The sequence below is a fragment of the Anguilla anguilla genome, chromosome 15 (assembly GCF_013347855.1).
Source record: "Anguilla anguilla isolate fAngAng1 chromosome 15, fAngAng1.pri, whole genome shotgun sequence".
Taxonomy (NCBI): domain Eukaryota; kingdom Metazoa; phylum Chordata; class Actinopteri; order Anguilliformes; family Anguillidae; genus Anguilla; species Anguilla anguilla.
The window spans coordinates 24,301,520-24,445,698 of NC_049215.1; the positions used below are offsets into that span (position 1 = coordinate 24,301,520).

Below are 144,179 nucleotides of genomic sequence, written 5' to 3' on the forward strand. Positions count from 1 at the left end.
AGACCAGTCCTGGCCTATTGCAGTCTTACCTACTCAGGTAACTAACAATTTATTAGTTAATTGGAACGTTCTGTTTGGCACCAATATAATAACCCTCACTTGTTGACAGACAAGGCATGGCTTTAGAAATACAATTCAACACAAATACTGACCTGACAAAGTGACATTGGTGAGCTGTGTAAATTGATTACAATTCTTTGTCTGTAAGCCTGAAGAGTTTCTCATACATTGTAAAGAGGCCTGAGAAACAAGGAGATGGAATGTAAGGATCAGCCTGGCCTCTGGGTTGTTTCTCAGGGCTCAGTGAGAACTCTACATTCCGCGGGTTTCCATGAAGGGAGGGAGGGTTTCAGTTGGCAGAATAACCCTTCTCTGGTCCTCTCTAATCCTCCTCTAATCAGCTGAGCTCCTGTAAACATGTCTGCAAGGTCTGCATCGGCTGCACAGTCTCCTGGTGCACTAGCTCAGGTGGAAAAAAGGGCCGGTCTGGCTGTATGCGTTTCCGTAGACAGACATGCTTCTCTGCACCCTTCCAGATGAAAGGAGAACGTTACAGCGGTGGGATAGGCTGCGACGGTTGGGAATTCCAGATTTGGCTTCTGATAAGGGAAAACAAACATCTGTACTGGCCCCTCTTCAGAATGTGGCCCCCTGGGATAGCCAGCATTTTCCACTGTTGGCGAGATGAGGCATACACCACGACCATCCCACTGTGCTGGTTTAATTTAGATCTTCTGATGCTGAGGCATGCGCATTACAGCACACACAGTTCTTCATTCTAATTTTAGCTGTGAATGTTCTTTTGCGTGAAATTCTATTTTTAAAAAACTGCTGGGTTCACAAAAATAACACTTTGAAAAAAAAAAACAACAGAAAAGTAGGCTCCTCACTATTTGCATGTGATATCTTCTACCCAGGATAGAAAAACAACTTTACTGTCCCCTGTGCGGAAATGTATTGTGTGGCAATGTCATCAAAAATAAAATAATACGTGTGGGGAAAGAAAACGATAATAATCGACAGTACAACCATGCCCAGCAGGCTGGCTTATAAGACATCATGGAAGTCCACAACAGTGATAAACATGGCATGGGAAAGGAAGTCAACTGGCAGCAGTTTAATTCTAATTCAGTAGTTCAGTCCACCCTGGCGAGTGTGGACATATGTAAATTTCCAATCCTTGGAGGTGCAACTTTGGTTAAAATAGTTTATTCAATTTAATTTAAAAGGGCCTGTGTGTAGTACAGTCAGTAACGGTCAGGGAACTGGTGAGACTGCAGATTGCAAGTTCAGATCCTAGGTGGGGCACTGTCGTACCCTTTCTTCAAAAATACAAAATACTTAACCTTGCTCACTTCATTGTGTGAATGGAGACCATGTAAAAGCTGTGTAAGTCACTCTGGATATGAGCATCTGCCAAATGCCTTAAGGTAATGTAAATAATTAGAATTGGGCATTCCAAATTTGGGCGAGAAAAGACAGTAGACATTTGGAAAGATTGAAAGTTTGAAAATGAGATTCACGCAAAGACTTCACAATATGGGGACCACATTGCAAAAGTGATTGACCACTAGTCTGTAAGATTTATTCATACCTAATCTGCGGCAATGGAATCAGCGATATATTTCAGCACAAGCTGAAGTAAAATATTTTAAAAAGCCAATCAAAAGCCACTCTGTGTTTCCCCCTGGGCACACTTTAATGACCACTTTATTGACCGGGTACACAGCAGCAAGCATGCCAGTCAATTCCCTCACAAGCATCAGGCCTGAATTAAAATGATTAAAGGAAAACGTTATGGATGCTGGTACAGCCCTCAGTAATTGTGTCTCAGTAGTGTGCGCGCCAACGTTAATTATCACGAGAAGAAGCGAGGATCCATCTCCAGAGCGCGGTGAAGCTTTGGCTCGGAACGGGCGACAGTTAACGATCCCTGCGCTATTTTGACCACCGGAGTCGGGTGCGGACAACAAGCAAACACCACCTAAGAGCTTGCAAGTGATGGAGGTCCATGCATTATTAATAATCTCTGTCGATGCCTACCGATACCACAAACAAATGACTGTAAAAATGCTTCACCGGGCCAAAAAGCTTTCATGGACACAAGGCCGGTTTGGCTGTCCTTGTAGGTCATAGTTCCGGGATGCACAACTCCTGTTCCAGTGTGTTCAGGGTTGGTTTTTTTTTTTTTTTGCTCCAACATATTGTTTTAACTACATTTCCTAAACCGCTGTATACACCAGTGTGTTTTCATTCCTATATCAAGCTGACCCTGGCCAAATTCAGATAAAAATCAAGTCATTTTCATTTAAAATATTTGTTTTGTGTATTTCAGTTATTTTTTGGATAAATCAGGGAAGACAAATTCATTTTACTTGTATTTGTGAATAAGTAAATAAAACACATACTTTAATTTGAAATGATTTTTAAAATTCGAAATATTGATTCAAATACTATTTTAAAGAAATTGTTTAAAAGGAAATTTTAAATATATTTCATGAAATAAAAGTGCCTCCAAACTATCCATTAGCTCCCCCTTTTCTAGATGTATTGATCATCTGACTCCAACCCCACTTGAGAATTTGCAACTTTATGGGCTCCACCCTCAGTAGGGGGAATAGTATTCCTGGTAATTGAGCACACCTGAAATGAATCAGGCAATTAGTGCAGCTACATAAAGGGCCTGATTGAGTACGCTGGTGTGGAGTGTTTGGAGTGGTGTTATTGGAAAGCTGTAGCTTGTGAAGTTTATTTGCCTGCCTTAATTTCGCACTGCACGGAATGTGAAGAATTATGATACCACAATAAGATGCTAAAAGCCTAAAGAGCCTAATGACTGCGTAATAACCCTGAGGGTATACCTAATCTGGTTAACAAGACTGTTCAATGACCCTGTGAATGTACCTAAAATGGTTAAGATTAATAAAAAAGCATAACACGAGGATTAATGTAACTGATACACAAGGACTTCGGAAAAATACAACAGCTCAAGGTTTTTTGTATACAGCCCCTCAAAGACCAGAGGGAAGTATCTGGAATTAAAAGTAATAATAATTTAATATTTTCATAGTTTTCAAACATCCTTATCGTAGTTAATGCTTCATTGTTGTAGTCAGACATTAATTGAAACGTAAGCTATTTCTAAATACCAGGCCCCATCCCCCACCCCAAGGTTGAGGATAAAAATAGCTGAAATAACATCTTAGTGAAATTCATACTTTTCCAATATGATTTACAAGCCTCATAAGCCTAAAAGTGGGTTAAATGACTGGAATTTAACTGTTGTAATTATTTGAAATGACACCATGAAATGAAACAACTTTTCGGACAACTTTTCGGACAACTTTTCTGTAGCTGCAAAAGAAGCTTCCCTTGGCATGTGTCTGGAGTGTGTAGTACCAGAAAAACAATATGAAAGGGACAAGGCAGCAACTACATAACCCATTAGACAGGCGGAAAAGGGGAGTCACCGGGCTGCAGGGAGCTACTCTCATCCAATAACCAGCCCAGACATGGCCAAGAGCCCTGAGCTTTGTTGGTTCTCCCAATTATTTTTAAAGGGAGTAGTCTGTTTAGTTTTATGGACTAGATAAAAATGAAAACAATACAAACATAAATGCATCCAGTTGTATCAAAAATGGTGTTTATTCAACTCATTAACTGAGGGATAATTTTAATTGAAGTTAATGTAAAACAAAAAGAGAGAAGGCTAGAATTGCCAGCAGCCATACCACCACGCACTCTGCTCCTACCAACTGGCTGAAGCTAAGCAAGTGTGGGCTTGGTTAGTACTTGGATGGGAGACCACCAGGGAATACTGAGTTGCTGCTGGAAGTGGTGTTGGTGGGCCAGCAGGGGGCAATCTTCCCTCTGGTCAATTAAACCCCAATGCCCCAGTGCAGTGACGGGGACGCTGTGCTGTAGGAGATGCCGTCTTACGGTTGAAACGTTAAACCGCGGTCCTGACTCACTGTGGTCATTAAAACGATCCCATGATACAATAAACGTTTAACCTATATATGGTTTTCAGTTGTGTGCTGTGGTTTCTCTATGCCCTCACCACTGAGTTGCCAGGACAGGCAGATTTTATCAGCATTCCTTACAGGCAAGCCTGGACAAACTGAACAATGGTCTGGAATTTGATTTGAACACGCATAGAGAAAATGCGATTAACACATTGGAATGCACCAGAAGACTCTTTCTGTACAATCCACAGTAAATAACTTTTATTTCAATCTCATATTTGAGATTTGCTATAAATGTATTCAACTATATAGGGTTACAGTATATCTGAAATATTTTCCCCATTTATTCTCCCTGATTTGACATTGTCGCTCTTGAATCGAATGGAACTGAAGCTCATTCACTCCTTGAACGATGGCCTGTGAGCCAGTGACTATCACCAATAGTACAGGTCATATAGTACTACAGGTAAACTAGCTTTGTTTGGAGGAGAGACATTCCCTTACTTATGACTATTAAGTACAAATGATTTAGTTTTCTCACTGGAAATATGCATGCAGCAAGCATGTTATGCACCTGTAGAACCCTTATGACACGATTTCTCTGAAATGAATCACTATAGCATTAGTTTTGTTTGTGATGGCCAGGTAAAACTGATCAGCATTTGTCTTGAGTTGCCATATTAATCCAATATTGTGTAGGCAGACAGATCTTTATTTATTTATCTCATGTAATGGCACAGTATTGATTGAGCTGAAGTTAGAAGCACAAAAGTGGATTGTTCAATCAAGAGGGAAAATGCAGTGACCATGGTCACATAAGAGTCTTCGAATCATGGATGCATTATTCTCTGCATTAATTACAGGGTATATTGAACCTCAACAAACCTGTATTTTTTTAACTGTGGGGAAACTACTCCATTAGTCAAAACATTTACAAATTTGGTAATATCTATATTAACTAAACAGCAGGTCAGCATTATATTACTGCATTATATCCACAGGAAAGTAAAGACATGAGAGATCATTGTTGATGCTTTCGGCTTACTCCTAAGTAATAGCTTATAATACCTTCTCTGTTCTGGCTCTTCCCTTTTCCGCTGTCAACATAACTCCTTTAAAATTAACAATCATTATTTTTTTAAATGCATGCTCTTTTTAAATATTTAGCAAAAAAAGTTGGGTTCTAAACATTTGTGGTAGTGGAGGTGAGTTGTATATATGCTTGTATATCTACTACATGGCAAACATGTTGTGGCAGAATGTTCACTGCACAGCAGCTGAGTTGGAGAGGGAGGGATTATTAAATCAATTAAACTGGAGGGGATAAAATGGTCAGAAAGGCAGAACCAGATTAGGATTTGACCCAGCACACTCGGGAACCCACAAATCTTGGATATATACCATCTATGAGTATGTTTACATATGTCTTTATGCTAACGGCCAGCTTGGCTTTAAGGAACATTCTTGGTAGGCCCTACTGTTGGTGTGGATCAAATTATTCTGATTAATTTTGTGTGGATACTTACACCACCAATTTTGCCATAATGTATAGCTGAACCATCATTCTGTTTCATGCCAATTCTTTAATATTCATTGGACCTTGCCCAATTGTTTTTTTTCTTCATTATTGTGAGAGGTCACCAAGAAATCAGAAGTTGAATGAATGAATTCTCCAGATGCTCAAAGTGCTTTACAGTGATGAAGGGAAACTCACCTCACCAACCACCAATGTGTAGCACCCACCTGGGTGATGCACGGCAGCCATTTTCTGACAGAATGCTCATCACACATCAGCTAATGTGGAGAGTGAGAGGCTAAGGTGGAGAGGGAGAGAAGTTTCTGCAAATACATAGGTCCAAGGTCATGAAGGATTTTATATGTATAAAACCCCTTCATTTCGAGCCTGAATTTATTTGGGACCCAATGCAATTGCCTAATGACCTGTGTGTATGGTTAAGCACTGGCTGCTACATTCAGTAGTTACTGACTGGAGCCACTGAAATGTATTACAAAGTGTACATGCTTTGCAGCCTCAAACTATGCACCATCTGAGCTTATAGTACAGTGTGCAGCAGTTAGACAAGTGGTTTATCCAGGTCCCTGAGACAGGCAACTTATGCTGTCTATACCTAAGTTAGTGGTTTACTATTGATGCTATCATTAGCTCTATGTCACTTTATTTAACATAGAATTGTTAAAATGTATTTCATAAGTTCATATGAAAATTTTGATAATTTAACTTGCATAATCTTACAAATATCGCAAATACTTTAATAAGAGTATGGTTGCATGAAAAAGCCTTGTAGGATAATACGGTGGTGATTTAATCTGTTCACTATAAAATATTTTACTCAGCATCCACCGTCTGTTCAATACATAGGCATAGGTTTCAATTAGATTTTGGGGAGACACATTACTGGATTACCTAGTCTCGCGTCTTCTCACAAGCATACTAGCTAGTTTAGCTAGTTTAACGTCTCCTTGTCGCCCCCCAGACCTGTGCGAATGATTGTTTAACTTTGCGCGTTTGACTACTTTTCATCACCCCAACAGTGGACAGCTCCCGCTATGCGTCCACGAGGAAAAAAGCAAATCATACACAAGTACCGAACCGTAGGCTACAGCTAGGCTTAATTTTTTTGACAATCAGTTATTTTTCCTACAATACCTAGCTTCCACAAACACGATACGTTGTGTTGCATTCTTCAGGAAATGTTTTTCGCTTTCGACTTCATCTAAAGTGACTTTTTTAGAACATGCGATGATCAGCCGTGCTGCACTGTAATAGTCAGTGGGTGTGACACTGAAGTGCGCAAGCGCCGAAAGCCGTGACGTGTGATAAGAAAAGCTGCCACTTGTCTACGCCTGGATTTCAAGAGAGCTAAACGCACGACGAAGGTGAACGATAAGGGAGGAAATTGGAAAAGGAAAAAAGAGGACTCTACAAGAAATAACAGCAGTGCCTCGGAAACAAACAACAACACATACGCCTTGATTGCAAGAATAAGAATGTATTCTAGCCTGTATAAGTAAACAAAATTATGATTTCATTGGTGCACTGTGCTTATAGCCTTCTATTCTAAATTCGTAGGTGACAATTAGCTAAGATAAAAACCGGCTTGGGCTGCTACTTCTCGCTTACAAAGAGAGAATGTCCGACAAGTATGGATGTTAGAACAGAAATTAAAACCAGCTAGCGTTATAAACGGCCAGAGGAGATCCAAGGGTGTAAAATAAGAAGACCGACTAGAAGCTGTCAAAAGCATGGATTTTAGTGTGCTTCGGAATCTCATCACCAGATTCGTAAGTACCCTAAAACTGCAACGATGCCGCTATCACCGAATACGTTTATGTAGCTCCTACTTGTTGGTGGAATCCATCGCTTCCAAGTGGTTGTACTGTTGGAATGTTTAATTATACAATGTACTATGGGGGCCGTTGTTGTTTTTGTGCTTTCAATCTTGTATGTTATTACAGTAGCCTACACTACGTCGGGCAACAGATTGTTTAGTTTGAGATATACGGCTTTTACTACTTTGTTTCCAAATGAATACGGAAAACGCGAGTCAAGGCAGGGACGTGTGAACAATAACAGTTGGCTAACCTGTTATGGATGGGTGTGTGAGAATGGTTATGTTTCGACCCATACTGCCTCCAATTTTTAGTTTAATCCTTCATTTTCCCATGACAAAAAAATTGGACACGGGATTATAAGTAAACTAGGCCGCTTATCTTCTATACGTTTGTTTGTTTGTTTGGTTTTTTTGTTTGTTTGTTTATTGTACAACTGCTCCCTGATTTGTGCAACGAACTGTCCCATTAGTCTGTTTGGATTCAGGGGTTGATCTCTTAAAAGAGCGTGCAGCCTAATTTCGTAAACTTGCTTGATTTAGGCCTAAATTTAAAGATTAATCAGATTATTACGTGTATCTACGAAACATGAACATTGGGTGTTTGACTGCGTTTCAGCAGACAAATCAAGAACTGCAAACTGAAAAAGTTCCCATTTAAAAGAGTGTAGCCTATAGCTATAGGCCTACTACGATTGTACATTCCACTTACAGTATGAGTTATTCATAATGGGCGTCAGCGCATGATTCGTTCCATTTTGTGAATACCCTACATAAACAACTTAAATACACCTGAGATGAATGTCAACCATAAAGTGCGGAAACGGTTTGGGTGGTGGGGTGCACCCAGTTTTTAAGATTTTAGTATCCAGGTGTCTATCCACAATCTGGTTTGAGGAGGTAACAACTGAGACCTGTAATCATGTCTGAGTGGTGGAACATACTGGCACACGACGAAATTCAAGTGAAGGCTCGTATTTTAAAAGAAACATTTGAAGTTTCACACATTCAGGAAATGTGTTTTTTCTAAGAAAGATGTGATTTGTATCGATAATCCTATGAAAACATAGGCCTAATTCGAACGTGAATGCAGTCGCAACAGATGTGCAAATCTGTGAACTCTATGTTCTGGGAGACCCACTGGGGCTTCCCTCTGCACTGTCAACCGAAACCAAAGACTGATGAGCACGAGCCGATTTGTTACATTGTCCTTGAATTAATACTATATCCTCAATAGCAATTAAACTGCTCGTTTACTGCGCACATTTGACATGTTGCGCATTTATATTTGGCAAAAGAAAATTGTACTGTATTGCATAATCCTATCATTTTATATAGGCCCAGCATAATCAATACAGTGCAGTAATGTACCATCTCGTCGGCAGTCAGTCATTGCGCCTCCCAGCCAATGCTTTTAAGCCATTTAAGCTCAGGAGCACAGAGACTGTGGGAAAGGGCTTTAAGTATATTAAAATGAAAGGGTGATTGGATCAGAGCAGTGATATTTTTGTCTGTCCTCACAACTGAATTTTTTGCAAAGGTTCTGTGCCAAATAAGTACAAATATTTGATCATTAGTATGCTAAAACAAATACTATTTTTTCGGTATGAGAGTGCTGGTGGGAAATGCACAGTGAACTACCTTACCCCCTTCAAGCTACAGATTACTGTTGTTACCTTTAACTTCTCATTGTGCGCACACAGGCACACATATGTAACGGGTGTGATTACCTCAGTGAAAGAGGATACGTAAAAGAGGTTGATATCTGTATTTGGCGTCAAACAGACTTGTCAGGCATTATGCAGGGATGGTGCTTTTGGCAGACAGCCCTGACGGATGCTTTTGAGGAGATAAGGGTGACAATGGCTGTATGTCAGTGATGCTGAATACCAGTGTGAATCATTCTCTGGGTCAAAAATACCAAGTTCAAAGCATTCATCTGAAATCTGAAGTCATTGAACCATTGTACTTATGGCCCAAATTCCCCCAAGTTACGCTACCATTAGGAAATAGAACACCTGAGCTGCAGGATATGAAAGTGGACCAGGTACATTGCTCTGGGAAACCATTTTAAGCATGAGCTGATAAAGCATAATTAACATTTCCAGTACTGTTGTTTATTGCGCATGTATACTCATATGCATGAGTCAAAGTTGAACAGCAACATGACTTTGTGCTAATTGGCTACCTTGGAGGGCCTCTATTGTAGAAGTGAGACCAACCTAACAGATCAGGAGTCTTGTCGTCTTGTTACTATATTCAGTATGCGTAGTTCTGTTGATTATGGTATTTAGCTACGTAGTCAACTGAACCTGTAAAATCTATTCAGCTGTGACATTGTTTAAATGTATTTATTAATGGTGCATTGGCTGCGCATGCTTGTGCCCTGCATGTCTCCTGGTGGATAGCTGGTTTTTCAAAGTGATGTGGTTAAGACTGATTTAAGGAATGTGTGCAGTTATGGTACACTGAAGAAGACCTGAGATAGCAGGCACTATGCTCATTTATTTCCCAGAATCCTTTGAAGTAATTTTCAGCAAGTGTTCCTGCATCCAGTGTCTGCATTTTATCTTTGTTTAGTTATTGACAAAAAAAATAAATAATGAAACGCCATCAGATAAAGCTACACGAAATACTTAATCTAGCATAAACTTCACACCTGCATTGTTGTAATCTGTCTCACATGTTCAGAGCTGTCTTTTCCTCCCTCAGGAGTGCATTTAAAATGGGATAATTCCAAATGAAAGCATGGCACGGTTAGGCTGATAGAATAGGAAATCATTTGAATTCCATCAGACCTGCCCCCATTTTCCTGGGTTGTAGGTTTCAGTGCAGGAAGAGTGCAGGCGCTGGGGAGTGAATTAAAGCCATCGGCAGGACTGGGTGGTCTGTGCCGAGTCTGTGGGGTCAAAAGGTCCTCATCCAGCAAGCACACGGCACACTGATTTGCAGTCCATTGGCCATAAGTGAATGATAGATTTGGAGTAGGTGTCCCCATGTAGCCCCACTATGGGGGCTGGTGGGATGTCCCCTTAGTGTGAAAGCGTGACCCCCCCCCTCCCCCCACAGTGCCTCTCTCTGGATGCCCAGTTCTGGATAAACTGTCAGGGCAAATCAGTGTCAGGGACCGGGTGGGCACTGGGCAGTGTGTGATGGGGTGTTTCTGCACAATTTGTCACTTTGGAGTTGCCGTGGCAACAGTCATAGAAATGTCTGCATTTATTTGTGGAAATGTCTTCACTCAACCCAGATCAGATGTGGGGGTGGAGGTGGAGGTGGGGTTGGGGGTAATAATTTGTGTAGCTGACTGCAGGAGGAGTGCTTTTCATTGTAAGCAATTGCTAGGTGCATCTCCATTTCAGTGGTAGTTTACACTCCCGTACCAGTATAATGTCATGTTTATATAATTCAAAATCGAGCACGTGTTCCAAATTTGCATGTAGAGCTTATATGGTACAACAGCTTAAGAGTCATGTCTTTGAGTGTTCAGAGAGACGAGATAGCAGAAACGCTGGTGTAATTAGCCTGGTATAGCATGGTGGTGTCATTTTCACAGCAGTGGTCCAGTAATCGAAGCCGTTGCATTTGCAGTCGCTAGTCACTGCTTTTACCCTACGCTTTTTGAACACCAGGACCTGCCGTATGTGCTTGGGCTATATAAGGCCTTGATCCTTTTTATGGAGGCGGGGTTCAGCCTTCTTCACACTGGCTGACTTGAGTCTAGATTTCAGTGGCTGTTTTTAGACAGTTATAGGCTAGTTATTGCACAGGCTTCCCTGCTTTTAACATAGAAAATACTATTCCCAAAATGAAATGCATCTACACTACATTACAAACTATTGTATATACACTTATTCTTATATAGCTGCAGGCCAATCATAACCCTACCCAATATACTCAAAAGAATAAGAGGTGTTTCTGTGTAGATGTGAAGCTAGTGATAGATATCCTCTTAGTCCGTTCCAGAACGATTGGAGTGAGTTGCAAGGCCACACACAAACCTAAAATGTAGTAGAGTTTTATCACAAAAAAAAAAAAACAACATCTGAATTTCATGGAAACACTGCCTGCTGGGATTCAGTAGTGAGAAGACCAAATACCATGCAGCCAAGGGCAGTTAAATATGGGTCAAATTGTGTATTTTACCTCCATTTTTAGAAGTGGTGAATATGTGTAAAGAGGCCTATTGCCTAGTCATTATATTCTGCTCCCAAATTCAGAATTACTGTGAAACTCTTTGGCTGAAAGCAAACATGATCTGTGCTTACTGTTGTTTACTTGCTGTGGTTCTAATTAATCTTCAGGCCTGGACAGGAAGTACCTACCTTTCCAGCTCATTTCCTGTCAGCTCAGAGTTCTAAGCGGTTTAGCCTCTTGGTCCTCCTTGACCACAGAGAGCAAACTGCTCTCGATGGCTTAAGCAGACAGTAAAGCAGACATCCATTGTAAACACCCTCATTTTCTAAACTGGGGTGTGCTCATAACTACTTTCTGCAAAGGTAAACAGTCTCACTTCAGCCCTGGTACACCAAATACGCATAACTGAAAGGCCATTCTTTACATTTCTGAGTTCCTTCGCTCTGCCACCCAATAGCTAGTCTTGCCTCGCCCGTCTTCAGATGACAGACACAGTGCCATGCCCCCAGCCATAGCTTTTTGTGCAGTACCTGGTTTGAATTGTGGCAAAGAAGATGGGGGGAGGAGGCTTCCAAAAGAGAGAGGTGATTTTGGGATTAGACTGCAAGCAGAGCTAAAACGATTACAGTCAGTCTCCCACAGGTGCTGTCAGGCTTATCTCTCCTTCATGCGCTGCTGTACAGAGGGGGGGGGGGGGGGGGGGGGGGGCGTGGTGGTGGGCTCTGTTTTCCGAACAGACGGAATGCCTTTTCACAGGCCAGCTCGGCTCTTAGCAACAACCTGAATTTAAAAAATGCGGAAGGTACACTGTCTCTGATGTCTGCTTTTGAAGTTCTCCTTTCAAGTATATTTTCTGACCTAAAGTAATTTCCCCCTTTGCTGATGTTGGCTGTGATGCTTCCACTGCGTTTTTGATGAGTAATGTACTGGATTCCTTTTAATCCAGCTGTTTACTCTTTTGCATCCGTAGGTTTTAACGTTTGGTGAAGTAACAGAGTTAAGGCTAATTACACTGTGAACGCTCCAGTAATTTCCGATAATTGCTTTTCAGCTGTGAAACCAAGGGCCTTGGCAAGTGTTAAAGCAGAATAAATTGTCCCACGGTAACAAGGCGCAGGTGCATTATTTAAGCATTATAAAAGTAGATTGATAATTTGCCTACGATTCATTTGCACTCACAGTACATTCAACTTTAATGTAGTCCACTCCACCAACGTTAACTACTCCAGTACTATATTTATTTTAAGTCACTGAAGTACATTCCCCTGCAGTGCTGGTCTGGGGAAGTGGTGTGGGTGGGAAATGCAGGGGACTGCGTGGCCAATCAGAAGCAGGAAATGATTCAGTGCTGGATGTGGACGCCAATTCATGTGTGAATGTGGCCTTAACACTGGCCACTGATTAATGAGTCCGGACCTCGATTTAACCTAAAGCAGGCTACAGCACAGTGCCCTCTGATGACTTGCCTGTAACTCTTCCCACAGCAGTTCTTCCACAAGTTCTCCTATCCACGTGTAAACCAAGCATGTACCTGCTTAGCTTCAGCTGTTTGCCATGGGATGGATGCAGGGTGGTATGGCTGCTCAGTTGGTTTGCTGCCTTGGACTGTGTGATGTAGCAGTTGGAGGGTCACTCTCAGGGGTAGCAGTGCAATTGAGCCCTTCAGTAAGACAGCCTCTCCCCGCTGTACAAATGCAAAACGTGGCCCAAATATACTTGCAAAAAGTTTGTACGGTATGTCCGTTTTTTGTCATTTAATTTCTGTGCTTATACGTTTTTACACACATAATTATTTTCATTGAATGTAGCCTACCATCCAGCTCAGTGTTCTGTTTACTTATATGACCCACAACTTAGTACCTAATACAGTTGGTTCTCAAATCAGAACAGATTTTTGAACAGATTAGTGAATTAACCATAATCCTGTGTTGTTTTGCCAGAATGTTGGGTTCTTTGACCCAAATCTCATTGGTTTCAGGCTGCTAACACCCCCCCCCCCCCCATTCTTTCATGCACACACACACACACACACACACACACACACACACACACAGCCAACGGACACACACATACGCACACACACACACACACACACAATGCAACTGAGAGCGGTGGTTGCAACTCTGCTTATAATATCCGACACCCCCCATCCCTGAGAACCAGTAGAACAGACATCCCCTTAACTCTGCTGTGGTCAAATCTCACTCTGTCTCCTCGCAAGTTGGCAACCCTGAAGAAAGAAGATAAGACTTAGCCTAGCCATACATATGAGTAAGAGGAACCACAGACAATGCAGTCTAGGAAGCTACTATTGAGGGTTCCTGCCAATTTCAAGACACATTGCTTTTAAAATAGATTTAATAGGTATTGTAGAGATGCGGTTTGTGGCACAGTACCAGCCTAACCACACTAAAATCCCTAAGAACCCACAAGGCTTGTGTGTGGGTCTGGTACCTGTGGCTCTGCAGTAGAGCAGTGTGATTAGAGCACTACAGTTAGAGCCAAGCTGTTCTATGTGCCCAGTGCTGTTCTGTGAGTCTGCAGAGCAGAGCTGTTTTGTGTGTCTGCAGGGCAAGCAGAGCAAAGCTGTTCTGTGATTCTACAGAGCAGAGCTGTTCTGTGTGTCTGCAGAGCAAGCAGAGCAGAGCTGTTCTGTGTGTCTGCAGAGCAGAGCTGTTCTCTGTGTCTGCAGTGCTGTTTTGTGTCTGCAGAACAGTGCTGTTCTGTGTGTCTGCAGCGCAGTGCTGTTCTATCTGGTGCTGATGCACAGTTTTTATTTAAGAGTTTGATTGCTTTTACATTAAACATAATGCTGATGTCATGACTGTGGTTTGAGGACCATTTATGTTAGCTTGTTCTGGATCTCACCTGTCAGTCAAGGTCATCAGTTGCTTTGCCAGGTTTTAAATAAAATTTGAAGACTAGTTGTAGTGATTTACGTACTGAACTAAATTAAAATTAAGTGAAATTATTTGTCTAAATTGAAAATACTTATTTAATATTATTATTTGTAACATTGTGTTTGTGCTGTGCATTAGCCATAATAATAATTGACTTCTATGTGACGCTTATACTATTGCCGGTCCTATTTTTGCAGTCAAGGCGCAACTCGATGGCAGTAATAAATTAAAGCGTGTCATACTCAAGTTCAGCCATTTTCAGAGGAGAGTCTGTAGTGCACCTGCAGCTCAGTTGTAGAAGAGGTTGGTTTAAGAGGAATAAATGAACCATGGACGTGATTGAGCTTTGGCTTCATTATGGCTAATCAGTTCAACCACTTTCATAATAAAACCCGATTTCCTTGTGAATGTGTGTTGTTATTCGCTGTTATGTGTTAATTCCCATTTGTAAAGTCTTGGTTAATAACTTGATGTTAATACAGAAATTCAGAGTTCATTGCTCAATCACTGTATAACCATTGAACAACCCTGAATGTTTTTCACGTAAGCACATACTGTAAGAGTCCTCCAGCGGTCTGGATGGTAACAAAGGGAATGCTCAATTATTAATACAGGCCCGAGTCTTCTCCCTATTGTTATGGCAGCGGTGTCCATGGTCACCGTGCTATCACGCACCGCAGTCACAGAGATGCAGAGTTTCACTCTCGGTTGGAGGAGAGCTTCGTGACTCACCGAGCGAGTTTAATGGCCTTGAGAACGTGGGCGCAGAGGCAGGGGAGCGCAGCGTTGCACCTCGCCGGTTACGCCGCCTCTGATGAAAGCGATTAGACTGAGGCGGAGGGCGGGATGGTAAAGGCCCTCCTAAAATGATGCATTATCCTGCTCTCGTGGGTCCGAGGCTCAGGGACAGGGACGCTCGGCTTTACTGAGACGATTCAGCGGGAAAGCGCTGCGGCGCCCTGCTCCTTCAGAGCGTTGTGTAGAGGGTGATTTGTGGGAATTTGACAGGACTGGGTTGAGACCGCTATTCTTGAGTCAGGACATTGGTTGTTATGTCACAGCTTAAGGATGGTCTGGCAACCGTCCACCGTCAAATCCCTTGTTGGGCAGAGATGTGAGCACACCCTTCAGCTCCACTACTACCAGCTAACCTTTGTGACTCCCCAGTGAATTCTGGGACATTAGTCTCCCAGAGCACCATGTGAATGCTCTCACCTTGAGTCCCTTTTGATCCATAGTGCTTCCTTCACAGTAACAATTTTGCAAGTGTAGTGCTGCCAACACAGCACATTTGACTAAATCCAATAACATTTTTCTTACCCTTTCAATATCTTATAAATATTTCATTTTTATGAAAGAGTCTGTACAATCCAGTGCTTCACAAAAGTGAAATTGAAATGACATGCGTATTTTCCCCCATAAACACACATGCCCCCTGCTTTGCAGTTTGCTGCTTTAAAATGGGCTTTAGGTGCCTCAAAAAATACAAAATAAAGAAGATTTCTCAAGTAAACACAAGGACAAATCAGTTTGTACTTTATATAATTGCGTACTATGCTGTGCTGTACTCTGATGTGATATTGTCACATTGAATTTCCATTTTTTTTTGGAAAACATTTTAGCAATCGTTTACTCAAGCAAATGGACCCACCCCTAGTAATTCAGTATAATATAGTGGTTTACATTTAAAATCACAGCATAGCTTCATGCAGGGGTTCCCAAATTTTTTTATGATGCAACGCCAAATGAATTTGCACAAATTTACTCAACCCCAACACCCCACCCACACACGTCACATGCCTAACAACACCCTTTAACCTTGACTATATTGGCGATATAGCCTACCACAATGTCATTGCTTTATTGTAGTTGAGCTGTGAAGTTCTACATGTAGTAGTTGCCTACATTTGCATATTTTAAAGAGACAAAAAAATTACTTTTTTCCTCAAAATTTTTGGGCGACCCCACATGAGGTCAAGACCCACAGTTTGGGAAACCCTGGCTTTGTGCTTTGTGGCACCAGTTAGAGATAGAAAAAAATTTAGTGCAGTGACTTGTAAAGGGAGTTCACCACATTTGTTTGAATTATTTGATGTTCCTTTTGGATGGCCAACATGAATTCCTGCTTAACAGTGTTTTTACCCTGAAGTCAGGCCTGAATAGGTTTCAGCCTCTTAGTGGTTCGTGTTTAAACAGGAAGGTGGTACTTCCTGGTCTCTTTCCAGTAAGCAAGCCTTGGGCTTAGCGTGTAAGTGTGTTCCTGGAAAGACCCCTTCCTGTCCTCTGCGGAAGGGATGGAGGAATGTCCAACTGTATCCTTTGAAATTGTAGTTGTGCTAATACAGTTGTGCTTATCCGCCAGGCTCATCTGATAATAACTGGGTATTCCAAAACAAAAAATCACTCTCCTGATGGCGGGGCCAGTTTTTCTTTTTCTCTCTCAATTTTTAAGGTAGGCATGGGTCCAGTCCTTATTTGAAATTTGAAAACTCTCCTGCTGATCTACAATTTTACTTTATGTTAACAAGCAAAATGTGCAGTTGCATAAAATAATAATTGTTCTAAATATTGGTGAAAAATATATTGCTTTCAAAATTTCAAAATCTGCAGGCATTTTACTGTTGCCCAAAAAGCATTAAACTACATCAAATAATCATCCCAGCCAGTTCTGATACTGTGTTTATGCAGAACCTGAAATGACTGTATGTGTGTTTAATGCTAACCGGAGGCCCCAAACGAGATGGTGATTTGAGGGTCCGCTCTGTGGCAGGACTGCAGAGGGTTAACTTTGGTGTTCTGACAGTGTGTAGCGGTGTGAATGGGAAGACACAGTTCGTGATCATGGCCCTTTTCCTTACACACTCAAATGGGTACTCGTGCCAGGTGTTTGGCAAGTACAAAGCCAATTGCGGAGCAGACCTCTGTATAGATGGGGTTAAATTAGGCCTGTGGGGTGACTGTTCTCCTCATGAATGAAAACACAGCACTCGTATCCCTGCTTTGTATGGGGAAACTTGGGGGGGGGGGGGCACAAGCCAGGGAAAAAGATTATACGCGGATGATATGAAAATAGAAAGCATATTCAAATTTGAATATCAGGGGAGCAATGCCACAGAAAAAAAGTTGGATGACCAGGCGTGCCTTAGATTGTCAATGGGAATTAGTTCTGCGCTATAGTAGCCTAAATGGTATTGGATCCAATTGTTTTTGACTTTGACTGGGAGGGCTTGGGTTTTGAGCTCACTGTATCCAAATCCTAGCCATGGACGACAGGGAGGGAGGCAAAAGATGCTTTAATAGAATCTGTCTGACTTAATAGGTTTGACTTTGCCTGAACAGGAGTCTTTTTATTAGGTTATGCCAGTGAAATCTGACCCTTATTTTGGAAAGCGAGGTAATCACCGAATTTAACAGGCTTCTCAAAAAATCCCCTTGTCAAGTCTGAAGACTCCAATCATAACTCTCTGCTATTAAGTCACTACTTGTTCCCTCGCTTGCAGTCAGAGTACCAAGAACTGCCTGGAATGGGACTGAAATTTAATTGGAGTTATTTAAGGAAAGTGGGGCGTTGCTGAGTCAGGCAGCCTGCATATCATCGTCATGGTGATTTTATGCAGCATGACCATAAAGTGATGATAATGCTGTGCCAGCGAAGCGTAGCCCTATCAGTTGCTGCCGGTTTATGGGGTCTCTTACACCAATGGCCCTGTCGATTTCACTTGCGGTCATTTTGAGTTTGTGGGGATACAATTTGGCCTCATTGCTGCTCCCTTCCCTTACTGTAAACATTCAGCGTCAACCTCAGTAGCTTCTTCTCACCTCGCTCAATTGCTCAAACTGTGGAAGACCAGAATCAGAGGAAAGCTAAGTCTGACCCATCTTCCTTTTCCTGGCCCCCTCCGCATGCCTCTGAACTGCTCTTTGGCATTGCATTGCTGTTCCCAGGTTCTGCCGTCCTTCACATTTACTGCCTTGGGTTTCTGCCCGCAGTGGGTGCTGGGTAGTAGCCTACTCAGGGGAGTGACTAAGAAAAAACTTCCAATCACACATGGTGTTAAAAATGAATAAATATAGGTTTTATTGGACAAGAAAACCAATGAAGACCATTCCACCTTCATCTGGGTTCGCCAAGATGACGTTTTGCCAAAACAAGTTGGTTTTTATGTCCAATAAAACCTGTATTATAAGTGTTTTGCATAAACTGTGGCTAGAATGTTTATTTCAGTTACTGCTCCTCTTCTTACGCACACGTTGGTAACGTGGTGAAGTAGCGCAAGAACACCTTAATACCCAGGAGGGCGCAGTCTGTCGACCCAACCGCACAGAGGTTCATTATTCTCCCTGGCATTCTGCCCTCTTTCATTAAGCAGAGATTCAGGTCACATGGAATCCCTGCGGGTGCCCGGGTCATGTGACTGACGTCTTTTTCCCGCTCCCTGGGGCATCCACCAGCATGAGATCCCCTTTAAGGAGGAATCTCAAACTCGGTTTCCGCCGGCGTTCTGTTGCTTTGCTGGTCTTAAGCGTGTGTTTTAAGTCATGGGCTCTTCTGAAGAGCCCACACCCCTCTTTGGATAACTAATCTGAGGTTGGCCAAAAATAGCTGTCCAGAAACCATGTGATGACAAAGAAGTAAATCAGTACAGCAGCCAAAGTCAGCTGCCCTGTACTGGCTGAATCGGGATGAAGCAGCGACCGACAGGCATCGCAGCCCTGCTTTGATGGAGATTAGATATCAACTCCCTGTTAATTGGCTCTCTACCTGACTGTGGACCACAGCAAACTCCAGCCCCCACTCTTGTTCCTTGGCACTGTCTGTGCTGAGAAGGGGGAGGGGGGAGGTGGAATGGCATGCCCTCATCTTCTCATTACCTCCTCCAATCATTTTCCCCCTCGTCCTTGCTGCTACCACAGATCCTCAGGTGTCCCAGAGAGCTAACATGTAGGGACACCTCACTACATTGTTGGGAGTCATGACATTCCGGTTATAAATCTGTGGGGCAGGATATAATTTTTTTACTACTACTACTAATGAATTGTGTACACTTTTGTAGCATGTAAAACATTCCCTGTAAGTCTTAAGGGCTGGGAATGTGCTGTACTCCACATGGGTCGCTACTCATGTCTGTGCGTGTGTGTGTTAGTAGGATTATGCAGTTGGTATAAATTGGTGTATTGGCTGATATTAGTTTGAACCATACAGCTGCCTGTGTGCTGTGGATATATTGTGTTGCCAATGGAGCCTCACTTCCGAAGAATGCTATATTCAGCTCAGCTACTGTACAAAGAGAGGTGCACTTGTGGTGATTTAATAGGAGAGCTGGTACAGTGAATGATAGGCTCTTGATCAGAGCTGCTCTGAGTGCGATCTTGAATCAGCAGTGTGTTTCCTTCCCCCTGTATTCCGGGTCAGACCGCCTCCCTCCCTGTCTGGAACCTGGGAAGGCTGCGTCATTGTCCCAAACAAAAGGGGGCTTGTTACAGGAAGTCATGAAGGGAGCATGTGACAGGGGCTGCCTTTTGGTGCCTGGGCAGGCAGGCTCGAGTGGGCCGTCCCACTGCTTATCACCCCCCCCCCAACAGCCCCCACCCTTGACTGCAATATTATGCTTCTGAAATTTGTTGGTTCATGAGGGCTCAGAATGTTAGTGGGTTGGTGTGACCTTTTCCTTTGTAATGAAATTTTACTCTGGTCTGAGTCCACTGACCTGAGTCTGCTGCTCTTCCGTGAATGCTTTAAGGACACGTTTTGCCTGAATCTATTATGGCACTGCCTGCAATGCTGCTGCTTCTGCTCAGGTATAGGTTCATCTCCCAAGAGGGAATTCTTTCCTCCTGAGACTTGCAGCTGAACTTACATGTACCTTATTTTTGAACAAAGCCCTGATATGTCCTCACTTTACTGCTGCTGGTGGTAAGGTTTATTTTTGTCAAATTGGCAGAGTTCCATGCTGTAGAGACAGCAGCTGCATCGCTGCCCAGCTGTGTTAGCTGTTGATTGGCCACTCCATGGTTACTGGAGTGATGGTGGAGGTGGAGGGGGGTGGTGGTGGTGTTTGGCTCTGTTCCTGGTCTCGGAAAAGGGAGTTGCATTGCATTATATTCTTTTAATGGACGCTTTTATCCAGAGCGCTTTGCATAAAAGTGCTCAAGGTCAGTGAGAGCAGCAGCACTTCAGTAAAGGATGTGTACCAGTCTTAAGAGTCCGTTATGCCCTGGCAGGAAGTGTTATAATCAACTCTACTGTTATCAGTGCAGTGTAGGAAGTCTTTGCGCAGCACTGTCCTCGCAGGGCCTTTTCTGGCAGAATCATTCATGTTGTCTGAGATGTAGCCTACATGTATGGTCACATCTCATCAGACGTCTTTGCTTTTCAGGTGCATGTTCGTTGTGAGCCTTGCTCTATCTGCACCTGGCTGCTGCTCTCTTACACTCGTATCTTTAGGTTTTGGGGGGTTTCAAGCCAAAGGAGCAGACAGGGGAAGCAAACATCTTCCTTTCTGTCATCCCAAATCTCTCTTTTGCTCTTTTTTTTTTTGTTTTGTTATTTTTCTTTTTTCTCTGGCTTTCCATTTCCCCCCAACCCCCCTTCTTTACCCGATTTCCTCTCTTCCTCCCCCGTTTTCTCTTCTTTTCTCTCTCTCTCTCCTCCACCCCATTTCTCTTTCCCTTTCCCTCTCCCTCTTTCCGTCCTTCCCTGCATGTTTAACCTCTGTAACTCACTGCTGTGGAAACTCCTCTCTGAAGCTGATCTCTCCGATCTCTCTCTCAGATACTCCGATGCCCTCTCCTCGGGATGAGCTTGTTTTGTCCTGTCTCGTTACGTTTGGCTTGTTAAAACGGGCCTGTTGCCAGTGCAGGGACTGGAATTCGCTGCAGTGTGGGGGTGAGAGTCTGGGTGCGATGTGCACTCAACCAGAGGCCAACCTGAAATTCCCAGCAGGCATAGCCATAAATGAGGTGCTAAACCTGAGCACTTTGCAGTAAAACCCAGCTGCGGTTTTAACATGTTTAAAGAAATATTTTCCATAAAAACACTCGAGACATGGAACAGGACGTCTGAACATGCTCTAGATCTGGGGTCCCCAACTCTGCTACTGGAGGGCTGCAGGCCTGCCGGTTTCTCAGCACTTCATCGGTCAGGTAAAGGAGTTGATTACGCTGCTCATTCAGCTCGCCTGGTTCCTTTGGCAAAGACAGTTAACTCTCCAGGGCCAGAGGTGGCCATCACTGATCTAGCTGTAACCATAGAAGAGCTTGGGGTGAAATTCATCTCACGCGCTGTTTATGAGGCCTCCCAGATGCTGTCGTCAGCTGTTAGAACAAGACCAAAGAGTCTTGAAGATTGGAATACAAGTCATGGAAAAGGAGAAAAGAAAATGGCTTGTTGACCTAAAGGGACAAACCATAAGGTATCCTAGCTGTCTAGCCTTGTTATTGCTGTATGTTCTAGTGCTTTTTAAAGGTTTTAAGCATAGCCTATCTGAACTAAATCAAGATCATTTTGCCTAGGATACTTGTGAAATGAAATTTTCATGTGCCGTCCCATCCCTACATGAAACCTTGGACTGGTCAATGGAGGATGTGTGTTTTAAAGGAGTTATTTATCTCTTCTAAAACGTAGAAGACCCATATGCAATGCTCATGGGTACAGCGCTCCCTTTAAAAGAACCTTTGCCAAAACATGTGGCCAGTGGTGCGTGCTGGTGTGTCTCCATGTTAGAAATGACTAATCTAATGATCAATTAATCTATATATTATGTTCTCCAGCCATCTGACTTATTTCCCTTGTGTAGGCTTCACGTTGACCTATTCATGCACTCATGCTTATTCATGAGTACTACAAATTGACATGTTAAGAAGGGTTATGAATCCCAAGAGTAAGTGAAGCATGGGGTTAGCCTTCCCCCCCCAGCATGCCCTGATTAGAAGGAACCGAGATAATTAAAGTCTCTCCACATCCATCTACGGGGTGCCGAAGCGGGGCTCGCAGCCGCTCTCTTTCCACCCCGTCGCCCTCGGGTCTCCCTGCCGTATCGCGGCCCCCACAACCGGCAGCGAGCGCCCCTTCTCCCCGCAACCCCGTGACCTCTGTCTCAGGCCTCGGGGGCTGGACCTCAGTCCGATTACACTGGCTGAGATAGACACCCCCGACCGGAAAACCCTCGCGGTGGCCGGAGGGGACGATCGTAACAGCGCGCAGTGATGCTGTGGGAAAAAAATTATGATGGAATTGCATTGCCGGGAATCCAGGGAGCGGATGTCAACAGAGATGTGGTTGATGGCTTTGCGTGTGCAAATTGGCTCTTACTCCTGTAAGCTCGTTGAGCCACGACTGAGCGGTTCAGGAGGATGTTCCCTCAGGCGCTGAGATGAGCTCGCTCACGGTTCAGTAAAGGTGTTTGCAGCCCAGCTGGCTGCTTGAGGCCTTGCAGAGCCCTGTCATTGAGCTTCTAGTAGTGCTTCTCACACTGGATTCTCATCTGTGTTGCCAGTAGGGCATAGTTTACAAAGACTTTCCATTTTTATGGAAAGTCATTATAAATTTTCTCTTAAAATGAGAATATTTTTTCATCTTAAATATTCTCTAAGCTTCAACTGGTTGAGTGACTGATGTGAAACTGCAGGCAGATTTATGTGGTGATAATAGCCCGTCCAGCAGAGAAAATAACCTTTTCTTTTGACTGATTGCTTAACAGATTCAGGATAGTGTCAGGATTTGAGTCAGGATTTTCCTATCTACGGTAAATTGGGTGAGGGGGGGGGACTGTGCACGTGAACTGTGTTGTGTTTTTGTTTATGACACAAAGCTGATGTTGTGAGGAGGAGGGGAGCAGGAGAATGAAAGTGGTACAGCTGGATTAGTGGTTGCGTAATGTTCCAATCACATTAGGAAAAAGCTGTCCATCGATGGGAAAGCTGCCCGTGAGGCCTTGCAGAACCTCATTAAGCCTGATAGACTTTAGGCGGGTGTGGGGGTCTGTGGGTGTTGAAGTGGGGAGAGTGTTGAGCAGTAGTGTCTCGTGTGGGACAGTGAGTGTGGGCATAGGGCATATTAGTGTGGGGTTATTGTACAGCAAGTGAGGTAGCGGGGGACACTCCAGCTCTCTAACAATAGTGTCCAGGGAAGCTTGTGTGATGACAGATTCTGCACCAGTCAGATACCCTGCCGAAAAGTCTTTTCTATCACCACAGAGGTGCGCTGACCTTTTGTTCTCATCAAGAAAAGCAGGGTATTTTGTGGGCATTTGTGTGGGATAAGGTTGCCCAGTAAATCAGCTGGAAGAGGATCAGGGAAAGTAGAGATTATACAGAAAAAGTGTTGAGAGACCTGTATTAAAATGTGCACGTGCAAAAACATATTGCAGAGGAATGCAGAATGTCCAGCTGATCCTGCTGATGATTGTGAGTGATGGCACCGATGATGGCTTTAGATTTTGGGAGCCAGTCGAGGCACGGCGGGTCCATTTACCTCCATCAGAGCGCAGTGCTTCTGGGTATTAGCACTGGCACCAGAGAAAATGACATCATCGTTGTTGGCGAGACTGCATGGAGAGACACATTAACAGCAGTAAAACGATTGCCAGCTGACAGTTCCTGTGGAACACAGGCTTGGCTAACTACTCTCCTATCTCAGAACTCTGAGTGATATTTTGAGGTGGCAACTGTGAAAAATACTGTTCACAAGGGGAATTGAGATGAGACCATATCTTCTTGAAGAAACAAACCTGAAGCCTGACAAGAAGCTTCATTCACTAAAGATTTTAGCTTAACGTTGATTCACATTTAAGTTTTTCTCAAACATGTTTTGGTGAGATCAGCAATCGCTAAATTAAAATAAAAATAATAATTTCACTTAGTGAGCAGGGATAAGGGGGTTGAGTGTAACAGAGGAGCAAACAGCCGGAGTCGTATCAGCGGTCGAACGAGGCCAGACACACGCAGACATCTGCCGCAGTTACATCCTCCCATTATTATACATCATGCTTACCATGTTGACAAATGGAGGATCAGGGCTCATTAAGGACTGCAGGCCAGGAGCACGGGGCCTCCTTTGATGCACAGAGATCAAAGAAACCTAGTGTACACAGACTGGAGGGGAGCAATGTGTGTGCACAACCCATGCATGTTTAATTAGGCCATTCATCAACGCAGGCTTTCTAATGTGAAGTTATGGAAGAATACTGACTGAAAGGCTTCAGCAGGCCTTGTCTGGGACAGCAATGCATTGTGGTATGCAGTAGGAAGCAACAGAGCTTGCAGAACGGTGGGCTCTGTTTTTGGAGCTTGTTGCCTTTTGCCCGTCCAGGACAGGGTCCCGCCACCTCTTTGGGGTAGTGTGGCGGTGGTCGTGCCCACAGGAGGGATTGACTGCACGCCTGGGTGTAGCCCAATAGAGGCCACCTCATGCCCCGCCCCTGTCTGTGGTCACATTTCCAGAACGTGACTGCGATGGCCCATCCCACTCTAAAGCCCTGTGAGAGGGCGTGGGTCAGTGGGGGGAGGGGGTCAGGGGATTGCTCACGTGGCCATCCAGATTGAGTTCATGGGCCGCACTCCACTTTTAGAAGATTAGATTCTGCTGTTCGCACCTCTGCACTCCCACTTACCCGCTCCCTCATTCGCTCACCATGGCTCCCATCCTGCCCCACTGGGCACCCCAACCCCCAATTCAAGCCAGTTATCTACAGCCAGTCACCGGGATTGGCTGATATGCAGTATAACCTGAAATGCATTTTGCATTAATTCACAGTCTACATAATGCAAAGTACCTCTCAAAGTGTGCATATATTAATTGCAATTGAAAGAAACAGCAGGAGCTTGCTTTGCAGGTGGCACAGAAGTATAAACTATGTAGAGAATGAGATGACAAATCTGTTACATATGCAATACGTGCATGCAGACATGTATTAATGTGTATAATATGTGTTATTGAAATGCACCCCAAGAGTTTGGTTTGACTTAGGCTAGTTGTACTACGTCATTGACAACAGGATCAAGTCATGATGAACAGCTGCTGTCGTTCCTGTAGGCAGTGACCTTTTTCTGTTGTATGTATGTCCCTTGTATCTCCTTGTTACTGATGTGTGACTATCATATCTCCTGTATGTCAGGTTCTACAGTGTCACTCACGTACTCAACTAGGCTGACGCTTGACTTTACGTTGATACAGCAGATCAATAAAGGCTTGTTGCTGAGGGCCATTTGAGACAGGCAGTGTGTGCTGTCGGAGCGAGAGAAAGTGCTGTCAGAGGGAATGCGAGAGAGTGAGTCATGTCAGTGCACAACACGGTCATGTGACCAGCCGGAATTTGACTGGTAGATGTCTTTCATTCTGTGGCCAGGGCCACAGGGAGTGAAATTTGTTTAGATCATGCTTTTGACTGAAACAGGGACATTCCCTTTGCACACACGCGCACTCGCACACATTCCCACACAGCTACATGTATGCACATGCGGACACTCACATACACCTTCTTTGTCTCTCTCTTTCTCTATCTCTCTCACACCATACACTGCACATACACTCACACAAACACATACACGCTCTCTCTGTCACACACACACACACATACACACACACTTAAAATACAGCTTGGTGTATCTTGGATCAGCTAGTGTAAAGCAATCTCTCTGGCTCCGCCCCATCAGCCCATGTCTGCTGGCATGTGGGATTAAATTTTAACGCTCCCCCCATATCCCCATACGTGGATCAGCCAGACTGAGGAGCTGAGGCCAGTAGGTCAGGGACAGAAGTCTGAACCCTTCCTTAGCCCCAGGGTGGGGTGGACATCTTAACCCCCTTCCCCCACATTTTCTGTCTAATGAGTACCATTGTGTAGCTCCTCTCGGTAGAACACGCAAGGCCGTATGAAACATGTCAATCATTTGTATGCCGACCATTTAAATTTAGAAACTGTGATGTCACAGATGGCAGTGAAAGCCGGGGGGGGGGGGGTTGGGGATCAGGGCTTCGCACTTCGCGCGGCACGCACGTGCATGGGAGAGCCCTTTGGAGACCGTAGGCGAAGGCCAGCCCAGTCTGATTCCTCGCCAGCAGTGGGCTGCCCTCGGTTCCCTGGGCCGGGGGGCCGGTGGGTGTGGCTTGCTGTAATTGGAGAGCGTGTGTTTCTATAAATGACCGCGGCAGTGAAAACGGCAGCTTTGCTCCAACACAAAAGGCGGTGTTAATTTTCGCCCCAGCACAATAGCCCTGCGAAGACGGCAGATGGAAGCGGGTAGATACGGTTTCTCTTAAGCCTTCTGTCCTTTTATTTGACGGCCTTACTTTTATATGATTAAATGCGGGCGATCCAGGAGTGGAGCCGCCAAAAGCTAAAAGCTAATCGATAAAAGAAAACCCAGCTTAGCAGCCTGTTAGATCGGGAGAACCCTTTTAAGCGTGTGCCTGGTAAACAAAAACGGTGTTAAATCCATCACGTCTGTGCCGCTTCGCGCCTGTGCCACGCAGTCCGCCACGCTGGCGCTAGGGCTACCGCCGCCCGCGGGTCCAGGTTTTCACTGCAGCCGAGCTGACCGCACTCCCTGGCTGGGAGGAGAAAATGACACTCAAACGCCCAACTATCTGAAACCCACGCTCTGCCATGTTACCCCACACCCTGCCCTGTTACCCAAAACCCTGCCCTGTTACTCCACAATCTCCCTGCTGCCCCACACTGTGCTGACTGCTAAGCCTGTAGTTATCCTTAGGCAGGTGGATGTGTAAAAGAATGCATTACAGCACTACCGTCTACAGGGGTAGCTTTACAAGCAGTCAGAGTAACTCTTCTTGTCCTCAGTACTATAACTGTGGCTGGAGGGGGAACTCCAGTCCCTTATGTGGGTCTGTCTGGCTGTGTATGTTTGTCCTTATTGCTGCTCGTTATTTTCTTAGGTGCCTCCTCACCAGCAGGAAACCCTAACCCTCCGACCTTAGAGCTCCTGGCCAGTGCTGGCCCTGGTGCCCTGCAACCTTACACTAGGGACAGCTTAGGTTCCAGCTTTGGGCGGCTGTGCGGAATGCTGCTGCTTGTCACCAGAAGGTTGCAGGTTCTAATATAAGAGCTGTACTACCCGGGAGACGTGGCCTGAACTGATCAGTTGTGAAGTGCAGTACACCCCATTAGAAGGACATATGCCTGGCAAGCAATCATAATGTAATGCAATATATTCACAAAAATATCACACTTAACATATAAAGCATGCCAGCAGAGACCCTGTAGTGGTTAGTCACAGTGGCAGGGATAGTGGGATATGGCTGGCGATTCGCAGCAAAATTCAGTGTTAAATTTACTCCTACGATGTACCTGTGATCCCTACTGGACTCGTACAAACTCTGATAGAACTGAATTAACACTGGACGTTTTGTAGGTTGTTGCTATGGATTTGAGCTGCCTGTGTACACTATTTTAGCCTGGTTTGGACGCTGTACCCTGCATGTGCCCAGAACCCTGTGGAGTCCCTGTAATAGCACTGTACCCAGAATCACTCTGATCGTGTACCAGTGAAAATGCCACACCCAGTTCTGAGTTCCAAGCTCCCCTACAGTCTGCAATCGAATGCTTTTACGAGTCATCACTCTAATCGCTGCGGCTTAATAAGATTGTGTTGCATTTGCTCTGTTCTCCTGTTGAATTCTTCTTCGGTGCTTTAGGAAGGCTGTAGAGAGATCCTTTTTATTATTTGTTTGTTTTTTGCGTGGTATTTTGAGTATTACACAACAGCTTGTTAACCTGCCAGGATTGCTGTGTGTGCTGTCTGGTAACGTTAGACACAAATGCAAACCTAGCCGTAAAAGCTTGACGTACAACCCCTTTCAGGTGGTGTTCAGTTTCGGCTTATTTTGGTCGTCGTGTCGCCCTGCTGCATGGCTGACCCTATAGGATTTCTCTAATGAGTAGAGTAAACTGGAATCTCTGCTGTGTATGATTTCACATCGTAGTTTATTACTGTTTAATTTCCCCCCCATACACACAAACAAAACGATGTGAGGTTCTGTGTTTTTTTGCAATTTGAAAAGTTTGTTTAGCATAGATGTGTTTGTGGGTAACAAATTAGTTCTTGAAATGCATATGGGTGGTAAGCTGATCACAGGCCTGATTTATCCGACCTTAAAAAGCTTCCCCTACTGATGAGGCAGTTTCAAAGTTGCGTTTTCCAGATGCGAATTGTAACACGTTTCTGAAGAGACATCATGGGCTGTAAGTGTTCTTTTAGTCCTGTGGCTATGCACTGGGTCTTTCAACTTTCAAATATCACGTAACAGTTGCACTCATACAGTCATTACAGTATCGGGCGGAATTAAAAGAAAAGACCCAGATAAAGTTTCCTCAGTGAAGACTAAAATTCACATTGTGGTAAAGAATGGCTGAGGTAAGGAGTGCCCGGCCGGCCAACCCAAAAGACGTGTGCCAGCTTGCTGTTGACGTCTCCGCACTGAATTCTAAAGTTATGGTTAGTGCAGCCTAAACCTTTGAGGCTTTACTTTTTAGGGAAAGTCATTTCTCTTGTAAGTTTAATTGAAAATAAGCGTCTCCAGAGAGAAGAGCACAGACACACTCATGCAACATACAACTCCTTGGGAAAGCACTTTTGCAAAAGAACCCCTACAAAAACATTCTGACAGGGCACCAGCGTGTGATGCCTTTTCACAGTTCTGGCTCTGCTTGACGTCAGCCTCGAAGTCGAGCCGGTGTCGCTTCCCACCCTACCTCTGTCGCCATGGTGACCGTCGGTATTCTAGGATCAGGTGTTCTGTTCGTCTGGGTTTCTGACATGCCACGTCCCTCTCAGGTGACCCAGTGCACTGATAGATCCTGATTGGTTTAGCTGGTCTCTTCCTTTATTGGCTTTTGAGATTAGGTCAGAGCACTGCCCTCTACTGGGTGCCCAGGAGGTTCTCTGTCTTTCTTAGTTGGGGGGGGGGGGGGGATTTGGATAGAGAAAGACAGTCCTTGGCTTCCATTATCTTGTTAACAGATTCATGTTCAGCCACCGTAGCTGTGATACAATCCTTTTTGTTCTGGAACATTACTCCTTGCATTGTGGTGCAGTGTCCATTGTGTTGCGCACCTTCTATGCTACTCACCATGAGAGTTATTGCTTTCCATACATGCCAGGTCTGGCACTGGTTCTGCCCCAAACCCTTTTCCAACTGGCAGACCAGCCCACAGTCCTGCACTGACTCTGGTGTGGACGCGCAGCCTGATATCACACAGACCGGGAAGCACTGGCCACTGACTGGCCTTCAGATCCGGAGACATGGCATGCTGGTCTTGTGGAGTCATGAAAATGACTTTTTAAAAATGAAAAAGAAGAGGAACTTGTAAAAAAAAGTAGAGCACCGCAAATGTCGACTGACTTATTCTCAGCAGTGTTGTTATTATATTGTTATTTATGTCATGAACTATACAAGTATTAAAATGTAATTATCAACTCTTGAAGTTAAGTGCTCTTGAATTTATTGTATCCCTTTCTTGAGAGATTACGCTATTTTTATATAAAAAACATGCACATTGCTCCAGTTAACTTTTTTTCCATTGCATTTTTTCCCAGAGTAATTGCCTTTCTGTATATTGGACATTGTGCCCCTTTGGAATAGCAGGCTAGGTGAGGTACTGCAGTTTATTCCCGTTCTGCAAGGCACTTAAGGGGCCAAGTGGCTGACCTTTATAGAAGTGCATTACAGTACAGCATTATTGTACTGTATTACCATTACATCCCTTTTCCAGGAATCCTCTCTCTTCTGCTCCCAGTGGTTGCCGCCACTCCCAGAATGCAGTGCGTTCTTCAGGCAGCAGTGAGGGATGTTCAGGGCTGTCAGTGAGATATGGCTGGTGCGCGAGGCTCATAATGCGCTCTCATGTCTGTGAAAATAAAAATGAAAAAGTGGTGAAAATTCCTGGGAAATATGAACAAAAAATATCAAGAAAAATAAACAAAAAAATAAGTATAAAATAAAAAAACGGAATGGAATTATTTTCTCCTGTGTGTTGTGCCTTGTCTTAGCCTGATATTTTAAGGTGATTTTGCTGGGGATGTGGGCTGTGTGTTAAACTGAAGAGTGGTACTCTGGCTCCAGAGTGTTTGAGCTGGGCTCAGTCTGTTCTCTTCAGTTGGGTGGGCGGCGGTGCTGTCGTTCCTGGCAGACAATGAGTGCCTGGAACAATGGGACAGTCATGGGGATAATCCAGCAACTGGAGAGTGCTCTGGATTTATAAATGGACAGTATGACTGAGTGACAGGAGGTTGAAAAAAAAAAGCAGACCTATAATGTCCGCTTCACACACTTTGTATTGTTTCCAGACAGCTGACATTTTGGGAAAGATATAGCAGCAGCATTGTATAAATATATCATTTATTGTGTACTGTGTAATTCATGAGTAGGTTGTCCTTGGTGCCTAACTGACAGCAGGTAGTACTTGTTGTTATGCAAGCGCTGGTTTGATTTGCAGTCTCGTTCTCCAGTCTCTTACCAACTGTACGTTCCTTTAATTAAAGCTCCTCCTCCACCTCCCACTTACCCAGAAATGCCAATTAAGCATTAAACTAATTAAAGTCTATGAGAGGGGGACAGTTAGCGGCTGTAATCGCTGCTCGTTTCTGCTCTCCCAGCAGGCCTCCTCCCTCAGGTGCTCGAGCCGACCGCATTCTTTAATGACCTTATCCCCAGAAATGCCACAAGTCAGCCCAGAGACCTGCGCAGGAAACTGGGCCAGCGAGTTCCCCAGAAAACACAATCCCTTTCACCCCCTGCAGATTACTGTCAGCCCTGATTACTGAGGAGGGGAGGAGGGGGCGCCGCGCAGCGCTAACGCGGCAATGGCGCTCTCACGGTAACGGCGCACTCGGGTGCGAGGACTGGCGTCTGCACTGGGAGGAGTGGAGGGCGGGTCTCCGTCTAAACCGGGACGAGATACCGGTGCCCTCCTCGGTCCTCTGATAGAGGCGATGTGCCGCTCTGGCGGGGGGGTCATGGAGGGCGGGGCCAGGCGTGGCTCTCCCAGCACAGAGGATTAGGGCTGACTGCGAGGCTCAGAGCGTAGCAGAGCTTCACAGACCAGCTGTTACTCCCACAGGCCCTTAAGCCCCCCGTGCTGGAGGTGGGAACGGTTAGAGAGAGAGAGGGGCGAACAGAAGGGAGAAAGACAGCCGTTCGCTTTTTTTAATCCTCCATAGTTTTAATAATATCAAATGTGTATCAATAATTCAAGGTATAAAGAAAGCGTAAGCCCCTGCTGGACATCTTCCCGGAAATGCTTTTTATGGCACTCTTGATCCTCTGTTGATTTCAGGCTCTATTTATTATGTAACTGGGTGATGGAGACATAGTATCTCTAATAGCAGTTTTCCCACCAGCATACCATACTGTACTGTGAGATCCCAGCAACAGACCCACTGAACTGCACTGTACCTAGTTCTGGGAGCCCAGTGTAATCCCTGTTCTTGGCTCGGTAAAGAGTAAAATGTAAAACACAACCAGTGGACGGAGCGAGGAACACTGTAGACCATTGATTGGTCAAATGGAATCATCACATTATCTTCACTCGCACAGATATTGTATCTCTCTCCCGATGACTCTAATTCTTTGGTGAAGAAAATGCAGATGTTTCCAGTACGGTTTCTGTAATGGGAAAATGCTATGAGGCTAAAATGCTAAAACACGCTCCGTCCTGGTAGGGGCCTGGTGCTATGCTGGGTGTTGCTGGCAGTTCCAGGGCTTGGTTGTGGTGTGTATGGGCACTGTGTAGGGCGTGTCTGTCTGCTGTCTTTGTCCACGGGTGAGCCACACATTCTTCTGTGAGTCACTGGGGTGTGTTCTCACCGTGTTGTACAACCTTTTGTTTATACGGGATGGTGCTATAGATAAGTCTGCTCTTATTGAATTTCTAGTTACCTTTGTGCCCTAACAAGTTGTAAGACTTGTGAGTAAAGCCATAAAACAGATGGGTTACAGTATGTGGTTGGTAACGGTGCATTGCATTAGGTTACTTATTTGCTTAGCAGAAACTCTTATCCAGTCCATCATAACTCCTTCCCTTTGGTGCATACTATCCAAATATGCAGCCAAATATTTTAGTCAAGAAGGTCAAATACCTTGCCCAAGGACCTGCAGCGTGTTGTGTATTACTATTACTATTCAAATCCCAACTCTTGATAATTCAGTGACGTCAGCTGACGTCACAAAGCATGTGCCTGATGTACTGATTAGTCATCCCTTGTTTCATTCTTTAGTTTACATTGGAAACTTTGCATTGGAAAGAAGATGTTTCGGAGCAACCAGGGCATGTACTTTGAGTGATGTGGTTCACTGCACATCTCAGTGATGTTTATATTTCTGTGTGAACACAGATTCTAACAGCAAAGGCAAACATATGGATGCCTTGCCCCCAAGGAACAAAATGCAGAAACTACAAAACAAATCTCTCAGGTCAAAACATACTGTTGATTAAATTAATTAGGGAACTTGCATGTCGGGCAGTCATATTATTTGTTTCCTGAATCAGTTGAATATATCAATGGAGGATTTGAAAACAGAGGTTTTTTTTTTTTTGTTAGGATTTTTTATTTTTTATTCAAAAGATTTGTATTCTGTTTTTCCACAAAGGAACAGTAGCTACTGTCCAGGTGGCGAGCGTTTCCGTATCACGCTCGGGAATATACTGAGCGCGGTCGTTGGGGCAGGGCAGTTGAGCGGGCGCTGGGGTCTGACATGGCTTCTCGTTTCCCGTCGGGACTGTGTCCCTGGTGCCCTCCGTCACTAACCCCCCCCCCCAACACCCTCCCCCCCCGCCCTCCTCCTAGCACCAGGTCGCGCTCGCTAAACTTCAGCTCTGATTACCTCGGCACCCTGCCATCGCTCTTACTCTCACTTTGGATTTCATTTTTAAACTGGTCCCCTTCGCCATGGCTCCGGTGTGTGACAGAGCGTTCAGTGTACGGCCATTACACACTGTGATTCTCGGCACTCTTTTATGGACGTGGAAAAAGTAATTACGAGAAGTGCAAGTGTGGATAATAAAAAGGCATGTTCTAATCGGTTTCCGTGATTTAAAGAGTCACGCACCCATGATGCAAAGTGCAAGGGGGCAGGGTGTACCCAGTTTGAATGGATACCCTTGGAATGGAATGAAAGCGTGGTGAGGAAGTTTCTGCGTGGGTCAGGATGCTCGCCTCATTTCCTTGAAAACACGCTTTTATTTTCTCTTGATGAAGGGTGCGCGGTCATGCCCGTGCTGTTGTGTGTGCTGCACTGCCCGCTGCGACCCCTGACCTCTGTCGCTTTCTCCGTGGCAGTGTGCGGGAGAAGAGAACTGGGTGGACAGTCGGACAGTGTACATCGGTCATCGCCAACCCCCCCCGGGAGCAGAGGCGTACATCCCTCAGCGGTACCCCGACAACCGCATCGTCTCCTCCAAGGTAAGATGTGGGGAACAATCATACCACAGTACAATATGTATATATATATCGAACAGTTTGTTCTTCCATAAGGTCACAAAGTACAGACCGGTCAATTTATGCCTCACTCTATGTTTCTGAAAGTAGGCTATATCCCGAAAAGTAGTCCTCAGTAGTGTACACTGAGTAGCATTTTAAAGTGCAGTCCTGAGTAGTGTACACTGAGTAGTATTTTAAAGTGCAGTGCTCCATAGTGTACACTGTGTAGTGTTAGAAAATACGGTCCTCAGTAGTGTAGACTGTGTAATGTATTCAGTATTCATGTCCTTAACTCTGTTCTTCAGTGTTATTTCAGGCCTGTGCTGTTTCCTCTGCAGACATGATTTAGTGAAGTTCTGTCTTTCCTGACAGTAAAAGCCCTGCTTTTGTGTTACTGAAAGCTGAAAGCTTAGAAATGCTACTATTGATTATGAAAATGATGTGCACAATTAAAATATATTCTGCCAGATATGATGGATAAATAATTATCATAGACAAATTCATAGATTTAGCATTCCCCTTGATCCATCACAATTCATTTATATTTTGCAATGCTATACCTATTCTTATATAGCATAAACCAATATGTGAAATAAACATTTTTTTAAGTGCATCTTATAGATTTACCCCTGTGGCTGAGTAAAATGAACTGTAGGTGCTGACTTTGCTGCTTGGCTGTTATATAGCGGACATAACCACAGGGAATATTTATCTTGCTGTTTAACACATGTCAAAACTAGTAGAACCACAAATACCAGTGTCAAGTGAACTCCTCCCACAAGCCTGTGCTTTCACATGGACGTCTGTGTGTGCATGTGCATGCGTGTTTGTGGTTTGTGTGTTTGGGCCATGAGAAACTCACAGGTTAACCAGTTGTTTATATCTTTCTTTCAGTATACCTTCTGGAATTTTGTTCCGAAGAACCTGTTTGAACAGTTCAGAAGAATTGCCAACTTCTACTTCCTCATCATATTTCTGGTTCAGGTGAGGCCTTGTGCTTTTTCTCCAGTTGCTTGTCCTTGCCGTGGTCTTCAGAGACAGTGATGCGGTTCTTCTGTCCTGTCCTGCAGCTGATCATCGACACGCCCACCAGCCCCATCACCAGCGGCCTGCCCCTGTTCTTCGTCATCACCGTCACCGCCATCAAACAGGTCAGCACTCAGCGTCACACCCCATGCACACAAACGCACGCACACACACAGGCACACGCACAAACGCACACGCACGCACGCACGCACGCACGCACGCACGCACGCACGCACGCACACACACGCATACTCTACATGCACATGCTAAATCTGATTTTGGACTCAAAAGATACTCATTTTCTTTTTTTTCCAATGTTTTATTCAGGTGTTTCCAATTATTAAGTGACTAAGACATAAACAAAAAATAAAAAATATGATTTAGCAATTAAAATAATGGAGAGAGTGGGTTGCCTCGACAGCCTCCTTATTGCAAGGGAACGGACTAGACTTAATTTGACTGGATCACGCTGATGCATTTGGGCAGGTGTATAACATGTTTAGTCTGGAAGCAAAAGAATCTGCCTGGCCAAATAATCACAGTACTGCATACAGCTTCTCTCCACCTGGATGAATGCCTTTTTGGCATTTGGAGAAAGAACTGCTACTTTTAAATCTCTATCGTAGTTACCATACAATGCATTAGGCATTGAACTCCTGAGAAATTAAAAAAAGAAAACCTATTGGGAATAAGATGATGCTGGCAGTATGTCTGTCTAGTCCATTAGTGGGATTTTAAGATCTGACTTTAACAAACCCAACGGAAGATATTAAGAAGTATCAAGTGTGTTTCTACCTTTTTTCAAAAGAAAGCCAATATTTGCATCATGTAGGCTAATGAATTGGGAAGTCTCTTGATGTTTGAACATTCTTAGGTAAGGTGTTGCATTTGTTCAGAGATTCAAGGAATGCTGATTATCAGATTGCATCTGATGTTGAGATTTAGAGATCCTTATAGAATTCTTTATTTCTTTTGGATCAGTCCATCAGCACTGAACTTCAATTTATGTTTTGCCGATTTAACCTAAAGATAGTCGCTAGTCTGTGTTTGAGCTGTTAATATTTGTCAAAGCAATTGCTTTAAAAGGAATTCTATTTACTAATCCTATGGAAAGCTCAAATGTTTTTTAATTAATTCTCATTACAGCATTAAATGCAGAATCCATATTTCATTTTTTGCCGAGAAAATAATAAAACCATGTATAAATGGTTGATTGCGTGTTTACTTTGTTTTTTTCTGACCTTGACGATCCTATTTACAAACTCGTGTTATGCCTCCTGGACAGAGGACAGTATGTGAAGGCCATCAGACCTCTAGTCTATCGAGTTTTCCATTCCTTTAACTGCAACGTTAATATCAGCAGTCATGTAGGCCTTTTTGTTTCCTCTGCTGCTAGCTCAGACTTTTCAAAGCCAGCAGCATCAGCCTTTTCTTTAGGTTCAGATTTTTATATATTTTTTGCTGTTCCTTGCACTCTTGGCAGAATTTAACTTCCAGGTGTGATTAAAAAGATTTTCGACTAGGGTAGACTTAGTGCATGAAATTATGATTTTTAATTTAGTTCAGGGGGAGCCTCTCACTCAATTCATTGCTCATCTGTGCCCGCAAAAAATAAACATTTCCTAAGCAAATTTTGATCGTGAAAACCTGAAAGAATTATTTGCATGTTAATATTTCACATTGACTGTTATATGGTAGGAATAATAATCCAACCCTGAGTAATGGTCTGCCAGTTTCTGTCAGCAGTAATAATATCAGCAAAGGACAAATACCCCTGGGTAACCAGGCCAAAGCCTCCTTCACTCATTAATCATAGTCAGAAAAAAGGGGTCACTGTGTTGCAGTTGAAAATGAAGAATGACACTATACCTTCAGAGATATAAATCAGCACTTTTCTGCAAAGGCTGGTTAACTCTACACGGCAACATCACAGATGTTTTTACCCCCTTTCCCCCGCTGCGTCCTGTCCTTTTACACCTTCTCTCTTCTCACTTGATCCTTCCTGTCCACTCCATTGTGCCCCATCCATCCCTCTCTCTCTTCTCTCCTGCCCCTCTGCCTGTCTCCAGGGCTATGAGGACTGGCTCAGGCACAAGGCAGACAACGCTATCAACCGATGTCCTGTCCACGTCATCCAGCATGGCAAGGTGGTGATGAAACAGAGCCGCAAACTACGGGTAAGACTGAAACAGAGCCGCAAACTACGGGTAAGACTGAAACCGAGCCGCAAACTCAGGGTAAGACTGAAACAGAGCCGCAAACTCAGGATAAGACTGAAACAGAGCCGCAAACTACGGGTAAGACTGAAACCGAGCCGCAAACTCAGGGTAAGACTGAAACAGAGCCGCAAACTACGGGTAAGACTGAAACCGAGCCGCAAACTCAGGGTAAGACTGAAACAGAGCCGCAAACTCAGGGTAAGACTGAAACAGAGCCGCAAACTCAGGGTAAGTCTGAAACAGAGCTGAAAACTCAGGGTAAGACTGAAACAGAGCTGCAAACTCAGGGTAAGACTGAAACAGAGCCGCAAACTCAGGGTAAGACTGAAACAGAGCCGCAAACTCAGGGTAAGACTGAAACAGAGCCGCAAACTCAGGGTAAGACTGAAACAGAGCTGCAAACTCAGGGTAAGACTGAAACAGAGCCGCAAACTCAGGGTAAGACTGAAACAGAGCCGCAAACTCAGGGTAAGACTGAAACAGAGCTGCAAACTCAGGGTAAACTGAAACAGAGCTGTAAACTCAGGATAAGACTGAAACAGAGCCGCAAACTCAGGGCAAGACTGAAATAGAGCAGCAAACTCAGGGTAAGACTGAAACAGAGCCGTAATCTCAGGGTAAGACTTGAAATAGAGCAGCAAACTCAGGGTTAGGCTGAAACAGAGCCGCAAACTCAGGGTAAGACTGAAACAGAGCCACAAACTCAGGGTAAGTCTGAAACAGAGCTGAAAACTCAGGGTAAGAGTGAGAGAGGCTTGGTGTCTCATCTGAGGGGCTATGTAACCTACGAGACACTGTCCACATCACTGCACTGGAGAATTACAACGTTAAACGGATGAACCCTGCATCACTTTTTATCTTAATATATCCCAAGGTGCAGTGAAGGTAATCATTAATTCTTAGCATAAATCAATTTAACCAGTTTTATTACATAATATTTTGAATGTGATTTCCAGTGTCAATTTGCCCTTGGGCAGAGCTACCCAGCGGTAAAGCCGATTGGTCAGGGAATGGATTTATGCTGTGATTCCGGTGTCGTGGAGCTCTGTCCTGCTTTACTGGCCAGACACATTTGTGTCCTCTAACGCTATGGCGACGGTTCCTGTTGTATATCATAAATCCTGTGACCTCAGTAATACCACTGTTCCTCTTATGCAGAAGAGCATTTGGCAAGAGCGCTTAGGGAATTAGTGAGCGCACGCTTGTTTCCCAACAAACTCTTTAAGCTCGTAAAGAAAATGGTCTTTTCTCATCAGTCACTCAAATAAACTCACATATTGCCCTGATCACGGGTCTCTGGCTTCATTTGGAAAAAAACATACTGTACTTTGTTTCTCCTAGACATTGTTCAGTCTGTTCCTGATTTTTACTCCCAAGTTAAGGTCCCCATCCTGTTACTGTGACTCTAAACCTTAAACCTGACCCCTTAGCTTTTGGGAGGCCCATCACCCTAAATCTGGCACCTCTTTTTCTCTTGTACCCATACTTCTGTAGTCTGTAGGAGCTGGTGCATATGTCCTTTTAGTATGGTTGTGCATCTGTGAAGCAAAATGGATTACATCAAAGATAACTGGCAAGCATTGCAATTGATATACCGATGATTGATAGATTTTTTTTTTTTTTTTTTACATTAATTTATTCTAAATACCTATTAAGCATAAAATACAGAGCCAGTGATTTAACTTCATCCTTGGACCAGTCACTTTGTTAATAAATAAATGTATTTGCAGCCTTATACTCATCAATATATACATCTGCATGGAGAATGTGTCTGTATTGCCATGTCCACAGCAATGCCCTGTTTTATTTCAGTCCCATTCATTGACAGCTCTTCCTAATCTGTAAAGCCAGTGATAATACTGAGGGATCTGATTGAAGATGGTCCAAATGAAAACTCAAGTGCAGCGTTGAGTGTGTTCAGGAAACACACTGAATAGCGTAATAGTGTGTGTGTGTGTGTGTGTGTGTGTGTGTGTGTGTGTGTGTGTGTGTGTGTGTGTGTGTGTGTGTGTGTGTGTGTGTGTGTGTGTGTGTGTGTGTTTGTGTGTGTGTGTGTGTGTGTGTGTGTGTGTGTGTGTGTGTGTGTGTGTGTTTGTGTGTGTATGTGTGTGTGTGTGTGTGTGTGTGTGTGTGTGTGTGTGTGTGTGAGCCGTATGACCGGCCTCCACGGGTTAATGTGTGTTAAACCACTGGGCTTGCATAATCTGTTACGCAACACTAGATCCTCTGGAAATGCAGCATGGAAGCACGGGGTAAATTGGAGGAAATGTGATTGAATCCTGCTTTATTTGTAATGTGGAGGGCCGGTGCTAGTAACAATGTAAGGTTTTTTCTGCTGATGGTTTTTATGTTAATCTCTATAACATATCTTTTCCTTGATACTCAACTGTAATATAATATTATTAATGTAGTAGACGAGATTGTATGGAGGAAACCTTATGCAAGAAATACTTTAGAAAACAGCGCAGTCTGAGATAATATGACAGACTGAGAGCAGTAAATCAGTGCAGTCTCAGTGAGTGATGTGAGAGACTGAGAGCAGTAAATCAGTGCAGTCTCAGTGAGAGACTGAGATCAGTAAATCAGTGCAGTCTCAGTGAGAGACTGAGATCAGTAAATCAGTGCAGTCTCAGTGAGAGACTGAGAGCAGTAAATCAGTGCAGTCTCAGTGAGAGACTGAGATCAGTAAATCAGTGCAGTCTCAGTGAGAGACTGAGAGCAGTAAATCAGTGCAGTCTCAGTGTGTGACGTAAGAGACTGGTTCATTCACTTCTCTGTCACTCTGTTTGTTCCCTCAGGTTGGCGATATTGTCCGGGTGAAGGAAGATGAAACTTTCCCCTGTGACCTCATCCTTCTGTCCACCAGCCGAGAGGACGGAACGTGTTTTGTCACGACAGCCAGTTTGGATGGGGAGTCCAGTCACAAGGTACAAGAACATAATCCTGGTCCCCTGCTGTTTCCATTGGCTCTTGTATGGAGGGGGGCGGAGCTTACTAACACAGACACTTCCCTCATAGATGGATGTTTTCTTTTATGTCGATCGTTTGAGTTCATTTGAAGTCGTTGCGCTCTGACCTATAATCTTTCGAGGTTTTGCGCCACTATGATGTGACTTTTTGAAATTGATTTTGCGGTTAGCGAAGAGAAAGGAAACACCACCTTTTAAATTTGCTCTGAGACAGATAAATGATCGATGAATTATTCATATCCTGTAGTGGGGCAATTTCCTTTCTATCATAGGGTTACGGTAGCTAATGGAAAACTATGAGTTTGACTCGCAGTGAGTCACCCAGCTCCTGTATTCTGGAGAAAGGATGGGTGGGACGGCTTGCAGGTTGTGCCCTATCAAAATTTTCCCTGTCAAGAATAAGCCATGACATGCTGGGTCTCCAGTGGGACCGGAGATTCTCCAGTGGGGCTGGAGTTTTTGTTTTTTTATTTTCCACTACATTCAAATAAAATTTCTTTACTGACATGAATTAATTTAAAATGTTGGCCATATGAATGCTTTCGGCACATAAAACAGGGATATGATCTCTCTCCCTCTAACTCTCCCTGTCTTTCTTGCATCCCCGCTGCGCAGACGTACTACGCAGTGCCGGACACGCAGGCCTTTAAAACAGAGGAGGACTTGGACAGCTTGCAGGCCACCATCGAGTGCCAGCAGCCGCAGCCTGACCTCTACAAGTGAGTGAGCACCTGTCCGGTGCGGGTGGCTGAACGTACTGTGCCACGGCACCGGGTGGATGTGTGCAAACGCGCTGCTGTTTGCCGGGGAAATGCGGAATGTATGGCCACTAGGTGCTCTGTGTGTGCGTATTTGTGTGTGCGTGAGTGCGTATGTGTGCGCGTGTGTGTTTGTTTGTTTGTGCATACGTGCATGCATGTGTGTGCCTCTGTGTGCGTGCGTGTCTGCATAGTGCGTGTGCATGCATGCGTGTGTGCGTGCATGCATGTGTGCGTGCATGTGTGTGTGTGCGTGAGTGCTTTATCCTGCTGTTTGTTTTTGGTGAATGGGGCAGATGCACACAGTGCGTGTGTTTTGGTTTGAGAGTGTTGAATAAATGATGTTTGTTTTTGGTATGGATTTGTGGGTGTGCAGCTGAAGGCTCTGTTCCTATCTGATTTCAGATTTGTTGGGCGCATCAATATTTATCAAGACAGAAACGAACCTGCTGTGAGGTAAAACCCGCTCTTATTTGCCGTTTTGGTCCAGACAGGGTTTACTTTAGCTTTTCACTCTGTCTCCCATGTGCTTGTTGGTGTGTTTAACCCTTGTGTTCTCTTTACTAATTAGCACTTGTGAATGTGTTAGCCTGGGTTAAATATACTCAGGACTGTATTGGGATTTGAAAGCAAAGCAGAAATAACATGCATGCAAAAATACTATATATATATATATATATACAATCTCTACCTTAGTTACAAACAATATAAACATTATATATGGCTAATGGTTGCCATTTACATTTGCTAGATCATATTTAACAATGAAAATGTTATTTATTTTTTGGTGATTAAAATATGAATAATGATAAATCCATTATAATGAAGGCACAGGGGCCATAAATCATGTTTTTTATGTGAAAAATGAAACAAGGTTTTATGGCAGTATATTAATTATATTTATTGTTCTGAATTTTCAGTTTATTTCGTCTTCATCTTATTATGTTCAAAGAAACCATATAGGCAAAAGGTCATAAAGCTAATACAGATGATGAACAACAAATAGCAACACAAAACAGGTTTAGCCCATTCCTCATTTACTAAATGTTTAAAATGGGTCAGCTTGACATAAAACAAACACAAGGGTTAATGTTTTAATTATACATATACATGTATGTTTGTATTCAGTATGTTTATACATTTATCTGATGGAATGCAGTTCAGCTTTGGAAAAGAATTGATCCCCCAAGCATTTATAATTTGTGTTAATGAAACTGCAGTGGAAATATGATTTTCTTTTAGAGTAGGCTAAGCTCAACGCTCTTTGAGATGGCAAAACATCCACTAGGCTGGAGTGTGTAGGAACCAGCCAAATCCATGCATCAGTGTGAACCCAGGAAACCTTTTCAGTGCCAATGGATCTTAGTTTTCTGGTGTGTCATATGGATGGAGCATGTTGGCCTTTTTTTGTTTTTTGAAATTAAACTATTGACAAAGACCTAACAGAAGCCCATAAAAATCAAAGCTGCCGTTATCATATTCTCCCACGGTGCTGTACTGATTTCATTATGCTGCACAGTTATGGCTCTGAATGCCTAAGAACGTTCCGCGGTTCTGTGGAAATAATGCCCTCATTTTTATTTTAGGCCTCTAGGGTCAGAGAACCTGCTACTGCGAGGAGCCACACTGAAAAACACTGAATGTATTTACGGTAACTCTCTTCATTATTCATTTCCATTATAGCAAAACTCAAGGGGAAAAAAAACTGCTTTCCTATTTTCAGACACATAGATTTGTCCTTAAGTTGAACTTAAGTTGAACAAGTAAATGCAGGCACTTAATTCCTGCTTGTTCTTCATAGCTGTCGCCATCTATACGGGCATGGAGACCAAGATGGCGCTGAACTACCAGTCCAAATCCCAGAAGCGCTCTGCTGTGGAAAAGTAAGACTCCCTCTCTCACCAGCGTTGTGTCAGCACATTCTTTTTGCTGTGCTGTGCAACCCCACGCTTGAACTTTTGGATAACTTCTCTGCCATGTGACTATTTAAAGTGTAAGCCCGGGATTTATTGGCTTGTATTGCCTGGCTTTCTTCATTTCAGGTGTAGGTGTGTCATCACTTCCTGTTTTCTCAAGCTATTTACCATTTCCTCTTTTAGCTTGCCCCTCTGCATGAGCTTTTTCACTCAGGTGCTGTATAATTGATGTGTATAAGCTGACATGCAGTGGTTTCCTGGCATCTCGTCCTGTCTCATCTCTGCTGAAAACAGAGGCATACGTCAGGAAGGCTCTGTTGTTTCTCATCTGTCTGCTGATTTTTGCCCTGCAGTTCCTCTTTTCCTGCTCACATTACTCTCTGCTGCCCCTGCAGGTCAATGAATGCCTACCTGGTAGTCTACCTGTGCATCCTGATCAGCAAAGCTCTGATCAATACTGTGCTGAAGTACGTGTGGCAGGCCAACCCGAACCGAGACGAGCCCTGGTACAACGAGAGGACGGAATCGGAAAGGCAGCGGCACGTGGTGGGTTTCGCCTACATTTCCCATGATACCCGGCAGCTGCAGTTTGGTTCCCTCCCGCCTCTCTCACCGCGCTTGCTTCCTTTCAGCTGATCAGAGCTTTTACGGACTTCCTGGCCTTCATGGTGCTTTTCAACTACATCATCCCCGTGTCCATGTACGTCACCGTGGAGATGCAGAAGTTCCTGGGCTCCTACTTCATCACCTGGGACGACGAGATGTTCGACGAGGAGCTGGGGGAGGGGGCGCTAGTGAACACATCCGACCTCAACGAAGAGCTGGGACAGGTGAACGAACGCGCTCTAACCCAGCTGTTGAGCAGTGGAACTGTGGTGAAATGTGAAATTTGGAAATGTATCGATCCAGCGTCTTCAGGCCCTCAGGGACGGGGTGCTCAGTTAAAGGAGACGCTTGCTGTTTCCTGTTTTATCATCTGTTCTGAGCCCATAATAGCTTAAAGAGATCAAACGTAAGCCGTGCTTAGTCTGAACAGCTGCGTTATCAATGTCAGTAACTTATTAAAAGGGTTTTACCATCCATTTGCAATCTGCTGCAATGGGCTGGAGTGAGACTGCTGTGGGGTATGTGAAAGCGGTCCAAGACCGCGGTTCGCCTTCTTTTCCCACAATCCCTCTGTCGATTCCCCTCAGGTGGAGTATGTCTTCACAGACAAGACGGGGACGTTGACGGAAAACAACATGGAGTTCATCGAGTGCTGCGTGGACGGGCACATCTATGTCCCCCACGCCATCTGCAATGGGCAGATCATGCCTGATTCCTGCGACATCGACATGATTGACTCCTCGCCTGGAGCAGGAGGGAAGGTGAGAGACAGCGCCACACCATGGCCTGGATGTCTACTGCATGAGGTAACACACGAGATGGTGATATGAAAAGCAATTGTTTACAGAATGCACCTTACAATGGCTTTATATAGACACAATAAAATATAGTAAATCAATACATTTAAAAAAATAAAAGCTGTAAAAACAGTTTTCTTAAGAATTTATGTAAGATTTGCAATCCAATTTAGGTACACGTTTTGCAAATCAAGACCTATTCGAAATCAAGGTCAGTATGAATAAAAATAAGGAAATAGGTAGTCAAATGAACTGTCTAGATAATATAAAATAAAAGACGTTAGAAATTGAACACATAAAGTAAAATACTGTTTAAACTGTTAAAATGCTGTTTAAACAGAGACTGCTGTAGCCTGTCTTATTGACCTGCCATGTTCAGCGTTAGTGTGCTATTCATTTTCTATTCAGGTTTGAATTTCCTTTGTAGGTCTGACTGAAGTTACACTGGTTTAGACGCCTTAATCCTCGTGACTCATACGCGCTCTCGTGACCCTCTGGGAGAGCTTTAATCCAGCATGTGGCTGGGTAATTGAATCTGGCCGGGCGGATGACAAATTAGTGCAGAGAATGGGAACTGACTTTCCCGGACCCTGCCAATTAGAAATCCACATTTCTCCAGTGTCTCTTGATGATGTGTGTGTTCGTTGGTGGTGTCTGTGTGTGTGTGTGTGTGTGTGTGTGTGTGTGTGTTCATAGGTGGGGTGTCTTTGTGTGTCCGTTGGCAGTGTGTGTGTGTGTCCATTGGTGATGTGTCTGTGTGTGTTCGTTGGTTGTGTGTGTGTGTGTGTTTGTGTGTCCGTTGGCTGTGTGTGTGTGTGTGTCCATTGGTGGTGTGTATGTGTGTGTGTGTGTCCATTGGTGGTGTGTGTGTGTGTGTGTGTGTGTGTGTGTTCATAGGTGGTGTGTCTTTGTGTGTCCGTTGGCTGTGTGTGTGTGTGTGTGTGTGTCCATTGGTGGTGTGTGTGTGTGTGTGTGTCCATTGGTGGTGTGTGTGTGTGTGTTCGTTGGTTGTGTGTGTGTGTGTGTGTGTGTGTGTGTGTGTGTGTGTGTGTGTGTGTGTGTGTGTGTGTGTGTGTGTGTGTGTGTGTGTGTGTGTGTGTGTGTGTGTGTGTGTGTGTGTGTGTGTGTGTGTGTGTGTGTGTGTGTGTGTGTATATATGTGTCCATTGGCAGAGTATGTTACATCCTCTCTCTCTCCCTCCCTAGGAGCGGGAGGAGCTGTTCTTCCGCGCTCTCTGCCTCTGCCACACCGTGCAGGTGAAGGAGGAGGAGACTGTCGACGGTATCAAGAGGGGTATCCACCAGGGCAAGTCCACCTCCTTCTACATCTCCTCCTCCCCCGACGAGGTGGCGCTGGTGGAGGGCATGAAGAGGTAAGGTCTCTCCCCTCCGGTACCGCCTCTTCCTCTGCTCCTACTCTGCTCCTCCACTGCTCCTCCTCTGCTCCGCTTGTGCGTCACTCCTCCGTCCTCCTATGAACCTGTGCCTCCTCTACTCCTCACGTGGCCTTTGTGTCTGGCTCCCTCCAGGCTGGGGTTCACCTACCTGCGGCTGAAGGACAGTCACATGGAACTCCTCAACAGGGACGACGAGGTGGAGAGGTGAGTCGGCCCCGCCCTGCAAGGCTCGAGGGCAGCCGGCCTCAGAGAATCATGTGACTGATCAGCCCTCAGCAGGCGGCCTCTTTGGCAGCACCTTGCCGATGCACGGCTGCGTCTCAGGGTCTGAAGCCCTGTCGCCTGGAATGCGGTGCCCCAGTTGTACAGCTCGACGCCAGCTGTCGTGAGTCATGTGTTAGACTCGTGACCTGGGGGCTTAGCTTGGTTTATGGTTCAGGTGTCTAAATCCTAACCTCCGGAATGAGATCGCGGTCAGGTGCGAGGTCTGCGCAATGCCGTGATGGTCGTGGGCATGTGGACCATGTGACCTCACGAGGTTTGAAATCGGACAAGGGTCTTAAAATTGTTTTTGTAAGTTTGACCGCAGCACACGTCGGTTCGTTTCCTGATGTTCTGCGATAAACTTTCCGAAAGTTAAAATTGGATGTCACCTGGAAATCGTTCTGTAATTCATTCTGGATGTAGATATCCAATCAGTACTTGTCATGTTATAATTTATGTGAGCTGGAATCGCTGTCCTCCGAACAATGGCCTGTCAATGGATTAATAATGGCTCTCTGTCCTACAAAGCCCTTACACAATTTGAGTGAGAGACAGTGACCGAGAGAGAGCGAGAGAACAAGAGGGCGAGACAGAGAGAGAGTAGAACTTTGGAAACATGTCTGAATCAGTCCGATGTAAGAAATGGTCCACGGGCAATAACTTGGCCGCTGGTGCATTCACGTGAACATAAATGCGCATAAATACGCATGCATGTGCACACACGCCCAAACGTACATGAACACACATAATCAGCATGGATCTAGACTGAGCCATAACTGACACAATTGCAAATTATGAATATTAAAATCATCATTATTGCCTTCACATTGTGTGTCTCCCCTGTTGTCTATCTTAAGCGTAATAATAATAATAATAATAATAATAATAATAATAATACATTTGTACAGCTTTTCTCATACAGTTGTTCAAATTGTTGTCCAGATAGAAAATAAAATGTAACATTGAAAAACATCAGCAAGTAAACAATGGAAATTACACAAGTAAAATTACAGAATGAAAGATTCAATTTCAGAATAAAAGTATATAATCCTATAACCCCTGAGAGTTGACATTTTAGTTTTTAATGGTTAGAGGCTTTTTTTTTTTTTTTTGACCTGAAGGGGCAGGCCGACCTGTTTCTCTGACAACGGCGCTCAGGTATTTTCACGCCACGCCCTGCCCTCCGCACGCGTCTCTCAGTGAACGCAGGCAGTCGCGGCTGCGCCCGGAGGTGGGGGACTGTGGGGGATCAGAGCAGCTGTGCGTCTGGATTCCGCAGTCTCTCTGAGGAAAGAGTCGCTCTGGGGCGCGTGTGAACTCTGCGGGGTCACAGCACCCCCACTACCCCCCCCCCCACCCCCGCCGCGCTCATCTGAGCAGCCACACGTTTGCAGTCTGCTGAGTGGAGTCCTACTTAATTAAATTATTAATCAATATGTTCATTTAAATTTAACAAGCAGGCGCACTGCTCCTTGCCTTGTTACCTTGGTGATAAGAAGGGTACTGAGCAATGAAGCCTGAATACTGGATTTGGTCTGAGGAGGAAGCTGGGAGTGCATGCAAGGACAGAATTGGAGGAAGGGCAAGATGCACACTAACTGTATGTGGTACATGGCTGTATGATAGACATAGACTAAATGTCCATGGTACACAGCTGTGTAATATTCATGTGTGCATGTGTTGGGTATGTGAAGCGTAAATAATGGAAACGAAACGTGTTTCATGTTGTGGTTTGGACTCTGCCTATGTTTGCACAGGTTTGTGACCCAGGTTTTGTTTTCTGTTCGCAGGTTCGAGCTGCTGGAGGTGCTGAACTTCGACTCGGTCCGGAGAAGAATGAGCGTGATAGTGCGTTCCACCACAGGTAATTCACCCAGAATCTGCTTCTGCAGAAGTGACGTTGGCACGGTAACTAGGATCTCGCAGCTTACCTGTGTTTGACCCCATTTCTTTCTCGTTCCAGGCGAGTATTACCTGTTCTGCAAAGGGGCTGATTCCGCCATCTTCCCCAGGGTGATTTCCGGAAAGGTGGAGCAGGTCCGAGCCCGGGTGGAGCATAACGCTGTGGTGAGTAGAGGCTGTGTTCAGTCCGTTGCACTGGTGTGCAGGGTGGGAGACCCCATTCCTGGAGGATCTGTTTCTGATCTTCATATCTGCATCTTATTTATGTAGCAAAATCCTTTACATGATCTCCCAGCTCAGCTATTTATTTATTGATAAACTGACAAGCTTTGTCTAAAGATGGATTGCATGTCCCTTTATGAAACATTTTACTGTTATCAATGAGTGAATAAGCAGTGGCTTATGCCAGGTGTTAGCCGACTGCGCGAGGTTGGTGAGAAAAGCATAAGCCAGAAAAGGATAGAGCCCTGCAGCAATAGGATCCCCCACCTCTGCGCTAAGGGCATTTGATGTGTTACTCTGTATATAGGAACAGACAGTGTTTTCATATTGACTATGTACATATCGTAAAGAAATACAGACGGTGTCCCATTACCTGTTGAGTGCTCTTAATGGATGTGCTGCCACTCGGCCAATTTCCCTCTGGAGACTAGAATTCAGTTCTTTTATATTCTGTCCGTTCTTTTTTCGATCTGTTCTGTTCTGTTCTCTCTGATTATACTGTCTTAGTTTTGCTGAAGTCTGGTGGACGTCGAACAGATTGGCACGTGAGAATTCTGCAAAAGCAGTTGCACGTGAAGACACATTGTAATGTGGCCAGACAGGCTCCTGCAACAACAGAAAAATAATCCTGTGCAGCATATAGAGTTCAATCACTAAAATGGGATTTTGCTCAAGTTGTTTGCAGTTACTGCTGTATTGCTTAGAGTGTCTTATTCAGTGTTGAAGTCTATGGGCTTGTGGTGTGGTGTCCACTGCTAGCCTCTGTAGCTGTGGTGCTCAGTGGAACCCCTAGGCTGTGTGGAGTCTGTTCGTCGCCCTGCCTCAGGAGCTATGTGGGAACTGTGGGAACAGGTTTTGCAGCAAGCAAGCAGCCTGGTGACATCATTTTGGGTGCTTTCCGGTTGCCATTGGCACCAGTACTGACCCAGTTTTGTGTCTGACACAGAAAGCACATTTCTGCACAACACGGTAGAATGTTGCCATCTACACCCCCCCCCCCCCCCCCTTGCCCCTTGATGGAGGGAGGGGTCAGTGTGATAGAGCACTTGCCCTCCCCAGAATTGTGAATTGTTGGTTGGACTGTAAACCTGGCTGGTTTTCTTGCTCCTCAGTACTTAAGTGGCAAATTAGCACAATTCATTACACAGTTAGTTAGCCTCGTCTGGTTTCTAAAGTCAAAATCAGTTGTTTATTTTGAAGGTGAAAGTAAAAACCAGCCTATCCTATAGCCCAGCAGTGTTGAGAATCAGTGTTCTTTGTTAAGTGTTGATCTGTTGACTGACTGACTGTGCGATGCGTGACGGACAGGAGGGCCTGCGGACGCTGTGTGTGGCCTACAAGACCCTGACGCAGGCGGAGTATGAAGACGTCTGCCAGCGCCTGAACAGCGCCAAGCTGGCCCTGCAGGACCGAGACCGCAGGCTGGCCGAGGCCTACGACATCATCGAGCGCGACTTCATCCTGCTGGGCGCCACCGCCGTGGAGGACAGGTACGCCCCGGGCACCTCTGCGATTCGCTTCTAGATCCAACTGCACGTGTGTGCACAGCCACTCCGAAGGGTCGCTCTCTGGGAGAAGAACTGCTGGATTCATTGGTGGATTTATTTGGTTCCTTGGTCCTCCGGCCCCTCTAGGCTCCAGGAGAAGGCGGCGGACACCATCGAGTCGCTGCACAAGGCCGGGATGAAGGTGTGGGTCCTGACGGGGGACAAGATGGAGACGGCGGCGGCCACCTGCTACGCCAGCAAGCTGTTCCGCCGCAGCACGCAGATCCTGGAGCTGACCACCAAGCGCACGGAGGAGCAGAGCCTGCACGACGTGCTGTTCGACCTGAGCCGCACCGTGCTGAGGCAGCAGGGCAGCATGCCCCGCGACACCTTCTCCGGGTCCGAGCGCCCCCCGAACGCAGCACTCCGCTGTTTGTTTTACTTAACGCCAGTGTTTACTTAACACCATCTCGCAAACCACACGCAACATTCTCATAACACAGCTATAGTGTTTACTTAACCATCTCGCAAACCATGCACAACATTCCCATAAAACAGCTGTAATGTTTACTTAACACCATCTTGCAACCCACGCACAACATACGCATAACACAGCTATAATGTTTACTTAACATCTCGTAACTCACACACAACGTTCTTGTAACACCACTGTGATGTATAAACACATTTAAATGTGGAAATCATTTTGTGCACGTCTGGACAGTCAACATGCAGCAATTGGCAAAACTACACCAAAATGAATCTTGTTAAAAATACATGTATCTATAACCTCCAGTTAAAATGGTGGAGGCGCAGGTTTATCTGAACATAACAGAGGTACAAATACAAGTAGAGGCAAGCGGTCGATGGCACATGAAAAAATGCTTGTGAGTGCATATTTCGAGTGCATACTGCTCATCCATGTGAACCCGCATTTGACTCCCTCCCTCTTCCTGCCCGGTGTGTAATGCAGCCTCTCCAACAACTTCCACGACTACGGCCTGATCATCGACGGGGCCACGCTGTCGGCCGTGATGAAACCGGCGCAGGACGACAGCTCGGGGAACTACAAGGAGATCTTCCTGGAGATCTGCCGCAACTGCAGCGCCGTGCTCTGCTGCCGCATGGCGCCCCTGCAGAAAGCACAGGTGTGACCTCACTTCCTGTCACATCACTTCTCCAGACAGTGGCTTTGTCTGTCAGCTGTTATTTCTTTAAATAGAGCTGTGATTGGGGAACCTTGACAAACTAAAAAAAATGTTTAATTGTTAACATCCACACAGGTAACCCCTTCTCATTCCAACCTGCCTGTGAACCACATCATTATTCATGACCAGATCCGGTTATTTTGTGGGACAGCCTAAGCTTGCTCTGACCCACTCTCTCTCTCCGTGTCCTACATGCAATATACTAGATCTGTCTGCAAAGTAAGGCCTGAGGTCCTCTGTGCCCTACAGTCATGAGCCCCAGAGACAGTGTCACCCCAGAAGTTATTTTTGGTTTGGGCTGTGAAGATGTATTACTGGCATTTCTACAAGAATGCATTTCACATACACACCTATCACCACTGTTGATAATTTGTGTTGGTACGGGGTGTCCTGACCTCACCAAACCATGTTTTAGAAGAAAGAGGGAAATATTTTGCATTTAAGGACAAATGTCACTCAAGTGTCTGCCCTTTCAGATAGTGAAGTTGATCAAGACATCGAAGGAGCACCCTATCACTCTTGCCATTGGGGATGGAGCCAATGATGTCAGCATGATCCTGGAGGCCCACGTCGGCATAGGTGAGCTCTGCACTTCACCTGAAGACTCCTGACACTCACTTCCTCTTCCTGTCACCTCACTTCCTCTTCTGTTGCGTTGCTTTGCTCATTTCTCGTGTTTTTCCTATTTTTATTTTTTAACAGTTCTGGGGAAAATATAAAAAACTGCCAGTTTTACTTGGCTTTACTGTTAAGAATAAAATGAGAAAAAAGTTGCAGGCATGTGACCATTTCAGCCCCATTAACGTCTGGTTTTTTGTCCCTAGGAATTATGGGTAAAGAGGGCCGTCAGGCTGCGCGGAATAGCGACTATGCAATCCCCAAGTTCAAACACTTGAAGAAGATGCTGCTTGTCCACGGTCACTACTACTACATTCGAATTTCTGAGCTGGTACAGTACTTCTTCTACAAGGTGAGTGCACTTCTCGCATGTCAGAAAAACGCTCTGCATTCTGGGTAAACCAAAAACATTACAGAGTAATGACATGCTGCGTATCACAGGAATGAATAAGCAGTGCCAGGATCAAACAGCCTGTGTGGGGATATTCACATGGGCAGTGACAAGAGACAAAGATGGTTTGTCTCTTGTGAAAAGCTGACCCTTGTTTTCCTGTCTTCCAGAATGTCTGCTTCATCTTCCCCCAGTTTCTGTACCAGTTCTTCTGCGGCTTCTCCCAGCAGGTACGTGACTCCTCCCTTGCAGTAGGAAAGCAACCCGAATAGTACTCTTCTGCGGCTTACTGTGTGTAGCACTGCATTGTGCGATATGGTGCTGGAATCCATTTCAGTGATAAGCACATCTCTCTCCTTGTGTCCTTCTCTCCAGCCTCTCTACGACACAGCTTATCTCACCCTGTACAACATCAGCTTCACCTCCCTGCCCATCCTGCTGTACAGCCTCATAGAGCAGCACATCAGCATGGACATCCTGAAGAAAGATCCGTCTCTGTACAGGTGAGGCTCTAGGAATGTGACCTAGTCTTTCCCTACATGTAACACTGGGTTTGTTTGTACTCCATTTCCCAGCATGCTTCACCGTGTGTACAGTATCTCATGTCCCAGCAAGCATCACAGTGTGTACAGCATACATGTCCCAGCATGCATAGCTGCATAATTCATTGCTGCGTGTGCACAGTAGCCCAGAGCATTGAACTATCCTTCTTTTTGTGAGGCGGAAAAGGGTCCATTTAATTCTGCCCCACATAATAATTTTCAAGGTGGAAATCTGTTTGACCCCGCCCCTGCCCTCCCCCCCCCCCCCAGGATAAATTCAAACCCCTGCCCAACTGCCAGCCTATTTTTACCCAGCTGCAGAAGCGGTGACACACAGCAGGACCTGAGGGGCACTGCGCTGTCCTTCACAGCTCTCAGTCCCGCTAGTGAGTGTAGGGCTGGGGAGATGGACCGCGCACACACAGCGGCTAATGGCCGTCAAGCCTCGCTGAGAAATCACTGTTCCCACTGTCTGCTTCTCCTCTGGACGTGGTGCCCTCCAAATTTAATCACACCCTTGGTAATGATGGAAAAAAATGAAAAATAAGATGTCATAAAAATGATGTAGATTCTGGACTTTATTTTAACTCTCAAGCATGGAAAATATTCTGCTTTCATAATAAGTCAATGGAATTTAGCAAAAAACTAAGTGTCACAAGTAAACCTCTTTCAGATAAACAGCAATACTTACTGTGTCATCTTCTGAAATGCTGGAGGATGGAAGGAGGAATGGAATGAAGCGTGATTGATAAGCTGGTCTCTTGTAGTTGGGTATCCCCCTCCTGTGTGTCTCTTTGGTATCTTTGTTGATGCTGATTGTTGATGATGCTCATAACGCTGGTGTTGCAGAGATGTGAGATGGAGGCGGGGTGGGGCAGGGTGGCGAGTGCAGTAAGCAGGGCGTGTCCTTCACGATTAGAGCTTTCTCTCATGTCTCTCTCAGGGACATCGCCAAAAACTCCCTCCTGCGTTGGCGGATTTTCGTCTACTGGACGTTCCTGGGAGTCTTCGATGCAGTAGTGTTCTTCTTTGGTGCTTACTTCCTGTTCGACAACACCACTTTTACCAGCAACGGTCAGGTGAGGCTTTTATCGTCACGGAAAGCAGCAGCACACCCAGAGTGCTGTGGAAGGCTTCTGATTATGCTTTCCTTAGAGAGGTGTTTAGCGCGTATTAATGATTCTTTATGGAATTATGATCCATATTAATCCAACTTTATGGTGGTTGTCTCTTTCAAAGCGAGGGAACTGGAATTGTGTTTTTTGGCAAAGTGTTGGGAAATCCTGGAAATTCACATCTTCCCTTTGGTGGCTGTACAGTGAACTTGAGACCTCAAACCTGGAGACTCCCTTTGGGTGTACCAGTGCTTAAAAACCATTACAGAGGCTTTCCATTCATACAGTATTTACTGCGGGGTAGCATGTTGAGCTACAGACATCTTTTGTTGTACTGTTTATTTCTTTTTTATCATATTAACCTTTTTGATTGCTTTTTTTTGTCTGTTTTTTCAGTTTAACATCCTAATTTTCTTTACTTTTTTGTCCCAATTTTTCTTCTTCTCCCTCTTCCTCCCTCTCTTCTTTTTTTTATTTTGCTTTTTTCTGCTTCTGTTCCTTTCCTCAGCTAATGACTACAAACACACAGATGGTAAGCCTGTCTGTCCCTCTCTGTCTGTCACTCTGGTTTTGTTTTTTGTTTCACCGTTTCTCCCCTCATGCCCCCACCTCTCACGCCCCGCCCCGCCTCCCCCCCCCCCCCCACTGCAGTGCATAACCACTTGATCACTCATAGGCCTTTTTGCTCTCTCCACCTGCCCACTACACCCTCTCCACCTCTCCCTCAGGTCTACATAAGTAACCTCCGTCCCTCTCCATATCGTGTTCCATCGTGTTAGCATACCTAACCTAGACCTACATGTCGTCCATGTGTTTTTGAGCACCGCGCCTGTGGCCATGCATTTCGTCAGCAATGGTGGCCAATCACGTAGAGCTCGGAACATCTTCATTTCCCTCAAAGCTCAAGGGCAAATGACAATTCCAGACAGGAATGTGACTCTTTGCGCTGTTTGGTGGACATTTGGGTGAATCCTTCCGCTTGGTTCATTCATCTTTAAACGCCACCTCAGTTTCAGGTACTTGTTTTGACTTCGCAAAAGTTTATTACTCAACACGTAAAATGAATTGGTGTTAGGCAATCATTTTTTTAGCTTGCCGTAATTTATTAATAATTTATGCAGTGATATTTATTTTCCTGGATGCACTCTGAAACCATACACAAAGTAGATCCTTACAAATAACAAAGGATTGCCATCGTAACAAAGGATAGTTACAAATTAAACATGTAAAATGTGTTTAGCTGGGCTTTTCAGAGAACCATTCTATTTAATCTGAATTTTTGTGAAATAGCTCAATATCAACATATACAGCTGAACTATATTTTCAATAATAGAATCCAGTCTGAAAGGTTTGGTTTGAATTGGCATTTGATTGAGAGAGCAAACAAAAACCAGCTCACTGCAGCAAGGACATTTTAACCATTGGAGTTTTTAAAAACGGATTCCTGCCTGTCACTTTTGTACCAATTTTTTATTCCTTCAGACGAATTTCATTTGCCCTTGAACTTATGTTAAAATAGAAACCATTTTGTTTGTATTTAAAAAAACAAACTCTGAAATCTGGAATGTCTCAGAAATCTCAAAAAGGTGGGTCATCTTGCTTTTTATTCACAGCGCAGTTTCCTAAAATAGAAGCCAGTTTCAGTATGTGAAAACCTGGCCACAGTATGGATTTTACACAAGTCTTGCTTTGGCAGCAAATCTGCACAATCAGGAGAGATTCTCACACTTTCTCCCCCTCCTGCCAAGCAATATATTTAACTCCCCGGAGTGGAAATGTTATGTCAGAGAAGGTAGATTACATTGAGGCAGATTCCTTGTTTTATGGCACAGTGAATAACCTATGAATTCTTGTCAGATAAGCTGTGAAAACGCTTATTATTTATGAACAAGGCACATTCAGACAAGCGAAATGTGCCGACCTTCAGCCGTTTCTATATAAATAAGTGTATTGCATGAATGGTGCCCATGAATTTCATACAGCTCATGCAACTTCATGCTAATTTGCTGCCATTAGCGTTTGGAGACTTAAGAGGCGACAGTGAGGAAGGTGACCAGCCTTTCCTTTCATTCAAGCTCTTTTGTGGAAATCAGGAATGTGGAGATCAAAGAAAACATTGGCAATGTTGACTATGTTAAGAAAAACAAGATTGCAGAATGTGGGATTAGCCAGCTTGCTGTGGTAGTGGAGCTCAGAAGTGTGAGTGACCCAACTGATGGAAGTACTGATGTCGCCCCCTAGAGTGTGGGTGGCTAACTGTTTTTCTTGAGAGCCATGCTACTTTTAGCTTTCACCTTAAAATCCGCAGCCATTTAGGCCCAAAAATCAGTTAACGGATTGAGTAAAACAGCCGATTACACAGGTGTGCGATGCATAACAATGAAAACCTGCATGACCTGTAGACTCTCCCAAGTCCAAGGTTGGCCACTCCAACCACTGAGCATGAACATGAGTGTGATTACTTCCCTTCGCTTGTATATATATCTAGCTATGCCATATCTACCTCAACCTGGAAGTTTTAGAGTAATCCCTCAATCAGTGTAGGTGCTGTAACATCCGGTCCAATCAGTGGCTTCAGTTATATGATGAGTTGACGTAAATTATGGCAGTTACTCCAAATCAGACCAGACACACAAGCTTCAGGTCTGCTGTCACCAGTCTCCTCAGTTGTCTGTTGCCGATTAAAAGGCCTAATTTTCTGCAAGGAGCCCAGCAGCATCGATGAATGATGCTAGACGAGTTATGCGTGTCAGTCGTTCGCACTTTTCTGTCTGAATGGTATTTTCCCCTCCGTTGTTATATGTAATTTGGTGTAAACCACTTGCCCATTCCGTGTAAATAATACTGGGTGTGCAGGGGGTGCTGTCACCTCTCTGTGTCTGCAGTTGATAAGATTTTGTACAGTTGCCGTCCCATTCATCACTATCGACAATTGTGGCAACATCACTTGAGCCACCGCTATAATAGTGATCTGCTGGTGAAATTCCACCCTCTGTCAGTGAGCGATGACCAGTGACTGCATTGACCAGTTTACCATGGGAATTCATGAAACCTGGATCTTAAGGCTTGCAAAGCCTGCATACTATAAATTAGAATTCAAAACACTGCATTAGGATGACCTGCAGGATTGGGGTCGAGTACGGCCTTTGGCAAAAGACATTTAAAAAGCGGCTTCTTGCTGGTGCTCGCTGGATTTTGACTTGTGCTACTGCTGGGAAGGAAGAGATAAAACTGAATGTCAAACCAGTCACTCCTTAGAGTTGGGTTTGGAAGTTTGCTGTGTTTTATTGGCTGTCTTGTGTGCAAAATGTCCAGTGTAAAATGTCCGTGTAAAAACGATCTGATTGCTGCATTCAAGTGGCAACAGTATGCTTGTGACTCATAATGTCTCAATGCTTGCAGATGTTTGGGAACTGGACCTTCGGAACACTTGTCTTCACCGTGCTGGTATTTACAGTCACGCTTAAGGTAAATATAAAGAACAAAGCCGACCGGATTATGAAAAATGTCAGTGTGTGCTGGCTGGTCCGTTAAGGTTGACATTTGACCTTGCGCTTGTTTTGTCCGTTCGCAGCTGGCCCTGGACACGCACTACTGGACATGGATCAACCACTTCGTCATCTGGGGCTCGCTGCTTTTCTACGTGATTTTCTCTCTGCTGTGGGGTGGAATCATTTGGTATATCTCTCGTTATGTGTTTTTTTTAGGTGGCTCTTACGTGTACGGTCATCGCAGAATTATTAGCATCGCGTTCGTCCCTGTCGTTTCACCACTCTCCTGGCTGTGCTCTCCGACAGGCCGTTCCTGAACTACCAGAGGATGTACTACGTGTTCATGCAGATGCTGTCCAGCGGGCCGGCCTGGCTGAGCATCATCATGCTCGTCACCGTGTGTCTGCTGCCCGACGTGCTCAAGAAGGTCCTGTGGCGCACCCTGTGGCCCACCACCACCGAGCGCATCCAGGTAACGGCGGCCATTACGTTTCCTTCCTTCCTGCTTCCAGTAGGGTCCTATGCTTTTTTTTACAGGCATTTAGCAGACGCTCAGTGTATACATCAGTGTATTTCCGTCATGTGCCCTACATGCACACCAGCTACTGTAAGACTAGATTTGTTTTTTTGTAGAATGAATGTGGAATTAGTTTTTCTGTGGAAGATGTGCTAGGGATAGTGTTTGGTTTGTTTTTTTTATGACCCTGTGTGACTGATGTAGAGGCATAATGTTTGCACAATTTTTTCAGATATTTGTGCAGATACTGTCAGAGTCAGGGTGTCTCGGAAGTCTGTGACTTCTGAGAGTTTGTTTCTGACAGTTTGAGTAATTGTGAGTGATTTTTTGTCATTTTAAATATTTAGTCTTTGTTTCCTATTCAGAGTATTTGTAGTAATACTGCCCAGGGAAAATCTAAACATTATATCATTAAAAATACAAATCAGGTAAAGGCACAGACTCAGGACCTGTGTTGTTACCTGGCTTTACTTTCTTGTCATATTCCTGATTTTTATATATTGTGTTGATGTCTGATTGTTGTATTTTGTTGTCCACTTTTATTTATTTTTGTTACATACTTTTATTATTTCATATGTATATTTCTTTATTTTTTTTTTACCTGGTTTTAGGATCGAAGTTCCAAATTGTGTATATGATTTTATGTTCCTTCCCATGTTTATGAAGCGACCCCCTGAGAGGAAATTCCCCTTGAAAGTCTATGCTCTCCCGCTTGAATGACCCTGTTTCTGTGCAACACTGAGCGGCGCAAGCAAACACTGATACAGCAGGGAACGTAAAATGACAAGAAAAACTGCTTTATTTCCAATTTAAGATGTGTCAGAGTAAAGCTAAAAGGCCTATGAAGTAGACAAATCTACATCATTTAGGTGCAGGTGATACTTTGGCTGCCAGTGACGTCAAGCAGTCAATGAAATCTAACCACATGTTCATCATTAAGGACAGAAAGCGAATCTAAATATTAACTTAATTCATTTTTGTTTCTCTGATGGGCTAAGATAAGCTAAGATGCAACATATGTTATATGTAATTGTTAATGTGGATGCTTGAGTGAGGATGATAGTTGAATGCTAATTATGAAACAACACTTACCTTTGAGATGTCTGTTTTTGACTTCCTTTTCTTTGAGACATTGAAGGTGTGTGTGACCTATACAGTGTATGAGAAATTCAGGTTCACCATTGTGCTTTTATCTAACCGCCTGTTTCTCTCCTCTCTCCTTCCCTTCCTCCTTCCCTCCTCCTCCTCCTCCTCCTCCGCTCCTTCGGCCGACCCGCAATTACCCCGCGCTCCTTTTCTCCGCTGTGCGCGTTAACCTCTGACCTCCTCTCGCGCCGGTGCCCGGCCCCGGCCCCGGCCCCCTCTCCGGCTCTGTCTCTGGTCTCTGGGGAAACGGCAGACAAAGCGCCGCTGCCTCACTGCCGAGCAGTCCACCATCTTTATGCTCTCCCAGACCTCCAGCAGTCTGAGTTTCTAGCCGGACAGGAGGTGACTCTGCTGTCCTCTCTGCATGCTGGAATGCCTGTGATTGGCCGGTCACCATGGGACACGGCACCGCCGGCCCGTTCGTTAGACGGCCATCGCTCACCGGCGACGCGCCGCTTCATCACTGTCCGTCTCTGAATGCTTGCGCTCCGGAGAACCTCGGTGGCGTTCGACAAGAATCTCTTCTTTTCAGAGTCGCTGGAGTTCCTCCCATTGTAACCATGAGGAATAATATGTGGCATTGTAATGCATTGCTGCGTTTGGATTTGTTAGGCGAAGCCGAGTGCCTTTATCTGAGCTCAGGTGCATTTATCACGGCATTGATCGTGTGGAACCGAGGGACTTCTCTTGCAGATTTCCCCCAGGCTGATTGTAGTTATCTCTGGAAACACACAAATTGGAGACGATTACTTTGTACTATATTGAGCAAAATGATGGATTATTCAAAATGTAGAATTTTTTGTATCCTTTGGTGAGATATATAGAACTTGTATGCTTCTGCATAAATTTTAAGAAAGGTTCATGAATTTGAAACCTTTTAAATGCACTTTTAAGACTGATAGGACTTTAAAAACTTAACTGTCCTCTTTGAGGCAATTTACAGGAAAACAACAGAACACTTTCAAAAAATAAAATCATAAAAAACATATAAGACACTATGCAGTTTAACATCACAGTCAAACAATGCTACAAAAATACTGTTATTTAGCCACACAACGAGGATTCTAGTATTGGCACTGATAATGATGATATAACATTGGTCATTTGGGATCGGCTGTAGTTATGCCAGTTCTCTGTAGCGGCCTGTTGGTGCCAGTACCCCATGCTGTCCTTCATGCTCATCGCGGTCGTCTGCAGTAATGTTATGTTGCATGCTGGGAAATTATTTGGGTACACCTGCATGTGTATATGTGTGTATGTGCATGTATATTGCATGTATATTGCTCAAGGTGCGTTTCTTCAGTTGGGTGCATCTTGCTCTATCTGTCTTTCTCTCTCACTGTCTTTCTCTCTCTGCCCCTCTCTTCTTAAAATTAAAAAACCTCTTTCTCTCTCCCACTCTCTCTCTCCCTCTCTCTCTCTCTCTCTCTCTCCCTGTCTTTTTAAAACTAAAAAGTCTCTCCTGTGTCTCTCCCTCTCTCTCTCTCTCCCTCTCTCTCTCTCTCTCTCTCCCCCTCACTTTTTAAAACTAAAAAAGTCTCTCTCTTTCTCTCCCTCTCTCTCTCCCCCTCTCCTCTCCGTTCGCCTCTCAAGGTCTCGGCAGGACATTTAGAGCCGAGAAGCAATTATTAGGTAAATGAGATCTGTGGCAGCCAGGTGGCTGTGTGCCAGTGCGCTCCTGCCCACTCTGAACAAAGGGGGCACAGTGTCCTGAGAGAAACTCAGATTTATCATACGGGCGAGCGGGTACGTCCCATTATGGGAGGCTGCAGGAGAAACGGCTCAAACTAAGGGCAGGTCCTTCACGTCCAGGGGAACAGCCGTGGAACAGAAGCTGGTTCTGCAGTTACTCCTTTCTGCCAATGGACACCCCCACCCCGCACCCCCCACCATGGAAAACTGCAGGCCAGAAAGGAGATAGGGGCAGCGACATTTTTATTTTATTTTTCCCTTTTTCAAATATGACCATTCACGTAAACGCACATAATGTGTAATTTCTGTGTCGATTAGGTCCAGTATGAGATTGTGTAACCTTTGAGCAGATTTCCTTGCTGTGTTTGTGTAGTCCTGGTTAAACCAATGTCACCGTTGACTGGCTGTATATAAGATTTTTATAACCATAATTGTGTTTTGCACTTTTTCAGGTACATAATGCATAATGGATTTTTATTTGTAGTTTTGTCCCAAAGCTAGCCTGTGTACCTGACCTGTCATTTTCAGGAAGAGAATGGTAGTCTCAGAGCATGAACACTGCTTCCTGTGCTGGTAGTAGCTGCATATTAGTATCAGCATACTAATGCGTCTGTCAGGCCAGTCTTTGGTGGATTAGTTCTTCCCTGGAGAGTCATTCGGGCAGTGTGGAGTCTTGGGGCCGGTGTTTGAGGAAGGCAGAGTAAGAGATTGCCTGGACCAGATTTGGTGGCGTCAGATCCTTTGTAAAAAGGGAACCTGGGAAGCCTTGTAAACAAGCGGCCTTGGCTACAGCCTGTGCCAGCTGCCCAGGCCGTGTTTGCCAGTCTTTGGACGTTTGATCTTTCATACCCGTTGGTGTCGCCCGGCGGGCGTTCTGTGGGAAACCGTTGTTTGGGCGCTCATTGGATGCTAGGAAAGTTGAACGGTCTCCTGCACACTGTATGATACCAGCAGGTAACGTTATGACCCTTTTAATATTTTGCCTGCTTTGTCTTTGTTTTCATGGCTGACGATTGTTTTTTTTGAACAAAATTTTAAACTTTAACCACTATCAGGGTTAAGAATGGGAGTCCTCTCAACCATTCTACACTATTTTTTGTTTCATGTACACATTTGTAACAAGATTCTTTCATTTGCTGCCTTTTTTTTTTTTCTTAATGTGTGAAGGTTGAAATAATGATATTCGTGGATGGGGTGTCTCGGAGATGTTAGAGGCCAAACGCGATGCTGTTCAAATCACACTCTGAGCAGTTTTTAGACTCCGTCTCTAGAAAAGAAACGCATCTCACCAATCACTGCAGTACTCCGTCTGCGCCCATCCGGAGCGTGTTTGTGTGTGAATTAAATGAAAGGTATACAATGGTAAAACCTTACTAGTGAAGGCAGTGGCTTCCAAATCTTGGTAATGACTACATCGTCTGCCAGTCTTCATTGATACTGAGCACTTAATTGATCAGTAACTCCACCTGCTTTCTTGGGTCTGAAGTAGTTGCTGATTTTCACGGTGAGAACAAGAACCAGTAGTCTCTGGAGTCCTCAAAAACCAACATTGGGGGAGCTCTGGTGTTGGTGCTAGCAAACCACTTATAGCTTATCAGTCTGGTTGTGGTTATGGTTCCTGGACCTGTAAAGACGCAGCGTGTGCTCTGATGTCACTTGGACACGTGGCCCTACTGGGGTCCTGCAGAGGGGGCTGTGGTCTGAGTGTGTGTACCCTTGCCCTTCACAGAGCACCGGCACAGGTAGGACTGCGGAAAGGGTCCTGATTTACAACCAGGAGTCTCTCCTGGACGGAGGTCAGTCCACTTCAGATGCCTAGCCGTGCCATGGTAACTTCTGCGCAGGACGAAAGGGGGTGTGGTCTGCTCTGCGTAACCGTGGTGCTGGTTTGCTGTGTTCTGCTGTGTTGGGGTGACAAGCAACTGGTTCTGTTCAATCGGTTGCTGGTTTATTTTGCTTTCTGTTAAAGCGATGAAGGGAAAAGACACGGACTACACACACACACACACACAGTCACTAACAGGCACGCACACCCACACACAGACACATGCACACGCACACACAGAAATTCTTGTTTGCACATACACACAGATACACACACTTTTCTTTGGATTACGTATGAGTTCCTCGCCCCTGTTCCTCTCTCTGCAGTGGTGTCTCTGGTGGTGTTTGATGGGGCTCGGTCTGTGGTTTGGGGACCGTGTCCTGTCGGAGGGAAAGATGCATTAACACTGGATGGGAGGGGTGTGCATGAGAAACTGTACAACTTGAAGGCTGTTCAGTCCCTGATGAATTTTCTAGTCTTTATTTTATTTATTTATTTAACCTTTATTTAACCAGGTAAAAGTGATTGAGAACAAATTCTCATTTACAACACTGACCTGGGAGTGCTCTCATTCTCACTGAAAATGTAAGTTATTTAAAAGACTGATATTTTTCGCAGAGTGAAGCAGAAAAGATATACTGTATTGGAAAAAAGAGGAAAGATTAAAAAACAAAAGTTATTTGGCCATATTAGGCTTAGAAAGTCCCATTCAATCTGTGAGCGCAAGTATGTCCATAGAAGAGAATTCACAGACCGTGTGTCAAAAACAGATACTGCACTCTAGTGTTAGAAGCAGTACTGCAGGGTGAAGTTAAACAGCTGGTATCAATAGAGTATTAATGAAGTGTGAATATTGTATGTGTAATCAAGACTGAGGCAAAGACCACAAAGAGCTGGGAATGAACGGCTGACATTCTGCATGTTGTCATCAGGTGCATGTGGATTTGGTTGTTTCCTACTCATCACTGCTGAGGCTCTCGACTTGTGCTCTCTTCTGTTCTGTCTGTATTTGTGTATGTGTGCGTCTCTGTGCGTCTCTGTGTGCCTGTGTGTTTGCGCGTGTCTGCGCGTGTCTATCTGTGTGTCTGTCTGTGTGCCTGTTCATGTGTGCGTAGCCTGACCAATAGTAACCTTGTGTACCTTCTCTCTCCCTCAACCTGTGGCCCCGCCCCCTGCAGAATGTTGACAAGCTGTACCGGGGCCACCTGTCTGAGTTTACACCACTGGCCATGCTCCACGCCCCCGACCGCAAGAGAGGCCACGCCCACAGCGACAGCCACAGAAGGTCTGAGCGCCCTTCCAAAAAACTGATGTACACCCACTGGAGGGGCGGTGCCGAATACTACTGCACTTTCGGCTCCTTCCTCGGATTTGGGGTGAACGGCCGCCACTCCGGGGTGGGCCACACCTACACCGGGGCGGGGCCCGAAACCTCCGTTTGATCCCTAGACATTTTGCTTACTCCTACCAATGCCTTTAACGAGATAAAAGAGTGCACTCACAAATTCTAGTCGCCCCGGTCACGTTGCACATCGCGCTGCTCTTCGAGTGGCGTAAAACCATTCCTGTAGACACTGTCTGGAACTGTGTGACCTCTGACCTCTGACTCCACCCTTCTGCTCCTTGTGCGACCCCCGGCTCGCCCCCCTGCCGCATCCTATCCCAAATTCCCACCACCCCAGACCCGGACCCCGTTGCTCTACCCTTTCCACTCTGGATGATATTACTTGAAACCAGCGTTGGGGGAGATGGGAGTTTTTCGCTCAACCATCTGCGTAGTCGAAGAACAAAAAGAAAAGTGCTGACAATGTGTACTTTGGTTTTTCAGAGCTGTCCGTGAGTTTGTGCATCTATTTTTCACTGACTGGCATTTTTTTCTTTTTCTCTTTGTTTTTTTCCCCCCCTGTCTTCACTCTTTCTCTTTCCACCTTTCCTGCTTTCTGTAGAGCGAACTGGTGTTGTCTCTGTGCAAATCTGTTATGGAGAAACACACCATAAGATGCAGTTTCTTTTCTGCTCTTGTTTGTAAGTTGCAAAGTCAGGGCCGTGGACCCTTGGACTAGACCGTGCTTTAATAGACACCCCATGCCCATGTAGTTGAGTAGAGTCCAGCACTGTAGATGGATGCCAGGTGGACAATGCGATCATTGCCACTGTGCTCGCTTTCCATCATCACTGACTGAATGGCACCCCGCAATTTAGGTGACTGTTGACAAATGAGTGCATTTCTTGTGTTTCTCCATAAATGCATATTCATTTACATAAATTGATTTGTCGGGTTCAAAGGAACAAATCCTCCCAAAAAAGCAAAACATCAATTGTAATTATTTTCACAACATTTTTCATACGGGGGAGACTATTTGATGACTTTTTAACATTAGTCCCCATTTTGGATTGTAAGACAGTTTTAGGACCAAAGCTCCAGAACTGCATGTGGTCATGGCAACCAGTTTATACAGTGTTGTGTGTACTAGGAACCTTGTGTGCGTGTTCCTCCCCATGCTATAGCTAATCATAAATCAGAATTTTTCTTATTTTATTTTTTTACACCAGTGCTTAGCAAAGCCTGTGGCATGGTAGAAAACTCTGTCTGAAGAAGTCTGCCTTAAAACAACAGCAATTCCTCAGTATCGATGAGTAGCCTCTAAGCCAAAGGAAAAAAATGAGAAGTCGCGCTTTGTTTTTTTTTTTTGCCTTACGCTGGGAGCAGTAGAGAATCGAGAGATGTGAAGACCCTGCTGGGCCCAGCCATCATGCCTTAAACAAGCTACAGCTCCACCATTGGAAAAATATGTAAATGAGCAGTATGGTGAGGATCACAGTGAACAAAGTCTAGTGAAGGGGGTAGGGGGGTCACCTGACCCTTGGTTAGCTTGGAGTGTGAAGTTCAGAACCTCTTGCTGCAACTCTTCTCCAGATCGATGGAAGTACACTTTTTCCTTAACTCTGATTAATTTAGTCAACATTTCAATTTAATTTGGAGGAGGAAAAAAAAACAACAAAGGGGTGGGTAGGAATGAAATGAGCACTGGACTGAATGAGTGTGTAGGAAGTCGATGCGCTTTGTGTTTCATGTGGAGCTGGGCTTCTGTCCTCCCTCCTCTCCCTTCCCTCTGTGCTCATGTCTGGAGGGATCGTTTAGTGCATTAAATGCTCATGTACATCGCTTCACCAGTGGTGCAGTGTGCTCATGTACTCCATTACTCAGCTGTCATAGGTTCTATGTTCATCTCTCTCTCTCATTCTCTCTCTCTCACGCTCTGTCTTTCTTAATCACTCACACACACATACACATTTAATCTCTTTTTAGAGTGACTTACATAATGCAGTTTACAAGTTCACATTCTCTCAGCTGGATAACTACAGAAGGAAGGGTAGCAGTGCCCTACCTGAGCTAAGAATGGATCTGGTTAGGTTATGGATCTCCTTACCTGTGCCTGTTTAATACATGTACAAGGACCACGGTTTAGTGAATATGCACATTGTACATGTACAATGGAACATTGCGGCAAAATGTATGTTGTGGCGCTAAGAAGAGCAGTGTTTACCTGTAACAAAACCCAACTAGGTTTTTCAGAATGACTTTTGTACAGTATGTAGAAGAGTCACTTTTCAGGTTTGAGCAACCTGTATTTTCTGTTATACTTAATATATCACACACGAATGAATGTTTTTAAAGAAAAAAGGTAAGTTCTTTGCAAGTTATAGCTTCTTCCATTTGCCTTAATATGCATTTAGGTCAAATTTTCACAAGTCGAAATTCTAGCATCTTGTGTCTATGCTAATGCTAAGATCTTGTATGTAAGGTTGTCTGTCTTTACTGATTATATGCACACCATGCATTTTCCATTTTGGAAAGCTGAGCAAAATTTGGGCCATTATCATTTGCATAAATTGATGCTAATGGAAACCTAGCTAGCTTCCTTACCCTGAGTGACCCCCAAAGCAGCTTTGTCCTGCTTCAGCTCCTATGAGAACTTCTAGTTGAGTCTGTTTGTCTGTTAGTCACACTCTCACTTTTACCTCCATTCTTTCTTTTATTTTTCTCTCATGACCCCCTCTCCTGCTCATCTCATAAGCTGTGGTTTGTGAGGGTCACTTTGCAAGGATGTAGAGTCCTCTGTCCCTCCTCACTGCTGGCCTCCCTCTGCCCATCTGCTCACTTGAGCCCTCTAGTGGCTCAGAGTGCCACTGCAACACACTGGAATGGAATTTATTACAGGACTACTGAATGATGGTGACCACATCAAAAAAAACATTTGTTTATTTTCTTTAGATGCCCTTAGTGGATGAAGGGTAGGTGCCTTCTGGCACTGTTTGTATTGTGTGTAAGTAACTTGGATGTTACTGAGATGTCCTGCTCTGCTTCTTTGTTCTTTCAAAAAATATTGATATATCTTGTTTTTAGGAGAGAGAGGGTCTTTGTAAATAGTAATGTGATATATGAACCCTTCTGCTCTCCATGGCTCTCCATGAGATGTGTTCTAGTTTAACTTTCAAGACGTCATGGGTACTCAAAAATGTAGAAAACAAAACAAAACCAAAAAACATGGTAGATGGTCAGTCCCATTAATTTCAGGCGCTTGATAGTGGAGGGAAAATATTCATATTTAAGGTGAATGGATGTATGTATTTTCTATAGCGTGTGGGGTATTTTTGGGGTGGGGGGGCACACGGGCTGTTTTAAATCTTGAATGAACAGACCTAATCATACGGCAGTGCCACAATCAGCAAAACAGGACTGTTTCTCATATGAATGGTCATCTCTGTTAGGCTCTATACCTGTAATCGCAAATGGATGCACACAAGTATGTTCTGTAACCTGTTGCCTTGGTCCAAAGCTGTTGTGCTATTCCGGTTGAATGTGGTGGTTTATGGGAGGTTATGAATGCATATGATACTGTGTTGTCCTGTATTTCACTTACATGTATGTTTCACATTCACCACTTGGCACATTGTGGTCAGGCCGACCTCATCTACGCTGTCCCGAGCACCGTACGCAATTAGAGCCAGACACTGGAAGCAAAAGAAAAGTTTGGTCCGCGGAATGTCATACCAGAGAGGCAGCGCTTTCCTGCTTTCATTTAAAGTGCAGCATTCCACGTTCTCTCTCTTCCGTCAGAGAAAGTGCACCAGACTACACAGAGCTCAGAAATTCTGAGGGTCTATTTCCACCATGTTCATTCTGGCACAGCATTTCTGAACACAGAGTTCAGGGCATTGAATGTATTTGGGTTTCCTGAAAGCCGGATGTGTCTGTTACGAAGAAACATAAAATGGTGGTTGGAAACGAAACTGAATTCCAACCTTGTAAAAAATTCATTCAAATCTTTTTTTAAAAATGTATTTGTACACGCTTCTATACTGTCTTATAAGGAATTGCTCCGTAGCTGAACTTGGTCTTAGAAGTATTTGAGCCTGAAAACCAGTTCATCACATCAGTACATTTGCATTTGTCTTTATAATGGAATGACTACACATGCGATCACCAAATACTGGCTTCCTGTATGAACATTGTTTCTTTTTTTGTTTCAAGAATGCTGTATTTTTGAGTATAATGTATAGTATTAATATAAGTCTTTTGTAAAATCTTAAGAGGACTTTGTTTTCTATTTTTGTATCAAGGGGAGGAGAATGTTGTTATATTTATTTAGAATATTATCTGTATTTCAGTTTCATAACAACCAAATTTACAGGTTGAGGGAAGTTGTAAGAACAGGAAAAGAGCACAGAAATTAAATAGCTTTAAAATGCTACTTTCTGTTTGTCTTTTTTTTTTTTTTTTTTTTTTAGAAGCTAGACTTTTGACATACACTGTTTTTACAGGATATGTAGACGTATCCCTCTTAACACTGAGAATGGGATTCTTATGCCGACTCTTTGTAAAGACGCTCTCTGTGTGTGAGAATGTAGGAAGTTTGTCTCAGATATATGTTCACTTGTATATCTAACTGTACTGGCGTCTTGATGCACTGACTTCTGGCGGTCAGACCCAGTCATCTGACACTTGGAACATGTATTGCTTTCATAATGCAGTGGCCCAGAGTGTGAAGCACCATTATTGCTTTACTCTAAATAGTTTCAAATGTATACCGATGTACACTTTAGCAGATGTATACATGCACACGTATGTGTGCATATGTATGTATATACATAGTTATGTTTATGTTGTACAGTTTTTTTTTGTTTGTTTTGTTTTAGTTTTTTTAATGCGGTTTTTAACTGACTGATATCTGTAGATATCTGGTATTTTTTTCCAGCTTTTCAGTAGTAATGTTGAGGCAAAGAATTGTACATTTGCTTTTAATAAAGAAAACAAAAGTGTTTGAGTTCTTTATTTATTATAATTGATGAACTAAAAAGTTAAAAATAAGTAATATGGCAAATTATGGCATGGGTTTCTGCCTGGACCAGGGGTGTCAGACTCTATTGGGAGCGCTGCAGTGGCTGCTGATATTCGACATGTTTCATTACATGGGGTACAGGTAAACTTACTATAAAGGTTGCAGGTTCAATTCTTAGGTAAGACACTGCTGTGGTGCAAGGTACATAACCTGAGTTGTTTAATATATGGTATATCCTGCTGTATAAATGGATGCCACGTAAAAATGCTAAAGGTGTGTATATTTTTCTGAATAAGAGCGCCTGCTAAATGCCAGTAATGTAATGTAAAATGCCCCACGAGTCCTCCCTAAGGTGTGTAGAGTTTGACTATGCATTTACTACAATGAGCATAAGGGGTCTTTTATTTTTATTTATTTGTTTCCAAATGTACAACCACACATCAAAAGTTTCAGACTATAAGATGCAACTTGAAAGCTTTTCTCACAGTAGTTTGGTCATATATGAACCACATTCACAGTTGCATTTCTCTGATTTGTGTAGAATTATTTTCTGCATGCAACATGCACAACATTAAAACAGTTCATGCAATAACGTGCTGCTGGTAACCAGTGCAAGGGTCAAATGAGATTAATATTCTATTGCTTGTTAAGGTGGAGAAATGCAGGACCTGGTCTGCATTTTCAAAACATGAACACTAGATGTCAGCAAACTCTTACTTGTACTCCTACATCTTCCACAGGAGAATTCTCGCATGATAGGCCTTGTGCTTCTTCTTAAATCAATAAACCATTGCTTTTGTTCAGTACAGTTTAAACATATCTTGCCCCACAGCACTTCACAGACAGCCTGGTGACTGCAGAAGGTTTTATGACTTTGTTTTTAAGAACAACGTGTCTCAGGTAAGGTATAGTTTTGAATTACAGAGAATGAATTTTGAAGAGCCTAAATAGATAGCTTTGGTTTTTTAATGTATATAAAACTCATTTTGGCTTCTAGGACGGTCTGAGGAAGGTCATTCTTAAGCTCTTGCTGGGGGAAGGGTGAAACTTTGTTGATTGTATTGAATTTTTATCTGTAAAAAAAAAAAAACATGATTCTGATTTGTAGTGGTGTTTTTTCCAGTGCAAATGTGTATTTGATGTAAAAAAAAAAAAAAAACAGGTGCTGTACTATGAGACTGTGTAACTGAATCTGTGGATTTGGGTTTAAAGTAGTCACAGTTGTACACAGATTTGTGCAATGTGAATTCTTAGAGGCAGTCTAAACATATGCTATTGATATTATGGGTGGTGGGTGCCATGGTAATATGGAACTACATGCACATGGCTCAAAGAGTCGAGAGGTTACAAGAAATCATGCTGTGATAAACAGCTTATGTGCAAGCAGATGCAATAAAGGTGCCAGTACTCTCATGGCCATTACCCACAATCCCTCACACATTGTTGACCATGGAGCTGGAAGTAGCTTGGTGGATTTGAGCCAATTTGGTCTGGGTGGACGCTGACCACACGGCCAGCGAGCCGATGGCATGTCTTGGTGATTTTAATCAGAGATCAATTTTATCCTGACTGAGGGTGGTGTGGTGGCAGACTGCAGCGAAATGCGTTTATCAAACTGGGTTAACCTTGGGAAGTGGGGAGTGGGCTTTAATTTGGCCGCAGAAGACGTGTGGCAGCGAGGTTCTGAGGAATGCCTGCCCCACACCATGTAATGGGATTTCAGGCGAGCCAAGAGCTCAGGGAGGTGCGGCTGCCAAGCCCTGCTTTTTCCGCTTCCCCTCTGTAGTGGCAGCAGCAGCAGAATTCCCCCTCCCCCCCCAAAAAGGGAGTGGGGTGAATCCGAAGCAGAGAAATGGTAACCTGAGCGTGCTCGTCTCCGAAAAATTCTGCATGATGAGCGACGCTAATCTTGGCATTTCACTGCCGGTGCCTTGCATCTGTGGATCTGGTTTTAATGCTTTATTTAAAATATGTTTGACAACAATTAAATCCCTTCCCGTTACAGTTTTAAAAGAGGCACATATTGTCAACAATATTCAAGGGAAATGGTTCTTTAAAATGACTCCAACAGGAAGGTTTTCAAACGTTATCAACATCTACTGTAGAGAGTTAGTTTCAAATGCCCATTTGATCCAGGTCTGGATTTACATGTGTGGTGTGTGGCTGTGTACACTTCTGTATTCGTGTGTACATGTGTTTTTGCAAGGAAACTGTCTGAAGTCATAAGATCCCTGTGCAGTGACTGAACAGCAGTACTGTTGAGACTGACTAGAGGAGAACTCTCATTCAGACTATGGCATACCCTGGAACCAAACATTTGTACTGAACAATGTGGTGATTAGCTCCACAAGAAACCCATTTTTCAACAATGGGGTTTAAAAATAAAAGACGTAATCACTGCATTAGCACCAGCTCATGCAGAGACATAAATATAAAAAAGCGCCAATGAATTTATTGCATTCAAAGGCTCAGATGCAAGATAAATGCCGTACCGTTTCTCTTAAGTTATTAGTAACTAGATAAGAAACGTGATTTCTTACAGCAATAGCTGACCTGATAACAAATGAAACAAAAAATAAATAAATAAAAAAATAAAAAAAGAAACTCTCATATGATTCCCCCTAATTAGGGCTGTGATTTTTCTTGTAAATCTAATTTTACAAAATCAGACTAATAGACTAAAATAGACTATAGAATAATTTAGGAGAATGTTCAAGACAGTTCATTGAAAAGACAGGATAACATAAGTAAAGGTAAATGCTTTTGAGTGCATATATGGAGAAAAATGTAATTTGTTAGAAAAATTGGAAAATACATAAGATTATAGCATAATATCCAGAAACGACAAAAATGCAAACATTTTAAAAGTGTATTTTGTCATTAAGATGGATGGGAAATTACATTTGTTAGAGGACGTAGTTAAAATAAATGAAAGAAAGATGTGAAATATATAAAAGAAATTAAGTATAAGGCATTTCTGATTAAAAATGTGTGCCAATGGAAAATTATATAAATACATAAGACTATAGTCTTATGTTCAAAAAGTGAAAAAATGAAAAAATGTATGAATGTTCATTTTCTCTGTCAGATAGATGCGAAATAACTAGTATTTATAGGCTGTGATGAAATATATGAAAGAAAATGAAGTTTAAGGCATTTCTGATTAAAAATGTGTGCCAGTGGAAAATCATAGAAATATATAAGACTATAGTCTTATGTCCAAAAGGTGAAAAAATGATTAAAAAAATTTAAATATTAATTTTCCCTTTCAGATAGATGCGAAATAACTTGTTTTTATAGACTATGATGAAATATATGAAAGAAAATGAACTTTAAGGCATTTCTGATTAAAAATGTGTGCCCGTAGAAAATCATAAAAATACATAAGATTATAGCATAATGCCCAGAAATGACAGAAATGCAAACATTTTAAAAGTGTATTCTGTCATTAGGATGGATGGGAAATTACATTTGTTAGAGGACATAGATAAAATAAATGAAAGAAAGATGTGAAATATATAAAAGAAATGAAGTATAAGGCATTTTTGATAAAAAAATGTGTGCCAATGGAAAATCATATAAATACATAAGACTATAGTCTTATGTCTAGAAAGTGAAAAAATGAAAAATAATTATGAATGTTCATTTTCTCTGTCAGAGAGATGCGAAATAACTAGTATTTATAGACAATACTGAAATACATGAAAGAAAATGAAGTTTAAGGCATTTCTGATTAAAAATGTGTGCCAGTGGAAAATCATAGAAATATATAAGACTATAGTCTTACGTCCAAAAGGTGAAAAAATGATAAAAAAAATTTAAATATTAATTTTCCCTTTCAGATAGATGCGAAATAACTTGTTTTTATAGACTATGATGAAATATATGAAAGAAAATGAAGTTTAAGGCATTTCTGATTAAAAATGTGTGCCAGTGGAAAATCATAGAAATATATAAGACTATAGTATTATGTCTAGAAAGTGAAAAAATGAAAAAAATTCATGAATGTTCATTTTCTCTGTCAGATAGATGCGAAATAACTTGTTTTTATAGGCTGTGATGAAATATATGAAAGAAAATGAAGTTTAAGGCATTTCTGATTAAAAATGTGTGCCAGTGGAAAATCTTAGAAATATATAAGACTATAGTCTTATGTCTAGAAAGTGAAAAAATGAAAAAAATTCATGAATGTTCATTTTCTCTGTCAGATAGATGCGAAATAACTTGTTTTTATAGGCTGTGATGAAATATATGAAAGAAAATGAAGTTTAAGGCATTTCTGATTAAAAATGTGTGCCAGTGGAAAATCTTAGAAATATATAAGACTATAGTCTTATGTCCAAAAAGTGAAAAAATGATTAAAAAATTTAAATATTAATTTTCCCTTTCAGATAGATGCGAAATAACTTGTTCTTATAGGCTGTGATGAAATATATGAAAGAAAATGAAGTTTAAGGCATTTCTGATTAAAAATGTGTGCCCGTAGAAAATCATAAAAATACATAAGATTATAGCATAATGCCCAGAAATGACAGAAATGCAAACATTTTAAAAGTGTATTCTGTCATTTGGATGGATGGGAAATTACATTTGTTAGAGGACATAGATAAAATAAATGAAAGAACGATGTGAAATATATAAAAGAAATGAAGTATAAGGCATTTCTGATTAAAAATGTGTGCCAATGGAAAATCATATAAATACATAAGACTATAGTCTTATGTCTAGAAAGTGAAAAAATGAAAAATAATTATGAATGTTCATTTTCTCTGTCAGATAGATGCGAAATAACTTGTATTTATACACAGTACTGAAATACATGAAAGAAAATGAAGTTTAAGGCATTTCTGATTAAAAATGTGTGCCAGTGGAAAATCATAAAAATACATAAGACTATAGTCTTATGTCCAAAAGGTGAAAAAAATGATAAAAAATTTAAATATTAATTTTCCCTTTCAGAAAGATGCGAAATAACTTGTTTTTATAGGCTGCGATGAAATATATGAAAGAAAAATGAAGTTTAAGGCATTTCTGATTAAAAATGTGTGCCAGTGGAAAATCTTAGAAATATATAAGACTATAGTCTTATGTCTAGAAAGTGAAAAAATGAAAAAATTCATGAATGTTCATTTTCTCTGTCAGATAGATGCGAAATAACTTGTTTTTATAGGCTGTGATGAAATATATGAAAGAAAATGAAGTTTAAGGCATTTCTGATTAAAAATGTATGCCAGTGGAAAATCTTAGAAATATATAAGACTATAGTCTTATGTCTAGAAAGTGAAAAAATGAAAACAATTTCTGAATGTTCATTTTCTCTGTCAGATCGATGTGAAATAACTTGTTTTTATAGGCTGTGATGAAATATATGAAAGAAAATGAAGTTTAAGGCATTTCTGATTAAAAATGTGTGCCAGTGGAAAATCTTAGAAATATATAAGACTATAGTCTTATGTCCAAAAAGTGAAAAAATGATAAAAAAATTTAAATATTAATTTTCCCTTTCAGATAGATGCGAAATAATTTGTTTTTATAGGCTGTGATGAAATATATGAAAGAAAATGAACTTTAAGGCATTTCTGATTAAAAATGTGTGCCCGTAGAAAATCATAAAAATACATAAGATTATAGCATAATGCCCAGAAATGACAGAAATGCAAACATTTTAAAAGTGTATTCTGTCATTTGGATGGATGGGAAATTACATTTGTTAGAGGACATAGATAAAATAAATGAAAGAAAGATGTGAAATATATAAAAGAAATGAAGTATAAGGCATTTCTGATTAAAAATGTGTGCCAATGGAAAATCATATAAATACATAACATTACATTACATTATAGGCATTTAGCAGACGCTCTTATCCAGAGCGACTTACACAACTTTTTTTTACATAGCACTTTACATTGTATCCATTTATACAGCTGGATATATACTGAAGCAACGCAGGTTAAGTACCTTGCTCAAGGGTACAACGGCAGTGTCCTTACCCGGGATTCGAACCTGCGACCTTTCGGTTACGAGCGCAGTTCCTTACCCACTGTGCCACACTCCGTCCAGACTATAGTCTTATGTCTAGAAAGTGAAAAAATGAAAAATAATTATGAATGTTCATTTTCTCTGTCAGATAGATGCGAAATAACTTGTATTTATACACAGTACTGAAATACATGAAAGAAAATGAAGTTTAAGGCATTTCTGATTAAAAATGTGTGCCAGTGGAAAATCATAAAAATACATAAGACTATAGTCTTATGTCCAAAAGGTGAAAAAAATGATAAAAAATTTAAATATTAATTTTCCCTTTCAGATAGATGCGAAATAACTTGTTTTTATAGGCTGCGATGAAATATATGAAAAAAAAATTAAATTTAAGGCATTTCTGATTAAAAATGTGTGCCAGTGGAAAATCTTAGAAATATATAAGACTATAGTCTTATGTCTAGAAAGTGAAAAAATGAAAAAAATTCATGAATGTTCATTATCTCTGTCAGATAGATGCGAAATAACTTGTTTTTATAGGCTGTGATGAAATATATGAAAGAAAATGAAGTTTAAGGCATTTCTGATTAAAAATGTGTGCCAGTGGAAAATCATAGAAATATATAAGACTATAGTCTTACGTCCAAAAAGTGAAAAAATGATTGAAAAATTTTAAATATTAATTTTTCCTTTCAGATAGATGCGAAATAACTTGTTTTTATAGGCTGTGATTAAATATATGAAAGAAAATTAAGTTTAAGGCATTTCTGATTAAAAATGTGTGCCAGTGGAAAATCATAGAAATATATAAGACTATAGTCTTATGTCCAAAAGGTGAAAAAATGATAAAAAAATTTAAATATTAATTTTCCCTTTCAGATAGATGCGAAATAACTTGTTTTTATAGGCTGTGATGAAATATATGAAAGAAAATGAAGTTTAAGGCATTTCTGATTAAAAATGTGTGCCAGTGGAAAATCATAGAAATATATAAGACTATAGTCTTATGTCCAAAAGGTGAAAAAATGATTAAAAAAAATTAAATATTAATTTTCCCTTTCAGATAGATGCAAAATAACTTGTTTTTATAGACTATGATGAAATATATGAAAGAAAATGAAGTTTAAGGCATTTCTGATTAAAAATGTGTGCCAGTGGAAAATCATAGAAATATATAAGACTATAGTCTTATGTCCAAAAGGTGAAAAAATGATAAAAAAATTTAAATATTAATTTTCCCTTTCAGATAGATGCGAAATAACTTGTTTTTATAGGCTGTGATGAAATATATGAAAGAAAATTAAGTTTAAGGCATTTCTGATTAAAAATGTGTGCCAGTGGAAAATCATAGAAATATATAAGACTATAGTCTTATGTCCAAAAGGTGAAAAAATGATAAAAAAATTTAAATATTAATTTTGCCTTTCAGATAGATGCGAAATAACTTGTTTTTATAGGCTGTGATGAAATATATGAAAGAAAATGAAGTTTAAGGCATTTCTGATTAAAAATGTGTGCCAGTGGAAAATCTTAGAAATATATAAGACTATAGTCTTATGTCCAAAAAGTGAAAAAATGATTAAAAAATTTAAATATTAATTTTCCCTTTCAGATAGATGCGAAATAATTTGTTTTTATAGGCTGTGATGAAATATATGAAAGAAAATGAACTTTAAGGCATTTCTGATTAAAAATGTGTGCCAGTGGAAAATCATAGAAATATATAAGACTATAGTCTTACGTCCAAAAAGTGAAAAAATGATTGAAAAATTTTAAATATTAATTTTTCCTTTCAGATAGATGCGAAATAACTTGTTTTTATAGGCTGTGATGAAATATATGAAAGAAAATGAAGTTTAAGGCATTTCTGATTAAAAATGTGTGCCAGTGGAAAATCATAGAAATATATAAGACTATAGTCTTATGTCCAAAAGGTGAAAAAATGATTAAAAAAAATTAAATATTAATTTTCCCTTTCAGATAGATGCAAAATAACTTGTTTTTATAGACTATGATGAAATATATGAAAGAAAATGAAGTTTAAGGCATTTCTGATTAAAAATGTGTGCCAGTGGAAAATCATAGAAATATATAAGACTATAGTCTTATGTCCAAAAGGTGAAAAAATGATAAAAAAATTTAAATATTAATTTTCCCTTTCAGATAGATGCGAAATAACTTGTTTTTATAGGCTGTGATGAAATATATGAAAGAAAATGAAGTTTAAGGCATTTCTGATTAAAAATGTGTGCCAGTGGAAAATCATAGAAATATATAAAACTATAGTCTTATGTCCAAAAGGTGAAAAAATGATAAAAAAATTTAAATATTAATTTTCCCTTTCAGATAGATGCGAAATAACTTGTTTTTATAGGCTGTGATGAAATATATGAAAGAAAATGAAGTTTAAGGCATTTCTGATTAAAAATGTGTGCCAGTGGAAAATCTTAGAAATATATAAGACTATAGTCTTATGTCCAAAAAGTGAAAATATGATTAAAAAATTTAAATATTAATTTTCCCTTTCAGATAGATGCGAAATAATTTGTTTTTATAGGCTGTGATGAAATATATGAAAGAAAATGAAGTTTAAGGCATTTCTGATTAAAAATGTGTGCCAGTGGAAAATCTTAGAAATATATAAGACTATAGTCTTATGTCCAAAAAGTGAAAAAATGATTAAAAAATTTAAATATTAATTTTCCCTTTCAGATAGATGCGAAATAATTTGTTTTTATAGGCTGTGATGAAATATATGAAAGAAAATTAAGTTTAAGGCATTTCTGATTAAAAATGTGTGCCAGTGGAAAATCATAGAAATATATAAGACTATAGTCTTACGTCCAAAAAGTGAAAAAATGATTGAAAAATTTTAAATATTAATTTTTCCTTTCAGATAGATGCGAAATAACTTGTTTTTATAGGCTGTGATGAAATATATGAAAGAAAATTAAGTTTAAGGCATTTCTGATTAAAAATGTGTGCCAGTGGAAAATCATAGAAATATATAAGACTATAGTCTTATGTACAAAAGGTGAAAAAATGATAAAAAAAATTTAAATATTAATTTTCCCTTTCAGATAGATGCGAAATAACTTGTTTTTATAGGCTGTGATGAAATATATGAAAGAAAATGAAGTTTAAGGCATTTCTGATTAAAAATGTGTGCCAGTGGAAAATCATAGAAATATATAAGACTATAGTCTTATGTCCAAAAGGTGAAAAAATGATAAAAAAATTTAAATATTAATTTTCCCTTTCAGATAGATGCAAAATAACTTGTTTTTATAGGCTGTGATGAAATATATGAAAGAAAATGAAGTTTAAGGCATTTCTGATTAAAAATGTGTGCCAGTGGAAAATCTTAGAAATATATAAGACTATAGTCTTATGTCCAAAAAGTGAAAAAATGATTAAAAAATTTAAATATTAATTTTCCCTTTCAGATAGATGCGAAATAATTTGTTTTTATAGGCTGTGATGAAATATATGAAAGAAAATGAACTTTAAGGCATTTCTGATTAAAAATGTGTGCCCGTAGAAAATCATAAAAATACATAAGATTATAGCATAATGCCCAGAAATGACAGAAATGCAAACATTTTAAAAGTGTATTCTGTCATTTGGATGGATGGGAAATTACATTTGTTAGAGGACATAGATAAAATAAATGAAAGAAAGATGTGAAATATATAAAATAAATGAAGTATAAGGCATTTCTGATTAAAAATGTGTGCCAATGGAAAATCATATAAATACATAAGACTATAGTCTTATGTCTAGAAAGTGAAAAAATGAAAAATAATTATGAATGTTCATTTTCTCTGTCAGATAGATGCGAAATAACTTGTATTTATACACAGTACTGAAATACATGAAAGAAAATGAAGTTTAAGGCATTTCTGATTAAAAATGTGTGCCAGTGGAAAATCATAAAAATACATAAGACTATAGTCTTATGTCCAAAAGGTGAAAAAAATGATAAAAATTTTAAATATTAATTTTTCCTTTCAGATAGATGCGAAATAACTTGTTTTTATAGGCTGTGATTAAATATATGAAAGAAAATTAAGTTTAAGGCATTTCTGATTAAAAATGTGTGCCAGTGGAAAATCATAGAAATATATAAGACTATAGTCTTATGTCCAAAAGGTGAAAAAATGATAAAAAAAATTTAAATATTAATTTTCCCTTTCAGATAGATGCGAAATAACTTGTTTTTATAGGCTGTGATGAAATATATGAAAGAAAATGAAGTTTAAGGCATTTCTGATTAAAAATGTGTGCCAGTGGAAAATCATAGAAATATATAAGACTATAGTCTTATGTCCAAAAGGTGAAAAAATGATAAAAAAATTTAAATATTAATTTTCCCTTTCAGATAGATGCGAAATAACTTGTTTTTATAGGCTGTGATGAAATATATGAAAGAAAATGAAGTTTAAGGCATTTCTGATTAAAAATGTGTGCCAGTGGAAAATCTTAGAAATATATAAGACTATAGTCTTATGTCCAAAAGGTGAAAAAATGATTAAAAAATTTAAATATTAATTTTCCCTTTCAGATAGATGCGAAATAATTTGTTTTTATAGGCTGTGATGAAATATATGAAAGAAAATGAAGTTTAAGGCATTTCTGATTAAAAATGTGTGCCAGTGGAAAATCTTAGAAATATATAAGACTATAGTCTTATGTCCAAAAAGTGAAAAAATGATTAAAAAATTTAAATATTAATTTTCCCTTTCAGATAGATGCGAAATAATTTGTTTTTATAGGCTGTGATGAAATATATGAAAGAAAATGAACTTTAAGGCATTTCTGATTAAAAATGTGTGCCCGTAGAAAATCATAAAAATACATAAGATTATAGCATAATGCCCAGAAATGACAGAAATGCAAACATTTTAAAAGTGTATTCTGTCATTTGGATGGATGGGAAATTACATTTGTTAGAGGACATAGATAATATAAATGAAAGAAAGATGTGAAATATATAAAATAAATGAAGTATAAGGCATTTCTGATTAAAAATGTGTGCCAATGGAAAATCATATAAATACATAAGACTATAGTCTTATGTCTAGAAAGTGAAAAAATGAAAAATAATTATGAATGTTCATTTTCTCTGTCAGATAGATGCGAAATAACTTGTATTTATACACAGTACTGAAATACATGAAAGAAAATGAAGTTTAAGGCATTTCTGATTAAAAATGTGTGCCAGTGGAAAATCATAAAAATACATAAGACTATAGTCTTATGTCCAAAAGGTGAAAAAAATGATAAAAAATTTAAATATTAATTTTCCCTTTCAGATAGATGCGAAATAACTTGTTTTTATAGGCTGCGATGAAATATATGAAAAAAAAATAAATTTAAGGCATTTCTGATTAAAAATGTGTGCCAGTGGAAAATCATATAAATACATAAGACTATAGTCTTATGTCTAGAAAGTGAAAAAATGAAAAAAATTCATGAATGTTCATTTTCTCTGTCAGATAGATGCGACATAACTTGTTTTTATAGGCTGTGATGAAATATATGAAAGAAAATGAGGTTTAAGGCATTTCTGATTAAAAATGTGTGCCAGTGGAAAATCTTAGAAATATATAAGACTATAGTCTTATGTCTAGAAAGTGAAAAAATGAAAAAAATTCATGAATGTTCATTTTCTCTGTCAGATAGATGCAAAATAACTTGTTTTTATAGGCTGTGATGAAATATATGAAAGAAAATGAAGTTTAAGGCATTTCTGATTAAAAATGTGTGCCAGTGGAAAATCATAGAAATATATAAGACTATAGTCTTATGTCTAGAAAGTGAAAAAATGAAAAATAATTATGAATGTTCATTTTCTCTGTCAGATAGATGCGAAATAACTTGTATTTATACACAGTACTGAAATACATGAAAGAAAATGAAGTTTAAGGCATTTCTGATTAAAAATGTGTGCCAGTGGAAAATCATAAAAATACATAAGACTATAGTCTTATGTCCAAAAGGTGAAAAAAATGATAAAAAATTTAAATATTAATTTTCCCTTTCAGATAGATGCGAAATAACTTGTTTTTATAGGCTGCGATGAAATATATGAAAAAAAAATAAATTTAAGGCATTTCTGATTAAAAATGTGTGCCAGTGGAAAATCATATAAATACATAAGACTATAGTCTTATGTCTAGAAAGTGAAAAAATGAAAAAAATTCATGAATGTTCATTTTCTCTGTCAGATAGATGCGACATAACTTGTTTTTATAGGCTGTGATGAAATATATGAAAGAAAATGAGGTTTAAGGCATTTCTGATTAAAAATGTGTGCCAGTGGAAAATCTTAGAAATATATAAGACTATAGTCTTATGTCTAGAAAGTGAAAAAATGAAAAAAATTCATGAATGTTCATTTTCTCTGTCAGATAGATGCAAAATAACTTGTTTTTATAGGCTGTGATGAAATATATGAAAGAAAATGAAGTTTAAGGCATTTCTGATTAAAAATGTGTGCCAGTGGAAAATCATAGAAATATATAAGACTATAGTCTTATGTCCAAAAGGTGAAAAAATGATAAAAAAATTTAAATATTAATTTTCCCTTTCAGATAGATGCGAAATAATTTGTTTTTATAGGCTGTGATGAAATATATGAAAGAAAATGAACTCTAAGGCATTTCTGATTAAAAATGTGTGCCCGTAGAAAATCATAAAAATACATAAGATTATAGCATAATGCCCAGAAATGACAGAAATGCAAACATTTTAAAAGTGTATTCTGTCATTTGGATGGATGGGAAATTACATTTGTTAGAGGACATAGATAAAATAAATGAAAGAAAGATGTGAAATATATAAAATAAATGAAGTATAAGGCATTTCTGATTAAAAATGTGTGCCAATGGAAAATCATATAAATACATAAGACTATAGTCTTATGTCTAGAAAGTGAAAAAATGAAAAATAATTATGAATGTTCATTTTCTCTGTCAGATAGATGCGAAATAACTTGTATTTATACACAGTACTGAAATACATGAAAGAAAATGAAGTTTAAGGCATTTCTGATTAAAAATGTGTGCCAGTGGAAAATCATAAAAATACATAAGACTATAGTCTTATGTCCAAAAGGTGAAAAAAATGATAAAAAATTTAAATATTAATTTTCCCTTTCAGATAGATGCGAAATAACTTGTTTTTATAGGCTGCGATGAAATATATGAAAAAAAAATAAATTTAAGGCATTTCTGATTAAAAATGTGTGCCAGTGGAAAATCATATAAATACATAAGACTATAGTCTTATGTCTAGAAAGTGAAAAAATGAAAAAAAATTCATGAATGTTCATTTTCTCTGTCAGATAGATGCGACATAACTTGTTTTTATAGGCTGTGATGAAATATATGAAAGAAAATGAGGTTTAAGGCATTTCTGATTAAAAATGTGTGCCAGTGGAAAATCTTAGAAATATATAAGACTATAGTCTTATGTCTAGAAAGTGAAAAAATGAAAAAAATTCATGAATGTTCATTTTCTCTGTCAGATAGATGCAAAATCACTTGTTTTTATAGGCTGTGATGAAATATATGAAAGAAAATGAAGTTTAAGGCATTTCTGATTAAAAATGTGTGCCAGTGGAAAATCATAGAAATATATAAGACTATAGTCTTATGTCTAGAAAGTGAAAAAATGAAAAAAAATTATGAATGTTCATTTTCTCTGTCAGATAGATGCGAAATAACTTGTATTTATAGACAATACTGAAATACATGAAAGAAAATGAAGTTTAAGGCATTTCTGATTAAAAATGTGTGCCAGTGGAAAATCATAGAAATATATAAGACTATAGTTTTATGCCCAAAAGGTGAAAAAATGATAAAAAATGTTTTTAAATGTTAATTTCCCCTGAGATATAGATGCGAAATAAATAGTATTTATAGGCTGTGATGAAATATATGAAAGAAAATGAACTTTAAGGATTTTCTGTCTCAGATATATGCAAAATAACTTGCATTCAGAGAATATGATAAAGTATATGAAAAAAAATGAAATTAAAAATGTGTCCCAGTGGAAATACATTTCATAAGACTATAGTCTTACTGTATGTCCAAAAAGAGAAAAATGCAAAAATTGTCAGTGTCTGCTATTGTTCAGATGAATGGGAAATAATATATAAGTTGCAAGTAGTTAAGCAGCAAGCTACCGGAAATCAATCAAATAGTTTGATAAAAAATCTTTGATGTCAATATACAATGCCATTGCCATTATATCTCCCACTGGATCTGATGTGAGATTATTATAATACATATCTGTCACATTCGTTTATGTTGCACCATTGATAACTAGCTTACTTGCTCTTTCTGTAAGAATGCATGGCAGAATATCATGGTGCAAACAACGTAAAGGTAATAAGCAAATGCAGATTTATAGATTTTTCTGAAGCAACATAGCCATACTTTGCTTTTAGGCGCTAGTTAACTAGTTCAGAAGTCAATGCAATTGAGTTATTGAGAAACCTTACCTTTTTGATGACTGGCTTGCTATAGGTAGTCTACAATCAGAGTGAATGCATGCGCCAGGTCTAAAACCACCTTGTGCAAGTTCTGTACATACGCCCATAGTTGACACTGGCAGCATGACAGGGACAGGATCCAATCGTCTCGATAGCCTACTTTCTTACAAGACAACAGCTCATCATCAAATTATTCACCATCTATCTATATTTTTAAATTATCTATTTTAATTTATCATTCAAAGGCATGAGAATAATGGAAAAATGTTAATATATAAATAGAACAATTAAATGAAAATAATATGTTCCATGGCAGCTAAAATGCACAAACAAAAACCATGTGAAAAGAAATGCCCTTTTTTGATTACATTGACTTATACTGACATTTATACTTTTGGTATAAATGGTGCAAAATTGTTTCTGGTTTGTTCAAGAACTTTCTTAAATTAGGAGGTGCTTAATGAGATAACATTAAAATATGATTACAGTAATACATCTGCAGTTCCTGAAGACCTTGGTGATGAATAAAACACAAATCACCAGCTGGTCTAGAATCAGTTGACCTACCAGCATATTTAACACATAACCAGCTTGACTAAGCTGGTCTACCAGCACAGATATTTGTATGATCACCTCGACCTGCATAAAAACCAGCACTGCCCAGCTTGGACCAGCAGTATACCTGCATTAACCACTTATGCTGGTCTACGATTTTTTTTTTTCCACCAAGGAAGAACCCTAAAATTGTTTTGTTTAAGAAACACTGGTGTTCTATATGATTTGTACATGTGCTGTGGAATACATTATTATAGCTAAGGTATATCTCCAAATGCTATACATATTTATCAGTAGGCCTCCAGTTTTCTCAAACAAAAATACATGTGTATGGCCTTTCAATTGTATCCAATTCTGCTGGTATTTTGGCAATGTATTTTGACAGCGTGTATTAAGCCTACTGTTTCACAACAATAAAACCGTGATCATAAGCGTTAAAGTGCACTGATCTGATTAGGAAAATACAATTAGGCCATATTAAGGGCATGTCAAAGTAATGGAGTAGTAGTTTAATAAATCGTTTTGATGCTAATTATGATGCAGTAGGCTAGTGACAGTGCGCTCCTTGCGTAGATTTCTGGCATGCAGGGCATGTCGTCAAACATGATCTTCGAAGCACTCTGAGCTGTAGGCGTTATTATTTACCATTACAATGAATTAAAGCAATTAATCGCAATGCGCACAGGAGTTGTATCCACGAGAGCGTCTCTTCAACAAATTCTCAAAGTTGTAATCTTCAAGCGGGACCGGCATTGAATATGTTTAATGGAGTGAGTCGAATTATTCAGGTGTGAAACGTTTCCATTAGCGCTGAAATTGCTCTGTTATTTGCCAAGATTGTTTTTGAGTCATTACGCATTTTTTCTTTTTTTTTTCCCTGTCTGCTGTGTTGCCCGCTTATTATTGACTTACAGTGAGTCTTGAAGGCTCAGTAAACATTGTGAGGCGCGCGGTGTGTTTACAGGCATCCTCTCGCCGCACAGATACCAGCAGATGCTCTGCAGTGAGCGCGCGATGAAGCGAGGAGTGAGGCACATGCACTGCAGGAGTGTTCTGAAAGTGCAAAATAATTCTGTTTACAGGGCGTTTTAACAGGCCGTGCATTCAGACCTGATATTCAATGTTGTTCTTGTTAATCGCGGGTACAATAACCCAAAGCCCTATGGTTTTTAGCCATTCTGTCCTTCATTGCACATTTGGGTATCTGTAAAAGATGGCGTACAATGCTTCCGTTTTACTGCATACAGGGATTTAGCCTATTTTTATTTGTTATCAACCCGCAATAAACTCGCTCGTTACTGAGTTTTATGGCCTGTAATTCACTAAGAAGTAAGGTACTTCCAGTGGAACCCCCCCCCCCCCCCCCGTTGTCACCTGTAGGCCTACATGGAACAATAATTACCCATCATGATGGCATTATCCCACTGATTACTAATTTAATCACGTCATTGAGTAATTAAATCATGATTGGTTGGGCGACACAATTTTAAGAGCAATAGAGCAAAAGAGCATTTTTTCTTTGCATGGTAATAATTACAGTAATGTGTCAGTAGTCGGCTGCATTAATTGTTCACCTGTAACAATATTGTTGGTTAGCTAGTGATTTCTTCTACAGTAGACGTACTTGTTATTAAGATGACCAAGTGTTGCATGCTGAATAATAGAGACAAGTTCTATACATTGTACATTATGTAAGGTGGTTGACTATCAGCATGACGTTATAGTTTACCCTTGTTTTCTGTCATGTATTGAATGTGTTTTGCATGTGTGAAATGCGTGAAAACTTGCTGTTCATACAAAATAAGTTGTGTCCATCTGTAGGAAGTACACCAGTTGTGTATGAACATACAATATGTCTGCTAAAGGCCAGTGGTTGCTCTTTCTTGCCTGAATTTTATTGGCTAATCCGTTTAATTAATACCACAATGTGTTGAACATGTACTCAACTCATTATAAATGTTTACTACTTAAGCCAGTACTTAATCACAGCCAATGACCTAAGTTAGATGGTACAGGGTACCCTTCTTTTTATCAACGGTATGACTCTCCTGCTGCTTATTTCAGATTAAATGTGGACCACAACAACATCCGGCGAATTCAAACCAGAACTCTGGTGAGGTGTCCAGTACTCAGACAGTCTCCCCGAGGCACTGCCTCTATGTCCCACCTGCGAGTCTGCCTGAGTGAAGAGGGGGCCAGCAGCGGTCAGAGCAGGTCACGCTCCTACGGTGACATCCGCGAGCTCGCGTCTGCGTCCCTGCTCCTCGCCGGAGTCCGAGAGCCTTCAGTCATGTGCGGGCTAGATTATTATGCCAATCAAGTTGGCAAAAGAGAAATGGGACACCCTTAACCTTGATCTGAATAGAGTAAATTGGGCAGAAATTCCATTACGCGGACCTCACGTGCTCTTGCCGTGCTCTCTGTTCATGCCTTCGCCGCTGTTCATATCCTTAATCCTGAAATGTGCACAACTGAGACCTGACAATTTGAGTCTGCAAATCGGTTTTGTTGTTGAGTGGATCGCAGGGGCTAACAGTGCATCACATGTAAGGCCTGAATAGTGCTAAATATTAGGAAATCAGAGCTCTCTGAACCATTAACATAAGGTCTGCATTGGATCAAAGACTGCATGGAAAAGCCAATTTCAATAGCCAGGCTTGACAGCTTTTCTTTTTTCAATTTCCAGCACAGCAGTTCAGTAATTTCATATCCTCCCCTTCATAACTGAAAAATTTGGACAACGTGCACAATGACTCTTTAGTAATTGGAAACTACAGGTGCCGGGGAAGAAGATTTGCATATACAGCACTTGCATATCCGCATTTCTTTTTTTTTAAATGGCAGTAATTCTGCCTTGACTAAAAGCATGGGGAAATTGAAAAGATGGAAGATTGTGCCACAGATATTTGTGCAAAGGACTTTTTAAAAAAAAAAGAGATTCAGTTATCCAACTTAGAATTTCAGACAGATAACGGCAGAATGTTGAACCTTTGTTCACCAAGGCATTATGGGGCATTATTTCCAGGTGGTCATTGTTGACCATTCTGCAACATGATTTCCCTGGCTGAGGAAATTAAATTCATATCTGTCATAGAAAAAATAATACATTCACACCATCTGTGCAGATAATTATAGTGGTGCAATGCCATAGTTGTTAAACATTTTGGGGTGATCATATGCTTAATAATGGCAGTAACACTTTGACCCTTTTTTCCTTAAGTGAAAGTGTTCAAATACAAAAATAATGTTATCTCTTCAACTAGTTTCATCTATATAGAGGGTTTTATTCAGGACCCCCTTTCATAAGAAAAAAAGTCACTAATGTCACTATCACTAACTCGATTTTCAAATTCATGGATCACGTTGTAATACAGACAAGAAAGACAAAATCCCCCTTTACAACTCACACACACACACACACACACAGGAAAGTTTAAACCAGCCAATAAAAAAGGTAGCTTTTCCCTTCATTTGACATTTGGCACAGGTTATGGACTTTTAATGTATTTGTAATATTTAGCCAAGTTTCTGACTTTAATGTTTAATGTTCAAATCAGGCTCACTGAGCTGAGCCACAGGTATTGGTGTCACAGATCATTTTCTTCTGCTTTACTGTTTAAAGTAGGACAGTTCAATCAAAATCCGGGGTGGTTGCAGGCTTTTGTTTTAGCCAAGCACTAAGGTGCCAAATTTTATTTATTAAGGTCTTGATTGAAGGACATGATTCCAGTCAATTATCTGAATCAGGTGTTGTAGAGCTGGGATAAAACAAAAACCAACACCGAAATTGGGCCTTCTCCTGTAAGATTGAACAGATTTAAAGCCGTCTCCACTCAACAGATGTTTTTCCCTCACACTGCCAGATGAGGGCACTGTCCTGCTGCATTATACTTAACTTGGTCTGCATCCCAAGACAAGAAAGACATTGCAAGCTGTTTTATTATTGAAATGGTGTGGTACTGAACATCCACTTGCAAAGTGCTATTACTATGCCCACTGAAAAGGAACACACATTTTCAAAATATTCTTAACAAAATTCTTCTTTTCATGCAATTGTATTTTTTGTTTGGTTTCAGTCTCATTGACAATTCTCAGTCATCTGCTTTAGTGTTTTCAAATTTTACTGAAATCTGCAGAATTAAGAGAGTTAGTGTATCACAGGTAGGTCTGCTGGTGTAAGTTTGTGATAAGCCACGATATCAGTGTGGAACCACTGTCTTTGCGGCCTGGTGAAGTCATTGAGCACGCCAGTTCAGATTAATATCTGGAAGGCACAGGGCAGAAACACTTGTTAGTACAGGACAGGCATTTATCTGTTCCTCTTCGGCCCACCTTTGCGTTCAGGTCAGCTTTTTTTTTTACGTCCACATAGAGTAACCTCCTGATCTTTCAATTCTGTACTCATTCACAAAAACTCCACTTGGTCCAACATTCATCACCCCCACCCCCCACCCACAGGGTCATTAAAATATAGTAAGGGCAGACTATGACACCTCTAATTACCAGACTGAACCACTAACAGAAGTCCATTTATTTACATGGCTTCTCAGCTTGGCTGAGATCTGTCACAGGACTCATATCAGTGTCTAGCCTTTTGGCCAAAGTCCTTTGCAACAGTACATGATTCATTTCTGAGTATGGAATGAAGTATGTAACTGTTTGATAGTGCAAGGGTACAAAAGATAATATTGACACTTAGTGGTCAGGTTGTTTCAATTACTAGTGACCTGGACATTTGGACTCAGTATCTTATAAATGTTCCTACTCACTGATGATTTTATTTCTAAATAAATCCAGCAATGGACATGCATATTGACACACAAACACAATATTTCCATTCTATTGATGATAAAAGTAGTGTGTTCTAAGATTATGATTATGAAAACAATAAAGGGTAAAGCTTTATGAATGCTGTAATTATGTTGTTGTTTATTGTGCTAATTTGTTGACTGATAAACTGAGGAGAAAAAACTGACCTGGAATCTGGAATTCAATCTGTGCAATCAGTAGGCTAATCCTAGTCTTTATCACTGACATAAAGACCCAGAGACACGGGGTCAGGAAGATAAACTCAACATCATAACGTCTCTACGTTGCAAAGGAACAGGCTTTAAAAATCAAATTAAAAAAATTAATAAATAAACAAGTGTTTACTACACAATCACAATTCAATCAAACATCACATTGTGATGTTCAGTTGTGGCTTAATAAAGAACGTCGGAACATGACAACATGAGAGTGCACAATGAAGAGAAAAGGCCATTCAGTCCATCTATGCCCACCATTTAAATGCAGTGCATTTCTTATACACTAAGATATGAAAGCATGTTTTTCTTTCCCCTGAATTTAATATTCGAATGTTAAATTCAAAAGAACAATAGGACATTAAGAGATTTAATATGGTTAGGATTTATTCTTCATTTGCCATTTCTAAAGGCATGCTAAATTTATTGGAGAGAATATTCTGAAGCATTAGCAATAGATGCCCTTCAAAGGGTTTGGGGGGTGGGGGTGGGGGGGTGGGGGTGTATCTTTAGTAGTCAAGCTGATAGAACAGATCAGACAATCTTGCCAGGCATACACTAATTACTTAAAGTGTGCCATATCATTTTTTGATGCAGTTTTATGCGGATAATAATAACTAATGGGTCAAATGGGTCATTCCCAGTGATTGCAACAATTTATCACAGGAAGAATAACAATTAACAAGATTTCGACTACTGCGTTCTTTTTCCCCCCCTCCTCAACTCTGCAGGCTGCGCGTCTGCCCTGTGACGGGTGACTATGGAAACGGGGCGCGCCTAATTAGCCCGTGAAAAACGTTAGCGAGCCGAGGGCCCATTGTGTGGGGTCACTTCTCTTCCAGCCCGCGTCTTTCAGCGCGCGGCTAGAGTGCCGCTGCCGTCCGGTCTGTGGGAAACGGGGAGAGCTCTCGCGCGGGCCTCCCAGCTCCAGCTCATTACACGGCTAATTGAGCCAGGTCGCCCGGCTAGCGCTCGAGCAAAACAGCGGGAGCAACTGTCACCAGCTCCTTAAGCCTGCCCGTCAAATTAGCCTCGACGCTACACATCAGTCAATCAATCAATCAAATTTAATTTGCTGTAGTGAATACTGTATTCAAGATTGAGACTGTCAGAAAGCACTGAACCAAGTGTGTTTTCCACAGGGAATCAGAGGATAAAAAAAAAATTTAAAAAAATCCACTGGGTATGGTGAAAAAGGTTAAAAACTATACCCTGACTCAGGAAACACAAGTATATTTTAACTTTCATTTAAAAATATTTAGAAGAAATTGTTTTAATTTGTGATTGAAGGGATGGTTCTGGGGTTTTATATTTCAGTTTTAATGTTTGCCTTTTAACGGATATGTATGTTTGTATTTTTGAATAACCATAATAAAATTAATCTGTTCATATTTACAGCCATCTGGAAACATAATGTCACTGTACAAGCTGCAGTACCAGTGGCTGAAACAGGGTATTTTTGCACACATGTGGCCTAAGGAAAAAAAAGCATACACTTCAAGTAACAACTTCAGTACAAGCTGTCAGTTTCATTGTGTTGTAAACATATGTTAAAACTGAAATATTAAAAAAAAAACACCAGACAGTGAACTATCCATTTAAGGAAGGCTAACAGATCCAAAACTACCAAAGCATATTTACAATTTGAATGACAGTAAAATAAAATAATTCAGGTTGTTGTCCAGCTGGGCCTGTTTATTTTTGTAGTGCTGCTGGTTCTTATTTTTCTTTAAGAATAGCAAGTATGGGAACCTCAAGACAAAGTTTAAATGTGTGTATATCCATCCAGCTGTCCTAGTACAAATGACAGAAACTGAAGTGCATATGTGTGAAAAATATTCCCGTGATAATAATTTGTGATAACAATTCATTCGCTTTGACTAATGTGTTTGCATTTGAATAGTTTTCACACAAATAAATCAAGAACAATCATAAAGGAAAGGAAGAAAGTTTACAAATGGCAACAAAAAAAAAAAATTTTAATCACTGAATGCATATGTGCAAAATGAGCTTTTCCCCTCTTGGAACTTTTGCTAGCATTAAGGTGAAACCTTTCAATGAAGGCTTGAAGGGTTGGCACAAAGAAGAGCCAGCTGTGTCTCCTGACACCAGCGATGTGGGTATAGAAGGGGCACACAAAGCCACAGCTGATGTGGGGGGGGGGGGGCGAGGGGAGTAGGGGGGGGGAGGGGGGGGCATATTTACTTCAACCAGAAGGAGTACCTTGCTGTGCGGGCCATTCTCCACCGTGCCCCCCCTGCGCCCGCGACCTGCACCTGGCCTTGGCGGACTTGGCACGCTCCAGCTCCCCTCCAGCAGATGTTCGGGTCCTTTGTGGCTGCGCTCTCCGTGCCCCTCTTCAGGGCGGAATGCGGAGGGGAGCTCATCGAGAGACGGGAGACATTACCCTCCCCACCTCCCCTCCTTTTCTTCTTGCCCGTAAGGAGACGGGGTCGCGCAGCAAGAACAAGCGGGGGGAGGCCGGCTGTGGTAATTGCTTTTGATTAGCAATTTTAATGACCAGGTGTTCAGAGGGTCATGGGTAACTCCGATGTTAAAGGATCACTTCATTGTGCCCCTCAAACACTCCTTTGTGCCCTGTCCCTCACCTGATCCTGCTTGTCTGCACATCCTATCTGGGAAAGTAGCTTTTTTAAGTTCTGGAGCTTTTTCCCCCCTTTATCGATTGACTACAGCAAGCAATGTAAGGACAACATTTCCTTTGGCGAGGGCCCAGTCACCGAACAGAGTGGGGACAGCAGGAGCTATCGAGTATGGAACATCACGACTCTACTTTCATTCCATACATATTCTCCAATTTGATTTGTTTGGAGAAAGGAGCAGAGACGTTTTTTGCACTGCACAATGCATTTTCTCCTTATCTAGGTTTTAACACTTGAAAAAGTGAATCTTGTTTTTTTTTTTTTTTTTTTTTTTTAATAACAGCCAAGATGGTCCTCCAGCCATTATTCAAAGTCTGCATGCCTCTCAGGTTAAATGAAGACTTCCAAGGAAAGCGAGCACAAAAGCTTGGTTTCACAGAGAGTTTTCTCTGCCTCACTATTCAATCGCGAGCAGCCTTGAAGAGCGAGCTGAGCCACAGGCCGTTGATCCGCAGTTTAGTGCTTTTGTATGATAGGATTGAACAAGCGCGTAATAAGAAATGCTACACTGCCCCCTCCCTCAGCGCAGGGATCTCAAACTCTGGTGTGCTTCAGCACTTATGTGCTGAAATTAAGCCATTGATTGGCTAGAGTCAACAAACCTTGTTTCCAAGGCTAAAATTTGCTTCGGTTTGAAAGGAAATCACAAAAACCTGCAGATACCGGCATTAGATTTGAGAGACCTCTGTTCACATCCCATGAGACTTGCCTCTGAATAATTTACTTTACCTGATGTTTCCGCTGACTCATGTTTAGATTTTAGCACAATAAATTATTCATGTTTTAAGTGACTATTGTGACTTAATCTAAACACTCTGCAATGCACCTCCTCCAAGTTGTCCGAGAAAAACATGTTGTATGTAGGTTGTATGTTAGATACAAAACCCCAAACATGTATTTGTCCTAGTATTACTAGTTAGAATTCCACACTGAATTAATAACAGGATGACGTGGATTATTTATCTGTTACTAATTTCTTTGCATTTTCTTGCTAGTCTTCACAAGCTGTGTACTTTTAAGGTGGGGGTTAGTTGGCTTAGACATAAAGACAACTGGGCAAAGAAACGAGAAGGTTGCAGATTTTATGTCTGGGTGGGGAACCACCCTTGCCTTAAGTGTAATTGTGTAGCTGTTTTTATATATTATTTAATAAATAATAACGATAACAATAATAATAATAATAATAATACAAAGAAGAATTAGCAATCTGTTCTGCATGATGAAACCTGCTTTTTCGGTTCAGATACACACAGAGAAAAACAAAAGGATAAATATGCATGTGTGGGGCAGGTCTGCTGCTTCAGCTGTAATAGGCATGGTGCCTTCTTCCATAGACACCGTACTGGGCAACCGAGGACCTGGAGGGGTGCTCATTAGCCATCGCGGTGACATGTATTTGGCACAAAGGGAGCATTTATGTGTCTCCTTGTGGTCCGTGTCCTTTGTGCCCCTGAGGAAGCAGTTTTCAGTGCGCGGAGTCTGTTAATGAGAACGACCCCCTGCTGAGTGCATTTTTTACAGGGCTTTGCAGAACTTGCACTTAGCTTCCCGCGCGAGACGCAGAGACGGGATAAGAAATGACTGAGTACTCCTGATACGTCAAAGTTTGGAATGACAGCCACCCTGTGCACAAGACATTTTGAAAGGCTGGTTAATTTACCGCTCCCAACTCCTAAGAGAAAATGTGAACACTGCGATGAAAAATGCTGCTCAAATTGGATAACTCTGTGCTATATTGCCACAAGTAATTTTAAGAGTATTACGACAGATGCTGAGCAGCCAAAAGGGCTTAAAGGAATGACTATGTGTGTATTAAACAGTTGAGCGATAGGTTTTCTCTTTTTCAGTAAAAGATTTTTTTTTTAAACTGACAAAACTAAAACTGAGCCCATTGTGGGATTTGTTTGAGCAGCTTAGAGAGTAGATGGGGTAAGAAGTCAGTGTTCTATTTTCAGGATGACCTCCCTGGCCTTGGAGTCAGTTGTGTCTGCTGCGATGGAGAGAATGAGGCAGCCCACCTCCCTTGCAGGCACAGTGAGAGGAACAGCGAGAAATTACCCAGTGAACTACCACCTAACTGACGTCAGGACACCTCTTTGTCCCTGCCTCAAGCTTTAAAGCAATTTCCCACTCAATCTCATTGGCAAAAAAACACACACACTAAAAAGATTCGTATTCCGCCACGATACAGCTGTTTAAGTGGTGTTCTGTGTTGAAGCAGCTGTTCATTTCATTTTAGTTTTATACCTGCAGTAGTTACCTCTCTGTCAGCTCACTGGCCCACCTCAGACGAGACAGGTGAAAGAGGTATTCGTCCGTAAGTTGAGTGCACCCTCCTTCCGATAAGGCTGTTTGTCGTGGGGCGGCGGAAGATGCTTCCCAGACCGGTAGACTGGGTGAAGTAGGTGGGGTGCAGCTGGAGGGATGCGAGGTTGGGTTGAAAAAGGGGAGCGGCTCTGCGGATCTCCCGTGCCCCGGTAACGTACCTGCTGGAGCGAGCGTTCCTTCCATGTCACCTGATCTGAGATGAAAGTTCTCCTCTTCCTCCCTGACGGATGGCAAGAACAGAAACATGTACTAAGCCATAATGGACAGGGAGGATTACCTGAACAATGGAGCTGAATTAAAGGTTTTTAAACAGGGCCATGAAGTAATTTTATTCCTATTCCCACCCTCCAACACACACACACACACACACACACACACACACATGGACAAGGGCACACAGAATTTAACCCCGTTACCCAGCTAATGAGGCTCCAAACAGGTTAGTTGGAAACTTGGAAATCAATAAATTGCAGTTTTGTGCGTTTGCGTTTCTCTGCCATAGGCCCCCTTCACCTCACGTGTTGTGTTTCCTGGCAGATCGTGTTTCACGCTGAGGGACTCACTGGTGTCCCACCTCAGGCTTATTACAGGATTAGTGATATCTTTTCATCTGTGTGCGCTGCTAATCACGGTCCCCCCATGTCACTGATAGAGGGCTGAGTATCACTCATCACGTTCCATCACAAAGAAAATGGCTTCTCAGGGGAGCTCTGAAGCACAGGCTGAGCCAACAGAGCCGATACCCTATCAAACAGCCCTAATCCCGCTCTTCTTAATTCTTACTGTACATTGCTGGTAAATGAAACATGACTGAAACAACTACCACGTTGTCATTAAGACGTTGACAACATTATGATATTGTTCTGAATAATTCACATGCTCCAAAGCACAGGATTGTGTGTGTGCCTGTGTGTGTGTTTACATACGTACATGCACGACTGTGCATGTGTGTATGCTTGTGCATGTGCTCCCGCTTACCTAACAAGGTAGGTAAAAATTTACAATGGAGCCCAAACTTTCGCCATGCCAAGTTTTCAGTAGAGGTAGAAATTAATTGATTAAATTTCCTCAAATGTTTTATTCTAAATAATCTATATACTGGTGTTAAACGATTAGACATTTTCACTTGAAAAACAATTCTGTCAAAATAAAAGAATTTTTGTCATCAAAACAACTTTTTTAATGCCCGGTTACAAAATTATATTTATATAGTCAGGATTTACATCCATATCTTTAGTAAAATTTTTATATTAATGATCTATACATCTATTTTTTACAGTTACATTTATATTTTCAGTGTAGCATTTATGTATCCAGGATTTACATCTAAACATCCATGATTTATTCATACATATTCATAGGTACATTTATATATTCAAGTGGACTTATTGCATAGTTTTCCTCTCAACATTTTCTACTGCCTGCAGCACCTCTTTTGAAAAGGGCAATGTCACATCTCAAGGGATCTTTCATAATAATTACATTTCTAAATAAAAAAATAAATAAATTGAACAATGGCATTCTTCCGACATTCTTTGAATACAATTTGGCTTGAACATTTTTGTTCACACAATAATGCACACAATAACTTTCCCCACAGAATGACTGTATATGGAGCGTATCAATGTGAAGGTTAAAGGGGTTGATGTTATTCAATAGGTTATTCAGTCATTCAGGCCCCATCTCCTTGCAGTGGAATTGAAGGTTCTGAGTGACTATGATCTTGCACAAAATAACAGCAGAGATGCAGAACAGCCTTTAACACCGCAAGGCCAGTCACATTCAGGACGCACCTTTACAACCGAGAGAAAAAACTCCACTGGCTGAAAGACCAGAGCATGTATGACTATGCATAAAATATGCATGAACAAAAATGAACACAACACAACTATGTGATCCGTAGAAACAGAAAATTAACCAACAACCATTATTGTTTGTTTATTGGGTTTCAAACAACAACATTTCAACAAAATGGAATTAAGCTATAATTGAATCTGCCTTCTTACTGTCACTCATGGTTGTCATTTCATGCCATAAAGGTTACCTTCAGCTATCCAGCTTGATTGTTAGTTGGGGCACTCAGGGTGAGTGGGTGGAGTTCTGTGATTGGACCACAAAAGACCACTGCAAGGCAAAAAAAAAATCCTGCATAGTATGCCTTTAAAATATATTTATGAAATAACATTTTTATGCAAAGTCACTTACAAGGCCATCATTGAAACTTAAAATCAAACGTAGCTAGGTAACACAGGCTACACATCCTGTGCAGCCGTACCATGACAGCCACCACAAATCTGTGCTCCACATCCCTGCCAAAATGCAACGCAAAATAAGAGCAATGTGTTTTTCCTTGTTTCTTGACACTGAAGATTATACAATCCTACAAACTGAGTTCATATCTAAAACAGAGTTTGTGTCAGGTAAACGAGAGGGTACCACACTGAAATGATATCTGAATCTGCTGTTGGAGTTTTATCATTGCATTCACAGTTGAAATACTTGTGGAGAAGTAGAGTGCGGTGGGAAAACTATTCTACAGTGCAGTGCTACTCACAATCTATTTAATAAATGAAGAAACGTACAAGGTGCAGAAATACTACACCCCAGGTTCTCCCTTGAGATGTCTCCAACTGATAGAGACTCTTCTCCCTTGAAGTATCTCTAAGTGCTAGAGATTCCATAAGAGACACAGAACAACATTGAGCATTTGTGTTTCAAGAGGTGTGTACATTAGTGTCAGTGTATGTGTGTTTTATCACTGAAATGAAAGGAAAATAAAACTTAATTTCACCACTTTGCGCATACTCCCCAACCTACAACACTCCACTTGACAGCTGGGGAAAATAAATTACAACTGAATTCAAAACAGTGAGCAGGATGCAGATAAAAAGTGACAAAACCCTATATGCTCTCAGCTGGCCACAGCCTTTGAAGGTTTGCAGTCATTCATTGGAATAGTAAAGTGTACTCACAGTTTTTACGTTTGGCATGACTTATTTTACTTGGGACCTTCCATGGTGGCCATTGTATGACTGGAGCACGAAGCCAGTTTTGCTGAAAGAGGAGTTTGCTGCTAGCACCCACTCCCACTGCTGAGGTACCACAACTCTGGACAGTTTGTATGTCTCCCAGTTATACTGAGAAAACTGCCACCTGTATTTGTCACCTGTATTAGCTTTATCCAATAATAATCAATTCAGTTAAGAAATTAAGGGTTTAGATGGAATAATAATAATAATAATAATAATAATAAAAACAGAAACCAGAAGCACATTTATTAAAAATTGCAAACAATTCACAGCTATTTTCAATTTTAATTTAGATATTAATTAATCTATTTCTATAGACCTATTCTCTTTAAATTCCCTCTCCTGGGAGAGATAATCAGGGACACACCTCCAAAGATCCTCCAAAGCAACCACAAAGACAAGCTGCAATAAGCCCCCTAAAAAGGATAAAATACTGTATGACATAGAGATATGTGACTGGTGAACCCACTGAAACACCATAGGATGAGTTCTTCATACGTGTCTCTATAACTTTGATGACATGTGGCTTAGATAGTCTATATATAAATTAGATTGTTAACTTAATGTCCTGTCTGTGCCATTATTCAAAGTCAGAACACCCATACTTAGCAGCAGCTGGACCTCATGATACTGGAACGTTCTACAATAAGAAAGTAGAGAGGAAATAAGAAAATGGCTAACTAATGTTTGTGAATTCAGAGCTCAGCAGGGCTCTCTTTCTTCATAGAAAAAAAAATTAGATAAAATTAGATACTGAAAGCTCTTTCATACCTTCGCTATGGAAGCAATTTAAGACACCTGGCTTATCAGAAACACCTGTGATGCCCTGAAATGGGGGGGGGGGGGGCTATTTATGAAACCATGTATAAAAATGCCCTTAAAAATCAATAAGAAATACACTTTGCTCCATACATTATGGTGCTCACTAGATATATATATATATATATATATGTGTGTGTGTGTGTGTGTGTGTGTGTGTGCAGAACAACCTGCGATGGACAGCAGAAAACTTGAGAGAGGGTTCTCCTGGAACCGATCAATCCAAGGGTAGTAACTGGATCCAAATCATTCTGAATGCAAGGACAGGGAAAGACAGAGGAAGAAGGAGGGGAGGGGAGGGGGGGGGGACAGTTTTTTGGCACAGTGCCCAGGTTTAAAGGAGCGATGTCATGCCATTAGCCTGGGTCTGACCCAGATAACGGGGCTGTGCTGGGGCCTGTGATTTTCTCTGCATATTTGCGTGCAGATGACAGTACCTGGGTGCATCTTGTCTGGCCCCGCTGCACCCTGCTGGGAGCAACTATTACTGGCCCTCTCCAGGCTCTCTCCACCTGTCACACTAAAAGCCAGGCCTGGAGAAAGCCACAAGAATGAGCCTAACTAATGGGAATCTAAAGGTTTCAGGCTGATTGCTATCTATCGAATGAAGAAAAAAAAAAAAAAAAAAAAAAACAGGGCTGTTCTAATGATTATTCTTTGCTCTTCCTTAAGAAAAATCTAAAATTTACATTACCCCGGTTCCTCTGCCTAGTCAGTCCAATTTCTCAGTCAAAATCCTCCATGCTTGACTCTTGGAGTTTTGTTCGTCTTCCTTAGGTGCTTGATATATGCTAAGTAAAGCACATGGAAAGGCCATGTAATGCATCTTAATGCAAATGCATCACACAGTAAAATGTCCAGCGTTAATGCAATTCTGACAGAGTACATATGAGTCCAATGGAGGCAATATGCATTCTGTAACATTTGATTTAACACAGACCATTTTACTGCGCATTAACCGTTTAACTGGCACACCAAGGCAAAAACCAGCAGATAAATTATTTCCTTGCTTTCTGATATCGCCTGCCTCAATAACAACTTGTTTTGTTTCGACTGACCACACAGTTTTTGAGCCATGACCCACAATGAAATGACTGAATGGCCAGTTAATGGTAAAAGCAGGTTTCCAGCACTCTGCATGTACTTCCATGCAGTAAATTTCTGCTGCTTTGCTGAGCATCACTGGAAGGACATGTATATGAATGACAGCCATAGCCATTAAAGGGCGCTAGTCACATTCCTGATTGACCATGTCATTTAAAAAGTGAAGCGTCTCCATGGGTGTCTTCTAAGAAGGATTTCAGCCCTTTCCTTCAGACAGAAACACATCAGGAGTTCCTCTAAAGGCAACACTTCTTACCCTGCATCACTCTCTGTACATGTGTACATGAAAGTGCACAAAACAGTTTCAACTTACGGAAAGGGCATCGAACATCAGCCCATACCAACCAAGCAAATCACTTAGAGAATGGGTTCAGTCTGACAATGAAGTAAACATTGATTTAGCTGTGGTCTTTGGGAGGAGCAGGCTTTGCTGCTGGAATGGGATCAGAAGTTCCCATCAGAAAAAATCCATTCTTTTCTTTCCCACAAATTTAGCATCTTTCACTCTGAGTTGGGAGAAAGGGGGGTGGGCAGTCTCTCTTTATTTCTCTCTCTGTCCCGTCTCCCCATGAACTCCCTCTGTCACACTCTCTGTAGCTTCCCCTGACCTCTCTGGGATGCCTCTCTTCCTCCAACGGGACAGAGGATTCCAGGCATTTAGGAATCTTAACAAAATGCAAGGGAAATTCCTCTCATTTGTTTTTATAGTGATGGAATGCACCGCCCTCCTTTACCCCCTCTCTCTCTGTCGCTGTGTTCCATAGTCAGAGGAGCCATGGATGAATGGATGATTGACATGGGCTGGCAGAGCAGCATTTTCCCCTCTTGTGTCAGGCTGGGCCCAGCTGCACCATTATGCAAGTTTTTTTTTGGTCACTGCCCTCTTACACCTCCCACATGGTGCTCCCACAGTTCCACTTCTATTGCCGAGCTGGGGAAGGGAGGAGGGGGAAAGTGGGGGTGGAGGAGAAGGGTTGGAAGGTGAGCGACCCCCAATGGATCTGCCAGTATGCTGAAATGCATAGGCATAGTTAATTAATTGGGGATGAGGGTTGGGGGGAGTGGCATGCCTCCCTCACCTTTTGAGGGAACAAAACACTACTTGAATGGCCAGAACCCCACCACCCCCTTCCTCTACCCCCACCCAGACTTCTAAGATGGAACCTGTCAAAATGTCACTGTAACAGTTTGAATGAAGGAAAGTGTATAAAGTGGAAAAAAGAGGAAAGATTGTATTTCTTTCACCTATGTGGGCACATTATCACAAAAAATGTTTTGTATTCCTGAATCCTATTTGAAAGAAAAGGATTCTTGAGGTCATGAAATATTGCAGTGTGTTTCAGAATAAAAGCAGCCTTGCAGGCTAATTATTGCAGGCTAGGTCATGGGTGTGATAGGATCCAGTATTTGTGCCCTTAAGCAAAAATCCTAAATATGAATTACTTCAGTAAACTTTCAACTTTGCATGTAAAAAAAAAAGTCACTCATTTTTTATTTGCAGAGCAAATACATAAGTAAATCTACAAAGCTTACATACAACAATAAAAACATTATTATTATTATTATTATTATTATTATTGTCTTGTTCCCATTTATGCTGTTTGATATATTAGTCAGGAACCTATTTGATTGGTTTGAATACAAGTTACAATTCACAAGTCTTAAACATGCAATAACAGCTTGTCCTTAAAGGCATTACATTCAGAAAAAAAAGCTTGATTCGGCAACAGAGTCAGCACAATCAGAATATGCTTAGCGCCATGTGTGGCCGCCAATCAAAGAAGCCGGGTCACTCCATGACACAACTGCCTCAGAGGTGAGGTGACCGGGAGCCAATGATGGGCTCATTTCTAGAACATTCCGGGCAAGTCAGGATGTTATTATGCAGGCCTGGGGCCAGAGGCCTAATTCGGGGTGTACCACTGGAGAGCCCCAGCGCTCTGTGGGAGCGTGTCACGCAGCGAATCACTCTGTTTTTTTCCGGAATGTTCTGCATTTTTCTTTGTGGTTCCCCTGATCATGCGGGTGGAGGCTTGCTGTGGCACAGTAGTTCTGTGGAATAAAAAAAGAAAGCACATCTGCAGCCAGAGGGCGAACGTCAAAAGTAGTGTTTTTGCCACTGTGTGATCAATGGAATTATAAGACTTTATGTTTATATATACATTGATTGATTTTGACAGTTGCTATTTTTGGAGGTTACTGAGTATCAGAACACAGTTGAATTTAATAATGTACAAAGGCAAAACTCAGCCACAACTTAATGGATGGAATTATATATTACATGTCGGGACACACTGTTCCAAATATGTTACAATTAAACAGGAGCTTAAATGAAATAGATACTGTATATAAACTGCTATATGTTTAATTGTCACTAAAGCTGTTAAGTAACACTTAATTTAAAATGTCAAAAAACGCCTAGTTTAGGCTATACACGAAAAATGAAACGCAGCCTAATTATCTACAGTTAACACATGTGATTTTCCTGTCCCTTACAATCAATCCAGTGGTATGAAACATATAGCATCAAATGTGTTAATCTCCTCATTCAGATTTGATGTCATACATGTATTCATCATCCAAGGAGATTTTTTTCATGGTCTATGACAAAGGAATGCATCTCATTTAATGCTGATGTAAATGAGCAGCGACAAACAATCAGACATTCAGAATCTGATCCTTACTTTATGCACACATTCCACGATTTGCCAAGAGTTCAGTTAATCATTTGACTCCTTCGAAAACACAATTTTGGCATGCTCATATGTTCAAAAAACAATTGTATTTAAAATGAAAGTTTTGGGCCCTGTATTAACTAAGAGTCCTGTGATTTTCCTATGATGATGGCAAGACAGGTTCTGCATAATGAAAGAGGAATTAACTGTTCATGGGTGTTATTAATTAACTGTTAATGAACTGTAATTGAATGAATCATAATAGGTTAAACTAAACGGTAAGTACCTCTGACAGCCAAAGGGGAGTAATTGAACAGAAACCAACACATGGAACACAGCGAGGGCAAAAACTTTTCACATGGTCCAGTTCATCCAAAAATTATTAACAACAGAACTATCAAAAATCATTATTCAAAAAAATTCTAATTAATTATCACCTCACCTTAACAAAAACAAAACGCTAAAAAAACATTCATAGTGTCAAAAATTTCATTTAGAAATAAGTGAGTAAAAACTGTGAAATCTTTTTACCACCCATGGAGAGAAAAATGGGTGTAAGAAGTTACATAAATTTTATAAAATCATGCAAATTTGAAGAACTTTCATTCCACTCTGATGGAATAGAGGACATTGAATACATCTTAAAAACAAATCCCAAATAAATGGGAGACTGAGAGGGGGTGAATTGTTTTTTAATCTAGTGTAGGTAGAGAAAAGTGAAAAGGAATACTAAAAAGTATCATGGCCACCATACTAAGGTGTTCACCAAGGTAGGATTCACTGTATATACAAAACTTTAGCATCTTAAAGGCAAGTTTCCTTCTCTGTGGATTATAATTGCCAGTTTTTAGTATCACGATTTTACTTTGATGAACTTTAATTCTAATAATGCTTGAGATTGTAACTCTTTTACTATCACCATTTTTCCCGATCTGAGCAGATGGGAGAAACTGCTCGGCTGAAAAGGAGAATATTTTCCATACAACTGGGGGTGAACGTGTCCCCATAAAACCAACACCGCAAGATTAAATTCTCTGGCACTATTCTTAATAAAGAGTAAAGCTCATGCCTCTTGACTGTTCAAACGTTGAGAGAACCTCAGAGTGTCTCTGTCCTGATTCTTCTTGCATCTCGACCCCACCAGCAACGGACGACAAAACATCTCATGGGAAGGAAATGGAGGATTGCAGGGGGAGGACTTTTAAAGAGAGTGATTTAATATTTTCAACAGCAACGGAGTGTTTTTTTTTTTTCCTCCTTCCCCCGCACCCCCCACCAATAAATGTTTGCCTCAGTCAATGTAAAAACAAAAGGTCACAACTTGGGGAAATGTCACTTATTTCCCTTGCTCTTACAGCACTTACAGACCTGCGAGAGGGCAGAGGGGGGAGGGGGGGGGCTGGCCCCCGGTCCCGGCCGCGAAACGCAGGGGTGCGAGAGAATAATGCAGCCCCGCTGTGCCCGCTTCCACTTGCCGCCAGTGGAGGAGAGCTGGGCTGAGCAGCGCGGTGGGAGCCCATTGTTACCCTGCCCATGTGATCACTTTCTCATTTTTCCCTCCATATCTGGGAGGGAGGGGTGCATGGCTAAGTCCTCACTACAAAATGGGGCTGCACTTATTGACTAGTACTTTCTCCCAGGAGGCCAAATCTATATAGGTATAGATTAGCCCCACATACAGTACGCTGGCATGGAAGGACTATATTTTTTACTCCTTTGATTAAAAATGTGTACTTTGATGGATAGGAACAAGTGACACCGCACCTTGAGACTACAATTTTTTGGTCCTACTTTTTGCTCAGGAGAGTAATGTGACTCATGATTAAACCAATATGAACCGAAATGTATTCAATGACATACGTCCGTGTTACTAAGCACAGAAGGCAATTGTAATGCATACATCCTTTGTATGAAATGCTATATACATGGATTCTTTATGGTTATAAAATATATTTTATAAAATATAAAATATACTGCACCATATGCAGTTTCTCCATATGAATCAGGTCTTCCATGGACGCTTAGCCACAAACCAACCAGCACTGATCCAGATTCAGAAAAACTTTGCCCTCTGCCAAACCTCAATAATATTATTGAAACTCATCGAGGGACAGTGCTTCTGAAGTATTTTGATCAGGAAACAGATAAATGACAAATAAAGGAGAATGCTGATGGCCTTCTGATTCGATCCTGAAAATGTATTTATTTAATTCTTTCAGCAGTTTGGGCCAATAATAATAATAATAATAATAATAATAATAATAATAATAACAACAATAATAATAATAATAATAGAAGAACAACAATAACAATATAGACAGCAATAAGTATTGCCACAATAATGAACAGCAGCACTAGTATTTATACTTGAAAAATTATTTGAATAAAATAGGCCTCTTTAAGACAGGATGTGTTGGGTCAGAGATGGTGTAACAGTACAGATTTTGCTAATTCAGATAGACCCTTAGGTTATTAAAAATGAATGATTTTGTATTATCATGAGTCACTCATGTATAATTGATTTTGTAATTGATTTGCAGAAATGTGAAATGTGACATTCAGTTGACACAGTGAAATGTACTGACAACTTGCTAGGCCCCTCTTCTTATTGGCATCATAATTAGAAATGTATCTGACACAAAGGACAAGGACATGGCAGGAAATGAAACTAGTACATTGTGTGCATCTGAAGGGCCAATGCGCCATTGTTTTCAGTCGTGACACTGGAAGATGATATCCTCTAAAGCATCGGTGCTATGCTCGCACCCACACCCACTCATTGATTACTGTTATTTGTATGGACTGATTGTATGTTCTTACCTGGCTACAAGGACTGCAGACTACCCCTCCTCTTCCAGGATTCTAACACAGAGGACATTCATTTGGGATATTCAATGTTTTCAATTAACCTTTATGTATATGAACATTCAGCACCCAGCAGTAGAAGAGAATGTACATTTCTACCATACACATAGACTGGAAGAATACCATTCCCCTTCCATGGCCACTGCCTGACAACCACACTTGGAAGGTCCAAGATCAGGGCAATATGAATTCTGTCACTTCACCTTTCTCACTTTGGACAGGGTCTCAGGCTTAAATATAATGCATTCGTTTTCCATATGCCTGCAGTACAATATATAATCCTGTTATGAGTCTATAATTCAATACAGAGTAATCATAAATGTATTGTTGCATTTCTGACTACCTTGCAAATAATGCACATTAGTACTGCAGAAATGATTGTGAATTTCAGAAGCCATTTAGCAGTGGAAATGTGGTCAAAGTAGTTGCGAGATTACCTCCCATTAACAAAGTATTGGGATTTAAATGTTCTACTTATAGCAAGACAGCATGACAGTGAAAGAGATAAAGATGAAAAGAATGAAAGAAACAAAGTGAGAAAAAAGAAGGAAATCGAGAGTAAAGGAGTGAAAAAAAGAGTCTGAGAGTGTGCAAACATACTGCTGAGGGCCCAGAAATGGAGAGAAATGGTTGAACCCCCCCCTCGGGGATTAATAATTGTTTATAGGTACCTACTGTGGCTTTCTGGGATCATGTTTGCACAACATGCTATTGCTATTTTCCCTCTCTTATCTTTTTTCTCTCTCCCTTCCTCCTTTGTCTCTTCCTTGCCAGGAGGAAATCAGTGAGCATTATTCATCCCTGCCTGTGATGGCTAATCCGCTCCCAAAGCACCTTAGCAACGCTGGGAATTTGGAGATGCTAAAAAAAACAAAAAAACAAACCCGTACTTTACTTTGGCTCATACCAGCAAGAGAGAAAGGCTCACTAATACATTGTTAGATGTCTTTTTATTTTTTTATTTTTTATTTTTAGAGCATTACAAGACACTCTGCCATTGCACGATACCTCTGTGGGACACTGCAGTAAATGGGGAGGTATACTACAGCCATTTAATGCCAACATCTCTGTAATAAATTCAAGCAGTAACCTGTTCAGCTCATTATCCTCCATTAAATGGAGGACGTTCTTGATCTTCTGATCCTGCTTTCCTGTGTCTGTCTCCTTTGGAGCAGGGGAAGTGTGTGTGTGTGTGTGTGGAGGGAGGTTCTATGTTTGAGATTTGCATGTACAGTATGTATGAGTATGAGTGTGTGCTTGGGGTGTGAGTAGGTACATGCCTAAGTGTGTCTGCATGTGCATGAATGTATTTTTTATCAAAAAATCTGAGAATCTGTATCCGAGGCACAGAAGTACAGTGAAATGAATGCAGATAATTTAAAGCACCAGACTGACTTAATGAAGGCCAAGATGAATGACTCAACACAAAAATGAATTTTATAGATTAACCAGATGATCCATGCTGCATTTCTTGTGTCAAATTCTTCATACAGAATGTCCATTGACATTGTCCGGCCCCACGCATATTCATAAAACAAAAAATTGGAATCTATGTTTTTGAAATTCAGGGCAGAGTATCTGGTAGGTCTGTAGAATCTGTGAAAAGGCATATGATCTGTGTTTGTGGTTTGCAGGAGTGGTCAGAGTATTCAAATGATTGACTGATTGACAGGCTTTGGAACTTAGTAGATGTTAGGAGGCCATGATTAGTTCATAAAAATGCTCTTCAGCAAAGAAATATCAATAAGATATGAACTGCCACTCATCAAATGTCTATGATAGTAGTCCACGAAAAATCTAGGCAGATGTAGGTTGATCTGCATCTCAGTACTTTCCAGAAAGACACAAAGATATTGAATTCATCTGTGCATTTCCTGTCTGTTGAGCATATGCTGGACAGATAAGGCCCAGTTCAGAATTATTTCTGGGGACCATAGAACACTTTATGCTTGCTGACCAAGAGAAAAAAAGACCTGCAACTCCAGGTGCTGCAGCTTTGAAAATAAATATCAGGCTTAAATACAGGGATGGATGGAACCATTTTGGTGCCCTTTCAAAAAAAAATCACATTTTGGGGTCCAGTTTTGCCACAAAAGCACAACTCACCCACATTCCTTGCCATTAGTCACAAATTTAAAAAATACTCATAAAAAGAACTTGGCAAAAATCCTAATGTCAGCACAAAGGATATGGGTGCGGAGGACGGATTTGCTCAGTTAAATCAAGAAATGAGAGACAGAAATACATGTTTTTCCCTTGTTGGGGCTGCCTGACAGTGGGGAACTTTTTCATCTGAAAGGGGGAAACATTGCTAGATGCACCTCTGCTCAGATGTCATCTGTTTTTCACTTTTATGTGTTTACTCAACAGACACTTGTAATCATTTACATAGCTCACACACAGGCACAGCAACTATTACTAACTTTGCACACAGTAGGCTCTAGGCTAAGCCTTTTTTGTTCAGTATGTGGTAATGCTCATTTCAGATATTTGAACTATATTAAAGTCCTCAAACCTCTTATCGATATGAAAGTCAACAAATGAACTCAATTATGTTTTTTTTTCCAATTAAAAAAGCACAGTAACTTCTTCTCCCTAACCACCCAATTTTGTATATTAAGACTAACCATGAAATACTGCAGCAAGAAAGACCTGTGCTTTCAAAAGACACAGGTCGCCTCTCTCGAAATATTTCAATCATATCAACCCTGACTGAAGTATTATCAAATATCCAGACTTTTTACCTTAATTATATAGGTCTTTATGGACACAATATACCCTTTGATGTGAAGCTCCCATAAACTGCAAAGTTTAAAGACAAATATTTTCAAAGCATTAAAAACTTGCAAAACAATTTAAGACCTTTGTTCATGTCACACTAAAGCACGACATTCTAACCAACTTGAACATATTTATGCTCTTTCAAAAAGAAAACGAGCAGTCTGTGAGTTTGAAGATTTCTAACTTTTATTTCTCCTAGAAATGTCAACACGAATAAAAGGAATATAGATCTGCTTTAGAAAATGGTGCTGAGGTAATACTAAATAACAAGCACTGAAATAAGAAAATCAATGAGGAATTTAATTCACCATCTAGATATCTGCTTCAGTTTAAGTGCACCCCATCAATTGAAAGTTAATGTGTTTCTTTATTGGAGTAGAAATATATTTATTTTAAAAGCAAAAACTTTGTGGTCTACCTCAGCAGCACAGCGTGTATTTCTTCTCCCCATAAGGTAGACAGATTATTCACATGGCATTGGAGAGTCTTGTCTTATGAAATTACCTCACAGGGAGAAAGGCAGCCTACAAGCTTTGAAGCAGCTTGCTCTCTGACAGCCTGTATGTCATCAGTACAATAGCGTTCCAGCATACCCATAGTACTCCGGCATACTTCCGTCCTTCCACTATGATATCTATGATTCACTTTCTATGATACACAAACTTTTTATTGCCTACACTCTAGTAGTAAAAAGTTATCCCATAGAAGTCTAGAATGCATCATAGAAAGTGAACATTAGTTAGCAGAGAGGAAGGACACAAATGTAATGTGTCAAAGAAAGTAAATATTAGTTAGCACAGTTGAAGGCCATGAGTTTAATCCCAGGAAACAAGCATAGGCAGATACAAGCTAAGCATTCAGCTCAAGAATAGTAAACAAACCATGATTGTAAAACCAGTCGTCCAAGAGGTTCCATCAAAGATAAAATGTGAACCCAAGAGGAGCAGAGGGGGGCATGGTCAATAGGTGTTCTTTCTGTCTACTTCTCTTCAGAAGTCATAGAGACTTTGCCTTGAGACTACATGGCAGAGGAACACACTAAACATACTCTTTCCACTTCCTGGGATCCAAATCATCCTGCCATGACCTGGGAGCAGGATGGGTGATCCAGATCCTTTGAAAAGAGGTAATGTTGTTTTATGTGGAGTAATAAATTAATATATAAAACCCTTGGGGTATAATAGAACCCCCAGTGGCTTGGAGGCATAATGGCATAATGTCCTCCTGTTCACCGAAGTAATAGAAGGTAAATCAAGCAAAATCTTATATATGTCATTCCATTTTAGGACGCATTCATGAATGTTGAAATAAATGCTGATTATGTGAAATCAGATGAAGAGAGGTAAAGCTGGGCTTTGTGGAGTCTTAAAAGATGGATAACAGTATAATTTTCCAGGTATTAAAATTCTGCATCCTACCCAAGATTTAAGGCATATTGTGGTACTTTTTGTCTCAAGGGAGAGGTTAAATCTCAGAGAAGATCTCAGAGTAAATACCCAGAAGTGGACTCCACATTTGCACACCAATACACAAACATAGCCCCACCTCCCACATACAAACACAGGGGCCAGTGAGACAGGGAAAGATACCTGATCCAATGCATCATGTTTCACAGAGACTCATATTGATATGCCAGCATGAAAAAGCCTCTTTGCAGTGAAGAAATCTGTGACTTTTCATACCAAAATCCTGATTTATCATTGAAATATAGTAAAGCATTTATTTATTTTCAGTATGACACATTATATAATGAATTTATTGCGGTTATAAAAATGTTGATAAAAGCAGGTTTGACAACCATAGCTAATTGCTGAATTGCAGACAGAATCAGGAAGCTCTTCCTAAAACTGCGTCCAGTGTAAATGTACTGAATTAGCAAAAACAACTTAAACTTCAACCGTAACACTTGCAAACATGGTCAACATTGTACTTGTATCAAACCGCTGCAGGGTGTTTTACAAATATGTGGTGAAAGTCACTGTTTATGAACGCAGTTTATTTTTCCACTGGTTTATGCATAGGCAGTAGCTTTGACACCGCTTCTGCCTTTATCGGTTTGTTTTTCACTGACAGATAGCGCGTTATTTTTGCAGGCCTGACACAAGAATCTCTCCTGACAAGCAGTACAGTTGATCCCTCAAAACAACAAAACAATAAATAAATAACTAACTAAGTGTGGGAGTAAAAAGAAGCATAAATCAGAGGACCCAGTGCTAAGCACTGAGCCTGATTAAGAGGCAATAATGCAAAAGTACACACACACACACATGCAGGAACACACACACACACACACACACACACACTTCCTGACTGTTGTGTTCACCATGTCTTAATCCTGGATCCATAGCTCATTTGTCACGACAGAGATTTCCTTGCTGCGGCCAGTGTAATAATCACTATGAAAGTGGATCAAGGCAGGCTGTGAGTGGAGGTGGGTGTCTGAGGAAATCTCCAGCTGGAGTATCGCTGACGAGCACGCCTCCCTACTTAAGTAAATCCTACAGCTTCCCATTCACACACACACACACACACACACCAACATAAATGTGCACACATCAGGAACTGGCCGTGTGTGTGTGTGTGTGTGTGTGTGTGTGTGTGTGTGTGTGTGATTTACAGGCCAAGAAATCTGAAAACTGCATTTGCTTCACAATTGCTGCAACTAGCAATCTTTATTATTTGTGGATAAATGGGTCACTGCTGTTCTGGCGCAATCAGGAATTGGGCAGGTGACATGCACCATGACCAGTTTCCTCCTTTCTGGATTGGTCCGTATCCATGGAGACCTTTAGCTCCATATTTAATCTATCAGAAATTGTGCTTTCCCCTGATCCTTGAGTCCTGAATTTACACACTTACACAGCATTGTTGGCTTTTCACTCATTCAAATTATGAACATTTCTTAATTTAAATGAATAGAACAACAAACTAAAAGGAAAATTGCTTCAAGATGTTACTCTAAGTGAGGAAACCCGAGGCATTTCTCTGTTAACTAAAGACATTTATACCATAAGCCATATTAAACCCTTTCACATTGCTGGGTTTCATAGGAGGACTTGTGTTGAAAACTTAAATGATCAGCATTGAGGGGCTGAGTGCCTTCCCGTCATCCACAGCCTGACCACTGCACCATCCCCTCAGTCCCCCATAGCCCACATGCGCACAGCCCCCAGTGGGTGTGAATGTGTGAGGTCATTTCTCATCACTGGGGCTCTGTGTATGCTGTCACCCCCCAGGCACGCCGCCTACCCCTATCCAGTGTGAGATACGTGTGAATAACAAAGTTTTATTTATATTATGCATTGCCTGTAGGCACCCACCAGTCAAATTAAACACTGCTCTAGTTATGCACACATCACTACTCATGCATGCGCAGCTGTTTTGACATATGTTAAACACATTAGAATTCTGTATTCGAACACAGAAGGCAGCATTTTATGAAGGGGCTGGTCGGGGAAAATATTATTTGCTAATAAACTGGGTCATGAGTTAGTTTGGAACCCACTTCTTTGGGAGAAGTGTGGGGTCATTTCACAATGGTGATCACCGGTGGTTGGCGCGCGTGGTCGTCCCTGGCGACGCATGGCACACAGGTGGCAGCTGGGAGCGCAGAGCTAATCAGCACCACGTGGGTATCAATGGGCAGCGTGGGCCCCGGGGGCGTCCTTCACTTTAACCTGCGGGGGAGGGGATTATCACGTGTTAATCAGCCATCCCCTGGGGTACCTGCCGCACCGACTTCTGCACTCTCATCCAGCTCCCTTGTGGAAAATAACACGCTGAATTACACAGCCGGGCGTCATAATTGACGTTAATTTGAAGCCTTTATGTTTTTGTCAGCTCCCCTGAAAAGGCAGGGAAGGGATGAAAAGGGAGAAAAGGCAAATGGAAAGAGGAGAAAAATGCATAGTTTGACTCACCTGCTAATAGCAAATTACACAGGCAGAGTCCCTCCAAGGCATATCCCATAATTCTTGGACAAGTGAAAGAAAAAATATATACAGATACAGCCAATGTATATATACAGGTGTGTGTGTGCATGTCATTTGTGTATGTGTGTGTGTGTGTTTGTGTGCGTGCAAGCGTGCAGGTGGCCCCACATGGCAAGTGGGTGTTTCACGACCCCAGGCAAATTGGTAGGAGACGTCAGAGCTAGCGATTGGTCCCCAGAAGTGCAATGTGGGATGCTAGGGGAGCACATTAAGCAGTCCTCTGAAAAACTGTAATTCTGGCAGCCTGTACCTGTGGTGAGGCACTGGTCATCCTGGGTAACTGTAACTTCCCCCCCCCCCTTCCCCCACACACACTTTGCTACCAAAATCAAGCTGATCACGGCAAAGACAGTGCCACTGGGCACTGTGCGCCCTCAGTGGTACTCTAATATCATCCTACACAAGTCTCCACTTTGGGCCAAGGTGAATCCAAAAGATGTCCCTAAAACGTCCTTGAGATGACGGGTCATATAAAAGGTCCTTGAACAAGCACAACAGTTGTGCCAATGGCCTTTCATGGCAAGAGACATATGATCCTGTTGTAAGAAGTGTATCTACTGTGATGCCAGTGGAATGGACTGTGGATGCGACAGCACAATTCCAGAAGGTGGCAACTGACATTCTGGAACTCCTTGTTATGAGTTGAGGCAACAGATATGTATTGGCTGTTCAGGATTACTTCTCTAAGTATGTTAATCTGTAAGCTATGGAAGATCAGGAGTCCACAATGGTTGTCAAGTGTCTGTTTGAAAAGTATTAGGGGACATTGTATCCCTGAGGCACTACACACAGACTAAGGATGCCATTTTGAGTCCGATCTGGTCAAAAGCATTTGTGAGTTGCTGCACATGAAGCAGACAAGGACCGACCCATTTAAACCACAATGTGATGGTATAGTAGAGCATTTTGACAGAATGCTGATCAACCTACACGTCAAGATGCTTTTTCAACAGTCAAGTGAGTGAGATGAATAGCTTAATCAAGTTGCTCTAGCTTACAACGCCAGCCCTCACTCTTCCACTGGCTTTACTCTTCCTTTTTTTTTTTTTTCAAACACACGGTCAAGAAGCTCATTTGCCCGCCAGCATATTGTTGGACTCCTGACCACAGTTGTATTCTTCAATACCTGGGTCCCCAGAGGTTATGCTGCATGCCTGATTCAGAAGCTGCATTCTGCTCTTGGAGCAGCCACAGAGAACAGGGATTTTGCCTATCATCAGCAGAAGATATTCTATGACAAGCATGTTAACCATGTGCTCGCAGATCAGTGACTCTACAACTGCTCACCACAAACTGTCATCATGTTGGAAAGGTCCTTTTGAGATTCTAGAATGCCTTGGAGCAACTGAAGAGAACCCCGGTGTGGCCTATTGAATAAGGTACCTGCTTGACCATCAGCATACACATGTGATCCACTACAACCATCTGAGACCATGCCATTCTGAGTTCTGCTTGGAAGACTGCTTGGAAGACAGGCCCCTGAGGAACACAGGCCTGTGAATCATCTACCTGTAGACAGCTCACCTTTACCATCTCATCCTGGACTTTTGTCCCACCAACTTTTACTGGCTAATGTGTTTGTTAGATTGTACACTTCCTCAAGTTTACACTATTGATATGACACATTAAAAATGTATTCCATGTTTGAACACACCTTTTAAGAATGGGTGTAGGAAGTAAAATGCATTGACTAATTAACTGGGTAGACTTGAAATGTTTGGATAAAGATTTCCTTAAACATGGGGATGCTATTAATTATCAGAACTCCCCAAATGAAGGGAGAACACTCGCATACCACTCCACATCTAAGTACATGTTCAAAAGACGTATTAGTGACTTATATTTAAGTACCTCAAACATGTTAAAGTCACATCTATTGACATACATAATGTGTGTATACATTTTTTACTTTAAAAATACATAAGTGTTCAAAGGAAAGAGAACCGGCGACGCAGAAAAAATAGACCACAAAACAGGAGGGAGGCTTCAGAACTGAATAGGTAAAAACCATCACACAATTAAGTGTATAGAAATTAAAATGACGCTCTTTAGAATTGTCTACATGGTAGGTTTATTTTCGCTTTTCCCATAGCAACTGTCCTTCACAATGCACTCTTCATGTGTGGAAGTGTGCGCGTGTTGTCATATGGAGTGGAAGAATTTGTTTGCCAACTGACTCTTGAGTAAACTGCAGGTCTCCAAAGGGTCAGAGAGCTTGTAAAAACGAAAACCTATTTTCTCTTCTGTGTTGTACGATTGATGATCCCAGGAGAGGCCATTCCAGATGGGCAAGGCCAGTCAATTTGCCACTTTGGCGAACAATCAATCAGAGCACGAAATCCATCGGTTGGCGAGTGAACCAGTACATAGGCTGCAAAACGTGAAAAGTCCATAAAAAAGTTACAATTTGCGCATCTGTGCTTGATATAAACTAGATTTATACTGGCAGAGCCACGATCCGCGCTAATGGTTTTACAGCACTACCTCATTCGCGCCATTTGAAATTATATTCACGTTTCCTCAAACAATGCGTTCACATGTGGGCGAAATGAATAGGCAACTAATTCATTAGCTGCTATCATTATTGAGTCGCTAATATTTCATTCACAGAAAAACGGCGGTTCAAATGGAAAAGAACCGTGATAAATCAATTAACAATAACGTCACCTCTAGTTGTTCTCCGATGAACACTGCTACTGGCTTTCGGTTTTTGTAACACGGACAATCTGATGGGATAAGTACGTTATTACAGCTTTGTGCATAGAAAATAGGCCTTATATTCGCTGACAAACGCTTTCAGTGGTGAAATATAATTTCTGCCTTATTTAAAATCAACTTTTATAAACCGCAAATCTCTCCTTTAACATTTAATTACACAACTAACAGGATTATATGAGACAACACAGGTGGATTTTCTGGTACTGAAAACAGAAAAGGAACTAAAACAAAATTAAGAAAAAAATAAAATAAAATGCATTTAAATTTTTCACCCTGCGCGTATAGCCTAGTAGCTATTCAATGGCAGTCTTCGTGATTTGTGTCCGCATGCACATTACTTTGGACACTGGACCAAAAGAACTAGGCTATACAAATTCATAATAACACCCTTTACGTGTACAGCAAGGATATCTCTCTGTGGCGTGCTGGTGTCTAGGAACGGCTGAGAATCAAAACACCATAGAAACCTGCAAACCAAGCCAGACAAGAAATAATGGGGTCATTAAATAATGACTTATCAAAATCATACATAGATCAGTTGCCATTGACCAAGGCACTGGCCTCAGAACTGGAGTTGGTCCCCGGGCGCTGCACTGTGGCTGCCCACTGCTCCTAAGTAACTAGGATGGGTCAAACGCAGAGGACAAATTACCCCACGGGGTTCAATAAAAGTATATCTATATCTATATCTATCATACAAGCTACGGAAATAAGAAATCGGGATACAGAGGATGCTTTGCCAACACAGCCATGGATCCACATCGTATAGAACATTCCCAATAAAGGAGCACGGAAAACACCACATAACATTTACTGTAACAGCAACTGGGCAATTATAGCCTGTACTTTCGCGGTTATGAGGTAGCACGATATTTTCTGTTTATTTAATGTGCACACCCAGCTTTGGCGTTAAATATCCTTAGTTGTTGTCCAACTAAACTAAAAAATAAAATAATTTATAAGAATTTGCGTACAGTTTATGTGATTTTGCAGTCCGATGTTGTCTATGGACCTAGTTTTCCAACAGCCCATTTTGCGCAACATATTTGCCTTCAGTCAGGAATTCAGTGTAAGGTTCGGGATCTGTCATCATTACCAACTATAGAAGCGTCGTCATTATCACCTGAAATAACAGAAAAAATAGGACTCTTGCTTTAAAAAGTAGGTTAAGGCATTCAGTCAATGGCTGTGCTTCCATCACACCAGCTGCGCATGAAGGCATGCTCATGCCGTCTCAGCACGTCAACCGACAAACTTATTTTGAGTGGCCCAGAAAATGCAACAGAACACATCTGTTGAGTTACACTGAGTTTCCAAGTCGAGTCTCGAAATTCAAATGTAGAATATCTCTAGTTCAAAAATAGTCAATGATTCAATTCTTCATTACGAATAATTCGGATTTCCCGTCCACCACTGGAAGCCTAATGGGTTGCCTCTCTATTCACAAGGACAGACTTCAAACCGATGCTCCAGAAATAGGCAACATATCGAACTTGATTTCATGCCACATTAACGCTGCTGTGGGAGGCCTGTTCGGACAGATAAAGGAACTTGGACAAAATGTACTTTTTTTCTCTGAATAATTTTGCACAACTCCATGCCATCATGCGTAACTTATAGTCATTGGTCGTTTACTTTTTCATTAAAGAGGCCTGAGTCCCCGAATGGTAGTACCCAGAAACGCACACGATTATATGTTCATCTTTTTTACTTTCAGAAGTGCATTTCCTTTATTTCAGCACTTGGACAGCTCCAGGAAAACTGGTAGCCTACATTCTCACGCATAATCACACGGACACACACACGTATACAAAGTAGATGTTTTGTAGTGTTGGCAAACAAAGATTAAAAGCCTAAAACGCATCCTATTGTCCTGACTATTTTAGAATTGTCCCGCTAACAGTATCGGATGGGAGATTAGTACAGTTCAAGTGGTTTGTAAGGTAAGAGTGTCACTAATAGGCTACTGAAAGGCATTCCACTAAGAAGGGAAGAGGAAACGTCGCGCCGGTGTCAGTATGTAGAGATTACATGCTCTGCATGAAAATTAGTATTGCGCGCAAACGAATAGGCTACCTCTCAGAGCCCCCAAACACCATTGGCTAAGAATCAAAGCCTGTAGATAAAGCAAAGGGCTACATTAATGGCGACTTTGAAAGCTTTTCTTGTTTTATGACTTAACTATTCCACCAGTCAGCCATAGCCTAACGGGCCACTTGTTGTTTCTTGTTCATAAAGTAGGCTATTATGTCAAATTCGTTGCCTTTTCTGTTTTTCCCTCGGTCAACTGGAAAATTCAAACCAGGCCTGAGGAGACCGTCCCGGACAACTTAGAGTGGCAGCTGCGTGGTGCTGTGAAATTTGCCAAACAATTGGGATCCCTGTTCGCAATCCGCCCGCCTTTCTGTACCATTTGCATAGGCTGTTCTGGTTGATTGACTACCGTGGCCGGTCCGTGGGACCGCCCTTTGTTCTTTTATCACCCAAATTGGTGGGTATGACAGGGCTCAGGTAGGGCGGGGAGGAGAAGTGACGGATTTGGCAAACTCTAGGATGTGCATGGGAACGTAAAAATATGCCGCTTACACAGAATCGTTAAAGCTGTTTGCTGCCACTCTTGCCCCTCGTGGGCTGTAGTAGCCAGGTCATTTGTGGGCAAATAGGCATGGCTTCTTTAGACAGTTGGGCTCTCCATTAGCCCGGTTCTCATGTAATAATATAACTTGCTTAAAGTAATGGTGATCTTAGAAGGGTTAATGCTGTAGTCTACTTTTTAAACGTATTTACCATTTAACACACTCACACGCACGCACACAGGCACACACGCGCGCGTATGCAGGTATGCACGTATGTGCACTCTCAGCAATAAAAACACAGTGGTGGTACATTGTTGTTGTTTAAGAAACGTATGTCTCGAATACAAACTGAAACTACAATAATGTTCTATTTGTGTAATAAAAGTACATTTAACCAGCAAAAAGGTACAAATTAATTATGTATTGCTGCCCAGGGGTACAATTTTATGTACCTACCGGGTACCATCCTATATGACAAGAGTGTGTACCTTTTTGTCTGAGAGTGTATGTATGTAGCCTATGTATAGCTAGTTATAGTTTTGGTGTATATTAGTTTTCATCCGACCCAGACGATGATTTCTGCTTATGTTCGGCGAGGAGGAAAGAACCCTCCTTTCCAGATCGGTCCTAGGTTCTGATATAAATCTAACAGTGATTGAGATGGCTGGGGAGACAAAATCGCGATTTGCTTAATTCTTAAAGATTGCATTTACCTAAATGCACAGACAAAAGTAAACTGGGTCACATTTTTAAGACAGACGCAATCGGAATTAGTCTCATACGGACACAGTGAGCATGTTATGATTGTGTCTACAGAACGAAAGAGTGCACGTTTTGAAAATATTTTATAAATGAGCTGATTATTTTTTGTTTTGATAGCGCTTTTAGCATCGGTTAAAATGGCCATTTTAACAAAGTAGAAGTGAATTCACCATAACAATTCGGCTACAACAAGAGAAGCAAAGACATGTAAATATAAGTAATTGTTTTTTTTAAAAATAATAATGATAATACGGAGACAGTAATTGGAGAAGACACTATTTTGGTGCAAGAAGTTGTCGTTAACCGAGTTAAGCAAAAGCAGTCTGTCTTCTGGTGGACAAGAAACCGCGAAATCCCAAGCCCAGTTAATTCCTTATGTATCTCTGCCCTCCTATTAATATTCACTGTTGCGGAAATGAGAAACTGGCGTACTGCTGGCAGTATGATTACTGCTCCTCTGGGATCTTCTGTTTGTCCTAAGTAATTGATAGTTAGAAACTGTTCCAATTAAATATGCGGTCCTGGTGCGAGAACCTTTGCTGGCCAAGATGCAAACGCACATCGCTGATAGTGATTTGTAAGCAGTGCAATTACAGTTGGAATGAAACACTGTACCAGTATGTCAAATGCTAACAAGAAAATCCGCAATGAAGCCATGCTGTTTCCTTCTGTACATTTTATCACTTCATGGGTGTTTTCAGATTTTTTCCGTCTTTTCAAATTATGAAATCATTAGACGTGTATGTTTGATTTGAACGATATTTTTGTACCCGGCGCAATTTAAAAATTCTGGTTTTCACTTGGAATTGCGTTTCTTCTTTCCATTCTTTAACACGAACACTTCTCTTTTAATGTCAAAAAGAGATCTCAACTTGATCCACAAGGAAAATGTTCAAAAATGTTCAGCCATTTACGAAATGTAAAAGCCTTACTCCAGAAGCATTAGCTATGTCCTGCGAAGGTCGGTCGTTTCTTTACTGAATTACCTATATTTAAAAATAGCATACTGTAGCCTATGCCTGCATAAGCAAATGGGAACTCAGGGAAATAAAATACGAAGAGTAGCATGTTCGGCTGAAATAGAAGTGATTCATTGATTTCGGCTATGCTCCGGTTATAATAATATACCGGTTATACTACTACTACTACTACAACTAATAATAATAATAATAATAATAATCTTTTCTTCGTATAATTATTATGTTTATTATTGTTGTTGTTGTTGTTGTTATTATTATTATTATTAGTAGCAGTAGTAGTAGTAATAAGCTAGTAGTAGCAGCAGCAACAACGGTGGTGGTGACAGTAAAAATACAGTAGAATGTAGAATGTACCAATAAAGTCCAAGATGACATTTTTCGGTGGTAGGACACGCTGAGATGGAATGTTTAGTTCGGAGCTGTGGATGTTCTAGCAAATGTTTTAGAATTGATTTGACGTTTGTCTTAAAAATTAAATGCAACTGTAATTCCACCCCCAATATCTCTCTCTCTCTATCTCTCTCTCTCTCTCTCTCTCTCCCTCTCCCTCTCTCTCTGCACCTGTGATAAATAAATGAACACAGTTTTGATAACAACCACTATTGTAGATATATTCTGTTCATCGAATTGATTAGTGTTATACAGCCATTCTGTTGCAGATGCTGTGATTCACAAAAATGCACACGAACTTTGCCGATTAGGGAGCCATTTGTTATAAATGTTTTCATTTTTAATTTTTAGACATCGCTTCCCTTCTGTCCAATAATTCCCATGTGGTCGGTAATTTATAAATGTGCAAGCTATCTCTCTCCCTCTGTTTTGCTTTTTTCACCCCTTATCCCCAAAGCCCCTGTGATTCCCGGGGTGCGCTTGGTTTTGTGTGGTCCCTGCGTTTCCAGGCCTGTCCCACTTTGCCACTATTCTGAAGGGTTCCTTCAGCTCCCTTGCACCTGCGTCGCTGCTCGGTCCCTTCAGGAATTCTCTGAGGCTTGTAATCGGCTTTGAGAAGCCATTGAGTTCGCAGCACAGAGAAACTTCCCAACCTCACAGCGAGCTGGCCGTCTGAATGGGAGTCAGCGTGGGGCGGCTCTCCAAACCCCGGCACTGCCAAATTCCAGCAGAGTCGCTCACAATCACTCCTACACAGGCTTCGCTACCGCGAACCCGCAGCGGAGGGAAGAGAAAAAAAGTTCAAGAACTCTTCTAACAAATGACCAAGGCAAGCATACAATTCCCTCATCACTCACGGTGCGGGCAGCCTGAAAACGTTTTGCAATGTTGTGCACAATCAAGGTTGTCCACATTATTTTCTTGTCGCATCAGTGCATTAATTTTTTGTCAAACATTTAATGTTGCATTTTATGAGTACCATAGGCGGTACTGGTTGTGCCGTTCTTGTAGACATAAGAGCTTCTTAATTATTTTTGTGGTGCTTTCCCTCGCCTAAAAACGCTTGACAGATGGGCATCTGTCCAAAAAGCTGTCTAACTGTCCAGCGCAAGTACATTACAGAATTCTTGTTTGGTCACAATTTACGTATTTTTCCGGCAACGGGACAGTTTCATAGGCATGGGTGATTTGCTGTCCTTGAAATTTTCCTTGTAATTTGTTTTCCCAGCAAAGGGCAGAAAGTTTCCTATAAAGTTGGCATTGCTGTCGGTCTCCTTTTACACGAACTGCGAATTTAAACCAACATCTTGGTGCTTAAACGACTGGAAGAATGCATAGCAGATAGAGCGGCACAGCATTTCAGCTCTTGGAAGAGCAGTGGATTAAGAGGCTGCAAGATTGTTAAACATGTCAACGTGTAATTGCACGATAAGGCCCTCGCGAGGAATTTATTGGCCCAGTTGTTATTTCTCTTCCTCTCTAATCTCGTTCAGCACATTCGTTCTGTGCAATCTGTCTCTGTAATCTTCTGTGACAGAATGGCAACCAATGGCAGAGAGCGCTTTTTTTGGTGGGAAGAGAAAATATGCAGAGGCGTGATAAACTGATGCTAATTATCCACATTTAGGACACCGAGTGCAAGAGATCGGGGTTTACAAATAGCAAATGGGAGCCAACGGTGATGGCTTCTTAGTACGGAATATATCGGCGCCTACAAGATAAGGCGAGCGTCCCATCCTTTTTCCCAGTTTTATAACATGGTAAATTATTTTGGCGAAATTTACCGGAACATTTCTCTTTTATTTGGCGGAGTGCCATGACTTACTCCTCCTTTGTGTTTTCAATGCAAATCCGTGCAGCTTTATGTCTGCAGATTAGACGCAAATAGCAGTTGTACTGGTAGTCCTCTCTCATAGGTGTGTAGGTACTCGGTGATATTCTCAAGTACAAAAATATACTTTATTTTCTGCATACGATCATAGGCAATTGAGGCCGCCAAATATTGTATTTTCGATCTGATTTCCTTTGTGAAAAAAGACGCGTATCCAAATAGTACAATATATGTACTATATGGAAACCGTAGAAAAGGCATTTTAAAAGCAGGAAAAAATAAAAAACTTTAGCTCTATGTATAATAACATAATAATGCAAACTTCCTCATTCAATTTTAGAAATATATCAGATTACAGAAAATCACGCACGTCTCTTTCAACTGCATACATGTATAAGAACTAACAATAAGCACAAGAGCACTGGATCAAAGAATTTCGAATTAAAATATTTGCGAAAAATGTTCAAAGAGTTTCAACGGATAAACTCTTAAAAAACTTAAACAGTGGTGCCTTTAATGTTAGCCTATATTAACAATTTAATATTTGACCACATTTCATTAGTCTACATCCATGGGGTATAATAACTATGATTCAGAACAAACGGTCAGTGAAATGCATACTGCTGTCAGATTTGCATGTGTTTCAGGACAAAAAGAACAAAAAATAAACTGCATTATTTGTCGGCCTATGTAGCTACAAGTATTATTCCAATTTATAGCAGAGATTTTCAAAACCATTTCCAAAACTGGTAGTTTAGTGAAACTGAAATTTTGTGCTATTTTATTATGATGTTCGTTAACCAATACATTACTGCTGTTCTAAATCATATGCGAATTTCATAATATAATATATAGGTTATTAGCATTATCACACACACACACACACACTCACACACAAGACAAAAGTAAAAGAAAATAAGAGGGATGGCATGAATAAACTCTTTCATTTCTCTCTCTCTCTCTCTCTCTCTCTCTCTCTCTCACTCTCTCTCTCTCTGTCACACACACAGTCACACACACGCACACGCACACAATGAAAGTCCGGAACCCTGTGAATTAAATTACGTTTACATTTCGTGTGCATTGAGTAGCCTGATTGTAAGATGACATCGGAGAAGTCGAATCCTCATAGAAAGTTAACATATAAAATTAAAGTCCTGCACCCTGTGAATTAAATTACTTCTAAATTTCGCGTGCATAGAGTACACTACTCCATATACAGATCGTAAACTAACATCGGAGAAGGCCGGGTTGAATCCTCGTTGTGCCACTTGTTGCGGTGGAACTCACGGGATGACATCACTGTTCCGGTCGGTAATCGTGAAAGACTTTGACTTGCCGCTGACCCCAGGGTTAGTCCTTCTGGCTCCTAATCCTATTCTTTCTGACACAAAAACACTCTCCACTACGGGTCTCATTCATCTTAATCCCTGATGACAGTCATCAGAGTACGAACAAAATTTTCTTGACGGCCACCTTATTCAAAGAATTTCATAGCCTATATTTTGTCGAATGTAAAAAGGTCAACGTATGCTATATATTAAAATATTTAATTAGTGTTTCAATTTATGTTTGGGACACAAATGGTAAATACCTAATCTAAAATAAAAAACAAAAAAACAAAATACAAATGCTCGTGTACCCCATAGCTCAGTTTGTATCATTAGAGAGTCCATCCATCAGAGAATGATGTGATTTTCTTTGTATCTGCCGCACTCCATATTCAATTGGAACTTCTTTGTGTAGCTAGAGATCAAGGCTGAGGCCTTAAACTCTGACCTCTGGTTCCCAAAGAGACAGGCGAGTTACAGTTAAAAAAATGTTATTACCATATAGAGATACCTTCACCACACGTATATAAATATATAACCAATAAAATGACTTCATTTTGTTTCAACGCCGAATACATGTTACGAATAAAACAGAAGGAGACGGCGGGGATCATATTGATAAACCAACGTGTTCTTTCGCAAAACACGGAATCTTCTTAAAACTTTAGCATTAGTTTTTTTTTGGCGACAAATATATTCTAGAAAAGCAGGTTGGAATTATAGTGTACGTTTACATGTTTTAGCTGGACATGAGCGTATTCGCACTCACCAATTGTTACATGGTATTTTGTGTTTTGTTAATCAAATTGGGCAACGCTTGCATAGTACGTTCATGCGCGTGTTTAAACGCGTTTTATTAAGACCTTTAAACTGGAACAGTGTTGTTGCCTACAGATATGCCTAATTTCCTTTAAGGTTCTTATCAGCTGGAAACGTAGAAAAATGTAAAACACAGAAATTGTATGTAATTAGTTTATTCTCTCTCGTTGTTCTCTCATGATGTGAAAAATGCGGTGGCACAATTCATTTAACATTTTAATTCATGTATCAGCTGCACGCTGTTTGTTTCAAATATTTTAAGTAAATGCAAAAGACGAAGATTCCTTTTTAAATCAACATGCTGATGCGTTGGAACCAATGTCAACAGAATGGGAACCGTTTAAAAACTCAGTTAGATTCGTACCTTCAAAGTGAGTGATTAAACACGTTGTCAATAACAGTTTCATTACAAAGACTTTGTCCACTTTACAAACAAATGTAACACTTCCAAGAGAATTATGATTAATCAGCAAAGAGCCTTCAGTTTGCATAACGATCGTATTACCCAGAAATTGGCTACTGTAATTTTCACAACTCTAAACAGAATGGCCTACTCGTAAAATCGTATTGATACTAAACTGAAAAACAAAAATGTATCATAAAATAACATTTACCCATCACAGTGTAACTGAATTGCTTAGCTTTAAAGACACTGTCTTAGGATTCGTGTGTGTAACAATCAGTACTTTCAAAAATCTGCTTACATTTATAGGCTATCATAAATTTGACACAAGCCAATAACAACAACAACAACAACAGCAACAACAACAACAGCAATAATAATAATAATAATAATAATAATAATAATAATAATAATAATAATTATAATAATAATAATAATAATAACTCATACAAATCACACATATTTCTAAACTTCTGATCTGACATGTCAATCAGTTTGGCTACCATAAATTACAGGCTATATGAAAATTATCAATGAATATACATTTTAATAATAATTTGATTATTAAAATTATATTAATTTCATTAAAATAAATTATTTATTTGCGGCTATTTTTCATCGATGTTCCCTTTGGCTCGCAAGGCCTATCCATTATAAACCAAAGCTCAAAGCTGCCAGAGCTGTGTAATAATTATGTCGATCATTACTGACTAATCAGTAACAATTATTACTGACTAATATGTAATTACATGCCGTTGCCATTTGTTAGATTCTTGCTTTGGGTACTAGTAAGTTTGTGTTTTCTATATGAAGTTCATGTTTCTCGCAATCACTTCAAAGAATCGGTTTGTTTTCAAATTGAAGGTCAGAATATTGACACTACAGGCTACACTACATTGCGCGTGTAGCGGAGAAATTCTGTCTACAGAGAGGGAATATAGCCTAAGAGTTGATTTAAAATGACCATGTTCTTAAACTGAATTGCATTCGCATTCATAACACAAAATAAGACAAACAATGAAATGTGTTACACTTTTTTCCAGAACCAGGGAAACATATATGCAAAATTTATTTAACTCATAATTCAGCGCAATATCAGGATAGCGTTCTTTTCTGGCAGAAATGCATTTTGTAAACTATTTACAGTTGCACTCTCTTGACAACTTCTAGGATATTACAAAACTTATATACAATTTGCAAGAAATATTACAACAGAATGAAAATCCAGATGCAGAATTTTACATTTACAAACGCATGTGTAAAATGGAAAAGAAAAAACTTTAACTTGTGAAACATGTTTGATGTGTATTCAATACACGGGACCATATTCGGTTTTGTTAGTTAGGAAAATTCATGGGAATCTGCAAAGAAAATCGAGGTAAATAGATACACTGAACACACTGAAACAGCGCATTGGCTTCAAAACTTTGGATTGCCTTCAATTAAAGTAAACTTAGATTTAACAGGTGTCGACAAAATAAAACAATCCATCCTAATATGTTTTCTGCAATATCGTATCTGTTTCTAAAAGGCAAACAAAATATTGTGTACCTTCAATTTACAAGAACACCAAAACATTCTGTACAAAAGGTAGGTAGGTGAAGACCTTTAAAAAGAGGTAAATATTTGGTTACGAGTTTTCTCATGCTCGCTGCAGGTTGAATTATCGTATTATTATTATTTTTTAAATATGTGTCAGTGGAACCGTTCCGTTTACCCCTGCTGTCGTGCTTTGATAGTGCTGTGGTAATGTATGAAGTCTGCTTTGAACAGACGGGTCAACAGCCTCCCCCGTGGGCAAATACATACTTATCATTTCCCGCAAGTCCCCTGGACAAGGAGCTCTAGAGTGAGTGGTAGCCGGAGGGCTTACACTTGGTTCCGATTTCACCAGAGACCCCAACGTGGCGAGAGACCCCGAAGTGGCGACACTCGAGTTCTGATGCTGTGTGTAGGATATCCCGCCGTATCCCGACGGAGAGGCGCTAATATAGGTCTGGGAGTTCGAGATTGGGCTGTACTGGAGAGCGGCCATGTCGTAGCGGTGCATGGGCTGGGGGTTGTGTGGGTGGTGCGCGTGGTGATGGTGCGCCCCGCTGCCGGGGTGCTGGTTGTAAGCTATATGCGCTTCTTGCATCATCGCCGCTGCCGCCGCCACCTGGCCCGAATAGGCGCCGTTTGCCCAGCCGTTTAAGTGTGCATAGCCGGTACTAGCTGTGCCTCCGTGACTACCAGGGCTGTCTAACCTCTGTCCGACTCCTGCTAGACTCACCCCGACCCCAAGACCAACACCTCCTCCGCTGCCACCCCCGGTTAGCAAACCGCCGGCTAAAGAGTATTTGTCTTTTTTGAGCAGCGTCTTGGTCTTTCTCCTGGGTCTGTACTTGTAATCCGGATGTTCTTTCATATGCATGGCCCGTAACCGCTTTGCCTCATCGATAAAGGGTCTCTTTTCCGCCTCAGACATAACTTTCCACTCCGCACCCAGCCTCTTACTGATTTCAGAGTTGTGCATTTTGGGGTTCTCCTGTGCCATCTTCCTCCGCTGGCCCCGAGACCAAACCATAAATGCATTCATAGGTCTTTTTACTCGGTCTTGATTAGCTTTGCTCCCGTTGTTTGGCAACGTTTGGCCCGAATTTGTATTGGTTTGCGGTCCTGGGGAGTGCAGGTCCGTTTCCATCATCATGCTATACATTCACCTGGCTTTAATGTTTCAACCAACACAGAGAAACATTCAGTTTCGACGCGTCCGGCTCAGTTGGCGCAACAGATCAAGCCTCCACAAAAAATAGAAGGACAAAAATAAAAAAGTCAAATAATCCAGTGTGATAATGATACTTCTTTGGACTGTTCTCCGTCTCCACTTCTTTTTCACATCCACTGTGATGAAAAGCGTCTTTGAGCTACTTTCTCTTACGGGGTAGAGAAGTTAATAGTGCGGCAGCCATGTGATGCGCTTTGACAGCCATTAAATGTGCTGGAGGCGACCAATGGCGTTTTAGAAATGATGTGATTTGCATGGAGTTGGTCAGGTGACATAGAGAGACGAGAACTAACCAGTGGGAGGAGTGTGACGGGGGTCACTCTGGCCTTTCGCGCGGAAGGTAAATATTAATAAAGGAGTTAGAAACGTTCGTCTCTGCCAGGTAAAGTACCCTATGCATGATGTAAAGATTTTTATGAAATATACTAACGAGATTGATCGCGCAGCTATTTCCACACTTCAATTCTTCTAGAAAATGATCTATGTGAAGTGTTGTGTGACAACAAATAAAATATAAATAAAGACTGCATGATAGGTTTGTATTTGTTTGCGTCCAGACTGGACCCTAACGATGTCCAGATTTTATAGTAAAGTACGCGAAACATATAATTCGGGGACACGGAACAGAGCTTTGAGAGCAAACTGAGGAACAAATAACCTGTTATCCCTCTAAGATCGTGAACTCACACGGTATATAACCACTCAACTCAAGGGGAGACAATATTTTTCTGTTTGTCAACAGAATAGTTTACAGTAGCCATGTCACGAGAACTTAAAAAAATTAGTGAAGAATTTAAAAGAAATGTGAACAAAAAAGTAGTCTCCTTATCGCCGAGGGCCTAAAAGATTCCACCTGCTGCTCTGCGCTAAGATAATATATACGTTACATAGAACACATAACAACACATAATATTAGCAGACGATATGTATATTAACACTCAGGCCAGTCTAAAGAGCTACCAGTACATATAGTGATATATTTATTACTATGTAAACATTACCTCAATTATGCTTTCAACTGCACGTAATATTCGTATTCCGAACATCTATGTGTGTTGATAATAACAAGAACATGTGCACATTAAAATCTGCCGTTGGGTTGCGTAATGGCACCTGATTGGATTTCGCAATTCAAGTTGTGAAGGGCAAGTGTAACATTTGGATGTAGGTTAGATTTAGGCTGGTTTGTAGTTCCATCAGTGGACATGAACGCTCATCTTATTGCATTTGCCCTGAAGATGAAATAAAAACGCTATTTATCTATGTCTTTATTTATTACTGATATAATCACATCAATGGAGTGCTAGATTTAGCTCAGGAGTGACAGCTGTGACTCTGTGACAGCTATAGGCCCAGTATATTTTCAGATAAAAGTCGCCTAATTGTCAACCCCCTTTGGATTCATTTATACTTTCATGTGTTGTTGAAATTTTGGTTATTTTGGAATCTCCCTACGTTTAAATTAGCATTACATATGTATCATTATCTTTATTTCCCACGACTCGCAACCAATGAAACCCTTTTTGCAGAGTAAATTTCAGCTACAAATGGTTTCTTGTTGTGACGGTTGCTATGAAACAGGTGACTGACGCCCACAACACGTGCCAGCCGAGCCCTCTTTGTTCTGTCCTACCACAGGCAAGCTCTGAATGGCACGCTGAAATTATCGCCGTCTTCGGTGCACATTATGTTTGCCAAATAGAGGGTGGCTTGTAGTGAGGATATATGAGGATAAACCGCAAGCACACATACTAGGCTAAATGACGCAACGCGAATACAAATTGCAACTGTCTGCTCAATATTATCGCGGCACAATTGTTTTTCTTTCTTACATTAATTGTATCACGAAGCTTATAGTGGGAAACTATATTAGAATTTTCTAAATATTTTCGGGCTATTTTTGTTAATAATACAGAAGGGGATGGCATACGATCAAAAGTTTTATAGTCAAAAATAATTTTACAGTATTCGTTTTACAGTATTCCTTTCATTTTCGGGTCAAACTAAGAAAATGAAAAATAATTTCAATTTAAATAATGAAAGTGAGTCAATTAAATTAATAAATGTGGTATTTTTTCTACATGAACATATACATCACATCTAAGCAAACAAATAACATAACGGGATATGTTTACTCTATAATTATAGTTTAAATATGCTATCATTGTTACAGCAGGCTACCACTTAATGTAAAATTAATTTGGTTATTTTATCCTCGTGACGCTAGTCTTTCTAAATAGCTTGGCAAGCGCAGCAGCCACTCATATCAAATGTCACACCTTGGCAAACATTGGTTCAATTTCATACCGGCCGTGGTAAGAATTTCTTCCGTGTGAGCGATTTGGTGTCGTCCGGGGACTGGATAATAAGGGGGTGAAAGCATCATTTGGCTGTGGAATATCAAAGAAATCATTTTTGCAGCTGTTGGAGCACGCGTCATCGCCGTCTGCTGGTGGTTAATAAAGCGGTGCTAGGACATGCCTTGGTGCTGAAAGACAGCGCTCCACAACAACAAGCTTAGGGCAGTTTTTACAAGCCCCACAGCAAAGAACGATAATGGCAGGCCAACTTCATTGTGAAAAATGCGTGCGCAATACGAGCATAGTATATATATATATATATATATATATATATATATCAATTGACCTTAAACTGGATTTTTAAAAAAACTATAGGATTACGATGCCTTAGGCTTTACCACTTGTTCGAGAACCCTATGAATAAATACTCGTTATAAAAGTACCTAGAAGGCTTTTTATTTCATGTAGAACACCAATTAATTTAGTCTAGAAAACCCTGAGAGGGTTGAATCTGGAAATCGCAGTTCACACTGTGAGAAACGCTCACACGTATAATTCAAATTTCACAGCTGATCTGTTCTGAAAACCCCAATCAACTACTAATTGAAGGGAAAACAAAATATCCCTTCCCTACCGCACAGCTAACGATTTAATCATTATATCAGAGTTTATAGCTTTTAATTAGGCTAATGCTTATACTATATGGAATGAGATAATTCAATACAAGCCTCGTTGAATTGTGTAATTGGGTCAACATCCAGCGATCACACACTCGTCAATATTCAAGCAGCGTTTTCCGTGGCTTTCAGCTGGAAAAACTCCGGATAAAAAGTGAATCCAACAAGCTACAGACACAAGCAACGCCTCACGTTAAACAAGACTGTCTAACAGTATAACTAAAAACGTGATAATTACTGAAGTCTCAGTTGTGTACAATCACATGTTATCAATACACTACGCTTTACTTGTAGATAAAAACAAAGTTCCTTAAACATTTTAGAGGAAAATGTGTTCAAAGGTAGTTATTATATTAGAGTATATGGCTTATAATTAGGCTAATGCTTCATTTAAAAGCTATAAATTATAATGTTATTAATCAATTCAATATCAAATATGCGTAAAGTCGCTCCACTTTATGCAGTTTTACGCGACCAGCCCACATGTAGCAATACAATTTACCTCATAAGATCTGCAAATGGATTTTCACCACCGATAATATTTCCAGAGATTATATGATTTTTTTCTTCTTCTTCAATGAACACATAGGGTCACAGAGGAGCTGTAGCTGCGCTAAAATTCCATTGAACTGTCCAGCATGCGTCATTTTTCACAATGATCAGATCGCGTAGCATAATAATAATAATTTCATGTTTTAGAATCTAAATGGGATTTTCGCTCTAAAATCGGCGCTAATGTGTGAAGCTCTGATTAAAAAGAGCACGCCCTTCTCCTTCGAAAATGATTAATGATTTAGACGCTACATTTTAGTATATTGTAAATTAAATGGAACATTTTTTAGGCATGAACAGTGTACAGTAATTTATTAAGTAATTCATTAATTACTTACATTTTACAAGCTTCCTAATTTGTTTAGCAACTGCGTCTTTAGTTTTAAAGTACATTTTGAAACCAGGTTTCAGGTCACATTACAAGATCCGGCTAAAGCCAGTCTGATCTAATCTTACATTGCTATAACGTGATTTAAATGTTCGGTCACCTTATGTTCAATAAGTATTACATTTTCAATCAGTTCATTTATTTTCAAGACTTTGCACCAATGTGCTTTTACACACAGATTAACAAATGTTAAATATTTATTTATTTGCTGTCCATACGATTTAAACTTAGCAAAAATGAAGTTAAGACAATTATATTATACAACGCAAAGCTGCATTTAATGCACATTTCCACTATTCCTATGTATATTTTTTCATATTTCACTGTTAATGTGTCGATGGAACTGATTTTGTAGATTTTACGCACGTTTTATCTGAATACGCCACTACAACGCTAACGACCACAAATAGAAGAATAGTGACTGATATATTATTATTTTTATATACATTTGTATCAAATCAGAAAGAAAAAGCGAAAAGACTAAACTCTTAATAAAATTATTTCAAACTTTACCTTTCCACTTAATTTTAAGGACATAGAGCGTGATAGCCTATGCGCTCCATTCCGTTGCATTTTACGCGCTTTGGAACAATTGCTATTATGTAATGTTATTGTTTTATGTTATTGCACGTCTTTTTTCCCAGTCAGGGTGCGTTTAGTTAGAAATGTACTCTGTTCTTTGTGTCCAGCCTGCTACATAATATGCACTTACTGTTGGCGCACGCGATGGGTGCAAGGGTCGTTGCCGTTATCCCCTCCCCCTTCGATAGGGAGCAACAGCTTGCATCATCTAAATTCGATTGACAACGCCGAATTTTCTGCCCCTAGTCCTTACTGGTTTTCAAATATCTCAAAAACTATTTCTGTACATTAAAAAATTTCCGGAAACAGTGTTTACAAATATAATGCACCTGTTACCGTGTGGTCAAATAATACATAATGCAACAATGTTTTACCTTGATAACCAAGATTTTTCTTGGTTTCTGGTGTAAACACTCTAATTTCTAATTATATACTGCGATTCTATTGAACTAGAACCAGTAATTTATTCATTTGTTTGTATAATTTCACCCAAAATGGCTAATCGTTTAAAGATTAGAAATCATTTGGAAGAACTACATTTAGTGTTCCCAAAAAAAGTAAAATCAATGACTGATTGAGGCTTGCAAAACACTGTTGGAGATTCTTAACCTCTCAGTCCTCTATGGTAAATGCATAGTCTCTTGAACTTTTCAGAAGGCCACCATCTGTCAAGCACCGGTGGATGCCTCGCAGTGCAAGTTATATACGCGTTGTTGTTGTTGTTGTTGTTGTTGTTAAGGGGGTTTGCAATTGTAAAGTACACATTTTACTCAGAGAACACAAGTGTTAATCTTCCGAGATATTCTACAATCAGCAAAATATAATAAAATAATATACTTGAAGTTTCTAAAGCACTGTTTTGAAGGCCGTAGAACAGTAGCGTATTTCAGATTGTAAAGTATGTTGGCTAACTACAACTGCCGTTTTAATCTACATGGAGGATCCCGCACTTAAAGTTTCTATGTCTATACAAACCGGAAGCTCAAACGAGACAAGCATAAACTGAAGTTGAATAGGTTCATTGAATGGTGCAGCTGTCCCGTTTCTACGGCGGAGTTCTTTTGGGCTATGTCTTGATCAATTTACCGACATTTTCACAACCAGCCGCCTATTAATTCAGTGGCTCGACTCCCCTACTAACACATCAGCACGCCATTAACCGTTTTAAACGATCCGCGCAAAAAAAAAAAAAAAAAGACTGGCCCGCATTTACTAAAGCAAACATTTACTAAAGGTTGTGCGGCATGTGACGTTTCTTAAAACGGGGTTCATTGCAGCGGAAGTGTCGGAAAGGCAATATTGAATTACTTGTACAGCAAAGTTGGAGGAAATCTGGTTTTATGACAAAACCAACGTGCTTTAGCCTACATGATTTCTTCAGATGAACGCTTGCGGCAATACTTGTCAAATTGACTGAGTGACACGCAATTTAAAGAGGACCATAATCTTAATTAAGGATATTAAAGGGATAATCGTTCATTCATTTGTTTAAAAATAACCACATCTTTACTCTGAAGTCAAAATGCATAATACATTCATATCTACAGCCTACCATTTATAAAAATAAAGGGTCACCATTTGAAAACAAGCGCAATAAGAACAATGCCATGTGTTTAGTTAATTGTGGGATGTGCTGCTAGAGTTGAGCCCATATTTACAGATTCCAATGATGATTTCAGTCTTACCGCAAGAAAGAAAAAAGCGAATGAATATAGGTTACTTTAGACTCACTTTTTCTCGAAACACGAGTTGCCGACACAAGCCCACGCGCATAACAGAAACGCCTGTTTTTCGGTCCAGAAAAAGAGACTATACGAACACTATCCATTTTCTTTGGTTGATCTATTCCTAGCTTGTAATTTAGCTCTATAATGCATCTCTCTCTATCACGTACGCACGCACGCACGCACGCACACACATACACGCGCGCGCGCGCACGCACAAACACACAAATCAAGTCAGAAGAATATTCCGGTGGTAAGAAAGATAGGCTACTTCTCACTTCTTCCAATACAGAATAATAGTAGGCTACACCCATACAGGCGAACATTTCTAATTCATGTAATGCAGACTTACGCGAGTTCCATTGTCCTTCAATCGCAGACAGTGGTGTAGGAACAGTAAACCCCCAATTCTATTGTCATGTCTTTTCCTAAGCAAACATGTGCCAGAACGGTTCTCGTAAACCCACCAGCCCCACCAAACTCTACCGGCTAAGTGTGCCTAGGTCGCTCGTGCCCAGCTCCCGATCCCACTACTTACTCAATACACACTGAAAGGGAGAGAAAGGAAAATGAAATTTATTATTGATAGACTTTTAAGACAATTTCAAGTTATTGTTTCTCTCCGCAAAAGGCCCCCTTCTTACACAACGAAGCGCCTTTTGTGTGGCTTCGAACAATACAAAACCAATATTCTAATAAATAGCCACTTTTTTGTTCCCTCTCTCGACGATGAATAGGATTGAACAGTTGGCTTGAAAGCAGCTGCGACGCTTCCAGGAAAGGGGGTGGAGCCTGCCAGCAACGAGTCTCTGCTTCCATACCCAACCTGCAGTGAAGTCTCTTCCGTTTTGCACACAGTGGCATTCACCGCAACAGTCTCTCCTTTTTGGCTTCCTTTTTGATACATCTGTTTCCCAGAACGCACGTCTTATTCGGTTAAGATTATTGATGAATGCCTACAATATTATCTAGTACCTAAGTTTAGAGTATGATATCTTTTAGCATTTCTAATTTGTGTTCAAGGTTGTTAGATATCTTGACATCACGTACATTTCCCCCTATTTCGCTCCTTAAAACAAAGCTGTATATCGGTTTAGAGAGATAAAACAATAAAAAAAATTTTCGCAATTTCCCTGACAATGAACAACTTATCTTTTTATAAGATGAGGCAGAAAGTTTCAGCTGATATATGTTATTGCGCTGTAGCAATGTGGTGTATTAATGCTCGGTTTTCACCTGCAGAGTTCACATGAATAACACCCCAAAGCTGCGCTCCATGTTCCCTCCCTTTTGCCAGCACAGCTGACAGCCACATGGCTCTGACAGCCTACCTCAGTTTGGCAGAGCGCTGCTCAAGAAAGACTGAGAATGGACAACGTATGTCATATTTGCGGTGAGACTAACGTCTTTCTTTTAAAGGGCCTGCTTTCTGGTGCAGTAAAACATGGAGGTTTAAATATATTATTTTTTTCATAATTCTTTAAAAGCATATTGCCTTAGAGAAGAATGGAATAAACAGTTCAGTATGTTGCCACACAAGGTTATAAACTATGACCAAATCTGAGGGAAGCCAAAACCTACGGTTATACTGCGATTTATGCAGTACACAGGAAGGGTGGCATCTGATTCCGGGAATATTTCCGGTTAAAACTTTGGGATAAGAAGTAATTTACGATGTTTCATGTACAAGTGTAAAAGATTGCATGTTATTATGTTATTATAATAATTTTGTACCGGCCCAAAATGCTAAATGGTGTTGAAGCAATTTTAATAAAAAACTACAATTTTAATGTCAAGTAGTTTTTTGTTTATCAAGTATAATAGTAATATTAATAATACTTATTAATAATAATTTATTATTATTAATAATAATATATTTGTTATTTAAGTGCTCAACCCTTTTATTTCTATTTCTGGTTTCCCCTGTGTGCCACATATTTGGCCGTGCAGTGAACTGCTTTTGTGCCCTTTAGGGCTTTAAGGCATCCTGTCTTTCCTGATTAGTGATTTCACCTGAGAAATACTCATCCCCTGATTTTGGCCATCTATGTACAGCAATATTCCAAACAAAATTCTCAGTGATGTGATTTTACGTTTTGGGTTTTATGTCTTAAAGTATTTCTAATGAATTGTTGACCCTAGTCTGGTGTGTTGTTGTATGGGGACTGATTTAGTAAGTGCAGATTGTAGTGACCATGGCAGTTCAGAGCAGCTGAAAATGTGGGGATTTGTATTATATAACAGCCGTTCACGGTTTTTGGTTGTTCTCAAAAAGAAACTAAGGAAAACAAACCGAAGGCTCCAGCAGGTCTTGCTGAAAAGGCCGTTGAAGGCCAGACCCATGGCCTAATGAAAACTAGAGCATTGCCCGTCATCACTGCCATGAAATATTGTGCCACGCTTGGCTCCTGTGTTGGACCAACTTAAGCACACACGTGCATAGCCCAGGATGGGAAAACACCAGGCCGACGGGGGGGCATTCTGGCTGCAGCATCTGCAGGATTTTGTGGCAGCTAGCCAGTTAGGCCTTAGAGAACAGTTGCGCAGAGTCTTCAGCCAATCAGTGGCTTGAATTCAGCACTTAAGTGATGAAAGACACGGTAAAAACAGAGACGCTGCGGCCCTCAAGCAGTTGAGTTTGAAATCCCTGCCCTACAAGCAACACACAAGAACAGAAGAGCCTGTATGGAAATGCATGGACTTGATTATACCCCTGAGGCAAGATGGCAACCAACAAACAATCATATCCCCCCTCCTCCCACCTCTCCGAGCCATGCCAGGCACTAAGTGGAAAAACAATTGGTGCCTTTTAATCCTAATCAGCAGAAATTAGCAAATCCAACCTGGTTAATTCTTCACGTGTTGCTTTCTGTTTTTTTTTTGTTTTTTTTTTTGTGCTGTGCTCAGTAACATCCTCGCTAATTTCAGCTCTTCCTCATGCAGACCACTTTGTGTTGATTTTCTGTTTATTAGTGTTGCACAACTAATCAAGCCCTGTCTCACTATGAAACTCCTGAAGCCCAGCAGGTGCTGATATGTGCTGTATTCAAAACAACAGCAGACTGGAGAGACGTGGTTTCATACGCATCTGGTTTCAACAGTTCTCACTGAATTCAGCACATTGCATGAAAAAAACATGCTCAGAAATAAGTATACACAATAACTGTATTCCATTCTTCATTTTAAGCCATTTTCTTTCTCTTTTTCCATTACAGGATGATCTTATCTGGTCCTTTTGGGATACTCCCAAGACTCCTGTTTTAACAAAGAGGGAAATCAGGTATTCATCTGTGGTATGCAGTCAATGGTTTTCCTATTCCAGTCCATTTATAACAGAGTCATAATATCACATTGTGAATTATACACAGTTTATTATAGATATATCTAGTCACAGTATTGTATTGCAAATTACATACAGTACATAATGTTCAGTGCTGTCCAGAATTATTCACATGCTTGATAAAGATGAGAAAAGAAGGCTATGCAAAATAAACAATACAGGTAATAAGCTATATTGTATGCTCAAAATGGGAAAATTATATTATTTTATACGAATAGAATTGCTCAACAAAAATTATTTTGTTTAAGTATTATTTTTTCCCCAAAAAGATAGGTGTCACAATTATTCACACCCTTGTGCACGCTCCCCTTGCAAAGATAACACAACCGAGCTGTCTTTTAAAATATTTTTTATGAGATCGGTAAAGTATTGGAGGGGTCTTTAACCATTCCTCTGTACAGAATCTTTCAAGATATGCATGGATAAAGGCAGTGTAGGTGGAAGGATCAGAAGAACATTGGGTACTGTATGGAGGAATGGCCAAAGATAGTCCAATATAATCACTAATCTTGTATCATTAACAGAAGACAACTCCATGGTGTGACCAAGGGAGGTGCAAAAAAAAATACTGAAAACCGAGTGTGAATATTTGTTCTACCTATGTTTTTGTGAAAAATGGTACTCATTAAAACATTTTTCTTTGAATTGTTTATTTAATACAGCCTTCTTTGCTCATCTTCATCAAAAGTGAAAATCATTTTGGAAGACTGTATATACATATACAATGTAAGTTAGTTTAAAAAAATGCACACACACACACACACACACACACACACACGCACACGCACACGCACACAGTGCAGTTGAGAATTAACCGTAGGAATGAAAACACAAAACCATTTGGTGTGATGTTCTTTTGAGATGAAATGATTCAGAAACATCCTTTATTCTTGATGATTCTTTGCTGGAACTTGAGACAGAAACCTTGACAAACTGGCTTGGACATGTCATCTTGATAATGGCAGGGTATATGGTACACATCATCATGAGAGCTAGCCCATACACTTCAAGCCAAGGCCAATTTCCCTTCACTAAACAGATGCATTTTGTTCCGTCTGCTCTGTCCTGTATAGAAATCAGCCTCAGCTGTGCTTCACTGACAACAGTAGGCAGCTCTGCCCGATAATCTGGCTCCTGTTTCGTACTGCAAGTAGTGGAGCTGCACTGCTCAGGGCAGCCGATGTCTATTCATATCCAGAGATCTAATGGGTGTGATTGAGAGGTGCTCCATAGTGATAACTTATTTAATTCCCACCACAAAATACTGCAAGAACAACTCAATTTAGCTTTTTAAATTTGTGGTTAAGTCCACCTGCTTTACAATGTGTCCTTTGTCTTGAAAAGTACATTTAAGCAAGTCTTTTTTTTCCCCTTGTCACACAGGTTTGAACCATGCATTTTGGCTAGCGTTTCTATGGGGGAAAAAACACCTTAATCAAATTAGCTACATCAACATGTGCACTACTCTTTGTTTCAGCTGGAGACCAGACTAGGGTAGAACCCTCTCGCCGGCCCTGACTCAAGTGTATACACAGAGCCATGGAAAGCATGTCCCCCTGCCTTTGTTGCTTTGTAGTGGAGAGGGAGGAAATGCAATGTCAGGCCTAAAAGAAGAGAGACAAGGGGGTGCAAACACATAAAAGTGGGGGGGTGGGGTGGGGGTTGGTGGGGGGTGGGGGGGGGGGGGGGGGGGGGGGGGGGCTCTGCTCCGTTTCATCTGGGCCCAGATTCAAACATGCACAGATCCTCTTCACAGAGAGCCTCCTCTACAAGCCATTTAACAAACGCTTCAAGGGGGCCTTGAATCAAATGTGCACACTGGCCAGCCCATTTGAACACAGAAGGATGAGAACACAGTGGAGCTTTGATTTAACATTTCCTTCACAACCAAGCCCTCTGGGGCCAGAAGTCATCATGGGTTTGGGTCTGGTTTGTCCTCTAATGGAGGGGTTCCCAGATTACATCACCTCAAGGCTTAATTTCGACCCTGTAAGCCTCTCATGTGACTACCATCCTGTAGGAACAAAATGCCCATTGCTACCTTAATTCCAAAATTCACTACTGGCTGCAAGTACAGTGACTGTTAAACACACAAGATGGAAGTATGTCTAGAGCAGGCTATACTATCGATCTAAATCGTAAATGTAAGTAAATGTTTTTACAGCAACATAAACAGATGAGAAATTACAATTACTATTATATAACTAAAAGTAATTGTATTTTCTTTTGTAATTAAAATTATTATTTTTTATTTTATTTTTCAACAGCTGACCATTATTTGCCCCAGTACTTATGGTGACCTGGGATTGGTTGCCTTGACTCATTGAATGGAATTGTAATTTAATTCAATGTCTGTTTAAAAAAAAAAAAAGTAATAATGCAGACATTCTGCATTTTGGCTTATAGCCCTTGTTCGATTTGTGCACAGGACAAACAACACGTGACACAATGGTCCCAATATTTTACATTTAACTGCATGAACAAAATATCCTTAAAAGGGAAAATGTTTTTCTTCTATAATCCCCATGGATCCCCCCATAGTTCTTCATACACCCCAGTTGCTGAATCAGAATCAGAATGCCTATTCTCAGATTTTGGGATCATTAACTCAAACACAGTTTTCCCCATTCATTTTAGTGGTCTCCAACTCACAAACTGCATTTATTTAGAGTCAAATTCTATGTTTCAAAGGCTTGCTCTGTCAGCTACAGGACTCACATGGCTGACCAGGGCCCAAACACAGGAGTGAAATGATCACCTGCACTCAGGACCAGATCAAAGCACCCACAGATAAACACACATGCTCGCAGAGAGAGGGACGGAGCGATTGCGTGTGTGTGTGAGAGAGAGAGAGTGAGAGAGAACATGACGGCAATTTCCACTTAAATAACTATCTATCCTGTTTATGTATATATGTGGCATGGCATAAAGAATGTGCTCTGTAGCGATTGGATAACATCCATGCAAAACAGGACATTTCCTATTGGACATTTAAAACAAACAACAAAAATAAGGAAATTAAAACATCCAATTGAAGTCTTTCTGCAAGGGCTAAGAGTACAAGCAGCAAACTACAGTGCTGTGAAAAAGTATTTGCCCCCTTCCTGACTTCCACTATTATTGCATATTTGAACGGTTTCAGATCTATAGACAAATTGTAATATTAGACATAGGGGAACTGAGTAAAAACAAAGCACGTTTTTAAACAATTATTTCATTTATTTAATGAAAAAAGTTATTAAACAACCACATCACCAATTTGAAAAAGTAATTGCACCTTTATTACTTATTCAACCAATTAACTAAATTGGTAACACTTTACAATGAGGTCAGATGAATTGGCAATAACTAATGTAGTTGTTAACTACTAGCTACTGAACAGTACAGCTGTACAGCTTTGTTAATATATTTGTACATTATTAATTTTTGTTAACAACTACATTAGCTGAGGCCAGTTCATATTGGGATTAAAAAACAGTTAATGTATTTGTTAATGTTTAAGTAATTATAAGTTAAATTAATATATTTGTATATCATTAATTTGTGTTAACAACTACATTAGTTAATGCCAATTCATGTGACATTATTGTAAAGTGTTACCACCAAATTTAATTGATAATTAGATTCAGCTGATTGAACACGGCCAGATTTGGTTGCAGCCAGCCTTTTTCAGATCTAAACCTCTCTCATATTGAAATTTACCATCAGAGTGAAGTAGTCACCACAAAATTTCTACAAGCGCACCATGCCACAATCAAAAGAAGTTCCATAACATATCATTCTTGAAAGGGTTGCAAAGTCATTTCGAAGGCTCTGGGACTCCATTGAACTACAGTGAGAAACATTATCTTCAAATGGAGAACACTTGCAAACAGAACAGTGGCAAATCTTTCCAGGAGTGGCTGGCCAGCCGAAATTTCTTTCTAGGGTGCCGCAAGTGGTCATCCAGGAAGTCACAAAAGATCCCAGAAGAACATTTAAAGAACTGAAGACCTATCTAGTCTCAGCGAAGGTCAGTGTTCATGACTCCACAATAGGAAAGAGACTGGGCAAAAATGGGATTCATCTGAAAGTAGCAAGGAGGAAACCACTGCTAACCAAGAGAAACATCAATGCTTGTCTCACATTTGCAAAAAAGAAAAATACCGGATCGGAAAAATGGAATGATCCCCAAGCCTGTTGGGATAATGATAATGATGGACAGATGAGTCAAAAGTGGAAGTTTTTAGATGACATGGTTCCCATCATGTCTGGCAGAAAGCAAATACTGCATTTCACAGTAAAAACATCATACAATCGTCAAACGTGGTAGTAACATTATGGTGTAGGGAAGCTTTAATGCCTTATAATCTGGATGACTTGCCATTATGGAAGGAACCATGAATTCTGCTCTGTACCAGAAAATTCTTAATGGGAATATCCAGTCATCTGTCCATGAGCTGAAGCTGAAGCCTAATTTGGTCATGCAGCAAGACAATGGCTCAAAACACAAAAGAAAGTCCACAACTGAATTGCTGAAAAGAAACCAAATTAAAGTTTTGGGACTGCCTGACATGTACCCAATAAAGATGCTGTGGCAGGTCCTGAAATGAGCAGTTCATGCTTGAAAATCTAGCAATTTGTCTGAATTAAAGCAGTTCTGAAAAGAAGCGTGGGATAAAATTCCTCCACAGCGACGTGAAGACGAGTGATATCAAATCATTGGAAGGGTTTGGTTGCAGTTATTATCGGGTGGTGCAACCAGTTATTATGTTTAAGGGGGCTATTACTTTTTCCATGGGTGATATGGGTGTCTGATATCTTTTTCATTAAATAAATTAATTTAAAAAAATGTGTTTGTGTTCACCCAGGTTCCCTTTGTATAATATTGCATTTTGTCTAAATATTTGAAACCATTCAGTGTGACAAATATGCAATAAGAGAGGAAAGGGGAAAATACTTTTCACAGCACTGTTTTATAATAAAATGGAAGGATTGTGGGGAGCCAAAGACACACAAAGGCTCTGGCAATGTAGCCAAAATGCCCTTCATAAAGGTTAAATAAATAGAAGTATAACAAGTCTGATGATAGCAACGGGCAATATCTCAGCTGATTAACCCATTATCCTTAGCCACAGCTGACGGTTGGTGAGGCCAATGCTGTCCAGCATTCTGAATGAAACTGCAGAAACCACTAATGACATATTGGGGGAGCAGCCCACTGGCTAAGTCTCAACCCCCAGGCCCTCCAACCCCCCTCTCCCCCAGCATTACAGGTAACCATTTAATTAAGGACGATATTGTATAAAATTACAGCAGTACTAAATATAATGCATTTTTAGTAATAGTTAGCAACCGTGTAGTTTTGGAGTAATAAACATATGATTATATGTCCACTTTAATAATCTATATGCTACCTAGACTGTTAAGGTTAAACATGTACTAAAATAATATTAATAATCAAAATAAATTCATATGACTCACTTGGAAATTCATTCTTGTTACTATATATAAGACAGTCTACATTATTTTTAATAAATTATTATAAAATTTTAAAATATCTATTCTTTTACAATGTAATAAAGAGGCCATTAAATTATTAAAGTGTTCAAGGTTTCCTGATTTGTTTCATTAGGGCTTGTTTTTTGAGAATTTATGAACCGCAAAAGCCCTGTTGCATGCAAAAAAAAAAAAACACGTTGAATAGTAGGAGGTCTAGATTTAGATGAAGTGACTTGATTCTTATTCCTTGTAATAAAATGATAATTGGCACGATCATTTTTCAGTTGCTCACATTCAATCCAAAGGGGAACCATTATCTCATCTTACATAAAATTGACATAAGTGGCCTTTGGCTTTTTGAAGGCCTTTACAGCGTCATTGGCCAGTGACACAGAGAACCTCTCATATATAATGGAGGATAAAGAGCATTCAATCAAGTGTACTTTCCAGCCACCCCACCACAAACCAGCTGAGAGCTGACTTTAGTCCTGCTGCTGGGGTGGAAATACTCCCCTTTCCTGCAAGGCTAAGGGCTGGAGTCTGAATGCAGCAGTACAGTTTCAATGTCTGCATGGTGCAGAATGAAGAATGAGATATACCTCACTATATAATACGACTTCTGTCTCACACACACAGACACGCACACTAAATCACTTGATTATATATATATATATATATATATATATATATATATATATATATATATATATATATATATATATATATATATATATATATATATACATGCACACACACACACACACACACACACACAGGCACATCCATAAAAGTATACAAGTACACACACACACACACACACAAAATGATAAAAATGTACACTCTAACATGCACGCACACACACAAGCGTGCGCGGTTACACACGCGTGCACAGACAGAGCCTCGAGCGACTCAAAAGGATCGGAGCAGAGAGAGTTACGAGAGTCTAATAGTGCCATTGACACTCTCTTTATTTTGTCATTTTCCCTGTCCTTATCCAGCGCTGTTGTGCGCCACTTCACTCGGTGTGAACACCTACCCATCACTGACATAGGATGTACTGATGCGTCCCCGTCATCTTAAATAGAACATACATTTTACTCCCCCTCTGCTACCCATTTTCTGTGTCCTCTTTAAACTGACAGATGCAATAGCACACTTGACAGGCAACATAAATATTTATAAACACTTCACAGCTTCTTAGGCCCAGGTCAGTAGTGGTATGACATCCAGGGGCATTCAGGGTTTATTAACCCTAACATGAGAGTGATGGAGTTTTCTGCCTTTTCATTTCAGATTTGCTGCTCATCCTGTTACTTTGTTATTAGTCTCTGGATTTTGTGATTAGGAATCATAAGGAATCAGCACTGCACATTATTTTGCATTGCACATAATAACATGGATAGTTCCAGATCTGGATGCAAAATCTGCCTGCCTAACAGTGCCAATATTAATGATATACTGTAGCAAAACTAAAACATTTTAATAAGATCGCACACCTCAATACAAATCCTAGATATCAAGGCCCTGGAAGTACACAGCTGTTGTAAAATTAACTTTAACATCTCATTATGCCTTTTTGGCTCAATGACCTGGGCTGTTGGGGGTTTCACTTATTGGTGTGTGAAGAAGAAAAAAGCCGTTTACTTCAAAACAACAAAGGGCTAAATGAATAAGATTCTATGTGAATTCTCACAGGAACTCTTTTTGCTACATGACCAAACAACTTTTTCTAAAGTATACACTTTATACAATGTTAAGTTATTCTGCTGTTCAAAGGGGTCTTGTCTTGTGATTATGATCCATAAGATAAAATTCTGAAAATACGGAATGCATGGTCACCAGTGTGTGAGAAGGCTAGCAGGTATTTATGCTGAATCATTATAGAATCCAAACACTTGCCATATCATAAGTATTAGCACAGCAAGGTAGTTAACCATACTGAGCATTTGCAACAGCCTCTTGCTGTGCCAATATTCAGGACACAACAAGAGTTCTCATTCCATATTATGCCAGTGTATACTGCAGAATTTTGTCTGGATGAGGGTTGCATCGCTCTGGGGTCCTGTGGATCATATTAACTGTGGTCTGGTGTTGTTGGCACACCATTGTGCCAGGTACACAACTCAATTTGTCCCAACAGCACTCAGCTGTCAAATCGGGTAATAAGTCAAAATCACATACGTTGTTTTTGTTGAAATTGGCACATGTCATGTTTCATGATTCATTCTCTAGTAAAACCCCTTTGGTCTGAAAGCTGGAGGGAACTGTTGCGGCATCACAGGTTAATGCACAACTGTGATGGTGGAAGAGGTGGTGTGGAAGCAGGAGAGGTTGCTGTCAGATGTTCTGGTCACAGCCCAAGGTCTGGCTAGCCTTCAGGACCATGGACAGCAACAGCCTCTCCAACACACAGGCACAACTTATGGTGATTGGTAATCAGTCAAGGTGTTGCCTTTTAGATTTCATTGGGAACAGCTATCCTCCAAGTTAAGCTCTAGTAAGTTATGAGGACTAGTGTTCTTTATGGCTGTTTGGGATTGTTTTGAGCCTGTTTTGTCTTAGGTATTTTTTTCTGGCCTCTTTTATTTTGTTGAATTTTGTTTTGACAATAAAAGGAAGACCAAAGAGGTCACACCATCCCACTACAATACACAATAATACACAATATGATATATTTGACATACGGAAATAGTGTTTGAACAAGGCTACAACTAAAGGATTCAAAACATTATAAAGTATTCCTGTCCATTGAAAATAATAAAATATTCTTGTTAGAGATAATGCAATTTCGAGCAAAGAGCACAGACAACATGCAGATGTTAAAATTGGTTATGGTGCTTTACCTCATATGGGAAGGCATTAAACCATTTTGTATACCATCCTGTTTCACTAATGTATTGTATAAATATACTCATATTGGTACAAAATTCATTATTCTCCAGGAGCTCCGCAATTAACGATAGGATTTCATCATTGCTCCATTCACCAATTAATCGTAACACCTTTTCTTGATTGATATATAATGAAAGTAATGGTCTTAACGGCTCTCAGACAGATCACTTAGAGCAGCAGTGTTAATGGCTCTGCCGGCTCTTTGTCTTTAATAACGTCAGCATTTCCAAGTACATTTATAATTAGGGGCCGTGTCATTCATTACCGAAGTAATAGTTCCTAACATTAATGGGTGCTACGGGAAAGGCCTAATATAAGAGTGTGTTTTTAATGTAGCTGTCTTGTTGCCCGGGGTCAGAAGCTATGAAAGAGCCCTTTCACGCTCAACGAGGCACAATGGCTGCAATGAGGCAGCTGCGGAAATGAAGCACACTCGTTAACCACTTTGCTGTTTAGGCTCCTTCGCAGATACACTTTTTGCCTTCTATTAGCCGCGCGGCCGTGCATTAGCGCGGCTCTCGCGCGTACCGGCGGCAGCAGAGTATGTCTGCCGGCGCTCTCGAGGAGGTCAGGGTTTTCGCCAGCATCGCCCGCATCGACGCCGTCTCCCTTGCCCCCGTCCGTCTCAATTAGAGAAGCTAGCTGAGGACTGGAGAAACCAGAACTTACTTCAATGAGACTAATTGAAGATACGGGGGATAACAACACTGGGTTAATGCACCACATCTGTATTATTAGAACACGCAGCTGAAAGCATGCGGTGGAAATACAAGAACGCAGCCCGGGGTAAAATACAGGCCTACATTCGAAATACTTTTACTCCGAAAAAATGTTACCCTTTAAAATCCTGCTGTCGATGCCTGAGGATCTTATAAAACAAGAATTTGTGACTACTTTTTTTTGTTACAAGGCAGCATTATTTCTTACTAATTTGTAACTACTGACGCTGATGACGACGACAACAACAACAACAATATTAATAATAATAACAGCAACACAGAAATACAGAGAGAGAGACAGCGAATATACTATATCTACAGTATCTTGAATGAATACACAGATGCATTACATTCAGATGCATACAGATGACAGAAGGACTGGGCCTGCTA

The 144,179-nt window shown here is 40.8% G+C and overlaps 2 protein-coding genes across 6 annotated transcripts; one reads left to right on the forward strand and one right to left on the reverse strand.

Annotated features, from left to right (window-relative positions):
• Nucleotides 1-6,825: 6,825 nt before the first annotated feature.
• On the forward strand, nucleotides 6,826-67,620 carry atp11a (ATPase phospholipid transporting 11A). Of its 5 annotated transcripts, XR_004762621.1 has the most exons (32): nucleotides 6,826-7,268; nucleotides 33,649-33,771; nucleotides 34,684-34,773; nucleotides 34,860-34,940; nucleotides 36,885-36,992; nucleotides 39,833-39,961; nucleotides 40,619-40,722; nucleotides 41,167-41,217; nucleotides 42,348-42,412; nucleotides 42,563-42,644; nucleotides 43,073-43,223; nucleotides 43,310-43,507; nucleotides 43,871-44,044; nucleotides 45,286-45,452; nucleotides 45,609-45,680; nucleotides 47,531-47,604; nucleotides 47,704-47,807; nucleotides 49,173-49,354; nucleotides 49,499-49,750; nucleotides 50,325-50,499; nucleotides 51,036-51,138; nucleotides 51,384-51,529; nucleotides 51,739-51,798; nucleotides 51,944-52,071; nucleotides 53,054-53,189; nucleotides 53,734-53,757; nucleotides 56,628-56,693; nucleotides 56,800-56,903; nucleotides 57,023-57,188; nucleotides 58,633-58,721; nucleotides 59,973-60,011; nucleotides 63,075-63,156. XR_004762621.1 is itself a non-coding variant. In XM_035394439.1 (31 exons), the coding sequence occupies exons 1-30, from the start codon at nucleotides 7,230-7,232 to the stop codon at nucleotides 58,708-58,710; spliced, it is 3,432 nt and encodes a 1,143-aa protein (XP_035250330.1). In that variant the 5' UTR covers nucleotides 6,826-7,229; the 3' UTR covers nucleotides 58,711-58,721; nucleotides 63,075-63,206. The 5 variants fall into 5 exon arrangements, 4 of the variants coding, with proteins under 4 accessions (XP_035250330.1, XP_035250327.1, XP_035250331.1 ...); XM_035394439.1 differs by lacking the exon at nucleotides 59,973-60,011 and having other exon boundaries at nucleotides 63,075-63,206; XM_035394436.1 differs by lacking the exons at nucleotides 58,633-58,721; nucleotides 59,973-60,011 and having other exon boundaries at nucleotides 63,075-67,620.
• Nucleotides 67,621-122,103: 54,483 nt separating this feature from the next.
• On the reverse strand, nucleotides 122,104-127,646 carry LOC118214665 (transcription factor Sox-1a). Its single transcript, XM_035394811.1, has one exon. The coding sequence runs from the start codon at nucleotides 125,063-125,065 to the stop codon at nucleotides 124,052-124,054; it is 1,014 nt and encodes a 337-aa protein (XP_035250702.1). The 5' UTR covers nucleotides 125,066-127,646; the 3' UTR covers nucleotides 122,104-124,051.
• Nucleotides 127,647-144,179: the final 16,533 nt, after the last annotated feature.

Excerpts from the sequence above, each read along its gene's own strand:
- atp11a (XM_035394436.1), top strand. The coding sequence starts at position 7,230 with ATGGATTTTAGTGTGCTTCGGAATCTCATCACCAGATTC. Across the intron at positions 36,993-39,832 it reads AACAGAGCCGCAAACTACGG|GTTGGCGATATTGTCCGGGT; the intron begins GTAAGACTGAAA and ends TTGTTCCCTCAG. Across the intron at positions 45,681-47,530 it reads AGGGACGACGAGGTGGAGAG|GTTCGAGCTGCTGGAGGTGC; the intron begins GTGAGTCGGCCC and ends TTCTGTTCGCAG.
- LOC118214665 (XM_035394811.1), bottom strand. The coding sequence starts at position 125,065 with ATGTATAGCATGATGATGGAAACGGACCTGCACTCCCCAGGACCGCAA.